General features: G+C 46.6%; 1 protein-coding gene across 1 annotated transcript; it reads left to right on the top strand.

Moving 5' to 3' along the window:
• The first annotated feature begins 62,774 nt into the window (after positions 1–62,774).
• Positions 62,775–121,466, top strand: CDC42EP1 (CDC42 effector protein 1). The gene is made up of 3 exons (XM_075320832.1): positions 62,775–62,862; positions 111,435–112,256; positions 116,823–121,466. Exons 2-3 carry the CDS (start codon positions 111,848–111,850, stop codon positions 117,359–117,361), a joined length of 948 nt encoding a protein of 315 aa, XP_075176947.1. The 5' UTR covers positions 62,775–62,862; positions 111,435–111,847; the 3' UTR covers positions 117,362–121,466.
• The last annotated feature ends 22,713 nt before the right edge of the window (positions 121,467–144,179 follow it).

Genomic DNA, 144,179 nt, shown 5'->3' with positions numbered 1-144,179 from the left:
TCGCAGTGGCCAGTGGTGACGGGCGTATTGCGGCTGCGTGGCCCGCCGCTCTCGCCCGGCCCGCCGCTCTTACCCGGCCCGCCGCGCGCACCCGACCCGCCGAGCTCGCCCGACCCGTTGGGGCTCACCCGATGCTTCGCGGTCGCGTGGGGTCGGCGCGGTCGCGTGGGGTCGGCGCGGTCGCGTGGGATCGGCGCGGTCACGTGGGGCCGGCGCGGTCACGTGGGGCCGATGCGGTCGCGTCCCCTTCGAGGTCACTTCCACATGGCTTGCTGGGTTGTCACGTGACCGGCATCATCCAGGAGGCGCGGCCTGCACGTCGGTGTGAGGCCCTCTGATGGCGCGATCACACGGTTACTGGACACGTCACCGAGCCATAGCAGCAAGGAAGTGCGGCCGGCACATCCGTGCAGGGCCTGGCCATCAGGGAGTTCACGGCAGATGTCGTCCAGTGGAGTGGGTGAGTGACACCTCTGATTCCACCAGTGCGGCCTGCGCAGCCGCGTAGGGCCCGGCCAGCAGTCCGACGGCGGCACGTGATGGGACAACATCGTAGGAGGGCTACGGCGTGGGGGTTTGGTGTGACAACCTGGGTGGCGCGTCCGCGTGGCCCGTGGCGCGGTCACGTGGTCCGGCGTCGCCGTCATATGCCCTCGGCGTCTGGTGCAAGATTCAGGAGCTGTGCCCTGCGCAATTGCGCACGGTGATTGTTGCAGATCCAACTCTGGATACGGATTCACACAGGCGGCTGAGCGGCTGGAGCGCACCTCCCCCCCCCCAGTTGTGGCTTCGAGCCAGTGACCTTTCGCCAAGCGTCCCCGGATGGCTGGTTAGTCCGGGCGCTTTCGGTGCGGCCCAGGAGGGCTGCATCCGGCGTCTATCGGTGGAGAACATGGCGGTGCTCGACGCGGAGGACATGCGACGGCTGTTCCGTGGGATTCCATGGAGTCAGCCTAGTAAATTAAGGCTCACTTAAAACCTTGTATTAATGCTTGCATTAGGGTGGGTAGTAAGGGTGTTGATACGTATGATTTCGGGTGCAATAGAGCGGTAGTTTGTTTGTCAGCTGGTTTCGGTAGGAGGTAGGGGGCCCTGTTTCAGTGATGACTTTTGTACGGGAGTGGTTGCTCTGTGGTCCCGGATGCCTCGCTATGCACTTCATGAGCGTTGGGGTTTTTCATGATAGGGTGTTTATCTCTAGGTGACGCAATGGTTTCTTATGGTTGGCGTAATTGCGCTTGCATATTTTGGGTGACTTTGTATGATTGAGTGTTTCCCTGGTGGTTCGTGACTAATTCAGGTGTAAGTCGACGGTGGGGCGGAATTAGAGGCAGGTATACGAATACTTGTGAAGGGGTGGTGGGTAGGATAACCGAGTTTACGGCGATTCCATGGTTTATGTAATGGTTATGGGAGTCTTTTAGCTAGAGGTTTATCGCGGTTAATAGTAGGTGATAAGGGTTCGATGGCAGGCCACATACATGGTGGCCCGTTCTGCGGGGGTGCATTTGCATTTGGTGTCTGACTCTTGAGCGTTGCATGGGGTGTGTGTTATTGCTGGTGGGAGGTGAAAGGGAATGTGGTTGCGTTTCACGAGGGGGTGCTTTATACTCTATAGGCATCGGCCTGAGTCCGGTCCTCCAACAGGGGTTGTGAGAGTACTGGTAGGTTTTCAGGTTTACTGGGCGGGCATGTTTTGTTGCGGCCAGATGTTCAGGTCGTTAGGATTGGGACAGCAGTCCTTTGGAGATCTGCCCTCCCTTGCGGCGGTTGGCGACACCTCCCTGGGGGTCTTGAAATTGACTGTTCACCTGTATGCGGTGCCCTGTCTAGCCGTCTATTTACAGGAGTAATAGGCGTTTTAAAAAAGAAAAAAAAAAAAAAAAAAAGGAATAAACACACTTTTGTTGCCTTGGTCTGTAATCGGGTTTTAGTGCTTGTTTACGATGTCTGTTGGACAAATATTGTGTGAGCGGGATGTTTTATGGTTGCCCCAGGTCTGGTTATTGTGTACATGGTCCGGGTTCGGTTGGGGGATTATCCGATATTCGGGATGGTCGAGTGTTTATATTCTGTTCCGGGGACAACCTGGGGACTGCTACGCTGTTTCTTCATGCCCAGGGTGTACCTGCGGAGTTAGCATGTGTTTGATAAGTCGATGTGTTTGGTTCGGCTAGGTAGGGCCCTATGTCTGAGGTCAGGTTACGGGCCATTATCAGGCTCCAGTGTATGTCGTGCTAAGGTTGGGGTCAAGTTTGGCTTATTGCCCTGTGTGCCGTTTGGGGGCCTTTGCAGGATCTGCGGGTTCATGGGGAGATTACGGGAGTTTGCTAGCAGTGTCTGCACAGGGGCAGTTTTAACAAGTTTTATGCGCGTGGATTGGTATGCGGTTCTTGGTAGGGTCGCCGGCTTCACGATGGCAGACTGTATCGGGCGGCATTCGTTATGGCAGTTGAGAGTGGCTCCACTGGAGTTTATCATAAGAATAGGTGGTTCTCGTTTACGGTGGGCTCGGGGGTTTCTTTCAGGTACAGCTGGCGTGGCTTTGCCTTATGGGTATATGGTTCGTCTTAGAGTGTTTCTTCCTGGTGCCCCCGGATAGGGGGCTCGGGTAATGTGTCGGTGCGAGGAATAAGTGACATTGGGGTTGGGTTATCCAGTGTGTGGATTATTGGTGTCCGGGGGGCCTCTGATTGGCGACTTGTGGGATTTTCCAGCTAGCCAGTGCTGATGGCGGGTTATTCCATTTGTTGGTTATGCTGATAGATCATGAGGTATGTTGTGGGTTCGCCGATTGTCAGGCGGTAGTGTAGCCCCTCCCAGTATTGCATTGCCAAGTGGTTACTGTGGTCTTACGTATTTGTCAGGACCGGCAGGTATTGGGGCACACAGTTGTGCGGTGCAGCTGTGGGTGAGGTGTCGAAGTAGTGAGCGAGTAGGTCGCAACTTTGCCATTACCTCCCTCAATGTCAGGTTGGGTGGCAGGGGCAGCCAGCGCGGGGTGCACTGACTCTTATGGTTTAAGGACCTGGTAACCATCTGGGGCGGTGCCCCGTTTGGGGGGGTGTTTTCGCGGCGCTTTAAGGCTGAGTGGCGTACAAGCACCAGGCACATGTCGGTGCAACGTTTGACGGTTGGCCCTGGCTTATGGTGCCTTCAATTGCGGAGAAATGTGGTGTTTGAGTTTTTCCTGGACTTCGGGTTTAGTGGGAGTTGCTGTTCTCTCATTTTGTGAGTAGTTTTGAGTCTGCAGTTTAGCGGGGATTGGGCGTGGTGTGCATTTGGCTTTGTAGAGGGGGGCAACGGTAGTGTCGTGCTTGAGGGTTCAGAGTGCACGGTGATACCGATGAATAACGGGGGTCATGTGCCCTTTTCCGGGGCTTTGAGCAATATGTGGTGGTCAGAAGGGTGTATTCTGAATTAGTTTCGGAAAATCTGCTGGTGTTGGGAGTAACGTTACACATTGGTACATAGTTAAGGTCTTTTATTCAGGCTGGTGGTCGGTTTGGCTGTTTTCGGTCAGGGTTGTCGTGACAACAATAGCAGGGTGGCATGGTTTTGGCTATTGGGCTGGTGGTGTTTTAGGATCTGTGTGATTACACACAGTTTACGGGAACGGCAGCGTTTGGTACGGCGCGTGGGTGGAGGAGAGGTGGTCGCTGGGGCATCCGGGGGGCTTGATTCGTGACATCGGGCCTGATTGCCCCGGGCCATTTTCTTGCCTGGGTGCCGTGCTCGTGCCGTTGTTCACAGGGGCATGACTGCCCAGGGGTGGTGTTACTGGGTATGTTTTAGGAATCTGTCAGGAGTTGGGGAAACAGTGGAGGTTGTTTTGTTTCCAACTATAAGGGTTGGCTTTGTTGATTTACCAGTGGATGGGTAATTTTAGGAGGCGCCTGCAGTGTAGCTGTCTCAACGAGGCCAAGCTTGCCCCTTATTGCATGAAGATGGGGGGCGGCGGCTCAGGTGGCTCGTTGGGGACTGGTCGCGCAGGCGGTGCAGAGGATTGTACGGGTACACCAATGATGGTTGACTTTGTTAATTATCAGTTGAGGTGTAATTCTAGGGGGCGCCTGCAGTGTAGCTGTCTCAACGAGGCCGAGCCTGTCCCTTATTCCATGAAGATGGGGGCGGCGGCTCTGGTGGCTCGTTGGGGACTGGGCGCGCAGGCGGTGCAGAGGATGGTAATGGTACACCAATAATGGTTGGCTTTGTTAATTATCAGTTGAAGTGTAATTTTAGGAGGCGCCTGCAGTGTAGCTGTCTCAACGAGGCCGAGCTTGCCCCTTATTCCATGAAGATGGGGGCGGCGGCTCTGGTGGCTCGTTGGGGACTGGTCGCGCAGGCGGTATATAGGATCGGACGACGTGGTCGGTTAGTTGCAGGTCTTGGGGGCGGCTGACCTTGTTGTACTGGGGGCTTGGTGCTGGTTGGCATCGTAAGGTCTATTGGGGGGTTATTTTGCTCGATTGGCATTGGTCCCGCAGTATTGGTTGCTCGACCCGAGGAGTCGGCTCGGGCCGGGGTTGTTGGTGGTGGGGCTCGCACGTACAAGGTGTCATACGTGCTCGCTGTGGCGGAAAGGAGGGGGGTATTTGAAGTCGGTGGATTGCACAAAGAGCGGGGGGGAACCCAGTGCAGGAGCGGGTTACCCCTGGTGTGCAATGGTATGGTTGGTGGGTCCCTGCTGTGCTCGGTCACAGCGGGACATGTTAACGTGGGACCCTGCTGTGCTGGGTCACAGCAGGGCATGTTAATGTGCTGGGTGTCCTCGAGCCGGTGTGGTGCGGCTGAGGGCACATGGTGGAGCAACACTCGGCTGGGTGTCCTCGAGTCGGTGTGGTGCGGCTGAGGGCACATGGTGGAGCTGGTGTTGCAATCATGTACAAAGGGACTCTTCACTTACCCCCCCTCCTTTGCTGGTGGTTATGTTTATGGAGTTATTTACTACATTTATGAATAAATGTTATTGATTATTTTGGTGTTAATAAACGAGGCTGCTGTGGCCTTTACATCCAATGTCACGCAGTCCGTGTCTTATTTTGAGTGGAAAAGTGGTGTAAGGTGGATAACTGGTTTGGGTCAGAACGGCAAGTTAGGGCCGTCAGTCAGACGTTCCTAAGTCAAGAAAAGCCCGGACGCCTGCCCTGAAAGGGCTCAAGGGAGGGCAACATGACTGAGGAGGGATGCTAGGCCTGAGGATTAGCAAGGGGTTAATGCTCAGGGTATTTTGTGCGGGAAAATGGGAGGTGGAGTTATAGGGCTGTGGGGCCATGTAATTGGTCCGGGGGGTTGCTAGTGTAGGGGAGTATATATAGGGCTGGATTAGGAGGTGGGAGGTCATTCATCACCTGAAGACGTCTGGAATTGTCCCGCCCACCCGCCCTATTTTTGGATTTCTGGCTATCGACATGGAGAGACGAGGAGGATTGACCTTGTCGCAGCAGTCGGCGGAAAGGAGGGGGGTATTTGAAGTCGGTGGATTGCACAAAGAGCGGGGGGGAACCCAGTGCAGGAGCGGGTTACCCCTGGTGTGCAATGGTATGGTTGGTGGGTCCCTGCTGTGCTCGGTCACAGCGGGACATGTTAACGTGGGACCCTGCTGTGCTGGGTCACAGCAGGGCATGTTAATGTGCTGGGTGTCCTCGAGCCGGTGTGGTGCGGCTGAGGGCACATGGTGGAGCAACACTCGGCTGGGTGTCCTCGAGTCGGTGTGGTGCGGCTGAGGGCACATGGTGGAGCTGGTGTTGCAATCATGTACAAAGGGACTCTTCACTTACCCCCCCCTCCTTTGCTGGTGGTTATGTTTATGGAGTTATTTACTACATTTATGAATAAATGTTATTGATTATTTTGGTGTTAATAAACGAGGCTGCTGTGGCCTTTACATCCAATGTCACGCAGTCCGTGTCTTATTTTGAGTGGAAAAGTGGTGTAAGGTGGATAACTGGTTTGGGTCAGAACGGCAAGTTAGGGCCGTCAGTCAGACGTTCCTAAGTCAAGACCATTTGGTCCTGACCTGCCACATCCATTAGCAATGAGCAGTCTGCGGAATTATATCACCCAGATAAAAAAACACCATAGAGACACATACCTAGCCAGGACCCACACCTTCATGTAGAGTGGCGGGGCGTGAACGACCACATTACAGTGGGGATGTGGGGCCCCGAGGTGCGGTGTCGGTGCAGCTGTGCATTACCTTCAGGGACTCCACGCGGCTGGATCTTGTCACAGGTAGGAAATCCTCTATTTTGATTGTCGTGACGCCACTCTCAGAATTGCGGTCAGTGGAGACCGCCACTGCAGGTTAGGGGTGCCTGGGGCTGATAGTGGGTGCAGTCAGTTGTAATAGCCTCCTGAGAGCGAGGCATGCCCCAGGGCCCCGTATAGGTGTGTGGAACTACAAGTCGCAGAATGACTCACACGCACAAGCAGAATGTCTTTCAAGGGTTTTACTCACTGAGGGTGGCAGGGTGAGTAACCCGGGCGTAGCTGGGATGAACCAGGCTGGAAACAGGCGTCCTTCAGGCTGACTTGTGAGGGTGGCTACTGACTCGCCTTCCTTAGCCCTTCTGTTGTTTGTGGTAACCCCGACTTGCAGTCCCTATGGGGGTCACCCAGGGACGTTGCTGCTCCCCTCGTTTCGGCCCGTTTGCTTGTAGCCTGGACCAGGTCACTCCGGCTGCTTGCCTCCTGTGAGCTATGGGCCCTCACTTTGCTACGTGGCTGCGGACTCTGTGGTGTTGTCTTGGGGGTTTGAAGTGCCCCCTCAGGCAGGTTTGGCAGAAGAAAGCTGGATCTATCTCTGCACTGGGACCTGTTACCCCTTCGGGCCTGGTACCTCCCTGGCAGTCCTCTTACTCTCCACTCCGTTGCTCTCTCTTTAGCCTTGTGTGGATTTCGGACGGCACCACTAGGTGACCGTTCTCCCCCGTCAGTAGTCACTGCGCGGACGCTGTTAGACTGCAACAGCTCCAGGGTCTGCTTCTGCTCTCCCTGAGCTGCACACTAAACCGGCTCACTCGTGGGACCTGCACTGCTGCTCCTGTCTGAGCTCCACTTCCATGCTCCTCACTCCTCCACACTCTGCTTCAGACTGTCCTCTCCTCCTCTTTTCCCTTTGTGCCTGCCTACGTCACCTAGCAACCAGGCTCTCTACCACACCCCTTGAGTGGAGATGGAGGCTTCGCCCCCTCCTGGGATCCCCAGGGGTCCTCCCAAAGGTACATGTGTGAGACCTGATCACTATGCGCCTGTGTAGTCACACCTCGGTCAGCCTTCTGGATTACCTGTTTTGTACTGTCCCCAGCATGGGTGCAGTACTCAGTGGTGCCTGACCAGGTCAGGGGCGCCACATTCCCCCTTAGTTATCACCAGCACGTCCTCGGGCTGCAAGACAACATTTTAAAATGCGTAAAACAGTAAAACATTTTAAAACCACCAGGTACCATACATCACCACCCTCCACCCACAAGTCCGTTAACCCACCCAAAACCCTCTCAGGAGGCAGGTCACCGGTTTCTTTTGGTAACCAGGTCTGGGCCATCCGTTTCCCCAGACCTTTCCTCCAATCTGCCTCTCCCGTTGGCCGCGCCTTCAGCCACTTCTGGCAGGATGTAGAGGCGGCTTTCATGGTCTGGTGGTTTCAGGGTATACCTGGCCTGGTGGAGCCGCGCCTTCAGCCTCTTCTGGCAGGATGTAGAGGCGACCTCCACAGTTGGTGCTGACCAGGTACCCTCTTTGTGGTGGAGAGCCAGGCCCCATAAACAGGCGTGCTCCCTGGTTGCAGGCGAGCCAGACCCCTAAACAGGCTGGCTCTGGTGGTGGTACCTCTGGGGTAACTATTTACACTGCGAGAGTTTGTGGCTATAGCCAGTTCATAGCCTTAAGGTTCAATTTTCAAAGTGCAAAAAGAGGTTTCTCACATTAGTTCATGTGGGAACATTTCTTGAACATGTAAACGTTGCAAAACTTGTCAAAACTTGTAACTTCTGTACTTTACTTTACTTTACATGAACTTTGCTCCTTCTTCCTCTTCACCAGGGCTTGGGCCTGTAGGGCTGCGGCACCTGTTGCTTTCTCCATCTCTGTCATCATCTGTAGTGGTCTCATCAATGGGTTCTTTGTCTTTTCTTTCCTCTTGTTCTGTATCTCTATCTTCATCTTCTGTTGTTGAGATAGCAGGTTTACTGTAGGGACTTCTGGGACATGGTGTGACATCTAGTGCGTACCATCCGCGTTCTCCTTGGTGCTTTGTGAATTCTACTGAATCTCCTATCTGTAGGTTTCTTCCTGGATGTCCTCTAGGTAAATGTGCTCTTACATCCCTTCTGTTCACAAAGATGCCCTCCTTTACACCAGGTACTACTATAAAGCCATATCCAGACCTTAGACTGAAGTCTTCTACAACTCCTCGACAAAGGGGGCCTCTGACCTGGGATTTGGCCCTTCTCAAGGACCGCTTTTCCTCTAAGTCTCTGGCCGTGACCTCGTCCTTCCCCTCGGGAGACTGCTGTGCAGGTGGATCCCTTGTCCTACTGCGGCGCCGTGTCCTGCGGGCTGGGTCCTGCCTGACTGCCACCTCACCGCTTGCAGGCTCCCAGGTGATGTATCTGGACAGATCTTCCTCAGCGGAGGATGTCGGACCCTCTTCATCCCAGCGGGAGTACGGCAGCATCTCTGGCTCTTGGACTGGTGCTGCATCCACTGCTGATGGCTCTGGAGTCAGCTTCTCAGCTTTCTGGCCTCCCCTCCCCCTTAGTTCTTCTGAGCACTCCTCTTGTGGCAGCGCTAGGGATGGATGTTCATCAGCAGGCCAGGGCGGTGGACTCTTTGGCGTGGATGTTGCAGGAGTCTTCCTGTGGGTATGCGGGGGGAGCAGATACCGGTCCACCATCTCCTTTGGGAAGTGGGCCTCTAGATCAGCCTTCAGCTTCCAGTATTCGGGGTCCTCCCCCAGCAGGGACTTCCCAGCAGGGACTTCCTTGGGCTGAGGAGCGGTGTCTGCTCTGGCCTTGCAGGCCGGGGTAAATAGCTGTATAGCCTTGTCTTGGCTGGCCGCGCCTTGCATGGCGGCGGCCTGGTCTTGGCGAGCCGAGCCTGGCATGGCGGCGGCCTGGATCAGCGTCGCAGTTGCAGCCGGTTCTTGGCGGGCTGAGCTGGGCGTCGCCGCAGCGACCTGAGTCAGCGTCGCTGTTGCGGCCGGTTCTTGGCGGGCCGGGCTGGGCGTCGCTGCAGCGATCTGGGCTTGGCGGGCCGCACCTGGCGTGGCTGCGGCCTGGTTCAGCACCTCACTTGCGGCGCGGACGAGCGTCGCTGCTGCGGTGGGGTCTTGGCGGGCCGGGCCTAGCATGGCGGCGGCCTGGGTCAGCGTCACACCTGCGGCGTGGAGGAGGGTCGCGGTGGCAGCCGGATCTTTGCGGGCCGGGCAGGGCATCGCTGCGGCGGCCCGGGCTTGGCGGGCCGCACCTGGCGTGGCTGCGGCCTGGTTCAGCGTCGCCGCGCCGGGCATCTCTCCAGGGACCGCGGGCGTGGAAGCAGGGGTCGGGGCACTCGCGCTGGCAGTGGCTACACAGGACTCACCCATCGGTAGCATCATCGGGGCCTGAGCCGTCCTGTGGGGCACTCGTCGCGCGGCTCTCTCCTCATAGGCCTGAACCGCCGCAGCCATCTCCAGAAGCTCCGTGCGTTCCTCGCTGATCTGCCGTATGACCCTGGCCTCCAGTTGGTCGCAGAACTGGGCAAGTTCCTGATACCACCAGGCAGCGGAGCCTGGCTCTGGGTCTCTGCGTTCAGACGCCATTTCCTCTGCGCCTCCTTCTTCTAGTAGCAGGCTTCTGGCTCCCTTTCCTTCCCGACGTCTCTGAACGCCTCCGCTCTCATCACTTGCGAGACCAGAACTCTGCAGGGGATCTCTGGGTAGCCACACCTCTTCGTGGGCGGTAACTTCTCCCAGCGCGGGCTGCTGTTGTTTTTCAGCGCGCTTTTCATGGTGGCAATATGGCGGCGCTTCTAATTTTTCAAGCGGACCGCCCAGGCACATGGTCACCTGTCTGAACAGGTCTAGTCCTTATCCTGTTCGTGACGCCAGGATGTGGGGCCCCGAGGTGCGGTGTCGGTGCAGCTGTGCATTACCTTCAGGGACTCCACGCGGCTGGATCTTGTCACAGGTAGGAAATCCTCTATTTTGATTGTCGTGACGCCACTCTCAGAATTGCGGTCAGTGGAGACCGCCACTGCAGGTTAGGGGTGCCTGGGGCTGATAGTGGGTGCAGTCAGTTGTAATAGCCTCCTGAGAGCGAGGCATGCCCCAGGGCCCCGTATAGGTGTGTGGAACTACAAGTCGCAGAATGACTCACACGCACAAGCAGAATGTCTTTCAAGGGTTTTACTCACTGAGGGTGGCAGGGTGAGTAACCCGGGCGTAGCTGGGATGAACCAGGCTGGAACCAGGCGTCCTTCAGGCTGACTTGTGAGGGTGGCTACTGACTCGCCTTCCTTAGCCCTTCTGTTGTTTGTGGTAACCCCGACTTGCAGTCCCTATGGGGGTCACCCAGGGACGTTGCTGCTCCCCTCGTTTCGGCCCGTTTGCTTGTAGCCTGGACCAGGTCACTCCGGCTGCTTGCCTCCTGTGAGCTATGGGCCCTCACTTTGCTACGTGGCTGCGGACTCTGTGGTGTTGTCTTGGGGGTTTGAAGTGCCCCCTCAGGCAGGTTTGGCAGAAGAAAGCTGGATCTATCTCTGCACTGGGACCTGTTACCCCTTCGGGCCTGGTACCTCCCTGGCAGTCCTCTTACTCTCCACTCCGTTGCTCTCTCTTTAGCCTTGTGTGGATTTCGGACGGCACCACTAGGTGACCGTTCTCCCCCGTCAGTAGTCACTGCGCGGACGCTGTTAGACTGCAACAGCTCCAGGGTCTGCTTCTGCTCTCCCTGAGCTGCACACTAAACCGGCTCACTCGTGGGACCTGCACTGCTGCTCCTGTCTGAGCTCCACTTCCATGCTCCTCACTCCTCCACACTCTGCTTCAGACTGTCCTCTCCTCCTCTTTTCCCTTTGTGCCTGCCTACGTCACCTAGCAACCAGGCTCTCTACCACACCCCTTGAGTGGAGATGGAGGCTTCGCCCCCTCCTGGGATCCCCAGGGGTCCTCCCAAAGGTACATGTGTGAGACCTGATCACTATGCGCCTGTGTAGTCACACCTCGGTCAGCCTTCTGGATTACCTGTTTTGTACTGTCCCCAGCATGGGTGCAGTACTCAGTGGTGCCTGACCAGGTCAGGGGCGCCACAGAGACTCACAGAAGTGTCTGTGTGTTTTCTATGGCTTCATATTCCAGTTTTTAGGTGCCATTTTTGAATGCAGATTAATTAATTATTAAAGGGGTTGTCCACATATAGGAACTTTTTTTCTTAAATGCATGCTAAAAGTAACTTTTGCAGTTGGGTTTCATTAAAAATGTTGCACCTTCTACAGCTTCTGTGTTGCACTAGCTCAGGAATGAGTTAACTAAGAATCCATCAGTGAGCTCATTCAGATTAAAATGACAGCAAACTTTGGAATTCTTTTAGCCCTCATTTTTTTAACTCATCTCAGCTAATTTTTTGGCCACAAACCACACCAAAGTTGAATGTATAGGGAGACGAAAAGCCTTTAAACCTACAAATTTGACCACCACTGAAAAAGCAAGGCCAGTTCAAACGTATATACGATCGGGCAGTGATACAGTGATAAACACAAAACCTACAAACACTACCCTGGAAAAACTCAGACAATTTTATTGCAAAAATATCTTTATTTTTTTACTAGCTGTAGTGCCAGGTATTGCCTGGGATAGTAACTGTCTCTCTGTCTCTATCCCAGTCTCTGTCAGTCTTCCTCTCAGTCTGTCTCTCTCTCTGTCTGTCTCTGTCTGTCTCTTTCCCTGTCTGTCTCTGTCTGTCTCTCTGTGTCTTTCCCTCTCTGTCTCTGTCTGGCTCTTTCCCTGTCTCTTTCCCTGTCCTTCCCTGTCTGTCTCTTTCCATGTCTGTATCTTTCCCTGTCTCTCTGTCTGTCTATCTCTGTCTGTCTCTGTCTGTCTCTCTATCTCTTTCCCTATCTGTCTCTCTATTTCTTTCCCTGTCTGTCTGTCTATTTCCCTGTCCTTCCCTGTCTGTCTCTTTCATCCTGTCTATCTCTTTGTCTGTCTCTTTGTCTGTGTCTATTTGTGTCTGTCTGTCTTTGTCTGTCTGTCTCTTTGTCTGTCTGTCTCTTTGTCTGTCTGTCTCTTTGTCTATCTGTCTCTGCCTTTCTCTGTCTGTCTCTTTCCCTGTCTGTTTCTATCTATCTCTTACCTTGTCTGTCTCTGTCTTTCTCTTTCCCTGTCTGTCTCTGTTTATCTCTTACCTTGTCGGTCTCTTTATGTCTCTTTCCCTGTCTGTCCCTGTCTGTCCCTGTCAGTCTATTTTGCTGTCAGTCTCTTTCCCTGTCAGTCTCTTTCTCTGTCTGTCTCTTTCCCTGTCTGTCCCTGTCAGTCTCTTTCCCTGTCTGTCCCTGTCAGTCTCTTTCCCTTTCAGTCTCTTTCCCTTTCAGTCTCTTTCCCTGTCAGTCTCTTTCCCTGTCAGTCTCTTTCCCTGTCAGTCTCTTCCCCTGTAAGTCTCTTTCCCTGTCAGTCTTTTTCTCTGTCTGTCCCTGTCAGTCTCTTTCCCTGTCTGTCTCTTTCACTGTCTGTTTCTTTCCCTGTCTGTCTCTGTTTATCTCTTACTTTGTCTGTCTCTGTCTGTCTCTTTCCCTGTCTGTCCCTGTCAGTCTCTTTCCCTGTCTGTCCCTGTCAGTCTCTTTCCCTGTCTGTCCCTGTCAGTCTCTTTCCCTCTCTGTCCCTGTCAGTCTCTTTCCCTGTCTGTCCCTGTCAGTCTCTTTCCCTGTCAGTCTCTTTCCCTGTCAGTCTCTTTCCCTGTCAGTCTCTTTCCCTGTCTGTCCCTGCCAGTCTCTTTCCCTGTCTGTCCCTGTCAGTCTCTTTCCTTGTCTGTCTCTTTTTCTGTCTCTGTCTGTCTCTGTCTGTGTCTGTCTGTCTCTTTCCCTGGCTGCATTGTGACACGCCAACATTACTCTGAAGTTCTGGCTGCATTGTGACTCCCAGCTCCATTGACTTTAATGTAAGGAGATGTTTTAGCGAATAACTGTAAAGCATGGGGTTAAATTTTCCCCTCAAAACATATCCTATGACGTTTCCTGAATGGGGTCAAATGGGGTATCTATGCAAAATTTCGTGATTGTAAATGCGACAGAGCGGATTCCTTTAGCGGACATACACACACATATACATACATACAATACATACACATACATACATACAATACATACACACATACACAGATACAATACATACACACATACATACATACATACATACAGTTAGGTCCAGAAATATTTGGACAGTGACACAAGTTTTGTTATTTTAGCTGTTTACAAAAACATGTTCAGAAATACAATTATATATATAATATGGGCTGAAAGTGCACACTCCCAGCTGCAATATGAGAGTTTTCACATCCAAATCGGAGAAAGGGTTTAGGAATCATAGCTCTGTAATGCATAGCCTCCTCTTTTTAAAGGGACCAAAAGTAATTGGACAAGGGACTCTAAGGGCTGCAATTAACTCTGAAGGCGTCTCCCTCGTTAACCTGTAATCAATGAAGTAGTTAAAAGGTCTGGGGTTGATTACAGGTGTGTGGTTTTGCATTTGGAAGCTGTTGCTGTGACCAGACAACATGCGGTCTAAGGAACTCTCAATTGAGGTGAAGCAGAACATCCTGAGGCTGAAAAAAAAGAAAAAATCCATCAGAGAGATAGCAGACATGCTTGGAGTAGCAAAATCAACAGTCGGGTACATTCTGAGAAAAAAGGAATTGACTGGTGAGCTTGGGAACTCAAAAAGGCCTTGGCGTCCACGGATGACAACAGTGGTGGATGATCGCCGCATACTTTCTTTGGTGAAGAAGAACCCGTTCACAACATCAACTGAAGTCCAGAACACTCTCAGTGAAGTAGGTGTATCTGTCTCTAAGTCAACAGTAAAGAGAAGTCTCCATGAAAGTAAATACAAAGGGTTCACATCTAGATGCAAACCATTCATCAATTCCAAAAATAGACAGGCCAGAGTTAAATTTGCTGAAAAACACCTCATGAAGCCAGCTCAGTTCTGGAAAAGTATTCTATGGACAGATGAGACAAAGATCAACCTGTACCAGAATGATGGGAAGAAAAAAGTTTGGAGAAGAAAGGGAACGGCACATGATCCAAGGCACACCACATCCTCTGTAAAACATGGTGGAGGCAACGTGATGGCATGGGCATGCATGGCTTTCAATGGCACTGGGTCACTTGTGTTTATTGATGACATAACAGCAGACAAGAGTAGCCGGATGAATTCTGAAGTGTACCGGGATATACTTTCAGCCCAGATTCAGCCAAATGCCGCAAAGTTGATCGGACGGCGCTTCATAGTACAGATGGACAATGACCCCAAGCATACAGCCAAAGCTACCCAGGAGTTCATGAGTGCAAAAAAGTGGAACATTCTGCAATGGCCAAGTCAATCACCAGATCTTAACCCAATTGAGCATGCATTTCACTTGCTCAAATCCAGACTTAAGACGGAAAGACCCACAAACAAGCAAGACCTGAAGGCTGCGGCTGTAAAGGCCTGGCAAAGCATTAAGAAGGAGGAAACCCAGTGTTTGGTGATGTCCATGGGTTCCAGACTTAAGGCAGTGATTGCCTCCAAAGGATTCGCAACAAAATATTGAAAATAAAAATATTTTGTTTGGGTTTGGTTTATTTGTCCAATTACTTTTGACCTCCTAAAATGTGGAGTGTTTGTAAAGAAATGTGTACAATTCCTACAATTTCTATCAGATATTTTTGTTCAAACCTTCAAATTAAACGTTACACTCTGCACTTGAATTCTGTTGTAGAGGTTTCATTTCAAATCCAATGTGGTGGCATGCAGAGCCCAACTCGCGAAAATTGTGTCACTGTCCAAATATTTCTGGACCTAACTGTACATACATACATAGATGCACACAATACATACATACATACAAACATACATACACATAATACATGCACACACATACATACATACACTCAATACATACATACACACACATACATGCACACACATACATACATACACATAATACATACATACACGCACATACATACATACATACACACACAATACATACACACATACATACACACACATACATACATACATACACACAATACATACACACAATACATACATACATACACACAATACATACACACACATACATACATACACATAATACATACATACACGCACATACATACATACATACACACACAATACATACACACATACATACACACACACATACATACATACACACAATACATACACACAATACATACATACACACACATACATACACACATACATACATGCACACATACATACATACATACACACACATACATACATAAATACACACAATGCATACATATACACATACATGCACACATACATACATACACACACATACATAAATACACACAATACATACATACACACATACATACATACACACAATACATACATACATACACGCGCACACACACATACATACATACATACATACATACACTCAGCTTTATATAATTGTTCAAGTAGGATTCTGAACAATTACGCAGAGCCTAGGAGACATAACAAATATAGATTAATATTATACAGATATTTATAAATAATATTTAAATAAGATAATATTACTAGAGTCTTTTGGTTAGTTAAATCCTTCATGACTCATTGTTATGACTGAATACAGTAGAACATGAAAAACATGAAGAAATAATTGAAGCTATATGCCAGACAAAAAGTTATATGGAAATGTAAAGTTCTGCTTGTCTGACGATGCATTACACTGGGGAACAAGAAAATTGGTGCCTGAGATATTTAACCTATTTTAGGTCAGTTTTTGTCGCTGATTCTAAATCTGCTCTTATTTCTCTTCCATCAGCTCTAGTTAATGAGATTGATATACCCTATGTATATGCATATGACCAATCCAACACTTGGACTGATGTCTACTAATGCCTTCTTGGTAATTAAAACAAATTCATAAATGAAGATTGTTTTTATTTAAGAAGAATTTACATCACAAAATAAGAAATTAATATGTATACAAGATTGTCATTGATACACTGTTCATTTACTGAGATACTGTCACAATGACTATGAGATAACTGGGAACTAGGGCTCCTAAGCTGTCCCTCAAGCTAGAGGACCCTATGCTATCCCTAACCTCAGGGATACTACTAATGGTGGAGAGGCCTGAGTCTCCTTCCTGGTCCTGCTCTTAACCAGTCCTGATCTGATTCCCCCTCCCCCCAAAGAAGGACGGGACAGGAGTTTGTTGAAAATCACAGATAAAAAAAACAAACTCTGTCACACAGCATGCACACACAAAGCTAAAGACAATAAGAGATTTAGGAGGAAAAGCAAGAGCAGGAAGGAAGTAAAAAAACAACACGGCTACACTCCACAACCGCTTCAAGCAATTCGCACAACTTGAGCACAACTTTAACCAGAGAGTCTGGGGCACCACAGTTCACAGAACAACACAGAATAAACTATAGCTGACATGGGAAGAAGGATTCTACCAGCATAAGTAGAAGGGCAGCAAATGTGATAGCGCCTCCTCACAATATGTGATTAAAGGAGCAAGCAGACTAGCAGATATTAACTCTTAATAGTCTGCCTATGAATCAGAATACAGCAGGTTGACACCTGAGTCTGCCTGTGTTGATCCCAGACAGAGATCCCATTATGGCCTTTTTCCCCATACAGATCCCATCCCATTATGGCATCTTTCCCCCTACAGATCCCTTCCCATTATGGCCTCTTCCCCTTACAGATCTCATCCCATGTGGTCTCTTCCCCCCCTGCAGATCCCATCCCATTATGGCCTCTTTCCCCTGCAGATCCCATCCCATTATGGCCTCTTTCCCCTGCAGATCCCATCCCATTATGGCCTCTTTCCCCTGCAGATCCCATGCCATTATGGCCTCTTTCCCCCTACAGATCCCATCCCATTATGACCTCTTTCCCCCTGCAGATTCAATCCCATCATGGCCTCTTTCCCCCTGCAGATCCCTTCCCATTATGGCCTCTTTCCCCTGCAGATCCCATCCCATTATGGCCTCTTTCCCCCTGCAGATCCCATCCCATTATGGCCTCTTTCCCCCTGCAGATCCCATCCAATTATGGCCTCTTTCCCCCTGCAGATCCCATCCCATTATGGCCTCTTTCCCCCTGCAGATCCCATCCCATAATGGCCTCTTTCCCCCTGCAGATCCCATCCCATTATGGCCTTTTTCCCCCTGCAGATCCCATCCCATGTGCTCCTTTCCCCCTGGAGATCCTGTCCCATATGGCTCCTTATCCCATATAGCTCCCATCTTATGTGGCCTGCTCTCCCCATATAGCTCCCTCTTTATGCTTCCCCTCTCCCTGCATCTTTGGCTCACTGAGCGCTTACCTGCTCCAAGCACCGGCGGCCTTTTCTCTGTCTTCCGTCCTCCGCAGCTCTCTGCACGCTGACAGATGGCAGTAGGAGGAGCTACCTCCTCACACTGCCGTGACCTCTGCAGCGTCAGCGCGTCGCTGCACGCCAGGTCAAGGAGCAGAGAGGCTCCACTGAACCTGGAAGTGCGGCGCGGAGGTACGGGGATTCATTTGTGTTAGAGTCTTAAAAAGACACTAACACAAATGACTACAGGGAACCGGATCGCCAGAGCTGTTTCTTGCTGGTTCGGTGAACCGGCTACTATTTTAACAACCGGTTTTCCCGAACCGGACAGAACCGGCTGAATCCCACCCCTGTCTACACACATTGGCCACTGGTGATTGTGGTATTGTTACCAACCGGCGCCGCCATAGCCGCAAGCAGCCTGCTGCGGTTTCTGTTGCGCCCAGGCGCCGGCTGCCGTTCTTGGCCGTGCCTCGGGTCGTCCAGTTGGCTGCTCCTTCCACCACGTCTAAGTGTGGAGAGGCGGCTAGTGTGCATGCGTGCGCCGATTTACCCCAGCCAGAGTCTAAGTCTGGTGTTTTGCCTACTGAGCATGCTCAGCCTGATTGTGTCATTTCTGAGACTAAGGCGGGCTTTGCACACTACGACATCGCAGGTGCGATGTCGGTGGGGTCAAATTGAAAATGACGTACTTCCGGCATCGCATGCGACATCGCAGTGTGTAAACGCTCAATGATACGATTAACGAGCGCAAAAGCGTCGTAATCGTATCATCGGTGTAGCGTCGGCGTAATCCATGTTACGCTGACGCGACGGTCCGATGTTGTTCCTCGTTCCTGCGGCAGCACACATCGCTGTGTGTGAAGCCGCAGGAGCGAGGAACATCTCCTACCGGCGTCACTGCGGCTTCCGTAGGATATGCAGAAGGAAGGAGGTGGGCGGGATGTTTACATCCCGCTCATCTCCGCCCCTCCGCTCCTATTGGCCGCCTGCCGTGTGACGTCGCAGTGACGCCATACGACCCGCCCCCATACGACCCGGCCAGAGCGACGGTCGCAGGACAGGTGAGTCCATGTGAAGCTGCCGTAGCGATAATGTTCGCTACGGCAGTTATCACAAGGATATCGCAGCTGCGACAGGGGCGGGGACTATCGCGCTCGGCATCGCAGCATCGGCCTGCAATGTCGCAGCGTGGAAAGCCCGCCTAAGTCCTAAGTTCAGACTACTGAGCATGCTCCCACAATTAATCCTAATAGCCTCTTTGCACAGGTACTTGGACTTCGTGCTGTGTCTAAGTTCTGGGATGTTCCTACTGAGCATGCTCAGGCACTTAGTGCATCAGAGGCTAGGTCCAGTAAGGACCTCACTGAGCATGTCCGTGAGGTGGCAGGCCCTGATAGGGCAGAGGGTGTCAGGTGTCCTGATGACGTGGCCACTCCGGACTGGCTCGCAGAGGCCCGCTCCTATGATCTGGCACCTCACCATTGGTCATCAGACGATGATTGGTGAAGTGTTTGGGGCGTGGCTACCATGAGGTCATCAATGACGTGGCGGTTCCGGATAGGCCGCTGGTGACGTCGCTGCTGACATGGCACTCTGCTATTGGACCTTGGTGGTTCCGTCCTAGGTTTGGGGTGGACCCAGGTTATAAAAGGGGCTGGAGACAACATGGAGGTGGGCAGTCTTCATTTAGAGTTCTTGGTGGTATAAGCCTTGTTGGAAGCGGTAGGTAGGGCTAGGCTAACGGTGCCTGTCACGCCAAGATTCGTGGCTCAGCACATGAGGGTCAGGCGCCGTGCTTCCTACTGTTCCTGTTGTGCTAGAGCAGTCCAGTGGCGTTAACTGGGCTGCGGCTGCTGCGTCACCTGTTCAGTTGTGCCTCCTACGCACACGGACAGAATACCTGTTGCGTCACCTGTCCGAGAGTGCCCTCTACGCACACGGACAGTGTACCTGCTGCGCCACCTGTCCGGTTGTGCCCTCTACGCGCACGGACAGCGCACCCCAGAACCCCTGTGAAGTTAACAGGGTGTTCCTGGATTGGGTGTGTGAACCCTATTATCCTCCTCGGCTTCCCAGTCAAATGCTACTGGTGTGACTACCTGGTCTGACGTGTCCTTTACACACGTGGCCAGTTGAGCGGTGGCCAGAAACGCTAATCGGAGGACCGCTCGGCCTGACGTGTCTTACACACGTGGCCGACAGGGCGCTGTCACAGCGGTCTTCTCGGTCAACGCTAACTGGTTACCATCCGGCCTGATGTGTTCCCTACACACGTGGTCAGAGTAGCGTCCGCTCCACCGAAACGCTAACTGGGTTGTCGTCCGGTCTGACGTGTCCCTACACACGTGACTGGATCCCTGGGTTATCTCAGAGCCGCCAAGCTCTATAGTCTCCGCCTAACCCACAGGGTGCCAGCAGCTCCATTGCCATCTGGAGCACGGTGGGCCCCGACTGGCGATTGGGATATACACCCCCTGGTCCTAATCCGCCGGTCCCCCTGTAACAGGTATGATATTTTATGTGGGACCAGAGCAATTGCATATTGCTTTTCAGTAATGATTGACGAGCAGTACAATGCTTGGTACTCAAAATGATGAATACAATGCTCAAGTGCTCGTTAGTCGTTACTGGAGTTGAGCTGGTCAGACGCTCATATGGCCTCAACTCAGGTAATGAGTATAGTAGAAGCCACTGGTTGGGCAGTTCGTCTCTCTGCCCATATACAGCCAGTCATAAACAGAGCAGAGGGGGACAGAGGGCGTTTTTTTTTTTGAGGGATTAAACTACATTCAAAACATTGTTTCTACCCCCTGTGAGAGCCATTTAGAAACTGTAGGTAGCTCGTACTAGGGTGCCAGCTCACATCAGTGACGTTAGCAGGTTCAATGTTTCATGAGCAACACATCTGAGCACCCGTGATACTCAGCCGAGCACCGCAAGAACCCAAGCACCCCAATCCTAGATCAAGTATCGAGCAGTGCCAAGCACACTCGCCCATTAACCCTAGAATGCGCAACCATAGAAATCTACCATAGAAAACAAGTGACCTAGCAGGCCTGCGAGGCCCCAGGTATGCGTTCTAGGGTTAATAGTGATGAGTGGGCACTACCATGCTCAGATACTCTGTACTCGTAACAAGCAATTGGAAGTTTGGACAGGCTCAACTCGAATATCGAGTATAATGGGGAAATGGAGCATTTTTCCTAGAGATTTTACAGAAAAATGCTTGATTTCTCCATTGACTTCCATTATACTTGGTACACGAGTCAAGCCCATCTGAGCATCTGACTGCTCATGAAGAGTACCAAGCACCCGAGCATGGTAGTATTTGCTCATCACTAGTTACGAGTACTGAGCACCCGAGCATGGTAGTGCTCGCTCATCCCTAGTTACCAGTACCGAGCAACCGAGCATGGTAGTGCCCGCTCATCACTAGTTACAAGTACTGAGCACCCGAGCATGGTAGTGCTCGCTAATCACTTGTTATGAGTACTAAGCCCCCGAGCTTGGTAGCGCTCGCTCATCACTAGTTACAAGTGCCGAGCACCCAAGCATGGTAGTGCCCGCTCATCACTAGTTACAAGTACCGAGCACCCGAGCATGGTAGTGCCCGCTCATCACTAGTTACAAGTACTGAGCACCCGAGCATGGTAGTGCTCGCTAATCACTTGTTATGAGTACTAAGCCCCCGAGCTTGGTAGTGCCCGCTCATCACTAGTTACAAGTGCCGAGCACCCAAGCATGGTAGTGCTCGCTCATTACTAGTTACAAGTACCAAGCACCCGAGCATGGTAGTGCCCGCTCATTACTTGTTATGAGTACTGAGCACCAGAGCATGGTAGTGCTCACTCATCACTAGTTACGAGTACTGAGCACCCAAGCAAAGTAGTGCCTACTCATCACTAGTTATGAATAACGACCACCCAAGCATGGTAGTGCTCACTCATCATTAGTTACAAGTACCGAGCACCGGACCATGGTAGTGCTCGCTCATCATTACTCACTAGTACAGAGCACTTGAGCATGGTAGTGCCCGTTCATCACTAGTTACGAGTACCGAGCACCCAAGCATAGTAGTGCCCGCTCATCACTAGTTACGAGTACTAAGCCCCCAAGCATGGTAGTGCCTTCTCATCACTAGTAGATAACTGTACATTATCTCAAAAAGTAGAGCTGCTACAAAAGAGTTATATATTCTGATTCAGAGGAGTGAATATACCTAATATTGAGTCTAATACCTGAGGCACCATTTTTTTCCCCCATTTGCTCCCCAGTGTACTACTAAGTAATGTAGACATTAGTAATGTCGCTGGCAACGTTTAGAGCTGCTCTTGTAAATAGGTGCTCCAATGTTCCTACCTTTATAACTAGCACACATATTATTTTGCAACTTGACCCCTTTTCAGTCAATTCCTCCTACGACACTTCATGTGTGCCATAAATGAATTACTGTTCCAGAAAAATAATTTATAAAGTTAATTAGTTTTTCATCAAAGAGAAAGTGAACAATGAAATATAGAAGAATTCTATAATTAACCAGAGGCTTCTGGTTTTCTTGAATGCTAGTCGTAGTGACTCATTCTTTGACCAAACAATTGAAAATCAAATTTACAATTTTCACTTAAAATTAAAGAATGTTATTAATTTGCGCCCACTCATAATGTAATAATGAAATTAATATGCCAGCGTCTATAGGCATACGTCTTTCTGAAAAGGGTTCAGTTTTGTATTTAATCCTACAGAAAATATCCTATAGGAGTCTGTTTGAGAAAAGAAGCATTGAAAAATGATAAAAGGTCTACAGCAGAGTAGAAACATTGGAGATGCCTAAGGGTCAGCCCATAAGGGAAGAAAAAAGGCGCACCTGTGTACTCAAATATCCTATAGGACTCTGCTTGAGAGAAAAAGCATGGAAAAGTACTTAAAGGTCTACAAGAGGGTAAACATAATGAGAGTTTTTAATGGTCAGCCCATAGGGGAAGAGGAAAGGCACACATGTGTACTGAAAAATATTTTATAGGAGTCTGCTTGAGAGAATAAGCATTGAAAAATACTAAAAGGTATCGCAGGGTAGAAATCATGGGAATGCCTAAGGGTCAGTCAATAGGGGAAGAAAAAAGACGCCCCTGTGTACTCAAAAATATCCTATAAGAGTCTGCTTGAGTAAAGGAGGATTGAAAAATAATAAAAGGTCAACTGCAGGGTAGAAACATTGGGAATGCCTAAAGGTCAGTCCATTGGGGAAGACATGAGGCGCACCTGTGTACTCAATGATGGATCATAGTGTACTGAGGAGATACACTGCTTCCATGTCTGGTATGGGGGACTCTGAGGTTATGTTATGTGTTCCTATATAAAGGATCTTGGGAAAAAAATCTTAATTAGAAAGTTTTTTTATTTTTATTGACTTTATATCTGTTTGAGCCTATTAAAATACATATAGAAAGTTCCAAATACAGCTATAAAAAAGTGTTACCTCTTGACCTGGCACTAGATGCCTATAATCTAGGCCCTTTTAATAGTTTGTTTTTTCATCTACAGTAAATTAAATGTTGTGTAGTTGTTTAATTTGTTACAATATTAAAAGTTTATCTACAGGTGCATCTCAATAAATTAGAATATCATCAAAAAGTTAATTTATTTCAGTAATCTAATACAAAAAGGGAAGCTCATATATTATATAGAGTCATTACACACAGAGGGATCTATTCCTATATATTATATAGTCATTACACACAGAGGGATCTATTCCTATATATTATATAGTAATTACACACAGAGGGATCTATTCCTATATATTATATAGTAATTACACACAGAGGGATCTATTCCTATATATTATATAGAGTCATTACACACAGATGTATCTATTCCTATATATTATATAGAGCCATTACACATAGAGAGATATACAGTGCCTACAAGTAGTATTCAACCCCCTGCAGATTTAGCAGGTTTACACATTCGGAATTAACTTGGCATTGTGACATTTGAACTGTAGATCAGCCTGGAAGTGTGAAATGCACTGCAGCAAAAAAGAATGTTATTTATTTATTTTTTTTTTTTTTTAAATTGTGAAAAGTTTATTCAGAGGGTCATTTATTATTCAACCCCTCAAACCACCAGAATTCTGTTTGGTTCCCCTAAAGTATTAAGAAGTATTTCAGGCACAAAGAACAATGAGCTTCACATGTTTGGATTAATTATCTCTTTTTCCAGCCTTTTCTGACTAATTAAGACCCTCCCCAAACTTGTGAACAGCACTCATACTTGGTCAACATGGGAAAGACAAAGGAGCATTCCAAGGCCATCAGAGACAAGATCGTGGAGGGTCACAAGGCTGGCAAGGGGTACAAAACCCTTTCCAAGGAGTTGGGCCTACCTGTCTCCACTGTTGGGAGCATCATCCGGAAGTGGAAGGCTTATGGAACTACTGTTAGCCTTCCACGGCCTGGACAGCCTTTGAAAGTTTCCATCCGTGCCGAGGCCAGGCTTGTCCGAAGAGTCAAGGCTAACCCAAGGACAACAAGGAAGGAGCTCCGGAAGATCTCATGGCAGTGGGGACATTGGTTTCAATCAATACCATAAGTAACATACTCCACCGCAATGGTCTCTGTTCCAGACGAGCCCGTAAGGTACCTTTACTTTCAAAGCATCATGTCAAGGCTCGTCTACAGTTTGCTCATGATCACTTGGAGGACTCTGAGACAGACTGGTTCAAGGTTCTCTGGTCTGATGAGACCAAGATCGAGATCTTTGGTGCCAACCACACACGTGACGTTTGGAGACTGGATGGCACTGCATACTACCCCAAGAATGCCATCCCTACAGTCAAGCATGGTGGTGGCAGCATCATGCTGTGGGGCTGTTTCTCAGCCAAGGGGCCTGGCCATCTGGTCCGCATCCATGGGAAGATGGATAGCACGGCCTACCTGGAGATTTTGGCCAAGAACCTCCGCTCCTCCATCAAGGATCTTAAGATGGGTCGTCATTTCATCTTCCAACAAGACAACGACCCAAAGCACACAGCCAATAAAACCAAGGCCTGGTTCAAGAGGGAAAAAATCAAGGTGTTGCAGTGGCCTAGTCAGTCTCCTGACCTTAACCCAATTGAAAACTTGTGGAAGGAGCTCAAGATTAAAGTCCACATGAGACACCCAAAGAACCTAGATAACTTGGAGAAGATCTGCATGGAGGAGTGGGCCAAGATAACTCCAGAGACCTGTGCCGGCCTGATTAGGTCTTATAAAAGACGATTATTAGCTGTAATTGCAAACAAGGGTTATTCCACAAAATATTAAACCTAGGGGTTGAATAATAATTAACCCACACTTTTATGTTGAAAATATATTAAAATTTAACTGAGCAAGATAACTTGTTGGTTTGTAAGATTTATGCATCTGTTAAGAAATCCTGCTCTTGTTTGAAGTTTGCAGGCTCTAACTTATTTGCATCTTATCAAACTTGCTAAATCTGCAGGGGGTTAAATACTACTTGTAGGCACTGTATATCTATATATTATATAGAGTCATTACACACAGAGGGATCTATTTCAGGTATTTATTTCTATTAATGTTGATGATTATGGCTTACAGCCAATGAAAACCCAAATGTTATTATCTCAGAAAATTAGAATATTATATAAGACCAACTCATAAAATGATTTTAAACTCAGAAATGTTGGCGCCTACTGAAAAGTCTGTACAGTAAATGCCTCAATACTTGGTCGGGCTCCTTTTGCATGAATTACTGCATCAATGCGGCGTGGCATGGAGGCGATCAGCCTGTGGCACTGCTGAGGTGTTATGGAAGCCCAGGTTGCTTTGATAGCAGCCTTCAGCTTGTCTGCATTGTTGGCTCTGGTGTCTCATAGATTCTCTATGGGGTTTAGGTCAGGTGAGTTTGCTGGCCAATCAAGCACAGTGATACTGTGGTTAGTAAACCAGGTATTGGTACTTTTGGCAGTGTGGACAGGGGCCAAGTCCTGCTGGAAAATGAAATTTCCATCTCCAAAAGCTTGTCAGCAGAGGGAAGCATGAAGTGCTCTAAAATCTCCTGGTAGACGGCGTCGCGGACTTTGGTCTTGATAAAACACAGTGTAGCTGCACCAGCAGTTGACATGACTCCCCAAACCATCACTGATTGTGGACACTTCACACTAGACCTCAGCAGCTTGGATTGTGGCCTCTCCACTCTTCCTCCAGACTCTGGGACCGCGACTTCCAAATGAAATGCAAAATTTACTTTCATCTGAAAACAACACCTTGGACACTGAGAACAGTCCAGATCTTTTTCTCCTTGGCCCAGGTAAGACGCTTCTGTTGTTGTTTATTGGTCATGAGTGGCTTGACACAAGGAATGCGACAGTTGTAGCCCATGTCCTGGATACGTCTGTGTGTGGTGGCTCTTGAAGCACTGACTCCAGCAGCGTCCACTCCTTGTGAATCTCCCCCTTGTGAATGGCCTTTTCTTAACAATCCTATCAAGGCTGCGGTTATATCCCAGTTGCTTGTGCACCTTTTTCTACCACACTTTTTCCTTCCACTCAACCTTCCACTAATATGCTTGGATACAGCACTCTGAACAGCCAGCTTCTTCAGCAATGACCTTTTGTGGCTTATCCTCCTTGTGGAGTGTGTCAGTGACTGCCTTCTGGACATCTGTCAGCAGTCTTCCCCATGATTGTGTAGCCTACTGAACCAGACTAAGAGACCATTTTAAGTGCTTAGGAAGCCTTTGGATTACTAAAATAAATTAACTTTTTGATGATAGTCTAATTTATTGAAATGCACCTGTATCTTTTCACACCAAATCTATGATTTTACTGCCCTCATTCCCCACATCACCTTATATCTGCTTCTGAAGCACAAACCAGTGCATACACTGCTCTCTGTAACTTGCCATCTACTGTTTTGAGTAAGCAGATTATCAGCATTCTGCCAGCACCATAGGTACTATAACTACCTTTCCCTCACTTCCCAGAATGCATTGTACCTGCCAATGTTTCATGGCTTGTCTGTCCCAAACTAAAAGCCAAACCATGACACTCCCAGCACCATGCCTGACTGTAAGCAGGACACACTTGTCTTTGTCCTCCTCAACTGGTTGCTGCCACACGTTTGACACCATCTGAACGAAATAAGTTTATCTTGGTCTCATTAGACCACAGGACGTGCTTCCAGTAATCCACCATGACCTTAGTCTGCTTGTCTTTAGCAAACTGTTTATGCTCATTCTTGTGCATCTTCTTTAGAAGAGGCTTCCTTATGGGATGACAACCTTGCAGACCAATGTGATGCAGTGTGTGGTGTATGGTCTGAGTGCTGACAGGCGGAGCCCCCCCCCCCCCACCCCTGTAACCTCTGCAGCAATGCTGGCAGCGCTTATAAGTCTATTTTGAAAAGACGACCTCTGGATATGACACCGAGCACATGCACTCAACTTCTTTAGTCAACCATCAGGAGTCCTATTCTGAGTGGGATCTATCTTGTTAAACCGCTGTATGGTCTTGGCCCCCATGCTGCAACTCAGTGTCAGGGTGTTTGTGTCTTATAGCCTCGGCCATCTTTATGTAGAACAACAATTCTCTTTTTCAGATCCTCAGCGAATTCTTTGCCATGAAGAGCCATGCTGAACTACCAGTGACCAGTATGAGAGAGTGTGTGCGAGCGATAACACCAAATGTAACACCCCTGCTCCCCATTCACACCTGAGACCTTGCAACACTAATGAGTCACATGACACTGGGGAGCCTAAATGGATAATTAGGACAATTTGGCCATTAGATATTAATGGCGGTGTGTTGAATTATGTAGAGGCCACCAAATTTACATAGTTAGACAAGCTTTAAACTGACTACTGTATATTGTATCAAAGTGTCAGATCTTTAGTGTTGTCCCGTGAAAAGATAGAATATTTGCAAAAATGCGAAGGGTGTACTCAATTTTGTGATACAGTGTGTGTGTGTGTGTGTGTGTGTATATATATATATATATATATATATACAGTGCCTTACGAAAGTATTCGGCCCCCTTGAACTTTTCAACCTTTTCCCACATTTCAGGCTTCAAACATAAAGATAATAATTTTAATGTTATGGTGAAGAATCAACAACAAGTGGGACACAATTGTGAAGTTGAACGAAATTTATTGCTTATTTTACACTTTTGTAAAAAAGAATAAACTGAAAATTGGGGCGTGCAATATTATTCATCCCCTTTACTTTCAGTGCAGCAAACTCACTCCAGAAGTTCATTGAGGATCTCTGAATGATCTAATGTTGTCCTAAATGACTGATGATGATAAATATAAGCCCCTGTGTGTAATCAAGTCTCCGTAAAATGCTCCTGCTCTGTGATAGTCTCAGTGTTCTGTTTAAAGTGCAGAGAGCATCATGAAGACCAAGGAACACAACAGGCAGGTCCGTGATACTGTTGTGGAGACGTTTAAAGCTGGATTTGGTTACAAAAAGATTTCCAAAAATTTAAAGATCCCAAGAAGCACTGTGAAGGCGATCATATTGAAATGGAAGGAGTATCATACCACTGCAAATCTACCAAGACCCGGCCGTCCATCAAAAATTTCATCTCAAACAAGGAGAAGACTGATCTGACTGATGCAGCAAGAATCCCATGATCACTCTGGATGAACTGCAGAGATCTAGGTGAGGTGGGAGAGTGTGTCCATAGGACAATAATCAGTCGTACACTGCACAAATCTGACCTTTATGGAAGAGTGGGAAGAAGAAAGCCATTTCTCAAAGATATCCATAAAAAGTGTTGTTTAAAGTTTGCCACAAGCCACCTGGGAGACACCAAACATGTAGAAGAAGGTGCTCTGGTCAGATGAAACCAAATTAGAACTTTTTAGGCCCAATGCCAAATGATATGTTTGGTGTAAAAACAACACAGCTCATTACCCTGAACACACCATCCCCACTGTCAAACATGGTGGCGGCAGCATCATGGTTTGGGCCTACTTTTCTTCAGCAGGGACAGGGAAGATGGTTAAAATTGATAGGAAGATGGATGGAGCCAAATACAGGACCATTCTTGAAGAAAACCTGTTGGAGTCTGCAAAAGACCTGAGACTGGATCGGAGATTTGTCTTCCAACAAGACAATGATCCCAAACATAAAGCAAAATCTACAATGGAATGGTTCACAAATAAATGTATCTAGGTGTTAGAATGGCTAAGTCAAAGTCCAGACTTGAGTCCAATCGAGAATCTGTGGAAAGGGCTGAAAACTGCTGTTCACAAACGCTCTCCATCCAACCTCACTCAGCTCCAGCTGTTTGCAAAGGAAGAATGGACAAGAATTTCAGTCTCTCGATGTGCAAAACTGATAGACACATACCCCAAGCGACTTGTGCTGTAATCGCAGCAAAAGGTGGCGCTACAAAGTAGTAACTTAAAGGGGACGAATAATATTGCACACAACAATTTTCAGTTTATTATTTTTTATAAAAGTTTAAAATAAGCAATAAATTTCATTCAACTTCACAATTGTGTCCCACTTGTAGTGTTGAGCCACCTACCTAGCGTTCGAGTTTGATTCAGTTCGTCGAACAGCGGCTACATTCGACGAACGTTCGACAAATTCCTTCGAACCCCATTGAAAACAATGGCAGACAAACACATAAAAACACATTATATATGTACACATACAGTTAATAAACATTGCCATAACACTTACAGGTCCTCGCGACGCATCCTGCACTTGGTCTCCCGCCGCCTTTCTTCCGATAATCGCTGCGTCCTCCCGGTAACCAGCACTGATGATAGGGCCTTCCATGACGTCGTCATAGCATGTGACCAGTCACGTGTGTATTATCTCACTGGCTACAGACTGGTCACATGGCTAGACGTCATGCTAGGTACTGTCAGTGCATTTCTCCGGTACGCGGTGCATCTCCGTGTACCGGCGAGATGCTTGGGCACATGTTTGACTTCCCGTTCCTGCATGTGGGCGCTCTTTTACAGAGTCAGCCCACATGCAGGGACTGGCTAGCACAGCCGGTGAATTGCGGCACCGGGAATCACGTGATCGGAGAACCATTGCTATAGTAACCCATCTGTCAGATTACTTTAGTAACGTCACCGCTTACAACCGCAGCCTCTCCTTACTCACTGAGTGATTAGACTGCATGGGAACAGCAGCATCTTCCTCCCATGCAGTGCTGTCTGATATAGCAGAGCTGCATGGGTTGAAGGAGAAAGAAGACAAAAACCAGGATCATGGAGGGGTGAGAGGGAGTAATAAACGTGGAGTCTCTAAGTGTGTCTGTGTATTTATTTTTATTAAAGTATTTTTCTCTGTGTAGTGTCTTTTTTTTAACCCTTTATTGGAGATTCTTAATGGCCGGGTCAAACTTACCTGACATTAAGAATCTCTGGCTTAATACTAGCTAGTAAAACAAAGCTAGTGTTAACCCTTATTACCCAGAAAGCCACCCGGCTTCAGGGCTGCTGTAAGAGTTGGATACAGTGCCAGATGATGGTGCTTCTATGAAAGCGCCATTTTCTGGGGCGGCTGCGGACTGCAATTCACAGCAGAGGGGCCCAGAAAGCTCGGGCCAACCTGTACTGTGTATTCCAATCCCCAGCTGCCTAGTTGTACCTAGCTGGACACAAAAATTGGGCGAAGCCCATGTCTTTTCTTTTTTAATTACTCCATGAAATTCGTGAAATAATTAAAAAAAAAGGGCTTCCCTATATTTTTGGTTCCCAGCCGGGTACAAATAGGTAGCTGGGGGTTGGTGGCAGCCCGTAGCTGCCTGCTGTACCTGGCTAGCATACAAAAATATGGTGAAGCCCACGTCATTTTTTTTGGGGGGGGGCAAAAAACTCCTGCATACAGTCCTGGATGAAATATGCCGAGCCTTGTCGTTCTGCAGTTGTTGTCTGCTCTCCTGTATACACTAGTGAATGGAGCATGCTGAGCCTTGTAGTTCTGCTCCCCCTGCCTCTCCCTCCAGCATACAGTCCTGGATGGAGGATGCTGAGCTTTGTAGTTCTGCAGCTGCTGTCTGCTCTCCTCCATATAGACAGACAGCAGCTGCAGAACTACCAGGCTCAGCATACTCCATCCAGGACTGTATGCAGAAGTTTTTTGCCGCCCAAAAAAATTACGTGGGCTTCGTCATGTTTTTGTATGCTAGCCAGGTACAGCAGGCAGCTACGGGGTGCCCCAACCCCCAGCAGCCTATTTGTACCCGGCTGGGAACCAAAAATATAGGGAAGCCCTTTTTTTTTTTTAATTATTTCATGAATTTCATGAAATAAAAAAAAAAATGACGTGGGCTTCGCCCAAATTTTGTCTCCAGCTAGGTACAACTAGGCAGCTGGGGATTAGAATCTGCAGCGCAGGGTGCCCAAGCTTTCTGGGCACCCCTGCTGCGAATTGCAGTCTGCAGCCTCCCCAGAAAATGGCGCTTTCATAGAAGCACCATCTTCTGGCACTGTATCCAACTCTTCCAGCTGCCCTGGTGACGGGTGGCTCGCTGGGTAATAATGGGGTTAGGGCTAGCTGTATATTATCAACTGGCCCTAAGCCCGAAATTCATAGCGTCACGCCAATATTAGACATGGCCACCATGAATTTCTAGTACAGATAAAAAAAAAAAACACAACACACAAAAAAAATATTAACAATTAGTGACTCCATTTTTATTGAAATAAAGAACCCCCCTCCGCAGTAATCCTGGGTCAAGGGTCCCACACCGTTCAATCTGGATCCAATATCATCTGATCGGTTTGCTGGAAGGCAAAGCGATCAGATGATGTGTCAGGTTCAAGGGCCTGAATCACATGACACAGCAGCTGATTGTATAAACGGCTTTTATACAATCAGCTGATGCATCAGTGCAAAAAAACCCAAACAAACTACACACTTCTGTGCAGACTCCTGTTCGACAGCAGCAGCTGATAGTTTAGCCCGCATGGCGGTAAAAAGCTGGCCTTACCGCTCGACTTATAGTGTCAGCTGATTCCGTCAGGTGACCGCATCAGCTGATCATCGCCAGGTCTGAGAGAGAGAAAAGAGAGAGAAAAGAGAAGAGAGAGGGATAGAGAGAGAGGAGATAGAGGAGAGAAGAAAGACAGAGAGAGGTGAGAGAGAGAAGGGAGAGAGGAGAGAGAGAAGGGAGAGAGGAGAGAGAGAGAGAAGAGAGAGGAGAGAGAGAGAAGAGAGAGAGAAAAGAGAGAGAGGAGAGAGAGAAGAGAGAGGAGAGAGAGAAGAGAGAGAGAGGAGAGAGAAGAGAGAGAGAGGGAAAAAGAGAAACTGAGAAAAAGAGAGAGAGAGAAAAAGAGAGAGAGAGAGAGAAAAAGAGAGAAACAGAGAGAGAGAAAGAGAGAGGGAAAAAGAGAGAAAAGAGAGAAAAGAGAGAAAAAGAGAGAGAGAAAAAGAAAGAGAGAGGGTGAGAGAGAGAAGAGAGAGAGGAGAGAGCAATGCAACCTCATTCCGTGAACTAATCCAATATTAGAGGTGTGTCCCGTGGCTCACAGCTGATGTCCGGCTCCCCCCTCAGTGCAGAATTAAATTAAATTATAATTATAGATAAATAATAATTATAATTTAAAAATAAATGTAATTCTTTACCGGGACGGCCGGGATTCAAACTCGTGAACTAACTCTCCTTAGGCAGTAGCTCTATCCATTGAGCCACTGCCTCTAATGAAAAAGCATAGGAAGATTTGGTAATCTTGACCTCTATATGCAGTAGAGAATGGAGAAGCAGATTGTTCAGCTGCAAGGATGGATGGTTGGATGGTGAAAGGAGGAAACACTTGCACCATTCAGCGAGCTAACCGCTCAATCTTCCTATTTCAGGTTTATACACGCATTATATGGCTTGTAAATTTCCTTGCATTGTGGCCACGGTGCTCATTTCAATGAAAGGCCATGCCTTTCCCCCTTACCAGATGGTCGAATAAAACAGCTTTTTTACCGCATATTTGGTGAGTGCCTTCCGTCTCTTTTCACATGGACTGGATGGATGGATGGATGGGCGGATGGATGGGCGGATGAATGGATGGGCGAATGGGCGGGCAAAAACCGGCAGTACCGTTCTCATCCTCACATACACGCAGGCACTACAACCCCCATCATCACCGCACATGCAGGCACTACAACCCCCATCATCACCGCACACGCAGGCACTACAACCCCCATCATCACCACACACGCAGGCATTACCTCAGTGACGTCCCCGCTGACAGTATTTTTCGTTGTGTGTTTATTTACTTTCACTTACAGGTTAATCATGGAAGGTATCTCGGGGAGACGCCTGCCATGATTAACCCCGTTATTACCCCGATTGCCACCACACCACTGCAATTCGGGATGAGCGGGATAGAGTCCCGGGACTGTCGCATCTAATGGATGTGGCAATTCCGGGTGGCTGCTGGCTGATATTGTTAGGCTGGAGGGCTCCCCGTAACGTGGCACTCCCCATCCTGACAATACCAACCTCCAGCCGTGTGGCTTTATCCTGGCTGGTATCAAAATTGGGGGAACCGCATTTTTTTTTTATTATTTATTTATTTTACTGCACGATATAGACCCGCCCGCTGGCGGCTGTGATTGGTTGCAGTGAGACAGCTGTCACTCATCGTGGGGGCGTGTCTGACTGCAACCAATCATGGGCGCCGGTGGGCAGGGAAGGCAGGGAATACCTGATTGAATAATGAAGCGGCAGCCATTTTCAAAAGAGGAAAAGCCGCCGGAGCTTTGTGACAGCCGTGCAGCGCCACGCCCATGATCGGTGAGTAGGAAAGAGAGAGGGATTGTGCTGGGGACGCAGGTCGCATGCAGATACGCAACATGCGCGCATAGCCTTACTGTGAAAAGCCACGCTTTTGGAGATCGAACCATTATCAAACGTAACTCGAACTGCCGAGCTTGAAGCAAACCGTTCGAGTTCGTCGTACGACCCGAACGCCGCCCAAAATCACTCGAACATGAAATTGGCAAACCGTTCGACTCGAGCATCGCTCAACTCTACCCACTTGTTGTTGATTCTTCACCATAACATTAAATTTTTTTATCTTTATGCTTGAAGACTGAAATGTGGGAAAAGGTTGAAAAATTCAAGGGAGCCGAATACTTTCACAAGCACTGTATATACATAGTGCAAACATCACAGATAAGTGTGTGTGTGTGTGTGTGTGTGTATATATATTGAGTAAAATGGAAATTGTTCTTTTATTCTTTAAACTACTGACAACATGTCTCCGAATTTCCAAGCAATACATTTTATATTTATTTATTCCACAAAATATTGATTTCTGAACTCCTTTTGAGTTAAAACATTAGTATTGTTGTTTTTAAATGATTATGAACTTGTTACTTGTTTTCTTTGCATTATTTGAGGTGTGAAAGCAATGCATTCTTTTGTTATTTTGACCATTTCTTATTTTCGGAAAATACAAAATTTATTGCTTGGAAATTCGGAGATGCTGTCAGTAGTTTATAGAATAAAAGAACAATTTACATATTACTTAAAAATATAAAGAAAAAAATCAGAGAAACTGAAAATTTTGCAGTGGTCTCTTTTTGCCAGAGCAGTTTATGTAAATAAATATATACACAGTGCCTTGCGAAAGTATTCGGCCCCTTTGAAATTTTCAACCTTTTCCCACATTTCAGGCTTCAAACATAAAGATAAAAATGTTAATTTTATGGTGAAGAATCAACAAGTGCGACACAATTGTGAAGTTGAACGAAATGTATTGCTTATTTTAAACTTTTTAAAAAAAATAACTGAAAATTGGGGTGTGCAATATTATTCATCCCCTTTAAGTTAATACTTTGTAGCGCCACCTTTTGCTGCGATTACAGCTGCAGTCGCTTGGGGTATGTCTCTATCAGTTTTGCACATCGAGAGACTGAAATTCTCGCCCATTCTTCCTTTCCAAACAGCTGGAGCTGAGTGAGGTTGGATGGAGAGCGTTTGTGAACAGCAGTTTTCAGCTCTTTCCACAGATTCTCGATTGGATTCAGGTCTGGACTTTGACTTGGCCATTCTAACACCTGGATACATTTATTTGTGAACCATTCCATTGTAGATTTTGCTTTATGTTTTGGATCATCGTCTTGTTGGAAGACAAATCTCCGTCCCAGTCTCAGGTCTTTTGCAGACTCCAACAGGTTTTCTTCAAGAATGGTATTTGGCTCCATCCATCTTCCCATCAATTTTACCATCTTCCCTGTCCCTGCTGAAGAAAAGCAGGCCCAAACCATGATGCTGCCACCACCATGTTTGACAGTGGGGATGGTGTGTTCAGGATCATGATCTGTGTTGCTTTTGCACCAAACATATCGTTTGCATTATGCCCAAATAGTTTGATTTTGGTTTCATCTGACCAGAGCACCTTCTTCCACATGTTTGGTGTCTCCCAGGTGGCTTGTGGAAAACTTTAAACAACACTTTTTATGGATATCTTTGAGAAATGGCTTTCTCCTTGCCTCTCTTCCATAAAGGCCAGATTTGTGCAGTGTACGACTGATTGTTATCCTATGGACAGACTCTCCCACCTCAACTGTAGATCTCTGCAGTTCATCCAGAATGATCATGGGCCTCTTGGCTGCATCTCTGATCAGTCTTCTCCTTGTTTGAGATAAATTTTTTGAGGGACGTCCGAGTCTTGGTAGATTTGCAGTGGCACGATACTCCTTACATTTCAATATGATCACTTGCACAGTGCTTCTTGGGATGTTTAAAGTTGGGGAAATCTTTTTGTAACCAAATCCAGCTTTAAACTTCTCCACAACAGTATCATGGACCTGCCTGTTGTGTTCCTTGGTCTTCATGATGCTCTCTGTGCTTTAAACAGAACACTGAGACTATCACAGAGCAGGTGCATTTATACGGAGACTTGATTACACACAGGTGGCTTATATTTATCATCATGAGTCATTTAGGACAACATTGGATCATTCAGAGATCCTCAATGAACTTCTGGAGTGAGTTTGCTGCACTGAAAATAAAGGGGCCGAATAATATTGCACGCCCCAATTTTCAGTTTATTATTTTTTACAAAAGTTTAAAATAAGCAATAAAGTTCGTTCAACTTCACAATTGGGTCCCACTTGTTGATTCTTCACCATCACATTAGAATTTTTATCTTTATGTTTGAAGACAGAAATGTGGGAAAAGGTTGAAAAATTCAAGAGGGTCAAATACTTTCGCAAGGCACTGTATAGATATATGTATATCTATATCTGTCTATATATCTATATATATACAGTATATATATATATATATATATATATATATATATATATATATATATATATATATATAACATATAAAGCTGAATGTGTGTGTGTATGTGTGTGTGTATGTCCGGGATTGGCATCCGCACCGTCGTAGCTACAACCACAAAATTTTGCACACCCATACTTCTGGACCCCGAGAGCGTCATAGGCTATGTTTTGAGGGGAAATTTTAACCCTACTCTTTACAGTTATTCTCCAAAAAACCTGCCTCCATTAAAGTGAATGGAGCTGGGAGCCACAGTGCAGCTAGAACTTCAGAAGAATGCGCAGCCACGCCCTTATATGGAATGTTGGCGTGTCACAATGCAGCCAGGGAAAGAGACAGACACAGACAGGGCAAGAAGCAGACACAGACAGGGTAAGAGACAGACACAAAGAGACAGACTGACAGGGAAAGAGACAGACAGGGAAAGAGAGGGAAAGAGAGAGACAGGTTAAGAGACAGACACAGACATGTAAAGAGACAGACAAAGACAGAGACAGACACAGGAAAACAGACAGACAGGGAAAGAGAGGGATAGAGACAGACAAAGACAGGGAAAGAGACAGACAGGGAAAGAGAGGGAAAGAGACAGACAGGGAAAGAGAGGGAAAGAGACAGACAGGGATAGAGAGGGAAAGAGACAGACAGGGAAAGAGATAGATAGACAGACAGGGAAAGAGACAGACAAACAGACAAAGAGAGAGACAGAGATATATACAGAGCGGGAGACAGACAGAGAATGGGAGAGAAACAGAGAGACAGTTATAATCCTGGGCAGCGCTGGGGGCTATGTTGTGAGGCAAAATTTTAACCCCCGCGCGTTCCAATTTACCAATCAATTTTGCCCCTATATACATAATGGGGAAAAAGTGAAACGAAAAGTGTTGGGGGCAAATTGACAGCTGCCAGATGTGAACAAGGGGGACTTAAAGAATGAGAGCGATGGCGCCAAAGAGTATATACCGTACAGTTGCTAAGGAGGGGCCCCGACATGGGATACTCACCACACAAAATGTGCCACACACTACCACGTGCCTGAACACATATACCACCCTCAGCACACATCTCACCACACATACACCAACCTCGCCACATAATCGCCCTAAAACACACACAAGTCTGGTATGATCCTTCAAAAATAAAACTCTGATTAATAAGCAGCCAAACTACAAGAACAACAAATGTACCACATAGGAAATACGGCCGCTGTCAGTCACATGACCTGTCTATATGTGTATGTGTGAGCTAATATATACTGTCAGGGGGAGGGCTTTCTGTTGCCTGGAGATTTATCAGTCTGCCAATAGCAACCAATCACAGCTTAGCTTCTATTTTGCTACAGTTAATTAATCTGCGCTCTGATTGGTTAATATAGGCAACAATTTAATAATTACATTTCTATCTATTTGTTCTGTGGTTTTTGTGTGCAGAATACATTTTTGTTAATACATTCTATTGTGTTAACAGCAGTTATTAACCCGGGGTAGTACAGCTAGTGTATATATGTGAATATATATATATATATATATATATATATATATATATATATATATATAACAGATACTTACTGTGTGTATATATTATCACAGCAGGGGTGGTTAGTGATCCCTCGGCCGCTCCTTATCTTGTGAGAAGGACAGCCATCTGGGAACAGAAGGAGCGTGGAGTTTATGCGACATGGAAAAACTGAGGGGAAAAGGGCAAAGTATTTAGAGGGAGATGCCAAGATTTTAGCTAACCCTGACAATGGTTGCTTTGGACATACGTCATCCATGTATTATGGGAAGAATGTGGTTTCTAAAGAGAAGATGGGAAGGAAACCTTGTAGCCTTTAATGATTAATATACCATATGACAGTCAAGTGATGAAATCCTTACTATGCATTGTATCCTATCCATTAATATTGACACCTGTCATGAAATACTTGTGATGGGCTCATCTTCGGCGGGTGTCACTCCAGTGAAGACCCCTCAGTTCTTCATAGTATATACATGTACGTTACACTGTAGACGTAATCTGAGGACAAACGCAAAGACACAACCATATTTGTATCCTCTCCATGTATCCCGGGTTTTATGCATTCTAAACTTGTTTTAGCAGCGCGCTCTATGCGCTGTCATCCATTTCACTTCTTCCCCCGCACAGCTTAGTATTTGTTCCATTTCATCAAATTGGATATAAACCCTACATTTGCATTCACATTTATTTTTCTTTGGTAGTTTCACTTTGGAGACAGCGGAGGGTTGGGGAAAAGTCTAAAAAGCCGAACAACAGACAATAAAGTAACTTTAGTTTCTTAAACATCCTTGTTTCATTATTTCTAATCAATACAAATAAAATAATCAGACTTGGAGCTATGTGTGTGGGCAAAAGAAGGCGATGAGTGTCTCTCCCAATCACAGCCGCGGGTATCCTCTGATTTTTGCTTCTATTACATTCCCCTCCCTCTCCAATCTTACTTTATAGCACAAATCACTACTGCTGTGTTAACCCCTTCCAATTTTGCTTTTACATTCTATTTAACATGAATTCCTGACTTATATTCCTAATATATTCACTGATTTTAGTTTTGAACTCCTGTCAGTACTTCTACTGCTATTCAGGGCCGTTACTTGAATCCGATGGGCCTCAAAGCAAAAGTCTGGACTTGTGCCCTTCCCCCCTGCATGTGTCGCGGGCAGGGAGGGTGCTGCGCTCACCACGCTCGGGTCCGGCGCTGCTGCTGCTCGGTGGCTCAAGCGGTGGGCCAGATCCGGGGACTTGAGCAGCGCTCCTCGCCCGTGAGTGAAAGGGGTGGTTTGGTTTGGGGATTTGGTCCGTGACGCCACCCACGGTTTGTGGTGAGGTTGGGGCACCACCGCTGCTGTTGATGGGGATCCCGGGAGCGATGGCAGGGAGCAGCTGGGATGTTGTTTCCCCCTCTGTGGGTAGGGGTTGGTTGTCCCGGGGCCCGGTGAGGTGAGACGGGGAGGCACGGTTGGTGAGGTGCAGGGTCGCGGTGCCAGCGCGGTGCCGGATGGCACGGTGGTACTCACTCAGCCAAGAACGGATGCAGAGTCTCTGGTAAAACAAACAGCTGGATGGACGGGTCCCGCAGCTGGCTGCTGTGGTTTCTCCCGGACGGTTGGTGGTGGCTGCCTTTCCCTGCACCTTTTGTGTAACTTCGGTCCCGATGGCTTCCCACCGGTAACCCGCTCCCCAGCGTGGATATATGCCCGCAGGCTCTGGCCCTTGGAACTCTAGCTGTGGCGGTACCTGTACTTCCCTTTCGCTGTTTGGACGGTTGCCTTTAATCGGGTGTTGGCTGTTTGGAAACCCCTGGGGTTCCGGTCACTAACGGATTTGACCTGTTTAACGGCGACTCCAAGCCTGGTCGGGGTCCGCAGGCCCTGCCGGTTTGTGCTGGCTTCACTTCGCTCCCCGGTTCGGTACCGGCGGGCCACCGCCCGTCCCCGGTCCTACGGTTCCCCGTTGATCTGCCTCTCCTGCAGACGGCCACCACCGTCTGCCAACCTTGCTCTTGGTGCCCGGGCCACGTACCCGGACACGGTCAGTCTGCTCCTCTACTACCACTTTACTCCTCACTCTTTGATCTCCCTTACTGATCTGCCTTCCTTTCCCGCCTCCAGGACTGTGAACTCCTCAGTGGGTGGGGCCAACCGCCTGGCTCCACCCCACCTGGTGTGGACATCAGCCCCTGGAGGGAGGCAACAAGGATTTGGTGTCTGGCTGATGTGCCTATCTCGGGGTGTGGGGTGTGTTGTTGCAGTACTTGTGACGAACTGGCTAGTCCAGGGCGCCACACATGTCAGTCAGATGTATGGGCCCTTGTAGTGTTCTAAATGCTATAAAAACATAAAAGTTGCCCCCGTCCCATTTCATTATGTAGTAAATATCTCCATTCCTGTACTAATGTCTCCCATCCTCGGCCCGTTCTAGGTATATATGTCCCCGATCCTAGGCTCCTTCTAGGTATATATGTCCCCCATCCTGGTATATTTGAATCACCATCCTGGGCTCCTTCCAGGTATATATTTCTCTCATCCTGGGCCCCTTCCAGGTATATAATGTCTTTCATTTTAGTACGTATGTCTCTCATCCTGGAATATATGTCCCCCATCCTGGGCTCCTTCCTGGTATATATGTTCCCCATCCTGGTATATATGTCTCCCATTCTGGGCTTTATCCAGGTATATATGTCCCCCATCCTAGGCTCCTTCCAGGTATATATTTCTCTCATCCTGGGCCCCTTCCAGGTATATATGTCTTCCATTTTAGTATATATGCCCCACATCCTGGTATACAGTTAGGTCCAGAAATATTTGGACAGTGACACAATTTTCGCGAGTTGGGCTCTGCATGCCACCACATTGGATTTGAAATGAAACCTGTACAACAGAATTCAAATGCAGATTGTAACGTTTAATTTGAAGGTTTGAACAAAAATATCTGATAGAAATTGTAGGAATTGTACACATTTCTTTACAAACACTCCACATTTTAGGAGGTCAAAAGTAATTGGACAAATAAACCAAACCCAAACAAAATATTTTTATTTTCAATAATTTGTTGCGCATCCTTTGGAGGCAATCACTGCCTTTAGTCTGGAACCCATGGACATCACCAAACGCTGGGTTTCCTCCTTCTTAATGCTTTGCCAGGCCTTTACAGCCGCAGCCTTCAGGTCTTGCTTGTTTGTGGGTCTTTCCATCTTAAGTCTGGATTTGAGCAAGTGAAATGCATGCTCAATTGGGTTAAGATCTGGTGATTGACTTGGCCTTTGCAGAATGTTCCACTTTTTTGCACTCATGAACTCCTGGGTAGCTTTGGCTGTATGCTTGGGGTCATTGTCCATCTGTACTATGAAGCGCCGTCCGATCAACTTTGCGGCATTTGGCTGAATCTGGGCTGAAAGTATATCCCAGTACACTTCAGAATTCATCCGGCTACTTTTGTCTGCTGTTATGTCATCAATAAACACAAGTGACCCAGTGCCATTGAAAGCCATGCATGCCCATGCCATCACGTTGCCTCCACCATGTTTTACAGAGGATGTGGTGTGCCTTGGATCATGTGCCGTTCCCTTTCTTCTCCAAACTTTTTTCTTCCCATCATTCTGGTACAGGTTGATCTTTGTCTCATCTGTCCATAGAATACTTTTCCAGAACTGAGCTGGCTTCATGAGGTGTTTTTCAGCAAATTTAACTCTGGCCTGTCTATTTTTGGAATTGATGAATGGTTTGCATCTAGATGTGAACCCTTTGTATTTACTTTCATGGAGTCTTCTCTTTACTGTTGACTTAGAGACAGATACACCTACTTTACTGAGAGTGTTCTGGACTTCAGTTGATGTTGTGAACGGGTTCTTCTTCACCAAAGAAAGTATGCGGCGATCATCCACCACTGTTGTCATCCGTGGACGCCCAGGCCTTTTTGAGTTCCCAAGCTCACCAGTCAATTCCTTTTTTCTCAGAATGTACCCGACTGTTGATTTTGCTACTCCAAGCATGTCTGCTATCTCTCTGATGGATTTTTTCTTTTTTTTCAGCCTCAGGATGTTCTGCTTCACCTCAATTGAGAGTTCCTTAGACCGCATGTTGTCTGGTCACAGCAACAGCTTCCAAATGCAAAACCACACACCTGTAATCAACCCCAGACCTTTTAACTACTTCATTGATTACAGGTTAACAAGGGAGACGCCTGCAGAGTTAATTGCAGCCCTTAGAGTCCCTTGTCCAATTACTTTTGGTCCCTTGAAAAAGAGGAGGCTATGCATTACAGAGCTATGATTCCTAAACCCTTTCTCCGATTTGGATGTGAAAACTCTCATATTGCAGCTGGGAGTGTGCACTTTCAGCCCATATTATATATATAATTGTATTTCTGAACATGTTTTTGTAAACAGCTAAAATAACAAAACTTGTTTCACTGTCCAAATATTTCTGGCCCTGACTGTATATGTCCCCCATCCTGGGCTCCTTTCTGGTGTATATGTCCCCCATCCTGGTATTTATGTACCCCATCCTGAACTCCTTCCAGGATTATATGTTCCCAATCCTGATAAATATGTCCCAAATCCTGGACTCCTTCCAGGTATATATGTGCAGCATCCTGGGCCCCTTCCAGGTACATACAGTGCCTTGCGAAAGTATTTGTCCCCTTTGAATTTTTCAACCTTTTCCCCATATTTCAGGCTTCAAACATAAAGATAAAATTTTTAATGTTATGGTGAAGAATCAACAAGTGGGACACAATTGTGAAGTTGAATGAAATTTATTGCTCATTTTAATTTTTTTTTAAAAAAAATAATAAACTGAAAAGTGCAGCGTGCAATATTATTCGGCCCCTTTAAGTTAATACTTTGTAGTGCCACATTTTGCTGTGATTACAGCTGTAGGTCGCTTGGGATATGTGTCTATCAGTTTTGCACATCGAGAGACTGAAATTCTTGCCCATTCTTCCTTTGCATACAGCTGGAACTGAGTGAGGTTGGAGGGAGAGTGTTTGTGAACCGCAGTTTTCAGCTCTTTCCTCAGATTCTCGATTGGATCCAGGTCTGGACTTTGGCGGGCTTTGCACGTTGCGACATCGCAAGCCGATGCTGCAATGTCGCACGCGATAGTCCCCGCCCCGTTTGCAGGTACGATATCTTGTGATAGCTGGCGTAGTGATAATTAGCGCTACGCCAGCTTCACATGCACTCACATGCCCTGCGACCGTCGCTCTGGCCAGCGACCCGCCTCCTTCCTAAGGGGGCGGGTCGTGCGGTGTCACAACGACGTCACACGGCAGGAGGCCAATGGTGGCGGAGGGGCGGAGATGAGCAGGATGTAAACATCCCGCCCACCTCCTTCCTGTCGTATAGCCGCTGGCGGCAGGTAAGGTGATGTTCCTCGCTCCTGCGGCTTCACACACAGTGATGTGTGCTGCCGCAGGAACGAGGAACAACATCGTACCTGTCGCGGCACCCGCATTATGGAAATGTCGGAGCCTGCACCGATGATACGATAACGACGCTTTTGCGCTCGTTCATCGTATCATCTAGGATTTACACACTACGACATCGCAAGTGACGCCGGATGTGCGTCACTTTCGATTTGACCCCACCGACATCGCACCTGCCATTCTAACACTAGGATATGTTTATTTGTGAATCATTCCATTGTAGATTTTGCTTTATGTTTGGGATCATTGTCTTGTTGGAAGACACATCTCCGTCCCAGTCTCAGGTCTTTTGCAGACTCCAACAGGTTTTTTTCAAGAATGGTCCTCTATTTGGTTCCATCCATCTTCCCATCAATTTTAACCATCTTCCCTGTCCCTGCTGAAGAAAAGCAGGCCCAAAGCATGATGCTGCCACCACTATGTTTGACAGTGGGGATGGTGTGTTCAGGGTGATGAGCTGCGTTGCTTTTACGCCAAACATATCATTTGGCATTGTGCCCAAAAAGTTCGATTTTGGTTTCATCTCATCCGAGCACCTTCTTCCACATGTTTGGTGTTTCCCAGGTGGCTTGTGGCAAACTTTAAATTACACTTTTTATAGATATCTTTGAGAAATGGTTTTCTTCTTGTCACTCTTCCATAAAGGCCAGATTTGTGCAGTGTACGACTGATTGTTGTGCTATGGACAGACTCTCCCACCTCAGCTGTAGATCTCTGCAGTTCATCTAGAGTGATCATGGGCATCTTGGCTGCATCTCTGATCAGTCTTCTCCTTTTTGAAATAAAAGTTTTGAGGGACGGCCAGGTCTTGGTAGATTTGCAGTGGTATGGTACTCCTCCCATTTCAATATGATCGCTTGCACAGTGCTTCTTGGGATGTTTAAAGTTGTGGAAATCTTTTTGTAACCAAATCCGGCTTTAAACTTCTCCACAACAGTATCACGGACCTGCCTGTTGTGTTCCTTGGTCTTCATGATGCTATCTGTGCTTTAAACAGAAGACTGAGATTATCACAGAGCAGGTGCATTTATACAGAGACTAGATTACACACAGGGGGATTATATTTATCATCATCAGTCATTTAGGACAACATTTTCTGTAATACATAAAAAACAAACATTGAGTGGTGTTTTCCTATGTATCGAACACAGAGGCTGGCAGCTGGCATCAAGATGCCTACTATGTCAATGATGCCTGACGTCATTACCATGTGTCGCCAATGCATGTCATGCTGATATCAGCTGCTATCCTGTGATTTGCCAGTGGTGTGTACAGCAGTGCAAGGACCCGATAGGTCTCTGTGCTGCAATAGAATCTAGCTAAAGTAGGTGCTGGGGTTGGTGGAACCCCTCCAACATGGGCCCAGTCACGGTCACCCCCCCTGTAATTGCAATCATTATGTCCCTGCTGCTACATACATTCTCACTGCAATAGATACACATTTGTAGCTAGTAGTAGATACACCACACTCCATGTGATAAGGTGTCTGAGTAGGATTCCACTCCTTAGAAAATGATATGAAGATAAGCTCAGCACTCCCACAGTTTATGATGAATGTTTTATTCTAGAAATCCAAACCAGTTTCAAGTGACGTTTCGGTCTGACTCCACAGACTTTTTCAAAAAAAGTATGATATGTCTGGGATTGTCAGACCAAAATGTTAATTTAAACTGTTTTTGACTGCTAGAATACATAAAATATTCTCTAATAACTATTGGAGTGTCGAGTTCTTCATATCATAAACAACATTTGTATTGTCACATAATCAGTTCATTCATTTTTATATCCGACCCACAATGCTCTTGTATTGATGACCTATCCCAAGAATAGATCATCTATATTATGCAGCCAGACAATCTTACCTTTGTATTGTTCTTTTTTTAATATTGGTTTTCATTGTTTGTTAATGTCTCAATCTATTTTCTGTGATTATTCTATGATGTGTTTAATTCCTTACTGTCAGTTTTTTTTCTTCAAACTTGCTTTTTAACATTTAACTTTGTTCTTGGTAATAATGCTCCCTTGTGCAATTCTTTATCACCTTGAGCACTTGGTTTTACATTTAAGAAATCAATTTTAGTCTCACACTTTAAAGAAGCTTGTAATGCATTAGTAGGTTTAATGAAAAGTGTTCGATCAAGTAAATTGACTTTTTTTCTTACTGATGTCCCACATTAGGTCAATGTTCTAATCATTATTATTTAGTCCCAACATGGGATTTTCCTTTACACCATTCCAAATGAGGAGATAATCATCAATGTAATTCCACTTACTTTTGAGATTCTTATAAGACATCACAGTGATGAAAGTTTCCACTCAATCAACATGAAAAGTTAGCATAACTGGGGTGAATTTCATCCCCATCGCAGTACCTTTTTTAATTAGTTCATCCTTTCCTACCAAAAAGAGATGTGAGTAAGCATGAAGTGCATGCCCTGCACAATAAAAAATTGTGAAAAATGATTATTTTTCAAAATGTTTGTAGACTTTTTCAAAAAATTAACATTATGAAATATTGTGTCATTACTTTACATGCAATTCCTATATCTAACACCTGTAACTCACCTACAAGTGCATCTCAATAAATTAGAATATCATCAAAAAGTTAATTTATTTCAGTAATTCAATACAAAAAGGGAAACGCATATATTATATAAAGTCATTACACGCAGAGTGATGTATTTAATGTGTTCATTTCTGTTAATGTTGATGATTATGGCTTACAGCCAATGAAAACCCAAAAGTAGTTATGTCAGAAAATTTGAACATTATATAAGACCGACTGAAAAAATTATTTTAAACTCATAAATGTTGGCGCCTACTGAAAAGTCTGTACAGGAACTGCCTCAATACTTGGTCGGGGCTCCTTTTGCATGAATTACTGCCTCAATGCGGCGTGGTATGGAGGCGATCAGCCTGTGGCACTGCTGAGGTGTTATGGAAGCCCAGGTTGCTTTGATAGCAGCCTTCAGCTCGTCTGCATTGTTGGGTCTAGTGTCTCTCATCTTCCTCTTGACAATACCAATACAAATAGGTCAAATGCGTTTGCTGTCCAATCAAGCACAGTGATACTGTGGCTAATAAACCAAGTATTGGTACTTTTGGCAGTGTGGACAGGTGCCAATTCCTGCTGAAAAATGAAATTTCCATCTACAAAAAGCTTGTCGGCAGAGGGAAGTGTGTCGCCTAGGGTTATGAGGTACTTTGGTCCCGGGTGGTGTATAACTGGGGAATATCACTTTGGTGGCCGTTGCCCAGTTCCGTGCCCTGGGTGCTTTTTAAAAGGGGGGAATATTTACAGGGGATTTGAATAATGTTCACACGTGATGCCACTTGCGGTGTTGCGGCTATGAGGATGGAGCCACCGCTGCACAGTTTTCACTACTGGGGCTGGTGTTGGTGGCAGCCTGGATGTTAGGCCCTCTGCAAGCAGGGCCAGGCTCCAGAGGATAGGTGGGGTTGGAGTCTCTGGTCCTGTCCCCAGTTCTCCCGTTGCTACTGTGTGCCGAACTTCAAGGTCAGTAAGGTCCTGGATGGTCCCCTCACTGTGCAGATTTTATCAGGTCTGCCTGGAGCTTTTCTCTGACCTAGGATTCTGTACCCCGTTGATGCGTAGTTCCGGGAGCACTTCACTGTACTCCACTGGTAATTAACCACCTGGGCCCTCAGGTCACCGTTACACTCTTGACAGTCCGTCCTCTCTCCTTCACTGTCACAGACTTACTACTCTCTCACTGACTCTCTGTCCACTGTCTTCCCCTCCCACCTGGTCGTCTAGTTGACTGGATTGGCTCCACCTCTAGGCGGCCATCCATTGGTCTGACCCTAGCCTGGTACCATTCTATGAGGAATTTGGGGAAAACAGGGATTATATGGAGTGTTTGGTTGTCATCGGCACTGGTCTTCTAGATCCCTAGGTGGTAGGCCCTGCATTCTGGTGGGGATGTGTCGCGGGCGGGGAGGAGGGTGTCAGCACACTACGCTCACCCCTTCTGCTCGGGTCCGGCGGCTGCTGCTCAGTGGTGGCTCGAGCGGTGGGCCGGATCCCGGGGGCTTCTCGAGCGGCACTCCTCACCCGTGAGTGAAAAGGGGAATTTTGGTTGGGGAGATTGTTTATTGTCCGTGACGCCACCCACGGTTGTGGTGATTGAGTGTACACCACCGCTGCTCTAGATGGGGATCCCGGGGATGGTGAGGCGGAGCAGCCAGTTGTTGTGTTGCCCCTCCGTGGGTAGGGGTTGGTGATCCCGGGGCCCAGTGGGGTGCAGGGGCGCAGGGGCAGCGCTGTGCCTTGCGGCACTGAGGTAGTCACTCAGCCAGTAAACACGACACAGTTCTCGGTAAACAAACGGCTGGTTGGACGGGTCCCTCGGACGGTTCACGGTGCTGCGGTTCCCTGCAGTTAGCGGTGACGGTCTCTTCCCTGCACCTTTGAAATGTCTGTTTGGTAGCGGTGGATTCCCACCGGTTACCCGCTCCCCGACTACAATCTGTGCCGGAGGAGCTCCACACTTTGCCCGCAGGCGCCGGCCCTGGGAAACTGGTGCCTTGGCGGTGGCGGTGTTTCCCCGTTGTGGTTGGACCTTTGCCGTCAATCAGGACTTGCTTGTTGGGGGATCTACGTCCCCTTCACTAACGGATTTGGCAATTTACAGCGACTCCAAGCCTTGCCGGGATCCGAAAAGCCCCTGCCTTGGTGCTGACTGCCCTTTGTATACTGCTCCAGACCCCCGGGTACACACAGCCTCCGTGGTTCTTCCAGCAACCTCCAGACAGTCCCACTGCAGACCTTTACCACCGTCTGCTGACCTTGCTGACTCCGTCTGGGCACACAGCCACAGACTAACTTCAGGCTTTCTGTCACTTTCACTGATGTTTCACTCCACTCTAGCTCCCTCCTGAGCTGAACTCTGTTGTTTACTCAAGCTCGTCCCTGAGCTGACTGCACTTGAGCCCTGCCTGGGCTACTCTGCCTGGTTTTCCCCGCCTCCAGAGCTGTGACCTCCTCGGTGGGCGGAGCCAACCGCCTGGCCCACCCCCTGGTGTGAATCATCAGCCTCTGGAGGAAGGCAACAAGGATTTGTGGGTTAGCTGGTGTATCTGCAGGGAATGTGGGGTGCGTGTGTGTTGTTACCTGTGTCCCCTGGCTTGCCCAGGGCGACACATTCCCCCTTAGCAAAACGCAGACCGTCCTCGGGCTGCCCGTCCAACACCGGTTTTATTTTCCTTTTTGTTTTCTGTAAATGAAAAAAGGTATAACATGATAAACGGTAAATTATGTACATTTTTAATAATAACTCTTCCCAAGACGGGAGGCACATTTCTTTTAACGTTGCAAACGGTTTACGGTTACGGTTTCCGCTCTCTCCCACCCAAGCAACCTGGCCCTGATGCTGCCCCTAAAGCCCAGGCAGCACCCCTTGACCCACAGTCCAGCACAAGTTACCCGAGCGGGATCTGTCCTTCCCTCCAGAGGGTAGCCACCGGTTCCTTTGGTGGCTGGGCCCTAGCCTGCTCTGCTCAGGGCCCTCCCTCCAACCTGCCTCTCCGGAGGCGGCATTGCGGAAAACGGTAACGGTAAACAACTTATTTACATGCCACTAACGTTTGTGGTTGCCCTGCAAGTTCACGGGCTTGTCCATGGATAGTCCTCCATGCAAAAACTTTTTAACGGTCCCCACGGGGACAACGGTGCCGGCTCCAGCCGGTTGTAAATCACAAAGCAAATCAGGTTACTTTCACGGTATCATCATTTTCTTATCATTCTTCAAAACTTTTCAAACAACAATGGTGGTCCCAACGGGGACTGGACAACGGTGCTCCGCTGCCCTACTCCAGGCCTTCAGCTTCATCTGAGGGAGGGGGTGCAGGACTCACTCTGCTCTCCTGGCTGCCCCGCAGCTTCACATCCAGGGCAAACCACCCCCTCTCTCCGCAGTGTCGGGTGTACCGAACAAGGTCTCCCGGCATTAGGTTGCGGCCGGGATGCTCCTCAGGCAGGTGGGCATTCACATCCCGCCGGGCTACAAATACTTCGGCCTCCAGGCCCGGCTCGTAGATGAACCCATAGCCCCGGCGGACATCAAACCGCCTCACCTGCCCCTCGTACAACGGGCCCCGGACACGGAACGTGGCCTGGCGGAGATTTTCTTTTTCTCGGATAGCTCGGGCCACCAGCTCGGCCTTCTTCCGCTCCCTCTCGGCGATCTCCAGGCCCAGCGGTACCGGCTCCCTATCCCAATACGGCGCTGCCGCCAGCGCCGGCGCACGGGTCGGGCCCCGCTGGACATCCTGGACGTTGCCCACTGTCAGGAATCTGGGCGGCATGTCCCGCGGTGTCTTGGCCTTGGGCGCTGCCTTGCAGCAACAACCCGGCGCTACCTCAGCCGAGGTGTGGGGGATGGGCATAGGGGCTTTCCGCTGCTGGGCCTTCGGCGCGGAGCGGGTCATCGGCTCCGGCTCGGGGAACTTCTCAGGGGATGCCTCCGGTTCAACCTTCGGGATCTTCCACGGTAACACCTCCGGTATGCCGCGGGCTCCGGCTACAGGTCGGCCCGCCTGGGCGGGGACGCTGGGTACTGCTACCGGTTGCGGTGGTAGCAGGCCTAGTGGCGGGGTCACGGCCTCCGGGACGGGTGGCGAGGGAGGCAGCGAAGGGAGAGGGCTTGGACCGGGCCCCGCAGCCGCGATGACCGGCCCTTCCAGGGCATCGGGACGTGGGTCACTCACCCTCCCTTTCTCCGCTTCCTCCTCGCGTCTCCGCACGGTGGCTACAATGTCCGCCATGTCGGCCTCCCACTCCTCCATGAGGAGCTGCATCTTCACCTGCAGCCGTTGGTAGAGCTGCGCGGTCCGGATCTCCACCCACGCCGCGGTTCCAGGCGCGGGGGCTACGGTGTCGCGGGACGGCATCCACATGATGGCTTCTTCTCTACTTCCAGGAACGGTATATTTGCAGAGTCCTGGCGTCCCTGCTTTTATAGCCGAAGCTACATGCGTCCAGCCGCCATTGCGTCCCCCTTAGCTCTTTCCGGCCCCTCCTCTCTCGGGGCGGGGTTTTGGCCTTCGCGCCTCTACTGCTCGAGAAGACGCTCGAGCGGGAACTTTTCGCGCCAAAGATGGCGGCTTCTGAAATTTTTCTGCCGGATACCTCCGGCGGTAACAAGGCGCACCTCTACCAGACGGCAGAGCGGTAAGATCCTGTTCGTGACGCCAAGTTGTCGCGGGCGGGGAGGAGGGTGTCAGCACACTACGCTCACCCCTTCTGCTCGGGTCCGGCGGCTGCTGCTCAGTGGTGGCTCGAGCGGTGGCCCGGATCCCGGGGGCTTCTCGAGCGGCACTCCTCGCCCGTGAGTGAAAAGGGGAATTTTGGTTGGGGAGATTGTTTATTGTCCGTGATGCCACCCACGGTTGTGGTGATTGAGTGTACACCACCGCTGCTCTAGATGGGGATCCCGGGGATGGTGAGGCGGAGCAGCCAGTTGTTGTGTTGCCCCTCCGTGGGTAGGGGTTGGTGATCCCGGGGCCCAGTGGGGTGCAGGGGCGCAGGGGCAGCGCTGTGCCTTGCGGCACTGAGGTACTCACTCAGCCAGTAAACACGACACAGTTCTCGGTAAACAAACGGCTGGTTGGACGGGTCCCTCGGACGGTTCACGGTGCTGCGGTTCCCTGCAGTTAGCGGTGACGGTCTCTTCCCTGCACCTTTGAAATGTCTGTTTGGTAGCGGTGGATTCCCACCGGTTACCCGCTCCCCGACTACAATCTGTGCCGGAGGAGCTCCACACTTTGCCTGCAGGCGCCGGCCCTGGGAAACTGGTGCCTTGGCGGTGGCGGTGTTTCCCCGTTGTGGTTGGACCTTTGCCGTCAATCAGGACTTGCTTGTTGGGGGATCTACGTCCCCTTCACTAACGGATTTGGCAATTTACAGCGACTCCAAGCCTTGCCGGGATCCGAAAAGCCCCTGCCTTGGTGCTGACTGCCCTTTGTATACTGCTCCAGACCCCCGGGTACACACAGCCTCCGTGGTCCTTCCAGCAACCTCCAGACAGTCCCACTGCAGACCTTCACCACCGTCTGCTGACCTTGCTGACTCCGTCTGGGCACACAGCCACAGACTAACTTCAGGCTTTCTGTCACTTTCACTGATGTTTCACTCCACTCTAGCTCCCTCTTGAGCTGAACTCTGTTGTTTACTCAAGCTCGTCCCTGAGCTGACTGCACTTGAGCCCTGCCTGGGCTACTCTGCCTGGTTTTCCCCGCCTCCAGAGCTGTGACCTCCTCGGTGGGCGGAGCCAACCGCCTGGCCCACCCCCTGGTGTGAATCATCAGCCTCTGGAGGAAGGCAACAAGGATTTGTGGGTTAGCTGGTGTATCTGCAGGGAATGTGGGGTGCGTGTGTGTTGTTACCTGTGTCCCCTGGCTTGCCCAGAGCGACACAGATGCAGTATCTTGTAACTCCCTGATGGCTTCAGGGGCGCTACAGAAGCATGAAGTGCTCTAAAATTTCCTGGTAGATGGCTGGTCTTGATAAAACACAGTGGACCTACACCAGCAGATGACATGGCTCCCCAAACCATCACTGATTGTGGAGGCTTCACACTAGACCTCCAGCAGCTTGGATTGTGACCTCTCCACTCTTCCTCCAGACTCAGGGACCGCGATTTCTAAATGAAATGCAAAATGTAATTTCATCTGAAAACAACACCTTGGACACTGAGCAACAGTCCAGTTCTTTTTCTTCTTGGCCCAGGTAAGACGCTTCTGGTGTTGTCTATTGGTTATGAGTGGCTTGACACAAGGAATGTGACAGTTGTAGCCCATGTCCTGGATACTTCTGTGTGTGGTGGTTCTTGAAACCCTGACACCAGCACCAGTCCACTCCTTGTTAATCTCCCCCAAATGGCCTTTTTAACAATCCTATTAAGGCTGCGGTTATCCCAGTGGCTTATGCACCTTTTTATACCACACTTTTTCCTTCCACTCAACTTTCCATTAATATGCTTGGATACAGGACTCTTTGAACAGGAAGCTTCTTTAGAAATGACCTTTTGTGGCTTACCCTCCTTGTGGAGTGTGTCAATGACTGCCTTCTGGACATCTGTCAAGTCAGCAGTCTTCCCCATGATTGTGCAGCCTACTGAACCAGACTAAGGGACCATTTAAAACACTTAGGAAGCCTTTGCAGGGGTTTTGTGGTAAATATTGTAAGTTTCTGAGATGATGACTTTTGGATTTTCATTAGCTGTAAGCCATAATCATCAACATTAACAGAATTAAACATTTGAAATAGATCACTATCTGTGTAATTACTCTATTTAGTATATAGGAATAGATCCCTCTGTGTGTAATGACTCTATTTAGTATATAGGAATAGATCCCTCTGTGTGTAATGACTATATAATATATGCGTTTCCTTTTTGTATTGAATTACTGAAATAAATTAACTTTTTGATGATATTCTAATTTATTGAGATGCACTTGTATTATTTAGATGTCATTAGTCTGATTAATGTTTTTACTGATTAATTGCTTTCCCTAAGGAGGCCAAGTGAGTATTAAGGCTTACTGGCAATACAAATGCATTATCTCCCAGAATGAAAGAAAACTAATAAGGCAATAGTGAGACAATGGGTCCCAAAGTTCAATCATAACATATCCCCATTAAAGGCTGACTTGCCAATGCTTTAATTACCAAATACCCTTGTATATCATATTGATGTTTCCTGTGAGTATAATAATAGTAACAAAGAACATGCTGGAATTAAAATTTGATGTTTACTTGTTCTGTATAGTGCCTTGGTAAAGTATTCATACCCATTTTCCACATTTTTTATGTTGCACCCACAAAATTAAATGTATGTTATTGGGATTTTATGTGGTACATCAACACTAAGTAGCAAGTATCTGTGAAGTGTAAAGGAAATGATACATGGGTTATTAAATATGTTAAAAATATATGTATGAAAATTGTGATGTGTATTTGTTTTCAGCCCCCTATAGTCTGAAACCCATAAATATATGTATAGTGTGACCAATTACCTACAGAAGTCACCTAATTAGTATATTGTCTATAATTTCTTCTCAGTATATCTACAGATGTTATGTGAAGGCTTCAGAGGTTTTTTTGAGAGCATTAGGACAAACAGCATCATGAAAACTAAGGAACACACCAGACAGGTCAGGGATAAAGTTGTGGAGAAGGGTAAAACAGGGTTAAGTTATAAGAAAACAATAGCCCAAACGCTGAACATATCACGTAGCACTGTTGAATCCATTATTCAAAAATGGAAGGCATATGGTACAACTGCAAACCTATGAAGACATGGCTGTCAACCTAAACAGACATCTCAAACAAGGAGAACACTAATTAGAGAAGCAGCCAATAGGTCCATGGTCACTCTGTAGGAGCTGCAGAGATACAGACTCAGTTGGGGGAATCTGTCCACAGGACAATGGTTAGACATATACTCCCCAAATCCATCCCTTATGGAAGCGTGGCAAAAAGAAAGCCATTTTTTAAAGCACTCCATAAGAAGTCCTGATTGTAGTTTGCAAGAAGCCATGTAGGGGACATAGCTAGCATGTCGAACATGATGCTGTGGTGAGATGACACTACAGGAGAACATTTTGGGCTGCAAAGTATTGTGTGGTGTAAAAAGGGCAGTGCAAATCACCTTGAAAACGCTATCCCCACAGTCACACATGGTGGTAGCAGCATTATGCTGTGAGGAGGCTTTTTTGCAGCAGAGATAGGGAAGCTGATGAGGGTTGATGGGAAAGATGGCTGTAGCTAAATACAGGGCAGTCAGGGAGAAAAACCTATTAGAGACTCGGTGTAGGTTCACCTTTTAGCAAGACAATGACAGTAAACATAGTGGCATAGTAACAATGAATGGTTTAGATCAAAGCATATTCATGTGTATGAATGACCAAGTCACAGTCCAGACCGAAATTCCATTGAGAATCTGTAGAAAAAACGGAAAATTGCTGTTCACTGAGATATCACAATTTTGCAAAGATTGGGCAAAAATCTTACTCTAGATGTGCAAAGCTGCTAGAGACATCCCCCAAAAGACCTGCAGCAGTAAATACAGTGAAAGGTGGTCTTAAAAAGTATGGACTCAGGGGGGCTGAATACTAATGCATGTCACAATTTTCAGACTGATATTTTTTTAATTATTTAGAAAACCATGTATCATTTCCTTTACACTTCACAAATACTTGCTAATTTGTGTTGGTATATCACATAAAATCCCAATAAAACATATTTGAAGGGGTTGCACACTTCTTGGACAACCCCTTGTCATTCCCCATGCCGGCACCATTCCAGCTGTGTCAGCACTCACTCTCCTGGGTCTCATGTGAGGTTGTTATGTCACGCGAGACCTGCATCCCAATCAGGGCTGCTTTCACTCTATCCCGCCTTTGGACATATCAAGCAACATTAGAAAGCAAGAGGTCTGACTTTCTCTTGTTGGTCAATTCGTCCAAAGGCGCGGAAAGTGCTGACAGCGCTGATTGGGGACAGGGCTCGTGTGACATAACAACCTCACGTGAACCCCATGTGGGCAAGTGCCGACACAGCTGGAATGACGTCGGCACACAAGGTGAGTAGAAGCGTTTATAGTAGAGATTGGGGAATAGTAACTATTTGTGTTCGGATAACGCTTGCCGAATTCTGAGTATTATTCCAGATTTCGTCAAGAAAAAAGCTCGGGTTCCTCATTGACTTGTATTAGGTTGGTTATTCGTGACAAATACTATAGTACTTTGGGACTCGTTATGAGTAATCTGAACACTAATAGTTACTATTTCCCAATACTGGGACAATCATGGGGAATGAGAAGAAGTTGTCCAAGTAGTGGAGAACCCTTTTTATTTGTGGGTGTAACAGTAATAAATGTGGAAAGGTTCATGGGGTTTGAATACTTTTTCAAGCCATTGTATGATTTGAGGATAGGCCCTTAAAATAATTTGGAATGGTTGTCTTAAGAACCCCATTTGTAACGAGTTATTATTTCTAGAGAAACTGCACAATATGAAGTCTAAATTAAACATTATGGAACAGCTGTGATAAAAAAAACCTCTATATTTTCATCTTGGCTAATGAAGGCTACCATGTGGTATATAGAGGATATATAGGGTTTACAGAGCATTCTACACTGAACATATTTAAGTCCTTATTTATTAAAGAAGACCTTCAACCAATTTAATAGTGACTGCAGAGAGGAATAAAATGTTTATTATTATTATTATTATTATTATTATTATTATTTTGTCTCTCAATTGCCAAATTATTAGCAATCAAAATATTTGGCATTCAAATAGTTAACTTTTCTTTTTTTTTTTTAAGCCCAAGTGGGTGTTTTCAGATAGTTTTCACTGATAGCATGTACTTCTTCCTGTAAGATACTGAACAATCATAAGTGAGTCATCTGTGTCCCAATCTCCCAGCCCTTTCTAATCATGCAGGAGGTTGGACCAGGAGATCAGAGCTGCATCCTTACATCTCACACACAGAAACCTTAGCTATGGTGGCAGCGTGTTCTTTTTCTTCTGTGTTGCTGCCTGCTTATGATTTGGTAACTCATACAGAGCAAAAAAGTACACCCCTCAGTGAAATTTTGCTAATAAGACCCACTTGGACATAACAAAAGTTAACGCATTAAGTGCCAAATATTTGGAGTTCAACCTGAAAATTTGATGAATAAATATAACTCCTGTTTATTTGACCTGTTATTGCATGTGAATATTATAGAGGAATGTTGGGATCTTCTTCTATGAGTCAGAATGGATAGCTATTTTATGAGAGCTGCTTCCATTCTAGGGGAATATTCTTACATTATATAGATGCTCTGTAACGCTCACAACTGGTGTAGGGGCAGCGAGCGAGATTAGTGGACCCACTGGACCACAGAGGGACCCGGGCTTACCCTTTAGTAGGAGGGGCGTAACTAAGCCAGGTACCACTCCCAGAGCAGTGACCGAGACTGTGGCAGCTGACCCCCTAGGACAGATGACACTCAGGTATAGGCACAGGTACAGAAGAGATGATTGAGGCAGGCTGTAAAGACAGTTATGGTTAGCACGGCAGGGGTATGTAAAGGCAGGCTCAGGTATAGGTAACGGACACCAGGGTAACGGGACCTTACAACTAGCTAGCAGACTCAGACAATGACTAAAGGGAGTGTTACACGCAGCGATATTGCTAGCGATATCGCTGATGAAAGCACCCGCCCCCGTCGTTTGTGCGTCACGGGCAAATCGCTGCCCGTGGCGCACAAAATTGTTTGGAGCCGTCACACGTACTTACCTGCCTAGCGACGTCGCTGTTGCCGGCGAATTGCCTCCTTTCTAAGGGGGCGGTTCGTGCGGCGTCACAGCGCTGTCACTAAACGGACGCCCAATAGAAGCAGAGGGGCGGAGATGAGCGGGACGTAACATCCCGCCCACCTCCTTCCTTCCGCATTGCCGGCGGCCGCAGGTAAGCTGCAGTTCGTCGTTCCCAAGGTGTCACACATAGCGATGTGTGTTGCCTCGGGAATGATGAAAAACCTGCGTCCTCCACAATCAACGATTTTTTAAAAAGGAACGACGTGTCAATGATGGACAACAAGGTGAGTATTTTCCATCGTTAACGGTCGTTCCTTGCTGTCACACGCAACGACGTCGCTAACGATGCCGGATATGCGTCACGGAATCCGTGATCCCAGCGATATATCGTTAGATATGTCGCTGCATGTGACGGGGCCTTAACTAGGAGCATTGCGCAGGCACCTCCCCTAATGGGATGGCGCCTTAAATACACAGTGCCTATGGCTGAGAGGCATTTCCTGGATGCTGGTGCTACATGCTCGTTTATCTCAATGTCCATCATCATCTAATATTACATTTTTCCTGTTGGATTAATGCCTGACTTGTTGTGGCTTGCAATGACAATTTGATGGGGAAGCCAGGAATAGGATCTGATTAGCTGATGCCCACTTCGACCACTTTCCGAAAGAAGGTATCTCTTATGAGACATCCCTTCTAACTTAACCTTTTGCCTTTAGGTTTTCACCAGGTCTTGACAGTATAGAAGTTCCTCATTATCTTCTTCTTCAGTTTAATAAGGCATAGATTGTGACATTTTTCTAAGAGGAAAAATCAGACTAATATGTTTTCATTTGAAAACCTGGTCACATTAACAGCATTCTAAGAGAGACATGCAGCTTCCCTGATGGTTTTCCAGAATTCATTAATACATGAAATAATGTCACAGAAGCAGTGATCTGGAAACTCAAATGCTAAATGTATTAAAATAAAATGTGATAAATCCAAGAAATAGCAATGGAATACGCTGTATAGCGGAATGTGTTTTTCCCTTCACACAAATTAAGTGCAGTAGAACAAGACTAAACATGCAAACATGAAAATCACTTAAAATATAAAAGTGCCTAATATAATAGCTAATATGCAAAAAGCACCCAAGGTGTCAATACTTATATTTCTTACTACTGATTGCATTTACATACATAAGAATACTAAGAAGGAAGTGTGTCGTGGTGAACAGTAGCATACCGCCAATGGTGGCACACCATGTGACCTCTATAGGGCCCTTGAGTCGGAGGGGTCCAGTGCCAGTGCCAAAACCACCCCCCATCCCCGCCCAGCATCACACTTTCAACTACTGAAAGCAATGATGAAAGTGGGTGCACTCCTCTGTTTGCTCCCTCCTTCATCATTCTCACCAAGATCTGACAGCTCAGGCCAGGGAGAGCAGTGATATCACTTCATTGTGCCCATGGTGCGCTCTGCTCTGCCCTCTGATTCCTTAGGAGGAGTATGAAGCTCTTGATGGCCATTCAGGCAGTGTAGGTCCGAGTTGCCACTTTTCAATTTGAAGTCCATTCTAGTTCATACTAGAACCAATAGGGACTGCGAGGCCCAACTCACTAATCAGATTGGTCAGTTTTCAGGATTTTACTTATTTTCAGGGTTAAATCCCACGTGAGTTTACTATACTATCATAACACCCACCTCGATGTGCAGCAGCATGATCATCTCATCACTCTGAAGACATTGCTTCATGCACCTCAGGAGGTGGCAAACACATGAAAGCTGGGTGAAAGTAAGTGTTTCATACAGCAGACTTTTACCATAGATGGGGGCTTAGTATACAGAATGAGGGATTGTGTATGGAGAGGGGACAGGATGGTAGGAACAGTATGGAAAGGGAGCAGCATGGGAACTACAATATGAAGAGGGGGAAACATGGGGGGGGGCAATGTAAAGAGTAGTCAGTATAGGGAAGGCAGCAGTGTGGAAATAAAGACAGCAAGACATGGGGACAATGTAGAGGCCATAGTTTATAAGTGAAGATGGTGTGGTGGATATAATTCATAAGGGGGGCTGTGTGACACTTATAGTACATAAGGGAGGATGGTGTATGGCTGATAGTAGAGTACACAGGGGGGACGATGTGGTGGTCATAGTAAAAAAGGGCAGGCGTTGTAAGGACAATATTTTATTGATTAATGTGAAGGCCATGTATCATAATAGGGAAAATATAAGGGTCATTTTTTTGTGTGTAGGGAGCATAATGAGAGGTAGTTATTTTTTCAGGACTCAGGAATAAAGATGAGCGAGTGTGTTGTGGCACTGTTCAATACTTGATCAAGCATCGGAGTGCTCGAGATGCTCCGTACTCTATCAAGTATCATGCGAAAGCTCGAAAAGCTTGATTCCCCACCCAGGAACTGTTTTTTTCTCCCCACCATCTCCCTCTGCCCTCCTGTTGCTCATTTTATGTGCTTCTGGAAAAATGCTCGAGTTTCCCCATTCGGTTCCATTATACTTGGTGCTCAAGTTGAGCCCGTCCATTCGAGTATCGAGCACTCAAGCAGTTTATTGCTCACTCTTCACTATTCAGGAGGACAGTATATTGCTTATTTAGGACACAGCCTGGGCAGGTATTTATATTTAGGAGTCATAATAATTTTGCTCTTATTTTTAAGGGTAGTGTGTTATGATATGCTGCAGAAAAACAGAGAAGAAGGAAGTCTGCAGAGACCAGTGGTGGCTGTGAAAAATTATCCTGGCACAAAGACTTGATGTAAAACAGGGGAAAATGATAATAACTCAAATCAAAGATGTAGCCGATAAAGTCTAAAGGGGGCTTTACACGCTACGACATCGCTAATGCGAACTCGTTGGGGTCACAGAATTGGTGACGCACATCCGGCCGCATTAGCGATGCCGTTGCGTGTGACACCTATGAGCGATTTTGCATCGTTTTATAAAAACGTGCAAAATCGCTCATCAGTGACATGGGGGTCCATTCTCAAATATCGTTACTGCAGCAGTAACGAGGTTGTTCCTCGTTCCTGTGGCAGCACACATCGCTCCGTGTGACGCCGCAGGAACGAGGAAGCTCTCCTTACCTGCCTCCCGGCCACAATGCGGAAGGAAGGAGGTGGGCGGGATGTTCGTCCCGCTCATCTCCGCCCCTCCGCTTCTATTGGGTGGCGGTTCAGTGACGCAGCTGTGACGTCTCTGTGACGCTGAACGAACCGCCCCCTTAGAAAGGAGGCGGTTCGCCGGTCACAGCGACGTCGCCGGGCAGGTAAGCATGTGTGACAGGTCTGGGCGATGTTGTGCAGCACGGGCAGCGATTTGCCCGTGTCGCACAACAGATGGGGGCGGGTACCCACGCTAGCGATATCGGTACCGATATCGCAGCATGTAAAGTAGCCTTAAGAGTGCAATTACACCTTCAAATGAATGCTGACCGGCTATATAAAGCCAATCAGCAGCTGTGTAAAAGCCTATTTAGATAGGCTGACCACACTTTCTAATGCACAGAACGATCATTAACATGATTGTTCTATGTGCATAGTGAAATTTTGTTCTTGGAAGCAATTTGCCGATCTCATGATGAGAGTAAAGATGTTTACGCAAGTCTCAAAATCATTTCACCTGACAAACAAACATCTTGCTTGAGCATCTGGTAATTAACAGCCTCTTTAGGTAGGCCGATAATCAGGAACCAATTATTGACTAGAGTAAATGCACCGCGAAGAGTAGCTACACTTTTGGGAGATTTTTTGTTATATGTTTATTATATGTATGTTTATTATATATATGTATATGTATATATTATATGTTTGTATATGTTTGTTATATGTTCATTCTGAGCAGATTGGTTGAAGACCGATGCTGTATTCATGTACTGATGATGCTTCTGGTGCTGTATTCATGTAGTGACAATGCTTTTGGTTATGAATTCATGTACTGATGTTTTAATGTAAATGTAGTAATCCTTAAAGAGAATCTGTCAGCAAGTTTTTGCTATGCAATCTGAGGACAGCATGAAGTAGGGGCTGATACACTGATTTCAGTGATGTGTCACTTATTAGGCTGTGTGCTGTTCAATACAATTAATGTTTTATTGGCAGGAGATTAATACTGCTGGATTTGGTGTGTGGCGCCCCTGACCCGGTCAGGCACCACTAAGTACTGCACCCATGCTGGGTCAGTACAACACAGGTAATCCCAGAGGCTGACTAGGGTGTGAACTAACATGGAACACTTAGTAACCAGGAACACACACACACAGCTAGAGGGGACCCCTGAGCAGATTTAGATTGGGGGCTTGTCCCTCGCATCCCAGCTAGTGGTGGGTGGTGTCACTGGGAACAGGGAGTGTGCAGAGGCAGGCACAGTGGGGAGGTAGTAGTGAGCCAGTCGGCTAGTGGAGCTGAGAGGGCAAGGAAGTGGAGTGCAGAGGAGCTAGACCGACCCTGCACCATTCGTGGCTGCTGGCGGGGAAGAAAGGGCTACTTAGCAGTGCCGCCCGAAAACCACCTGGTGCAGAGGTGGCTGAGTACGGGGACTGCCAGTAGACCCTGCCCGCACGGGGTACAGGTCTCCAGAGCAGGGGCCCATTCAGTTGGCCTGCTAAACCTGCCGGTGAGGGCACTTTATGCGCTTCACCAAACTTACACAGAGTCCGCAGCTACAGCAGCAACGAGGGGCCCATAAGTGACAGACGGCAAGTAGCCAGAATTACTTGGTCCACACTGCCCGCAAACGGGTCAGAAAGGGGAGAACGGCAGTTACGACTTCCCTGGGTGATCCCAGCAGGACTCCAAGTCGGGGTCACCTCAAAACAAGAAGGATTAGGAAGGCGAGTCAGCAGTCACTCCTACATCAGCCGGAGGGGTACCTGGTTCCTCTCCTGGATTATCACAGCATCGCCCGAGTTGGCTCACTTTACCATAAATCAGTGAGTAAAAACCCTGAAAGACATTCCTGGACTGTGTGTGAATTACTCTGCGCACCTTCACCTGGGCCCTGGGGCCAGCCCCACTCTCGGGGGCCACATCATCTAACTGCACCTACCATCAGCCCCAGGCGCTCCCCAAACTGCAGTGGTGGTCACCCCTTGACCGCAATACTGAGAGTGTCGTCATGAATCCCCATAGAAGTTAACCTACCCGTGGCCAGAAGATTCCTTTACACTGTGGCATCCCCAAGCAGGAACAGTGCTCCTGGGGCGGCACAGGTGTCCTTGTGATTCCTGGTCTAACCGCGCTCCCAGCAGATTAGAAAGTCGACTGACCCCATCAGTATCGGCAAATTTGGCTGACATTAGTCTTTTGTCTATGGGGTCCTTAACTACTGTCTAAAGGGTTTGGGCACTGTCATGCGAGTGGATGTAGACCTACTGCACCACAGGACCAGGCTCACCCTGGATGGGTGTAAATAATCATCTACCTCGTCTTCATTAGAGCCTCTGATGATGAGGTTAGTCTTGTACTGGAAGGTAGCCACCAGGTACAACTCCAGGGATCTCTTAGTATTGTAGCAGCTGACCCCAGGGGTCAGTTATGTAGGGACAACTAGGAACAGGCTGGTAAAATCTGGAAGGTCGCCGGTACAGGAGGTGAGTATAGGCTTTATTATTTTACCTGGGGGAAACATGTGGAATCAGAAGGGGTTGTCCTAGTAGTGGACCTGAAATAATTGGGGGCACCAATGAGACTTTGCATTGGGGCCCACGAGCTTCAAGTTATGCCATTAATCACAGGTACGGCTGAAGCCTCTGTAATTATGCCTCCACAGTCTGCGATGCTAATGATGTCACCATCTCTCTAGGGAACCACAGTTTTTTCATATATTGCAACCAGAGTTTCCACTTTTGGAACCAGTTCTTTTCAGGCACTTGGAGAAGTATAGAACTTAAGGCCGCTTTACACGCTACGATTTATCTAACGATGTCACGAGCGATGTGACACGCCCAGATCGTAGTTCCGATTTGCCGAGATCACACATAGGTCGTTTATTAGCGGTCACACGTAATGATCGCACAAGCGACGCAACATTGTTCAGCGATATATTGTTTGACCAAGGCGGTCGTGTGGATGTTGTTCGTCGTTTGCAGGGTGTCAAACATACCAATATGTCTGCTGCCATCCAAACGACGAACAATATTTTGAAAATGAACGACGTGTCAACGATCAATGATTTTCAACCTATTTGCAATCGTTCGGAGTCGCACGTAGGTGTCACACGCAACGACGACGCTACCGATGCCGGATGTGCGTCACAGAAACCGTGACCCCGCCGACATATCGTCAGATAAATCGTAGAGTGTAAAGCGGCCTTTAGACATGTTCATACTTCATACAAAAAGTATGTATAGTTGGTGGAGGAAGGTTGAACTAGATGGACCTAGGTCTTTTTTCAACCTATGTAACTGTGTAACATCCACCAAGAAACTTTATCAAAAGTCTAAGCACTACTATTTTGGAAAGTCTAGGTAAGACCCAACCTTTACCGAAGGCTCCTTTATCTTTCCTTATTAGTTTTTTCCCTGCTAACCCTGCTTACCTAGTCCTTCATCCATTCTCCCCTGCTACTGCAGGACTTCCTAACCTCCCTCCTTCCTCTTCTCCCTCTTCTCCCATCGGCCTCTCCCCTCCTATGCTCCTTCCCTGCTCGCTCTGTCCCAGCCTACTTTCCTAGCACACTCTGACTCTTTGTGGACCCTTATTCTTCCAGCTGTTATGGATTTCTGCTGAAGCTGTGCACTCGCTGTCTTGGACACAGACGGACAGGTAATCCTACAACTTTCCATATGCTTCGTATATCTTCGTCTAGGAAACTTTCGCAGTTTCCACTCGGAGGGTCCTGAAACTTGTTGGAAGCACAATAGGCACGAGTGACGTGACAGCCCCGATATAAACCCTGTAAGCCTTAAATCCTCCTTCAACGTTTTATATTCCCTCCTTACGATTCTAAATACTTAATCTGCTATAATGCTGACGAGTGTAAATGGTTATCTGCATACAAGTTCTGAGAATTAGGGAGAAAAATGATTATGTTTCTCAAATTTTGTTAATTTTATTTCCAGGATTTTGCCAATTTCTGCTGATTCAATTGTATTTAGAAGTAGACAACTAACTAAAATTACAGGGAGCGAGCAATGATCCAGCTGATTTCTGGTTAATCACAGATTAAGTTTGTATCATATATTATAGAAGCAGTATGGGCTCAGTGGTTGGCACTGTAAGTTTGCAGTCTGCTCAATGGTTAGCACTGTAGTCTTGCAGTACACTCAGTGGTTAGCACTGTAGACGTGCATTACACTCAGGGGTTGGTACTGTAGCCTTGCGTTAGCCTCAGTGATTGGCATTGTAGCCTTGCACTAGGCTCAGTGGTTGGCACTGTATTCTTTCAGTAGGCTCAGTGGTTGGCTCTCTATCCTTGCAGTGTGCTCAGAGTGTAAGGACTTTAGCTTTTCAGTAGCCTCAGTGGTTGGCACTGTAGCCTTGCAGTAGGCTCAGTGGTTGGCATTGTATTCTTTCAGTAGGCTCAGTGGTTGGCTCTCTATCCTTGCAATGTGCTCAGAGGTTAGGACTTTAGCTTTTCAGTAGCCTCAGTGGTTGGCACTGTAGCCTTGTAATAGGCTCAGTGGTTGGCACTGTAGCCTTGCAGTAGGCTCAGTGGTTGGCACTGTAGCCTTGAAGTAGGCTCAGTGGTTGGCACTGTAGCCTTGCAGTAGGCTCAGTGGTTGGCACTGTAGCCTTGCAGTAGGCTCAGTGCTTGGCACTGTAGACTTGCAGTAGGCCTAGTGGCTGGCACTGTAGCCTTGCAGTTGGCTCAGTGGTTAGCACTGTAGCTTTGCAGTAGTTTGAGTGGTTGGCACTGTATCCTTACAGTAGTCTCACTGGTTGGCACTGTAGCCTTGCAGTGGGCTCAGCTGTTAGCACTGTAGCTTTACAGTAGGCTCACTAGTTAGCACCGTAGCCTTGAAGTAGCCGTGGTTCAAATCCCACCAAGGACAACCCTTGTAAGGAGTTTATATGTTCTTCCCGTGTTTGTGTAGGTTTCTTTCTGGTACTCTAAAAATAGGGGATGTAGATTGTGAGCCCCAATGGGGATAGTGATACTGTTACAAAGGATAAAAGTCCAGCTCACCATCGGTATCACTAGGAGGCAGTTTGAAGCACCGAGACGCTCCAGCCATGATGTGTCCAATGATTCAAAAGAACTCAATGTTCACAAACGTGTGCTCTCCTTTATTCATAACTAATTATGCCTCGACATCCGAAACGCGTGGATAATTAACTACTAAAACTTGGGCAATGCTGTTAATGAAGAAAGGAGAGCACAAGTTTGTGAAGCTGGAGTTCTTAATGTTGTCTGTAAAGTGCTGTGGAATATAATTGATGGTCCCATATATGAAAATAACATACGTAAATATGATAAAGATCTAACTGAATCTCCTAATCCCTTACCTCACTATTGTATCTCATATTTACCTTTTTATTTTAACATCAAATGCATGTAGACTTTTAACATATTACATCAGAAACTCTAAAAATACGAAAATGTGTTTAGGTCTATATTCACACAGAGCATTCAGATGTTACTTTGTGCACTCCTGTACGTCTGCCATTAACTCCCATCGAAACCAGTAAAATGGTATACAGAGTTAAGATTGAAAAATATACTGGATCTGTCTATTGTTGCCAGTTGAACATATTATATGTAGGAAATGGGTATATTCCAAGTGCTAAACGTGAAGACCAAACTCAACATGTCCTCCTTGGAAGCCTAGTAACCTTGTTGTCGTACAATAATAATTATGACATATATATATAATTTATTATATTATATTTTATTATATACTTTGTCTACTATAAAGTTGAGTATGTGTGTGTGTGTGTGTGTGTGTGTGTCCACTAAAGGAATCAGCACCATCGCATGTACAATCACAAAGTTTTGCACAGAAGGAGGGCAGATTTTAACCCTGCGCTCTACAGTTATTCGCCAAAAAAACCTGCCTCCATTAAAGTCAATGGAGCTTGGAGCCACAATGCAGACAGAACTTCAGAAGAATGCACAGCCACGCCCTTGAATGGAGTGTTGGCATGTCACAATGCAGCCAGGGAAAGAGAAAGACAGACAGACAAAGAGACAGACAGACAAAGACAGGGAAAGAGACAGACAGACACAGAGACAGACAAAGAGACAGACAGGGAAAGAGACAGACAGACAAAGAGACAGAAAGACAAAGGCAGACAGGGAAAAAGACAGACAGACAAAGAAACAGACACAGAGACAGACAAAGAGACAGAAGGGGAAAGAGACAGACAGAGACTGACAAAGACAGACAGGGAAAGAGATAGAGACAGACAGGGAAAGAGATAAGGGTGCTTTACACGCTGCGACATCGCTAACAAAATATCGTCGAGGTCACGTCGTTAGTGACGCACATCCGGTGTCGTTAGCGACATCGCAGCGTGTGACACCTAGGAGCAATGGTCAACGATCGCAAAAACGTCAAAAATCGTTGATCGTTGACATGTCGCTCCTTTTCATAATATCGCTGGTGGTGCATGCCGCTGGTTGTTCGCCGTTCCTGCAGCAGCACACATCGCTATGTCTGACACCACAGGAGCGACAAACATCTCCTTACCTGCGTCCACCGGCAATGAGGAAGGAAGGAGGTGGGCGGAATATTCTGCCCGCTCATCTCCGCCCCTCCGCTTCTATTGGACGGCTGCCGTGTGACGTCGCTGTGACGCCGCACGAACCGCCCCCTTAAAAAGGAGTAGGTTTGCCGGCCACAGCGACGTGGCAGGGAAGGTAAGTCCGTGTGACGGGTGTAAGCAATGTTGTGCGCCACGGGCAGCAATTTGCCCGTGACTCACAACCGACGGGGGCGGGTATGCTCGCTAGCGATATCGCTAGCGAGATCGCAGCATGTAAAGCATCCTATAGAGAGACAGATAGGGAAAGAGACAGACAGAGAAAGAGATAGAGAGACAGATAGGGAAAGAGATAGAGAGACAGACAGGGAAAGAGATAGAGAGACATACAGACAAGGAAAGAGACAGACAGGGAAAGAGATAGAGAGACAGACAGACAAGGAAAGAGACAGACAGGGAAAGAGATAGAGAGACAGACAGACAAGGAAATAGACAGACAGGGAAAGAAACAGATACATAAAGACATAGATTGAGAAAGACATACATACAGACACAGACAGAGAGAGAGACAGAGAGACCGTTACTATCCCCAGCAACGCCGGGTACTACAGCTACTATATACAGTACATATATACAGTATAAGTGTATTTCATATGAATCAGGTAAGGACATAGCAGTCTGGAGATTTGCCTTGTTACTGCACGGGCCAAAGTAAATTTCCTGCGCATGACGGACATTTGTGCTTTCCCACCATGTCCCCTACAGTCAGCAGTGTCCTCTGTGTACTGTGTTCTGACCGCTCTCTTATCTTCCCTGTATAAATAACTTTTACATTTGTTCAACTGTTTATTATTAATCTGTTCTGCCCTTTCGAAAAGAATTCCTTCCTCTTCTGAATGGTACATAGTTCATCTACTTTCACTGTAGCTACGTATATGGTTAATGAGACCACCGAAAATCTACAGGAGGGTGGAGATCAGCATAGTCACAATCAGTTACCAGGTCACCAAGATCTGCAAAGTCCAGATGAGAATGCAGATTATAGACTACAAAACAATTTAGGCAGGCGGGGTAAAAACCCTTTTAAAAACGTTCGTGTTTATTAATTTTATTTATTTATTTATAATTTATTTTTCGCAATTAACAAAAAGCAAAGTTTGGTTTCTTTGCCATTTACCTTCTTCAGTTCTTCTATAAACACTTGCACACAGTTTTTGAAGGAACTTGGGTGACGTCTGCCTGGAACCACAGACTCCGGATGGCTGTCACAGACAGGCTAGAGACAAGTCGCTCACTAAGCAGGATCCCGAGAACCTCAAAACCTTTTAACCCCCGGAAATTGCTACCCGTGGAAGGCTGAAATTCCAAGGAGAGTAGTTGTCAGGCAGGGTCAAACCAGGAGATACAGAAAAGGGACAAAATCAGCAGACAAGGACGTAGTCAGGAATCAGGCTAAGGTCAAAAACCGGAGTTGGCAGCAAGGTACAAAAACGGCAGGCAGGAGAGTAGTCAGAGAGCAGGCAGGATCAAATACAGGAATCAATATACAGAGCAGGGTGACAACCAGAGACAAGCAGTGAACTACTAGACTATATCTGACAGCAACCAGCAGACAGGTGGGGGAATAAGAAGGGTGTGGTGTCTTCCCATTGGCTGTAGCTGAAAGGTGGTAACTTCAGCTAGAAGACACATGCCCTCACCATCAGCCAATGGTACTGAAGGCCCCAGGGAAACACAGCTTAGTGGATGAGCGGAGCCTGCACCAAACAGAGCCACTGGTGCCGACTCCTCCCCTATCACCAGCATCACCCACAGAGGAAATACAGTGGCGCCTGGTGATCTACGCAGACGTTGCAGCAGCGGACTCCAGTAGGGACGTGACAACTTGGCAGGGAAATTGTTCCAAACATCTTGGAGAACTAACCACAAATCTTCTATGTATGAGTCTTGTACAAATTCTTCTCCCTTAATGTAATCCTAGACAGAGTGGATGATGTTGAGATCAGGGCTCTGTGGGGGCCGGATCATCACTTCCAGGACTCCTTGTTCTTCTTTACGCTGAATATAGTTCGTAATGACATTGGCTGTATGTTTGTAGTTTTTGTTCTTCTGCAGAATATATTTGTAGCCAATTACTGTAAATGCCTCCCTGGTGGCATTGCAGGATTAATACGTTTCTGTTTGCATTTCTCAGCATTGAGGACACCATTAATTTTGATCAAATCCCATCTCCAGTTGCTGAAATGCAGCATTAACTTATAAGTAGCCTCCACCATGCTTCACTATTAGCTGCAGACACTCATTATTGCACTCCAGCAAACAAGCTGCTTCTGTTACAGTCAAATATTTAAAAATTTGATTCATCAGTCCTGAGCACATGCTGACATTTTTTGCCACCAGTTCCTCTGTTTTCAAGCATATTTGAGTCACTTGCCCCATGTTTCCATGTCAAAGGTACTGTCACAGGTGTCTCACGGGTGACAAAGAGCCCTGTGTTGTCCAGCTATAGAAGGTCACAGCATTTGGCTGCACAAGCTGCTCCCTGGCCTTTTATTATTCTTGTTTGTCGTAAATGGTATTTTATGTATATCTTCTGCTTGGGCTTCATCCCTTTCCTTTTAGGACCCGGCAGAGTTCCTCACTTTCAGCTGTATTCATCAGAACTTCCATATTATATCCTTAAATACCCCCATTCTGGTTTGTGCTGGTGATAGCGCAAACTATCTACAGATCCTGAGTGCAAGCAGTCAGCTTGCAATCATCTGGAGTAACTTTGTTGCATGTTGCAGTCCCTCTCCCTGAATCTTCTTGGAGATAAGTTTTTTATTACGTAACATACGTTCCCTGTGTGTCATTTAGCTCCTAGTGGGGTTGACAAAGAGCTTATCCCATCCGTTCCATACCTAGGGCCCAGATCAGGATCAGTCTAGGGCCAGGTATTCTGCTTGGCGCATATGTGCAGTACCTATCTAGGGCAGTGAGAGAAACCAAGGTCCAGTGGTAGGCTTGGTCAGGCTTGGGTAGGGGTAGCGGTAGGCTTGGTCTCCCTTTCCTTTCGCTTTTTGCTGGGTACTTCCCCATACCTATCACTTCTTCTATGAAGACCACTTCTGGCCAGATTTTTCCAAACCATAGATAGGTGTAGCTGGGTCCCACTGATTGCTTCCAGTTCTGAGCTGATGGCACTGCTAGATATCTTTCGATTTGAAAAGATGTAAGAATGGTTTGTCTTACATCTGCTGCACTAAGGTTCCTTGGACAGCCATTGAGCCTATTGTCCTCAATGGTTCCCATTTCTTGGTGCTTCTTTGAAAGATCTCAAACCATCTTGAAATCCTACTTTATGTTCAATTATTTGCCTGTGACAGACCTTCCTGATGCAGTAAAACTACCTTGCATTTTGTTGCAGTGCTCAGTCTTGACCTGTGGCATTCAATTGTCTTCCACAACCTCACCTTTGTAGGAGTTTAGCTGTTCCTCACCCAGGTGCAAGCCTCCTACACTGCTGCTATAGTTAGTGATTGTCTTTCAATCTACAGATGAAAATAATAATCATTCTAATCAGTTTGGTATATTTGGCTATTCATACACCTGACTATAATCCGATAAAATCCCACACGGTTTGGAAGCGTACCTAAATGAATTGAAGATATTTTGAAGACAAAAGACAGTCACACTAGTATTAATGTGATTTAGATCTTTCTTTTGTTCATCCTCTTTTCATTTTGTTAATTGTTAAAAATAAATTACTAACTCTTCTATTTTTGAAAGCATTCTTTTTTTGCAGCATTATTCACATACCGGCCTAACACATTTGCACAGTACTCTATAAAATAGCAGCACAGTCCACAGAAGTGGGTGATCGGGTGCAAGAAAATCCTCCAAATCTGTTATGAATTTTACAAATTATTGAATTAACGATATATACATTACAGTGCCTTGAAAAGTATTCATACCCCATGAACTTTTACACATTTCTTCATGCTATACATACAAACTTAAATGTATTTTATTGAGGTTTTATGTGATATACCAACACTAATGCGGGCGTCACACGAGACAATCTATCGTGCGATATGTCGTCGGGGTCACGGTTTTCGTGACGCACATCCGGCATCGTTCACGACGTCGTCTCGTGTGACACCTACGTGCGACTTCAAATTGGTTATAAATCGTGGATCGTGTACTTGTCGCTCATTTTTAAAAAATTGTTTAATCTTATTTGCGCCGGTTGTTCATCATCCCCTTTCCTGTCCGTTCCTATTTTAGTCAGCGGGGGCCTCACCTTTTGCTAATCCTGTCATCTACCTGTGTATTGTGTTTTTCCTATATCACCGCAGTCTTTGAATGTGGGGGGCTTGCTATTCTTGTCTATTTTCTGAGGCAGAGAGTTATTCATCTTTACTACCTTTAGGATAGTTAGTTCTCCGGCTGGGTTCGCGGTGCACAGGCTATTAGTTCACCCCTCGGCTACTTCTAGTTGTGATGGTTAGTAAGGGGATGGTGGCCAGATTAGTTGCCAATGCTCTTGTCACCTTTTGCCAATGATTTGTGGTGGTCTTCCATGGTTCCGGATCATAACACGTCTGTGAACAGCAATTTTTAAGTCTTGTCACAGATTCTCAATGAGATTTAGGTCTGGACTGTGACTGGTCCGGTCACACACATGAATATGCTTTAATCTAAACCATCCATTGTAGCTCAGGCAGGACATTTAGGGTCATTGTCCTGCTAGAATGTGAACCTACACCCCAGTCTCAAGTCATATTGCTGCAGTATTAGCTTTCCGCCCCATTTAGCATTTTGCATTTATCCAAAACAGTTCAACTTTGGTCATATCTGACGAGAGCACTTTCTCTCATGTACTTGCTGTGTCTATGGAAGAAGGTGTTCTGGTCAGATGAGAACAAAGTAGAACTTTTTGGGCTGAATTAAAAATGCTACGTGAGGTGGATAACTAACAGTGTATATAACCCTGAAAACACCATCCCCACAGTCACACATAGTGGTGGCAGCATCATGCTGTGGGGAGGCTTTCTCTTCTGCAGGGACAGGGAAGCTGTCATATTCTCCCCAAATCTGGCCTTTTTGGAAGACTGTCAAGAAGCAAGCCATAAGAAGATTAGTTTGAAGTTTGCAAGAAGCCATGTAGGGGACACAGCTGGTATGTGGAAAAGGTGCTCGGGGAAGATTAGACCAATGTAAAACGTTTTGAGTTAAATGCAAAATTCTATGTGTGGCAGAAAACTAACAGTGCACATAACCCTGAAAACACCATCCCCACTGTCAGGCATGGTGGACGCAGCATCATGCTGTGGGGAGACTTTTCTTCACCAAGGACAGGGAATCTGGTCAGAGTTGATGGGAAGATGGATGGCACAAAATACAGGACAATCGTGGGGAAAACCAGTTAGAGGCTGCAAAAGGATTGAGACTTGGGCATAGTTACACCTTTCAGCAGGACAATGACCCTAAACATCCTGCCAGAACTACAATGGATGGTTTATATCAAATCATATTCATGTGTGTGAATAGCCCAGTCTCAGTCCAGACTTATATCCCATTGAGAATTTGTGGAAGACTTGATAATTGCTGTTCACAGACATCTCCATCCAATCTCACTGAGCGAGAGCTCATGTGCAAAGAAGACGGGGCAAAAATCTCACCCTCTAGATGTGTAAAGCTGGTAGAGACATCCCCCTAAAGACTTGCAGCAGTAATTGCAGCAAAAGGTGATTCTACAAAGTATTGACTAAGGTAGGCTGAATATAAGTGTACGCCACAATTTTCAGATTTATATTTTTTAACTATTTTGGAAAACCGTGTATAATTCCCTTGACACTTCACGAATACTTGCTACTTGTAACACCTGCCTGGATAAACAGACTCAGGTAGGATGTAATGGACAGACTAAAGGGAAGCCCCTCACCAAGCAGGACCCCAGAACCCTGAAACCCTTTAACCCCTATACAGGATTTGGAATTACACAAGGCCCTGAAGATCTCTACCCGTGGAAGGCTGCAGTCTGAGAGTGTAGTCGTCAGGCAGGGTCAAACCAGGAACAGCAGAACAGGGACAGAATCACACAGGCAAAGGTGAAAACAGAAAACGTAGCAGTGGTCAGATCCGGGGCGGGCAGCGAGGTACAAAACAGCAGGCAGAAGGGTGGTCAACAACAAGCAAGTCAGCGCACAGGAATCACAAAACAAACAGCACATGAGCCAGAATCAGAGCTATCTCTGGCAGTGGTCAGCAGACAGGAGGGGGAATAAGAAGGGTGTGGTGTCTTCCCATTAGCTGTAGCTGAATGATGGTACTTCAGCTGGAAGACACACACCACCTATAGTCAGCCAGTGGTACTGCAGATCCCAAGATAACCCAGCCCAGTGGATGATCGGAGCCTGCGCCCACCGGTGCTGCTGGCATCGACTCCTCTCCCATCCCCAGCACCATCCACGGCAGGAACACTGTGTCGCCTGGCGATCGGAGCAGAAGTCGCTGGAGCAGACTCCGGCGGTGACGTAACACTACTTAGGGGATGGTATATCACATAAAATCTCAATAAAATACATTTAAGTGTGTGGGTGTAACGTGAAAAAAATGTGGAAAAGTTCACAGGTTGTGAATATTTTTTCAAAACACCATATATACTTGAGAAAACTTACTTTTTATAATATATATTATATATATATATATATATATTTATATAAAATTAAAAATTGATTTATGTTTCGAGTCTATGTCTTTAGAACTATTTTTTTTTTGCTTTGCTCAGTGCATTGGTCTTTATCCTCTTTATTCCGTATTTTTCTGTGCACTGGTAATAGACGGGTGGATCTGCCGGACAAAGCCAAATATGCTGCAGAAACTGCTGATTATACCAAATTTAGCTCAGCCTCAGAATGAAAACTGCTACTGAAAGCAGAGAATGAGAAAGTGCGGGTGAATGAGGGAGTGACTTCAGGAGGGAAAGTATCTGGTGGGCATGAGAACTGTACTTTTGGCAGACCTTGTATATTCGTGTAACCCTTTCATTGCTGCAGATGTCTGGAATGTAACTGTACAAATGCCCGTCCAATTTGGCAGCATGTGTCATAGCTTTCTCATTAGATACGGTTAGTTATAAACCTGTTATCACATTCTTATTACAATGCGCCTATTGCCACTTTAATGACGGTTTTGGCACAACCGCATAATATACTGTATATATGAATGAGTGTAATGGCTCAGAATTTAGGTCATATATAGTGAGAATGTAAATTAAATACGGATATAAAAAGATATGCATGATTTCTTTAAATGACAGCAAGAAACATCAGAGCCGTGTCTCGGATTCCGTATACTCAATGTTTCCCCCAATTTGCTTTCGGCAATTTCCCAGCTAATAGGATCTATTAGGCTTTGATTTACATGTTCAAGATTCACTTTTGGCAATTTTGAAAATAATAAGGGACTATTTGTTCCTTTGTGTTCTATGGCTGATTAACCATTTTTGAACCATATAATCAATTTCCTAACCCAAGTTCTTAAAGGGAACCTGTCAGGTCCAATATGCACCCAGAACCATGAGCAGTTCTGGGTGCATATTGCTAATCCCTGCCTAACCATCTTGTATACACTAGCATAGATAAAGACATCTTTAGAAAGCGTATTTGTAAAGATCCTTTATGATTTGCTAATGAGCGCAGGGACTAGTCGCAAGGGCGTTACTTCCATTCATTCCGCCATCTTTGCATGTTAGCATGACCACGGGGATGTGCTAACATGCTATTCAATACCCATTGCCTAGCATCATCAGCGGTGACGCACGTACCACTGTCCGTTGTCGCTGTATGAGACGCTGGGCAGTGCGCATAATCAGAAATCCGGGCATTTCCGGTCATGCACATTAGACCTCTCTGAAGCCGGGATGCGTACATCTAGCTTCATAGTGTGTGACACGCCCAACAGGGCCGTGGGGCACTTGGAATCGAGACGGTTCTGTTTACGGAGGATGTCACGGTGGCAGGACTCCTGGTGATTTCGTTTAAATGAGTGGGGGATATTTACATGGGATATGTCGTGACGCCATCCGTGGTATGCGGCAAGATATAGGCCGCCGCTGCCATTCAGTTCCCCTGGGGTCAGTGGTGATGCAGCAGAGGTGGTTCAGCTCTCCACGGGTAGAGCTTAACCCCAGGGCAGGTAATCGTGTATGATGGAGGATTTAGCATTGGGGTGCAGGACCGAAGACGCATGCAATAACCGGACGGCACAGTGGGATACAGTCACCAGTTCTTTACTCACAGTTGTCAGCTCCAGGTTATTACAACCGGTCAGAGGCTGCCTTAGAGTGCCAAGTCCAGCTGTGATGTGATCCAGCCGATCAAGTGTAATTCGGAGGCCTAAGACCAATGTTTCTTTCTGTATAAGCCTTCCCAGGTCGCCTTCCCGCGCTGGCTTCGCCCTCCTGCCCTGTGCACTCACACACAGAGCCCTGAGCCGGTGTCCGCAGACCTTGTTATGGGTGGTTTGTTTGTCCTATCCCTTGGCCCTCTGTGGTCACCTTTTCAATGGATCTATGTGGATGTGGCTTTGGCACTTGAAGTTGCCTTAGCCTCCGGTTTACTAGCTGAGCCTGGTTGTTCTCCACTAGTCTAGGGACTGGTCCCCTTTGCGGCCTAGTCCCTCCACAATGGTACAACGGCTGTGGATGCGAACCCACGGGTTGATTTCTCACTTCATGTGGCTCTAAGACCCCTTCTTCATTTCCTCCTACTCCTTTACGGTCCCTTGGTCGAACTCCTTCAGCTCCAGCCCTCAGGACCGCACTCCTCCATGTCTCCTTCGTTCTGCTTCCACTTGTTCTAAGTCTCCACCCCCTAACTAACAAACTCCACCTCCAGACTGGTTATGGAACTGTGCTCTCCCAAAGGAGCAACTCGCCCTCACCACGGCCTGATGGAGTGTAGCTAAATGAAGAGTGTGTGCGTGCAATTGTCTGTGACCTCCTCCTTACCAGGAAATGAGGTCCCACACCTCTGAATGAGTTACAGTACCTCTGTGGCGACTGGACCCTCAGGGGTGCCACATGTGCATGACTAAAAGTGCGGGGAGAATATCATGAGTACCACAGTTAATTCGGCAACAAGACTAGAATTCTTTATAGGAAAGAAGGGGCCGTATTTTAGAAATGGAGAAACACAGAAGCAGCACAAAAAAAAGAAAAGAAACAACATCAGATTCAGGAGAACAGTGGGATTTATACCAGATAGAAAAATGACAGATTTATGACAAGTGACAAGTTCTTATTAAATATTCCATCATGTCATAAAGACACTCCATTCTTTCAATTTTGAGGACAGGTGAATAATAAGTTATGCCTGACTCCTGATATACCAACTGATCAACTAAGTAGAGATGCTGCTTGGCACCTTGAGTGACAGAGCTCATAGTATAGTTTTAATGAACAGTTCTACAAACTTTATCCTACTGCCATGAATGTGTCCTGCTCTGGGGAGACCTGCGGCGAATCTGAGACCAGAAGGTAACTCACAACGCGTTATTGTTCGCAGGTCTACAACTTGTATTTGAGTGAATCTTTCTTTTAGTGCTGCAGGTGTTAAGGGCTCTTTCCTATCTGGCTGTTCTTTGTAGCCTTAATCTTACGTGCAGCTCTTTTGTGACCACTACCCTTCTCTATAAAAATTCTCATTTTACCATTTGATGCCAGTTATAGATTCTCATTCTATTGCTGACCACTTTGGAAAGAACCTGTCTCTGGAAGCAGCTGAGGAACCATGACTTTTGCACCTATATTGGAGGAGCTTGAAGTGTTTTACTCTTTATATCTATTTTCCCTCTGTTCGTCTCCATTACCTTGTGTTGTAGTATTGTGGTGGTGATACTAGTGTTCTCACCAGCCTTCTCACTAGCCAGGGTGAGTTCAGCGCAAACGGAGACCTAGGCATGTGACGGTGATGGGGGAAGATCCAGTATAGGCACATTAGGGTACAGACTCAGGAAAGTTGCATGAGGTGTCCCCTCTCCCCTCTCCCAATCACCAGGGCCTTCCTTCTATACCATTCCAGTTGTTACGCTGTGTTGCTCTGCATACTGAGCATCTGTATGCTCTGGTATAACACCTACACAAATGAGTGGTAGAGAGCTTGCAAGACCATCCATACTCACTACACAATGCATGGAGCTTCACCATTTCTGGTGCCCTACAACATCTGCAATTACATCATAAGAATAGGTCATCAGTAATAAAGTCCTAAAAAAACATTGTTTTTTCTTTTTATTTGGATGCAAGGTTTTTTTTCTATATTATTTTCTTCCTTGTTATTCCTAGTTTGGCTCTTCATACTTAACAAAATGCAATATTTTCACAGAATGGGGTACAAGAATTAAAAATGAAGAACTTCTGTTATTTACACTTTGGTAGTTTACCGTACGAAACTAATAATACGTTACCTGTCTTGCTGGGTCTATAGGAATTTTACTTTTTTAAGTTGTAGAGCACATCTGCCATTTTTTCCATAATTACTAAATGTACCAGTCTGCCAGCATCATAATTAGTGCCTTAATGGACAGGGCAGGTGGATATTAAGCTTTGTTCACATTTACCCTGTGCTCTTTCCATGGAGTCAAAAATATTTAAACACCAAGAAGAACCAATCAAACCAAATTTTTAAGACTATTTGATCTATAAGGATTTATTAAAGGGGTTCTTCTCCTTTTTTACGTAAATGCTTTTATTTCACGCCAAACTTCATTTTTATAATTGGGTTTCATTAAACATTTTGCACCATTTGGCTTTTACAGTCTTTTGGTAATCCTGAATATTCAACTTTGTTGTGGTTTGTGGTTAACTTATAAATCAACTATGAAGAGTTCAGGAAAAGATAAAAAAAAAATTGTAAACTCCCTCTCAGACTGTCATAGTGGGCTGACTGATGGATTCTCAATTAAAAGGGTGGTCCGAAGGTAAAGTAATTTTCATTCTAAATCCATATTTAGTGTCATTATCTAAGCTAATTAAATTGAACGCACCACCAATTTTCTAAGCAAATATATTCCAAAGGTCCTAGTATTGACATGAATGAAAAATAATATCAGCTGGTGCAACTTATACCCATAAAAAGGTGTCTCATTACCAAGGTGCCACACAAGAAACATCTAATGATGGGTAAAACCAGTGAGCTGTCTCAAGAACTCCACAACCTTATTGTTCCAAAACATATTGATTACATTAGTTACAAAAGAATTTCTAAACTACTGTAGGTTCCAGTGAGCACTGATGGGGCCATGATCTGGAAGTGGAAAGAACATCATGTCACCATAAACCAGCCCCGATCAGGTGCTTCCGGAAACATTTCAGACAGAGTGAAAAGAATTATAAGAAGAGTTGTCCAAGAGCCAAGGCAAGGACCTCCTGTGGAGAGCTACAGAAAGACCTGGAATCAGAAGATGCAATTGTTTCAAACATAATAATAAGTAATGTACTCCTCCTCCATGGCTTCTATGCACACTCACCACGTGAGACTCCATAGCTAAATAAAAAGCATATTCAAGCGCTTTTAAAGTTTGCTCAACAACATTTAGACAAACCTATGACACTCTGGGAGAATATGATCTGGTCAAATTAGACCAAAATTTAACTCTTTGGATGCAGGAATACACATTTTTGGAGGCCAAAAGGCACTGCATATCACCCCCAAAACACCATACAAACAGTGAAGTTTGGAGCTGAGAACATCATGGCGTTGGGCTATTCTTCAGCATATGGCACTGGCAAAATTCATATAATTGAAGGAAGGATGAATGGATAAATATTAATAGAAATAAATATTCATGATAAATAATCTGCTGCCATCTACCAGGAAAATGAAGATGAAACGAGGGTGGATATTTCAGCAAGACAATGATCCCAAACACATAGCCAAGGAAACTCTCATTTGATTTCAAAGAAAGCAAATAAATCTGCTAGAGTGACTCAACTAATCACCGGAACTGAATCCAATAGAACATTTATGGAAAGAAGTAAAGCTCAGAGTTCATAGAAGGAGCTCATGAGACCTTTAGGATTTGAAGAGTGTTTTTGTGGAAGAATGGACCAAAAGCACACCTGAGCAATGCACGTGACTAGTTTCGGTTTACAGGAGGCATCTCGAAGCTGTCATCACCAACAAAGGCTTTTGTGCAAAGTATAAAATCAATATCAGTAAGTGTGTTTAATACTTTTTCCTGCGTCATTTCTTATTATTACAAATCACTAAATTAATGGACATCTATGGTTTGATTTATTGGCCTGTGTGGATTGGATGGGTTGTTACCAACATCTGGTGAGAATTTCATGTCAATAGCACCTTTAGAAATATATTAACTTAGAAAATTGATGTGTTCAATACTTATTTCACCTGATGTACTTGCATTAAAAAGATCCTATCCTTTCCTAACTACACTATAACGGGTTTTCTTTTTTTGCAGCCAGGAATAGGCAGTGCAACACAAGTCTATAGAAGGCAAAGCTTATAATTTTTTAATGACACTCACAAAAAAAAAATTCTGGCTCTAAATACATGGATTCAAGGAAAAAAAAGTTCCCAAAAAGTAGACAATTTCTTTAATATTCATCCAAAACTGATCTGTCAAAGTTGTGTGTCACAGGAGTCGGACTATATATTCATGTATGAGTTGGTAAACAGCGGATAATGTTAATTACGTCAGTATTTGTAATGGCATCGAAACGATTATGATTTTTCTCGATTTTGCAAATACATTACAATTTTAAAAACTCTAAACATAAATATATATATAAACAGTGTCATATCCTAAGGACTTTATGTACTGATTACAGATATGGTATGATCATGTGGCATAGCTAAGACCCCTTTCACACATCAGTTTTTTGCCATCAGCCCCAATCCGTCGAATTTTGAAAAAAACGGATCCAGCGACTGATGCTGCTGGATCCGTTTTTTTCTCATTGACTTGTATGAGCGTCGGATTGCGATGGATGGCCTCACGTTTCATCCGTCGTTCGACAGATCCGTTGAAAAATGTTTGTCCGTCGGACGGAGATGATGTCCACAGAAATGTTTTTTGTGTACATCGAAAAAACAGACAGCGACGGATCCATCGCCGTCCATCGTTTGGTAGATTGGAAGCCTATGGGCGCAGGATCCGTCGTCATCAGTCAAATGACTGAATTCGGCGACGGATTCCGTTTTTTTAACTGAGCATGCTCCAACTATTATTTAGCATGCTCCAAGTATTATTTATCCCCCAAGTAGTCGGATCTGTTTTGCCACAATCTGCGAATGATCCATCGATCCGTCGAGAAAACGGATTGTGACTGATGGCAAAAAATTGATGTGTGAAAGGGGCATAAAGGCCACTTTACACGCAACGACATCGCTAACGAGATGTCGTTGGGGTCACGGAATTCGTGACGCACATCCGGCCTAGATAGCGACGTCGTTGCATGTGAAACGCAGGAACGACCGTTAACAATCAAAAATACTCACCATATCGTTGATCGTTGACACGTCGTTCTAATCTCAAATATCGTTGCTGCTGCAGGTACGATGTTGTTCGTCGTTCCTGCGGCAGCATACATCGCTATGTGTGACACCGCAGGAACGAGGAACAACATCGTACCTGCGGCCCCCGCCAATGAGGAAGGAAGGAGGTGGGTGGGATGTTACGGCTGCTCATCTCCGCCCCTTCGCTTCTATTGGGCGGCCGCTTAGTGACACCGCTGTGACGCCGCACGAACTGCCCCCTTAGAAAGGAAGCGGTTCGCCGGCAACAGCAACGTTGCTAGGCAGGTAAGTATGTGTGACGGGTGTTAGCGATGTTGTGCGCCATGGGCAGCAATTTGCCCGTGACGCACAACCGACGGGGGCGGGTGGTTTCACCAGCGACATCGCTAGCAATGTCGCTGTGTGTAAAGTGGCTTTAAGGGGGACTGTTGGGCATGTTTCATTGATGCTGGGTGCCATGGGTAATGTGGGATAGCTAAGGGGTTGGGTCTGATGGGCATGTGTCCTGGATGTTGGGCATCATAGGTAATGTGGGATAGCTAAGGAGGACTGATGGGCATGTGTCTTGGATGCTGGCTGGGTGCTATGGGTAAAGAATAATAGCTAAAGGGGACTAATGGGCATGTGTCGTGGATGCTGGGTGCAATGGGTAATGTGGGATAGTTAAGGGGTTGGGACTAATGGGCATGTGTCCTGGATGTTGGGCATCATAGGTAATGTGGGATAGCTAAGGAGGACTGATGGGCATGTGTCCTGGATGTTGGGCGTCATAGGTAATGTGGGATAGCTAAGGAGGACTGATGGACATGTGTCCTGGATGCTGGCTTCGTGCCATTGGTAAAGAATAATAGCTAAAGGGGACTAATGGGCATGTGTCCTGGATGCTATGTGCCATGGGTAAAAGATAATAGCTAAGGGGGACTGATGAGCACGTGTCCTGGAGGATGCTGGGTGCCATGTTTAATGTGGGATAGCTAAGCGTTGGGATTGATGGGCACTTGTTTTAGATGCTCCTGTCTAGGTGCCATGGGTAAAGAATAATAGCTAAGGAGGACTGATGGGCATGTCTCTTGGATACTGGGTGTCATAGGTAATGTGGGATAGCTAAGGAGGACTGATGGCCATGTGTCCTGGATGCTGGCTGGGTGCCATGGGCAAAGAATAATAGCTAAAGAGGACTGATGGGCATCTGTCCTGGATGCTGGGTGTCAAAGGCAACGTAGGATAGCTAAGGAAGACTGATGGGCATGTGTCACAAATACTGGGTGCCATGGGTAATGTGGGATAGCTAAGGGGAGCGGATGACCATGTGTCCTGGATGCTGGCTGGGTGCTATGGGTAAAGAATAGTAGCTAAAGGGGACTGATGGGCATCTGTCCTGGATACTGGGTGCAGGAAGTAAGGGGCATAGCTTAGGAGGACTGATGGAGCATGTGTCCTGGATGCTGAGGACCATGGGTAACAAAGGATAGCTAAGGGGGATAGTTGAGCATGTGTCCTGAATTCTGAGTGCCATGGGTAAAGAGGTATAGGTAAGGGGGCTAATGAGCATGTGTCCTGGATTCTAGGTGGCAGGGAGCCCCAACAAGCCCCCTTGCATTGGTGAGAGTATCTGATGTACGTCAAAGATTGTAAACAGAATCTTTTTTTCCAGGTAGTTTTCCACCCTTGCCTTGGTCTATTCTATCCCGAAAGGATCCGATTATGATCTAGAAATATTAACCCTTTCTTCTTAACTTTTGGGATCACTTTCTGTAAACAACCTTGTTGTGGTCTTTATCGCCTGAAAAAGAATAGAGCCTGAAACTGCACAATGTGGCTTCTATAGTGCAAATTGTAAGGGGGCATCCGAACTGTTTTGGCATCATTCCCCTTCCCAGTGGGTGATATGAATTTGCACAAGGCTTTAATCTCCATAGGCATGGCAGTGTTAGCAAAAAAGGATGTAGGAACCGGAACAAACTGTTACAGAACTATTCTTTGTCTATTTATAGTGCAGTGTAAGTGTAATTTACTCTTAGGCTCTGTTAATATCTTCACAACCATTTCTATTAGGAGTCTCCAGTGCAGATTTTGTCAAAATTGCTGGTAAAAAAGTGCTGCATGCAAATTGTTGCCTTTGATGTAAACCTCAATGACCTTATTATAGTCGATGGAGTTGTTGGGTGCTCCTGGCAGAGCTGACTCTGGCTTTATATGGGCTCTAGTCCCGGGGAAGCCCTCTTTGCTTTTTTTTTTTCCTCTTCACTTTCCAAAAATATCTTTTTTTATTTTTCAGTCAACGGAGATACAAGTACATCTCAATAAATTAGAATATCATCAAAAAGTTAATTTATTTCAGTAATTCAATACAAAAAGGGCAACACATATATTATATAGAGTCATTACACACAGAGTGAGCTATTTCATGTGCTTATTTCTGTTAATGTTGATGATTATGGCTTACAGCCAATGAAAACCCAAAAGTCATTATCTCAGAAAATTACAATAATTACAAAACACCTGCAAAGGCTTCCTAAGCATTTAAAATGGTCCCTTAGTCTGGTTCAGTTGGCTACACAATCATGGGGAAGACTACTGACTTCACAGATGCCCAGAAGGCAGTCACTGACACACTCCACAAGGAGGGTAAGCCACAAAAGGTCATTGCTAAAAAAAGCTAGATGTTCACAGAGAACTGTATCCAAGCATATTCATGGACAGTTTAGTGGAAGGAAAAAGTGTGGTAGAGAAAGGTGTACAAGGAACCGGGATAACCGCAGCCTTGATAGGATTGTTAAAAAGGCCATTCAAAAGACGGAGGGAGATTCACAAGGAGTGGACGCTGCTGGGGTCATTGCTTTAAGAGCCACCACACACAGACGTATCCAGGACATGGGCTACAAGTGTCACATTCCTTGTGGCAAGCCCCACATGACCAATAGACAACACCAGAAGTGTCTTACCTGGGCCAAGGAGAAAAAGATCTAGACGGTTGCTCAGTGGTCCAAGGTGTTGTTTTCAGATGAAAGTAAGTTTTGCATTTCATTTGGAAATCGCGGTCCCAGAGTCTGGAGGAAGAGTGGAGCGGCCACAATCTAAGCTGCTGAGGTCTAGTGTGAAGTGTCCACAATCAGTGATGGTTTGGGGAGCCATGTCATCTGCTGGTGTAGCTCCACTGTGTTTTATCAAGGCCAAAGTCAGCGCAGCAATCTACCAGGAAATTTTAGAGCACTTCATGCTTCCCTCTGCTGACAAGGTTTTTTGGGGATGGAAATTTCATTTTCCAGCAGGACTTGGCACCTGTCCACACTGTCAAAAGTGCCAATACCTGGTTTACTAACCACACTATTGTCGCGGGCGGAGGAGGGGACGCTGCGCTCTCCCACTGCTCGGGTCCGGCTGCCGCTGCTGCTGCGGCCTGCTGCTGCTCGGTGGCTCGAGCGATGGGCCGGATCCCGGGGACTCGAGCGGCGCTCCTCGCCCGTGAGTGAAAGGGGTTTGGTTTTTGGGGATAGTTTATTGTCCGTGACGCCACCCACGGTTGTGGTGATTGTATGGGCACCACCGCTGCTCTGTATGGGAATCCCGGGAGCGGTGACAGGGAGCAGCAAAGTTGTTAGTTCTCCCCTCCGTGGGTAGGGGGTGGTTGTCCCGGAGCCCAGTGATGAGTTGGAGGATGAGGGATGGCGGGGCCGGTGCAGGGCTTGGTGGGGTGCAGGGACGCGGGGGCAGCGCTGTGCCTCACGGCACTGTGGTACTCACTCAGCCTGAGACGGTGACCCAGTTCTCGGTAAAACACACGGCTGGAAAGACGGTTCCCATGGACGGCTGCTGTTGCTTTTCCCAGGTAGTTGACGGTGACGGTCCCTTTTCCTGCACCTAAGTCTATGTTGGTAGCGATGGGTTCCCACCGGTAACCCGCTCCCCGGCTTGGATATGTGCCGGAGGAGCCCCTCTTTGCCCGCAGGCGCTGGCCCTGAGAAACTGGTGCCTTGGCGGTGGCGGTGTCTCTCTCTAACGGTCGGACTGTTGCCTTCAATCGGGACTTGGTTGTTGGGAGACCCAGAGGCGCCCTTCACTGACGGATTTGGCAAATTCACAGCGACTCCTAGCCTTGCCAGGATCCGAAAGGCCCCTGCCAATGGTGCTGGCTTCTCTTCGTATACCGCTCCGGTACCGCCGGGCCACCACCCGTCCACGGTCCTTTCGGCAACCTCCAAGTAGCCTCTCCTGCAGACAGTCACCGCCGTCTGCTGACCTTGCTGTTCTCAGTCCGGGGCACACACCCGGACCAACTTCAGGCTTTCTCAACTGTCACTACTCTCACTGTCCTCCTTCTCCTTCCTCTCTTGCTCCTCTACCACTTCACTGTTTACTCCTTCACTTCCACTCTCTATCTCTTTCTAAACTCTTCTCTCCTCTCACCTCCTCCTCCAAACTCTAACTCTATCTGCCTGGTTTTCCCGCCTCCAGGGCTGTGAACTCCTCGGTGGGCGGAGCCAACCGCCTGGACCACCCCCTGGTGTGGACATCAGCCCCTGGAGGAAGGCAACAAGGATTTCTGTGTAGCTTTGGTGTACCTATCCGGGGTGTAGGGTGTGGTGGTGTTATGACCTGTGACCCCTGGCTTGCCCAGGGCGTCACACTATCACTGTGCTTGATTGGCCAGCAAACTCGCTTGACCTATACCCCATAGAGAATCTATGGGGTATTGTCAAGAGGAAGATGAGAGACACCAGACCCAACAATGCAGACAAGCAGAAGGCTGCTATCAAAACAACCTAGGCTTCAATAACACCTCAGCAGTGCCACAGGCTGATCGCCTCCATGCCACGCCGCATTGATGCAGTAATTCATGCAAATGGAGCCCCGACCAAGTATTGAGGCTTGTACTGTACAGACTTTTCAGTAAGCGCCAACATTTCTGAGTTTAAAATCATTTTTCAGTTGGTCTTATATAATATTCTAATTTTCTGAGATAACGACTTTTGAGTTTCCATTGGCTGTAAGCCATAATCATCAACATTAATAGCAATAAACACGTGAAATAGATCCTTCTGTGTCTAATTGTCGCGCCAAGAGATATGGGGTACTCGGTCCCGGGTAGTTTCTATTTTGGGAATGTCACTGTGGTGGCCATTGTCCGGTTCCGTGCCCTGGGCCTTTTTTGTAATGGGGGTGTATTTCCAGGGGATTAGAGTAATATTCATGTGGCGCCCTGGACAAGCCAGGTCGTCACAGCTACTGCAACAACACACCCCACACCCCGAGATAGGCACACCAGTCAGACACAAATCCTTGTTGCCTCCCTCCAGGGGCTGATGTCCACACCAGGTGGGGTGGAGCCAGGCGGTTGGCCCCACCCACTGAGGAGTTCACAGTCCTGGAGGCGGGAAAGGAAGTCAGTGTAGTTCGGAGAGTAGTTAGGGAGAGTGAAGGAGAAGGAGTGAAGTAGTAGTAGAGGAGCAGACTGACCGTGTCCGGGTACGTGGCCCGGGCACCGAGAGCAAGGTTGGCAGACGGTGGTGGCCATCTGCAGGAGAGGCCGATCGACGCGGAACCATAGGACCGGGGACGGGCGGTGGCTCGCCGGTACCGAACCGGGGAGCGAAGAGAAGCCAGCACAAACCGGCAGGGCCTGCGGATCTCAACCAGGCTTGGAGTCGTCGTTAAACAGGTCAAATCCGTTAGCGACCGGAACCTCCGGGGTTTCCTAGCAGCAAAGACCCGATTGAAGGCAACCGTCCAAACAGAGAAAGGGAAATACAGCTACCGCCACAGTTAGAATTCCCAGGGCCAGAGCCTGCGGGCAAAAGGGGCTCCTCCGGCACATATCCAAGCTGGGGAGCGGGTTACCGATGGGAAGCCATCAGGACCGAAGATACACAACAGGTGCAGGGAAAGGCAGCCACCACCAACCTTCCGGGAGTAACCACAGCAGCTGGCTGCGGGACCCGTCCATCCAGCCGTTTGTTTTACCGGAGACTCTGTATCCATTCTTGGCTGAGTGACTACCACCGTGCTGTCTGGCACCGCGCTGCCCCCGCAACCCTGCACCTCGCCAACCCTGCCTCCCCGACACCTCACCGGGCCCCGGGACCACCCACCCCCCTTCCCACGGAGGGGAGAGAAACATCTCGGCTGCTCCCTGTCATCGCTCCCGGGATCCCCGTCCAGAGCAGCGGTGGTGTCCCAACCTCACCACAAACCGTGGGTGGCGTCACGGACCAAATCCCGAAACCACACAACCCCCCTTTATACTCAATGGCGAGGAGCGCCGCTCAAGTCCCCGGAGTCGGCCCACCGCTCGAGCCACCGAGCAGCAGCAGCGCCAGACCCGAGCGTGGTGAGCGCAGCGCGCCCTCCCCGCCCGCGACATTCATACGTGATGCCTCTTCCGGTGTGCAGCTATTTAGATGGAGCCACCACTGCAGAATGTCACTACTAGGGCTGGTGTTAATTGCAGCCTGGATGGTAAGCCCTCCGCAAGCAGGGCTGGGCCCTAGAGGATGGGTGATGTGACGGGCGTCGGAAAAAGACAGTCCACACAGTGCAACTGGTTTTTAATCACTGCTGGTTGATGGTAACTGGTTACCCAAGGCCGGCTGGTTTCACCTCCAGGTCCCCTTCGTCCCAGTGCCAGTGTAGTGATCTGCTACCTTCTTCCCCTGCACCTGTCTCTGGTAAATGGGTCCCCGTGGCGTAGAGCAACTGGGGGGTCCCCGTCCGGTGGTTTGTCCACTTCTGTCCGCCTGATGGTAGCGTGAACCCTGTGGGGTTGGAGTCTCTGGTCCTGTCCCCGGCTCTCCCTTTGCTACTGAGTCTTCGGATTCTTTGGGTCAGTGAGGTCCTTGATGGTCCCCTCGTTGTTCAGGTGTTAACAGGTCGGCTTGGAGCTCTTTCCTGTCCTAGGGTCCTGTACCCTATGGGTGCGTAATTCCAGGAGTACTCCACAGTACTCCACCGGCAACTACTCTCCTGGGCACCAGGTCACTGTTAATCCCGCTTCAGTACATCTCCTCACGTCCACCTTCACTCCTCAACTCCCTCAGACCATCTCACTGTCTCTCTCCTCAGTCCGCCCCTCCCACCTGGTCAACTAGTGGACTGGATTGACTCCACCTCTAGGGGGCCATCCATTGGTCCGACCATAGCTATGTACCATTGTATGGGGGATTGTTGGGGAAAACTGTGATTGCTTGAAGTTTTTGTGTGTTACCGGCACTGGTCTCCCGGGTCCCTAGTGGGTAGGCCCTGCATCCTGGCGGGGATGCAGAACCTTGCAGCACCCTGATGGCTTCGGGGGTGCTACATAATGACTCTATATAATACATAGAAATAGATCCCTCTGTGTGTAATGACTCTATATAATATATAGAAATAGATCCCTCTGTGTGTAATGACTCTATATAATATATAGAAATAGATCCCTCTGTGTGTAATGACTCTATATAATACATGCTTTTCCCTTTTCGTATTCAATTACTGAAATAAATTAACTTTTTGATGATATTTCAATGTATTAAGATGCACCTGTATGTGGCTCCAGAACATCAGGGCAGGGGCGATCAGAAGCAGCCAAGGCACGACTTACCCAGAGGGCATACATACGATGGAAATGGAGCCTAATTTGTAACTTGCAGTTTCCTTGCAGTCAGACTGCATAATATAACATAACTCAAGCTTAGAGAGGAAATATATTGTACTTTGCACAGAGAGCCAAATGAAATAGTGGGCCACATATTACAAAATATAGATGGGTCTATCTGGATCTATAAGATTTATGGTGGAATGAAGCACACTATTGATACCTGTATTAGCACACTGCAGTGCTCAAAGCTGAAGAGTACCAACTGCATTCATGACCATTTCTGTCTAAAAAAATGAATATATTCTATTAAAACCATGAGGATAAGGAGCCCTAGGGGACATATTTTCTATACAAGGGGTCACAATGTCACAAGTGTGTCACTGCCTGACGTGATCTCAGGGGAATCTGTGATTTAAAGGTCACAGCGCATTGTGGATCGCAGATCCGCTTTAGTGCCTGCTCGTCATTTACTGAGTTGGAGTGTATTTAATTCCATCCGGTACTGAAGGGTTTAAGGTTCCTTTCTATCCTGCAGTGATTTAACAGGTTGTTGTAACCTCAGCTGCAGCCACTCCTTTCAGCTATAAGTATCCACTCCTCACTCCTCCCTATACCTGCTATAGCTCATTGCTATGCTGACCATGTTGATGGAGCTCGTTGCTGCATAGCTTTGGTGTCGTTACTATTGCAACTGTGAAGTTTCCTAGAGAAGAGACCAAGGAGTGCTTTTTGTTGTGTCTTTCCCCACCTGTTTATCTTACCTTGCTCATGTTGTCTTATTGTAGTGGCGAGACTAACGTCTCACTGGCCTTTGCTTATCAGGGTAAGTTCATGGCCAGCAAGGGCCTAGGCACTTGATTGGCATATGGGGCAAGGACACATCTAGGGATGTTAGGGAGTGCAGGGATTAGCCTCAGGTGATTGTTAGGAGGTGATCCTGCTCCCCTCTCCCTATCACCAAGGCCCACTTGTCACACGGAGTTTTACACAAACTTCGCCAACTGTCATGGTGGCATTGGACTCTGTTTAGATTGCAGATTCTGACACATTGCCCAATAGTTTCTCTGGTGTCTGGGATCAACACAGACAAACTCGGGCGTCAACCTGCTGTGTGCGGATTCATAGGCAGGCTAGCAAGAATTAATCTCTGATAATCTACTTGCTCCTTTAATCACATGCTGTGGGGAGACCTATCACATCTGCTCCCTCCCTAATTATACTATTGGAATACTTCTATCCATGCCAGCTATAGTTTATTCTATGTTGGTCTGTCAAGTGTGGTGCCCTAGACTCTTCTTGGTGAAAGTTGTGCACTTTGCTTAATGGTTGTGGAGTTTACCCCTGTTGTTTTGTACTTCCTTCCTGTTTGATTTCCTCCTGAATCTCTTAGGGCTGAGCACACACGGCAGGTAAAACGGAGCGAGTGGAATACGATAAAAATTCGCATTCCACTCGGACCAATGTTACTCCCATGAGCGATTTTTTTTTTCTTAGCCCTAATCGGACCGAGAAAACAATTACAGCATGCTGCGGGTGGAATCCAATTCATTTTCACTCGCACCCAAACAAGTCTATGGGTGCGAGAGAAACATTGCATTGCACTTGCAGTACATCGGTGTAATGCGAGTGCAGTGCGAGAATCGCATCAGCTGACAGTGAAGGAGATAGGGAGATTACTCCCTCCCTTTCCTCCACAGCGCCCGCTCCCCTCCTCCGAAGCTGTGCTGTGAAAGCAGGATCGCAGCACAGTGGCATGACATGGCTTACACTCCAGTAGAGCAATGACTTTAAATTAATTTGTTTTTGTGCTGATAGGTAAGGCTGCTTGTTGTCTGGTGAGCCCATCCTCTTCTGTGCATCACTACATGGTAAATCCGGCTCCGCTCAATACCGCCTTTAAAGGGGTGGTTCACTACTCAGCAATAGCGGCCACATCCCTGTAGAACTAATAAGGAAGGCTTTTGCTAAATACTAACTACCTTGTTCAGCCAATTCTGCCTCTGAGCGGCGCTATTGCGGTCAGTTCATCCCCATGAAGAGACCGCTGGGATCCGTGACTATGAGATCTGGTGATGTTGACATCACCGAGCCTCGGACTCAGTCTCTGTGAGTGACTGTGCTTTGGGCAGAGTTTCACCGCTCGTCATAGCCCAGCATCTCACGCGCTCTCTCCTTTACTGCAGAGCGCCGCAAGCAGGAGCGATTCTGCGCTGTGATGTGCGGTGAAACTCCGCCCACAGACCAGTCACTCAAGGAGTCCTTGAGGCCGGCCTTGATGATATCGGGTCAACTGGAAGTTGATGTGACCTCACCAGTTCTCAGAGGTCACGAAGCCCAGGGGGGTCACTTCACGGGTATGAGCGGACCACAATAGCGCCACTCAAACAAAGCAATCACTACCCAAAAATAATATTTTTTTTTGTACATTTTATTAAATCATGAGAATTTTATTGCTGCCTATTAGTAAATAACTGTGTCATTTTAAGGTTTACAGATATATTTATTTAGGAAATTCATACATGAATAATCCCTCGGGGTCTCATTACTGAGGCCTCATTCCCGTTCAAAAGAACGGGGGTCTCTACACATGCGTGACCATACCATAGCTCCATTCATTGTGTATGAGGGCGGTGGTTATGCGTGCACCGTATTTCTGCTATAAACCATAGAAATAGAAGGAGCAGTCTCATAAGGGATGTAAATGATAACATACTGACTTGGAGCAGCCTACACTAGTGGAATACTGTTATACACTGCAGATAAGGCCGTGGTCACATGAGTGTATGAATCGGATTACTGCAATGCGATAAAAAAAATCAGATTGCATGTAGCCCAATGTTATTCAAGGATACAGGGCAGATCTGGGAGGTTTTCCTCAACCGTAATCAGGCTGAGGAAAAAATTGCATTATGTGATAATTGGCAACGTGTCTTGGACAGGCTATGGTGCGTGTGAAACACCGGACTGCACTCGGATGTCATGATAGTGCAGTCCAATATATGCCAAGCCAGGCAATGGAGAAGATAAAAAGGTTATTCTCGCTATCTTCTCTACACCTGGGATCCACAGGAGAGAAAGAGAGAGAGGGGGAACCCCACTTTCCATAAGAGCTTACACTCTACATGAGAGAGAGAAGGGACCCCGCTGACCATAAAAGATTACACTCTACAGGAGAGAGAGAAGGGACCCCGCTGACCATAAGAGGTTACATTCCACAGGAGAGAGAGAGGGAACCCTGCTGACCGTAAGAGCTTACACTCTACAAGAGACAGAGAAGACTTAGCTGACCATTAGAGCTTACACTCTACAGGAAAGAGAGAAAGAGAACTCCGCTGACCATAAGAGCTTACATTCTACCGGAGAGAGAGAACCCCACTGACGATAAGAGCTTACTTTCTACAGGGGAGAGAGGACCCCACTGACGATAAGAGCTTCCTTTCTACAGGAGAGAGCGTACAATATGTACTGTATATAGCTAATAAACTGCTCAAGAACAGTATTTCTCAAAACTTCATAGTTTTAAGGTTGAAGACACAAGTCCATGTTTTTCCGCCTAAACCCTAAGTTCTTAAGTAGTGCATCCCCCTAATCAAATAAAGTACACCAAAATTCATGCTTTTACACTGTTCTACAATTGGTGAATGCACAGTTTGGAGACAGTATAAATTCTCCTTTAGAGATATGGTAGAAGTAAAACTTGAGAACATAGGCTCTGTAGGTCTGTGGAACCCAAAGATGTGATTTGGAGCTGAGCAATGCAACATTTTATCTATGCTGGGACTGTTGGGAGGTGAAATTCTTGGTGACAGATCCCTCCACATATTATGACAGGAGTTCAAATCCTTCTAACAAAATGTACATTTTTTTCTTAACATAATGGGATTATCCTTAATGGACAACCCCTTAGTGAGTACGAGCCCATTTAGACAGGATATCCATGGCTGTTAAATGACCACCGATCGGCTGTATGCAAGCCAATAAGCGTTTTTTTTAATGGCCTGTTTATACTGTCCAACCATAATCAATGCGCACAGAATAACTGGTAATCAATCGAGCACGCTTAAAAAACATCTCACTTGACAAATGAGCATTTTGCTTGGTCTTCCAATGATTGTCCCATTGTTGCGATTGGCCTATAATTGTGGAATGATCAATCCTGGGAACCCTTGATTCCAAACAACCAATCTTGAGAACCCTTGATCCCAAACGATCAATCCTGGGAACCCTTAATCCCAAATGATCAATCCTAGGAACCGTTGATCCCAAACGATCAACCCTGGGAACCCTTGATCCCAAACGATCAATTCTAGAAACCTTTGATTCCAAGCAATCAATCCTGGGAACCCTTGATCCCAAGCAATCAATCCTGGGAACCCTTGATCCCAATCAATCAATTCTGGGAACCCTTGATCCCAAACGAGCAATCCTAGGAACCATTGATTCCAAATGATTAATCCTGGGAACCCTTGATGCCAAACAATCAATCCTGGGAATCCTTGATCCCAAACAATTCATCCTGGGAACCCTTGATCCCAAATGATCAATCCTAGGAACCCTTGATCCCAAACTATCAATCCTGGGAACCCTTGATCCCAATTATCAACCTGTCTACACTGACCTTAACAGTATTAAGCTGCCTGACGAGCAACAATTTTGCATAAACCTATGTGATTTTTTTGGAAATCTTGTAGATTTACCAAAAAAATGTCTAAAGCGTTAATCTTTGTTGGGTTGGGGGCTACCACATAGGAATGGCCTATTGGAGGTTCTATTCCTGTCAATGAGATGAACCATTTATAAAAGTAATGTATCAGGAGACCGGACATTGACTTCAAAGCGTTCCATTTCTAGTCTTTTCAAAGCTCAATGGTCTTGTGTGATATCTAGGACAATACATCTCATTGTCTAGTGGCCATCAGTATGGTTGCTCCATCCATGGTACAGACTATATTTATTTCCATGTGTCATAATTTTCTGTGTTGTAGATGATGCTTTAGTAAATTACGGACCTCCAGTAAAAGACGTGGAGACTTTTCTTAAGGATTTAAAGGAAGGAAGTCACATTAAGTTCTAAGAATTTCACTGGGGCCAGAGGGAGCACAGGAAAAGCAATGTAAACTTCCCCCTATTAACAGTGCAGTGAGAGGGAAGAAAGAAGACAATGAGATCTTGGAAGGGAAGGGTGAGGGCATGAGTTGAACGATGAAGAATGAGAACAGAGACTGTTTCCACCTGTGCCAATAACGATATAAACAAGCAAGTCATTGAGTGACATTACAAGAACGTTTAATTCTGGAGATGATCCAATTCCAGGACAAATAAGAAATAATGAGAAGAATTTATCAATGTCCTCTGTTTCCAGGAGGTAGAATACTGACAGCTTTATCAGAGAACGTACAATAGTACTTTTCAACAAAGGATAGTTTACGCATGGATAAGCTGAGAATGAGGAAAGCAGAACGAGATTTCATCAAAAGATATGTTCATGTGCACTCATTGATGGTTTTACCAGCCAAAGTAGGCAGAAAGAAGCAGGGTCTCGGATAAGTGATGATAGTGGAAGACGATGACTCATTTCAACTATTTAAAGGGAACCCTTCTAGATATTTATTAATTCAAGCAGATTATCTCCTCCAATCGCCGCCAGTCTACTGATTCTGGAACAGTTTTTCTTTTTCTTCTGTGCCCCTCTGTTCCAAAGTTATGCCCCCGGTAATAGAGGTGCAAATATTCCCCTCAACCAACTGGGTGTATATCAAAGAATGTCTCTGTGGGCGTTTTTTTTTTTCTCCTTTGATGCTGACCAATCAAAACACAGCCACGCCCACAGATAAGTTCTGTTGTTTACACCCAGTTTGTTAAAGTGAAAATGTATTACCGTGGGGCATACTTTAGGAAGGGAGAAGCACAGAAAAAAAAGAAAAACTGCTCCAGAATCAGTGAAGCAGCAGCAATTAAATAAGTTCTCAGTTTAAATTAAAAAAAATAGAGTGAAAGGTCCTCTTTAAAAGACATCACTTATCTTAGCCGAGCTTTCTTGTGTTCTATATGAGTGAGTCGCTGCCAGACTCCTCCAGCGGTGGCTTATGCGGCCGTCACACATGACGATCTATCGTGCGATCGCACGAGCGATCATACACGCCACCGTCGTTTGTGCGTCTTGGACAATTAGTTGCCGGAGGCGCACAAAGTCGTTAACCCCCTTTCACATGCACTTACCTCCCGGACGACCTCGCTGTGGGCGGTGAACATCTTCTTCCTGAAGGGGGAGGGACGTTCGGCGTCACAGTGACATCACACAGCCGCCGGCCAATAGACGCGGAGGGGCGGAGATGAGTGGGACGTAAACATCCCGCCCACCTCCTTCCTTCCGCATTGCCGGCGGGAGCCGTAGGACGCAGGTAAGCTGTGTTCATCGTTCCCGGGGTGTCACACCGAGCGATTTGTGCTGCCTCAGGAACGATAAACAACCGGAGCACAGAAGAAGAAACGACTTTTTGAAAATGAGCGACGTGTCAACGAGCAACGATAAGGTGAGTATTTTTGCTCGTTCACCGTCGCTCGTAGCTGTCACACGCTACGATATATCAAACGATGAACAACAGAGAAAGAGTGGTACGATTCCAAATTCAATAAAATATAAACTTTATTAATTGTACATTAAAATAATATGACAAGGAGTCCTGAATGGGATTAACAGAACTGCATGCGAATTAGTTCACACTTATTATGGCCAAGGTCTTACTGTATAATACACTTAGTACAGAGTATTACAAAAAGTCATATGCGTTTTCAATCACATAGTACATACATGTATGGCAAAATTACATACATGGTGTGTATATAGTTAGTAATTAAATATGTATTAGGCACATTACTGTGACCAAATGTCACATACACCATGCAGCAATCATGTGACCAAGGTCACTACTTCCTAATGCTGTTCCCTAGTAACTGAACACCCAGCCATGTGCCATCTGCATCTAAGTGTTTTTGGTATAGAGAATAAAGGCCCTGTATACCCAGCTTATAACATGCATTCAGTAGTTTGCTGTGGGCAATTCCCAACCAATACGACATAATCACTCCAGTATCATAGTGCAGTACTGACCTATTCCGCAGCAGCTCTGGATATCCCACCTGTCCCGGGAATTGAATTTGGAATCGTACCACTCTTTCTCTGTTGTTCATAGCATTATAGTGGTGTCCTGGCACTTTCAAAAAGGTTGGAGAGTGACCAATATTAAAAGATATATCAAACGATGCCGGATGTGCGTCACTTACGACGTGACCTCGTCGGCATATCGTAGCGTGTAACGCCTGCATTAGGCTAATGTGGGCTTTACACGTTATGATCTATCGTGCGATTGCACAAGCGATCGTACCCGCCTCCGTCGTTTGTGCGTCACGGGCAAATCGCTGCCCGTGTCGCACAAGGTCGTTAAACCGCCGTCACACGTACTTACCTGCTGAGCGACCTCGCTGTGGGTGGCGAACATCCACTTCCTGAAGGGGGAGGGACGTTCGGCGTCACAGTAACGTCACACAGCCGCCGGCCAATAGAAGCGGAGGGGCTGAGATGAGCGGGACGTAAACATCCCGCCCACCTCCTTCCTTCCGCATAGCTGGCGAGTACCGCGGGACGCAGGTAAGCTGTGTTCATCGTCCCCGAGGTGTCACACGGCGCAATGTGTGCTACCCTGGGTACGATGAACAACCGGTGCCATGTTAAATAACCAATTTTTTAAAACTCAGCGACGAGTACACGACTCACGATTTGTGAGCGATTCTGCGTCGTTCGGAGGTGTCACACGAGACGACGTCGTGAACGATGCCGGATGTGCGTCACGAAAACCGTGAACCCAACGATGCATCGCACGATAGCTTGTCTCGTGTAAAGCCCGCATAAGTTCATGTGTCCATTATCCATCCATTAAAATGGATAAAGCAGCAATCCGTGGGCAAAAACGTTGTACAGACAGAACTTTTTTTGTCCGTTTTTAAAACACTAAATTCGACTGGATCCATTGTTTTTAACATTTAAGTCTATGGAAAATGGATCCATATTCCATTTGAAACTGATCCAGTAAAGCCAAAAACAGATCCTTTTCAAATGAAACGAAAATGGATGACTAATTAACAGATTCATTTTCCATAGACTTCAATGTTAAAAAAAGGGGAACAGATGTAATCAGTTTTTTAAAAACTTATCGAAATGTTGGGTCTCTACAACTTTTTTTTCCAATGGATTGCTGCTGGATCCATTCCAAAGGATGATTACTTGGGCATGTTAGGTTAGGTCATGGGTTAAACTCGATGGACTTAAGTCTACCTTCAACCTTAAACACTATGAACTATGTGAACGTAGACGTACCTCCTAGAGAACTGATGACCTTTTCTGTGAGTGAGGGCTTCCTTCCATTACCTACAGCTGGCACCGACACCAGACCAGACCCCTGACTGTCAGACTAAAACCCCTCTCCATGGGGGATGCAGTTCCACCATCCGTCGAGGATCCCGTGTGTCGCAGCCATGGGGGAGACCCATAGGGTCAGGAATGTCACTTGGGACATCTCACGTCTACAACTCCCTGGTCCCTCTTCCTATCCTCCTCCTACTGTCTTTCCCTTATATACCCCTATTCTCCTCCTCCTGCCTACCCAGGTGCCAGGACATATCCAAAGCAACTGCCACCTGGTGGCGAAGTCACACAGACAAGACATTTACAGTTACTACACAGGACAGTGGTGTGCCGGGTACAGATGCAGGGGTGGGCCTAACCCTCAACCCCCCTATAGAACAAACGGACTAACAGTTGGAAATCCAGCAGTCAGGATCATTTTATATCCTAACATCATCTGTTAAGATAGTTGGGAGACCTCAATACACTTTAGACTGTCAGCCAATCCCACTTCTATTGGCAAGTTTGGCCCACTTTCGTCTAATGTGTATGGGGGATCTTTAGACAGACCTTCAATGCGCCAAATTTATCATAGTGGTCCATGCTGTTTGATCAATCTGATTCTTTAAACCCCCCACTCTAAAGGCCACTTTACACACACAGATAAATCTTTGGCAGATCTGTGGTTGCAGTGAAATTGTGGACAATCAGTGCCAGGTTTGTGACTGTGTACAAATGGAACAATATGTCCATGATTTCACTGCAACCACAGATCTGCCAAAGATTTATCTCTGTGTGTGACGGGGCCTTAAGTATATACTACTTATTAGTTAGCTTACTTTGAGAAAATTGAACCAAAATTTTTGTTAATTTTTTGGTGCACAAATATTGGATGTTTGGCCGAATACCTTTCAAGCTCAGACACATCAATTTTTGTGAAACTACATCACATTTTGGACAAGGCTCAGAAAGTGTCTAAAACATATAATAAATATAATTCATGATGCATTTCGTGGGATAAAACATCCCCAGTTTGTCTTAATTCCTTCAAGATGCATCCAATTTCCATTTTTGCGTTTTGTTTTTCCTCCTCTTCTTCCCAGACCCATATCTTTTTATTTTTTCTGTCCACATAGCCATAAGAGGGCTTGTTTTTTGTGGGACGAGTTGTACTTTTGAATGACATCATTCAATTTACCACATAGTGTACTAGAAAATTGAAAAAACAAAAGTGGGATCAAATTGTAAAAAACCCATAACTCTCGCAATGTTTTTTGGGAATTATTTTTATAGCATACACTGAATTGTAAAAATGACCTGACAATATGATTCTTCTTATCAGTACGATTATGGCAATACCAAACATGTCTAGTTTTTTTTAATTGTTTTATTAGTGGAAAAAAAATCTAAAGTTTGTAAGAAAGACATTTTTGGGTTGTGTCTCCATTTTCTAAGACCCGTAATGTGTTCATGTTTTAATTTTTTCCTCCCCTTCTTCCCAGAGCCATAACATATTGCTTCTTTTCAGAGCCATAACTATTTGATTTTTCTATCCACATAGCCATATGAGGGCTTTTTTTTGCAGGACGAGTTTTACTTTTGAATGACACCATTAATTTTACCTAGCGTAGTAGAAAACGGGGAAAAAAAATCCAAGTGTGGTCAAATTGTGAAAAAAAACCCCACAATTCTGGCTTTTTGGGAATTATTTTTACTGAGTACACTAAATGGTAAAAATGACCTTGCAATATGATTCTCCTTATCAGTACGATTACGGCGATACCAAACATGTCCAGTTTTTTATATATATATTATTGGTGAAAAAAATCAAGAAAATTTTAGGGGGGTTTTGTCTCCATTTTCTGAGACCCCAAACATTTCCATTTCTCAGTCAATGGAGCTGAGTGATGGCTTATTGTTTCCATGGCGAGACAACGTTTTGGGATAGATATGACATTTTGATCACTTGATACAGCAATTTTTGCGGTACTGCAGCGACCAAAAAACCTATAATTTTGGCATTCTTGAATTTTTAGTATTTACTTATTGGGTTAATTATTTTAATATATATCTATAGATAATAATAGATAATAATATAGATCGAACTGTTCTTAATTCGGCAATACCACAAATGTGTATTTTTTTATTATCTTTATTTTTAAAGGTTGTGATTTGAACTTTTATTTATTCATTTTTTCATAATTTTTAAGCATTTTATTTTTATTTTTCCCATGTATTTGTTAGTTTCCTTAGGAGACTATAAACTGTGATCGTCTATAGGTGACTATACGTCGTCGGCATTGGATAACTTCACTCTATAGAAAAGATTTAAGGATCTGTATAAAAATAAAATTGAGCTGACGACCATAAAGACTCGGCTTGCCAAACTGATTGTTTCTTTTTTTCTGGACAATGTCTCAAAAAAATCACGGACAGCCAACATTTTTCACAGGCAGATCCGAAAAATATAATGGCTCGCTCATAAAAATGATAAGCGATGTATGTCTGCAGCCCGGAATACTGGAATGAACACATTAGTAGAATTTACTGTGAACTGTAAAATGATAATAACTACAGTCACAATCATCTGTATAAGCTTCCCTTAAAAAAATCATAGACTCATCACATTTTTTTTTTACGGACGCTGGAAAAAAAATGGCCAAAATTTACCGACTGTCTGGGAATAAACGGATGGTTGGCAACCCTGTGTCTTACAGCACAACTGTTACGGTCACCAAGGGGAGGCGAGCATCGGGGAGTAGACCCCCTGCGTCGTACACCGGACTCCCCTGAAGCAGCAACCAGTAGCGAACACCTAGACAGGGGCTGTCTGGCGCAGCAACAGGGGGCCTAACTGAACGACTGGCAGGGACCAGTGGAGATCAACTATTGCGGATTCGTAAAGTCTCTTAATATCCGGTGCTGGTGTACTCGGATGTGGCAGCACGGAGACGGTAACTCGGACTTGGCAGCACAAAGGTAGTGGTTCAGACGTGGCAGCACAGAGGTGGTGGCTCAGACATGGCAGCACAGAGGTGGTGGCTCAGACGTGGCAGCACAGAGGTGATGGCTCAGACGTGGCAGCACAGAGGTGATGGCTCAGACGTGGCAGCACAGAGGTGGTGGCTCAGACATGGCAGCACAGAGGTGGTAGCTCAGACGTGGCAGCACAGAGGTGATGGCTCAGACGTGGCGACACAGAGGTGATGGCTCAGACGTGGTGACACAGAGGTGGTGGCTCAGACGAGGCAGCACAGAGGTGGTGATAGTGAGCAGACTCTACGACTTTACATAGGTTAGGAATACGAAGCTGGTACTAGGACACAATAGCAGAACTAGACACAGTAGCGTAATGGGATCTGAGAACTAGCAATGCACTCACTAGTAGGCAACATTCCTGAGGCGCCTCCTCTAAGAGGAGGTGATCTTAAATACCTTCCAGGGGGCGAATTGACCTCAGGAACACTTCCAGGTAATGAGACGCCGGCCCTTTAAGAAAGGAGGCGTAGCCGCGAATAATCTATGGTTACTCCCTGATGGCCTGCATGTGGCCTGGAAGCGGGAGCATGCCGCAGCAGAGCTCGGGACAGGCACGGAGCGCATGGAGCTGACAGGTTCCCTTTAAGGGGCTGTAGAATGCCGGAAGTGTCACAGCTCCATAAATTGTGTTCTGTCCTTCTAGTCTCTCATGATCTATTATGGGATACAGTACTTCTCATGCAAACTACACAGAGAATGCAGCTGTGCCAGGAGTGTTTATATTAGCGATGGGCAGTCCGACTCCACTCACCAAAAGGAGCCAGATCTTTTGGATCCTAAATGGATCCCTATTAAATATGTGCCCACCCCGGGCAAACACATATTTGGGATGATGTTAAAACAGCCAAAAACCCCTCCCACCCACTGATGAAAAATCAACCATCCACTGCCAAACTCACGCACTTGCAAAGGGCCAGTTAACTTGTTGAGTGGGCAGGGTTTTGCTTAGATGGGTGGGGTTTTGTCCGTCAAACTTTATGCTCAATGACAGCCATTAAGAGAATTTAGCGGCTCCCATTGGGATGCCGACTTCCGTCATCCACAGCAGGGAGCCGACTCTTCACTATTCTCCATCCATTTATTATTGATGCCCTAAGCATAGATAATCAATATTAAAGAAATTAAACTACATTTTAATCCTTTTTGGAAGGTCGTTTGTATACAGTGTGTCCACCCATATCCTGTCCACCGCCATTTACTTGAAAATGGCGGCAGCTATAGGCATAGAAGTGGTGTCTAGGTATAGTAAAGTAGCCATGTGCTACGCAATGAAACCACCTATAGCACCACCTGGTGGAAAACAACGGAGTTAGCATTTTTATTTTGAAAACGGAACGAGATAGAGAAAAAAAGTGAATTACAAAGTTGCAGGGCATCATCAATTCAATACGAATCGACACCTTGCATACAGAAATGCTATGATTAGAACGTGTAAAACTCACAAGGCTGCGGACGTGAAGCGATACCTCATGGAGACCTTCCTACAAGTCATTGGGTATGGTGGCTGTGTGGAGTGGCCTCCACGCTCACCTGACCTGACCCCATTGGACTTCTTTCTGTGAGGTCACATCAAACAGTAGGTGTATGCGACCCCTCCACCAACATTGCAGGACCTACGACCACGTATCACAGATGCTTGTGCAAACGTGTCACCTACCATATTGCACAACGTGCAGCAAGATACAGTATGCTGTCCAGAGTCCAGATGTGCATTGCAGCTGACGGGGGCCACTTTGAGCATCAAAGTTAAATGAGCGCCATATGCGTGACCAGCATTCCATGTTTTGGGGGGGACATGGGTTTCATATCATAGCATTTCTGTATGCAAGGTGTTGATTCATATTGAATTGATGATGCCTTACAACTATGTAATTCACTTTTTTTCTCTATCTCGTTCCATTTTCAAGATAAAAATGCTAACTCCGTTGTTTTCCACCAGGTGGTGCTATAGGTGGTTTCATTGCATAGTGCATGGCTACTTTACTATACCTAGACACCACTTCTATGCCTATAGCTGCCGCTGTTCTCAAGTTAATGGCGGTGGACAGGATATGGGTGGACACACTTTATATTTACCTGTGTATATACTACATATGAAAGGAAAGAGAATCCCATGTACGTTAATAGGTTTTATAGTAGAGCTTCTTATTCAGCCAGATCAGACCTCATACTTTGCACTGACGAGGGACAATCCTCCCGAAACACCCTGTCTGCAAGTTGAGGTTCTGATCTGGCATAAATCCTAGGTCATATGAAAAGGCTCGTTTAAGGTCAACTTTTGACTTTTAGGATTGCCACCTCCAATAGTTGGCACTAGAGTTTGTCTCCTTCCTCTCTGAAGAGACAATTTGAATAGGTTTTATAGTGCACACTTTCTGTATATGAAGCGCCATGTCCAGTGTGCATGACTAATTGATAACCTTGCCCTGTAGTGACAGAGGTCAGGGTCTGAACAGGAGCTGATGATAAGTGTGTGTTTACTGAAGCATTGATAACAGAACAAAGGGAAATTATGTGCCGTGGGTTCTCTGGAGGCCGAGACAGTGATGGGTGTAAAATATTCCTCAGAGGATGCCCGGGGGTCCGTATAGAGAAGAGGAAGACTTCCATCGTTAATATTTCATGTCTACCTCTTATCTCACCGGTCCAGCTTACAGATTCATTGGAAGTCTGGCCAGGCAGGATGTTTCCTTTGAGAATTCAGGAATTTGTCATTTGATTGTTTTTCATACCCTTTTTTTTCTCTTGAAGATTTCTCCATGCTTTTGTCGATACACATTTAGCGGTATGTGCAGACGTTGCGTTTCTGCAGTAGTTTTTATTTTTTTGGCAACAAAAAACAAAGTGTTGGCAAAAAAAAAGCTGTGTCCAATATACATGTTTTTGTTGTGTTTTTTTGCAATATTTTTTATTTGCGTTATTTACCCATTCATTTAAAGGAGTGAAAACTGCTGCAAAAAAAATTAAAGGAACCTGTTACCAGGATTTTCCCTTATGAGCTGCGGCCACTACCAATGATCCCTAATATACAGGATTCTTGAATACTATATATAAGAGCCCAGGCCATGCTGTATAATGTAAAAAAAAAACTGTTAAAATACTCACCTAGCGGTCCAGTCCGATGGGTGTTGCTGCTTTTGGTCCGGTGCCGCCTCCATTGTGTGCAATCGCAGTCATCCTGTCCAGCCCCGTGTGGATGACACGTTCTGCATCATTCACACAGAGGCCGCCATTGTGGTCCTGCGCATGCGCACTTTGATCTGCCCTGCTGAGTGAAGAGCAAAGTACTGTAATGCGCAGACACGAGGAAAGGTCAAAGACTGCCCACGCATTCGCACTACAGTACTTTGATCTGGCTCCTTCTCCATCTTGTGTGATCACCGTACTCCTGCCCAGCCCCATGTGCATGACACTGCATCATTCACAGAGAGGCCTCATGTGCACTTTGATCTGCCCTTCTGTGGGCAGAGGAAAGTACTGTAATGTGCAGACGCGAGAAAAGGTGAAAGAACACCTGCGCATGCGGATTACAATAATTTGATCTGGCGACTCCTCCATCTTGTGCGATCATCGTCCTTCTGCACAGAACCGTGTGCATGACACGTCCTGCATCATTGATAGAGAGGCCTCCTGTCATGGTTCGCCTCCCCGTCCACATGGCTAGGGGGCGGAGCCTTCTCCCGGGCCTCACTTCCGGAGTCTGGATGCCTTAAAAGCTGACATTTCCAGTGAACCAGCACCAGCTATAAGCTTAGCACTGCTTTGCCTGTGAGTGCTGGTCCCTGTAAGTGTGATCCTGATCCGTTCCCTCTCTGTGCCCTAAGCCTCTGTCTGTGTTCTGTCCCCTAGTCATTCTGCCATTCCTCTGTCCCACCTCCTTCCTTCCCACAATAGCCCCGGTTGTTTCCCCCTCTCCTACCTACCGATTCAGTTGTTTCCTCTGGTATGGACCTCTGCCTGATCTCGACTCCTCCATTGCTAGTTCCTCTGGTCTTCCTGCTGCCCGTACTATGTATGACCCGGACCTGTCTGACCATCCCCCGCATGCTCCACAGCTTCAGCTGTCCGGCTGATGCTAGCAGACACTGCATTAGCACACACTGGGAATTCCCCTAATTGCTCATTCAGCTCCATGTAGTGTCTTTCCCTGCAGGACTCCAGCTCCCCCTGCCGGCAGCCTGACACCTCCATTGCGTCCTGCGCATGCACACTTTGATCTGCCTGGCTGAGGGCAGAGAATAGTACTGTAGGGCACATGTATAGGCGGTCTTTGATGTTTTCTCACTCCTCCGCATCACAGTACTTTGCTCTGCCCCCCGCAGGCCACATCAAAGTGCGCATGCGCAGGAGCACAATGGAGGCCTCTTTGTGAATGACGCCGGACGCGTTATGCACATGGGGCTGGGCAAGAGAACGGCGATTGCAAGAAGAGAGGAGACACCCATCAGACCAGACCGCCCCCAGGTGAGTATTATAAACATGTTTTTTTACGTTCTACACAGCGGCCTTATATACAATATTCTGGAATGCTCTATATAAGAGTCCACTGGTGGTGGCTGCAGTTTGTAAGCGAAAAACCTGCTGACAGTTTCCCTTTAAAGAACTGACATACTGCATGTTGGCAAAAAAACAGCAGGGGTCAAAATATGTGCATAGGATTTCAGAAATCTCATTGATTATGTTGGTACTGGAAAATCCTGTGTGTTTTAGGAACAAAATACGCTGTGTAAAATAAGAAGAAAAACGCCACGTGTGAACATTGACCTACGAAACAAGGATTTTTCAAGTCTTCCAAACCCATATGTGAGATCCATCAACCATCTGCAATAATAAAAGCTACTTCTATTGAATATCTAAGGTGGGTCGTGGTTTGACCACCAGAATGGCTGACGAGATATGCAGCTCCTTCATTTCCAATATGAGGATTTGTAGCAGACGTATCGTAGCGGCACATTTCTGAATTCTACTTGCACTTTCTCTCATTATCTCACATTCCACATTGTACAGCAGCAAGTGAACAAAATGTGATTTTCCTACATTCCTTTCAGTTTATTTGAGACTTGCAGAAGGCATTCTGCTGGGAAACGTTATTTGTCAGCGGCATCAGATAATGTCCAAAGGAAATCTAAAATTGTCTCAACCAGTTCTATCACTTCCAGTCATAACTAAAGGCATTATAAAGATAACATATGCCAAAGACAGATGCTAGTTTTTATATCGCCCTTATATGTAAATATTGTTTTTAGCCCACCAAGGACATTGATAGAAAGTCTGCATAAGTAAAACTCCCAACTAGTGGTTGAATAGGGGTCCTTCGACCTCCCCCCCCAATTCAGTGAGGTAAAGTAATCCAGCATCAGGTCAGTGAGGAAGCCAAAAAGTTAAAGGGAATCTGTCAGCAGATTTTTTGTTATCCAATCTGAGAGTAGCACATCCTGATTCCATCGGTGTGTCACCTATTCAGCAGCTTGCTGTAGTTTCAATACAATTAGTGTTTTATCAGCAGGAGATTATCACTGCAAGACTAGGCACCTTGTGGCAGGCAGTCCAGCTAATTTGTGTAGAGCAGTGTTTCTCAACTCCAGTCCTCAAGACCCAACAACAGATTATGTTTTCAGGTTTTCCTCAGCATTAGACAGGGGATAATTCCATCACCTGTGCAACATTAAGGAAATCCTGAAAACCTGATTGAGGAAAACCTGAAAACATGATCTGTTGGTGGGTCTTGAGGACTGGAGTTGAGAAACACTGGTGTAGAGGGTGGTCAGAGAAAGATACTTTTGTTTATTGCTCCACATCTGTGTGCCAACGTCGCCATCTACTGGAGGACTACAGCCACCAGGAACTAATATGCAAAAAGTGTGTTTTCTTGAGGAAAGAGTTAGAAGGGAACGCCTAGTTAGGTGACAGCTGTGGCACAGCTACAAAATATAAAAGGCTGGGCCGGCAGTGAGAAGGCAGAGTTGGCGCCAAGATTACCAAGGGAGTAGACGTCATCCGAGTGCAGTTCGATGATTTTTATGCACGCACACACTTGAATGGATGCGTGCCACTTGATTTGTGTTGCCAATGGCAGCATTCTGACTTTGGGTAGGTGGTGACACCATAGTAGATCTATAGTGGTAGCCATACTTTGACACACAGCATTTCTTAAGCTGGGTTCACATGTCCTGTAGTCATCTGTTATCACGGATCCATTACAGATCCGATTGCAAAAAGTTGTGCTGCACAACTTTTTGTGTCCGTTGTTAAATAACAGATGTTGGCCGGATCCATTTTTAACATATGGAGTTTATGGACAACGGATCTGTTAACGGATTGCTCTATATCGTCCATTTGTAACTGATCTCTTAATAAAACAATGGGTCCGTTAACAATGCAAGTACAATGGATGGCTAATGGGAAATCCGTTAACAGATCCATTGTCCATAGACTCCCATGTTAAAAAAAACGGATTCAGTACAAATCAGTTTCCCAACACATTCGTTCTAATGGATAACTACAGGACATGCAAACTTAGCCTTAGGGGTACTTTGCACACTACCACATCGCAGGTGCGATGTCGGTGGGGTCAAATTGAAAGTGACGCACATCCAGCATCGCAGGCGACATCGTAGTGTGTAAAGCCTAGATGATACGATTAACGAGCGCAAAAGCGTCGTAACCATATCATTTGTGTAGCGTCGGCGTAATCCATAATTATGCTGACGCGTTGGTCCGATGTTGTTCCTCGCTCCAGCAGCAGCACACATCGCTGTGTGTGAAGCCGCAGGAGCGAGGAACATCTCCTACCGGCGTCACCGCGGCTTCCATAGGATATGCGGAAAGGAGAAGGTGGGCGGGATGTTTACATCCCGCACATCTCCGCCCCTCCGCTCCTATTGGCCGCCTGCCGTGTGACGTCGCAGTGACGCCGTACGACCCGCCCCCTTAATAAGGAGGCGGGTCGCCGGCCAGAGCGACGTCCCAGGACAGGTGAGTCCATGTGAAGCTGTCGTAGCGATAATGTTCGCTACGGCAGCTATCACAAGGATATCGCAGCTGCGACAGGGGCGGGGACTATCGCGCTCGTCATCGCAGCATCGGCTTGCGATATCGCAGCGTGCAAAGTACCCCTTAGGCCCTCTTCACACATACATGCAAAAAATGAATGTTTTGCATATTCTGTGGTGTATGTTTGTCCATATGTGTGTTCCTGGTGCTGTTTGGTGCTGTTTGTGTTCTACCCATGTGGCATCTGGATAGCACACGGACATTAACCGGTATACGGGTCCGCAGTCAGTGCAGTGAATATTCATGAGCATAATGAATGGTACCCGGAAGCAAAGTCAGCGCCGGAGACAATGTATAAAAATACATTTTGTCATTTTGGCGCTCCCTGAAGAAGTTACTTATGAAACGTACGTCGGAGTGGCAGGACCATACAGACACCAGTAAGTGACACTTTATCAGCCCTTTAAATATCCTCAATGCATTATCTTTAGATCAATTGAATTTTAACTAATAGTATTACGGTTAGTGAATATCTATGGTACTCATTGTGAGACCTAATTAGCACTCTGCACTTTGCACTGCCTTGCATTTAGCACTTTTTTTCAGCAAAAACTGCTTTAATTGAATAGCACTATATACTTTATAATTTTGTTATAAGAATTTTTTTATTGAATTAAACTATTTAGTCATAAAGCACTTTATAAAATTTCATAGTATAATTTCTTATTATAATATTATTTTGTGCAATCCAGTGCAATACTTTAATTTATGCATATTTTGTGCGTTTTTTAATATAGCTGGCTGTTACTTATTAATCTTACTCTTAATAATTCTATACATCACTTGGGATTAATTTATTAATATTGTATAAAATAACTGGGTCTGTCTGGTCCTTACACCTGTTTGACCACCTAATTTTAATTCATTATTTTTATTGTGCATTTATTTAATAAAGATAACTATATTTTGGCCATATACTGTGTTTTGTTTTGTTGTTTGAATATTATGAGTTCATGACCCGCTATGTGTTTATAGGAGGGTATTCCTTGTTGACTAAATTTTGTCATTACTGTAGCGGGACTCTGATGAGGTTAAGTCTTGTGAGAGGGGCTGGCTCGGGGGTGCCTCGTTACGGCACTCACACCGTTTTATTTTGGTGTGGGCTCTGCCGGAACGCCACCAGTAATATTTCTGGCTCTGCTGCATGCAACTGTTCCTGTGAGAGTTCCCTGTTCTAGTCCTGTTACACGGTACCGTTCATCCTTCCCTACCTGACCTCCGTTCCTCCTTCCCGTCCTGACCTCCATTCCTCCTGTCGAACCTGACCTCTGTTATTCTTGTCTGACCTGACCTCCTTCCCTCCTGCCTGACCTGACCTCCGTTGATCCTGCCCGACTTGACCTCCTTCCCTCCTGCCTGACCTGACCTCCTTCCCTACTGCCCAACCTGACCTCTGTACCTCCCTGTCCTCCTGTCTCTGGTCCAGTTCTGTGTCCTCTCCTTCTCCCTCCCCAGTGCATATACTTGTCCTCCCGGCATTCGACCTCGGCTCTGTTATTTGACTTTGGCTTGAGTAATCTTCTGTACAGACGTGACATTCCAGCATATACCTTGGCTGATCGACTATCCCTGCCCTTGTTAGCGACCTCTAGTGAGTCTCTGTATTACTGCACTCAGGAGTCTATCTTCTTGAGTCCTAGCGCCCCCTAGTGGTAGCTTGACACGGGTGTTTTCGCCAGTACGTGTCACACTGATGTCACATGGATCACATCAGTGTGTGGTCCGTGTGACACCCGTGCTGCCAGCAGAAATCGAACATGTTGTTGTGTGGCGCACATGGTCATGAGTGTGCTCCACAAGGACACACAGTCCTGCGAAGACACGGATGTGTGGCCAAGCCCATTGATTTTAATGGGTCAACGTGTTACCATGTCTCCGGTACATGTGAAAACAGACGTCACACGTACCGGAGACACGGGTGTGTATAGGAGACTCAGAAATGGTAGAACAAAATTTAAAAAACATAAGGACGAGCCAGAGGCTGCAGTTTCTACATAATTCTCTGATTTGTGGGTAAATGCTCTCTCAGATGTGTCTGCATTGAAACAAACTTTCCCTTCAGGAGTAAACACATACCGCTGCCAGAAAAAAAGAGATATTTCTAATATTAGCGGATATTAGCCATCCAGAGAATTCAACATACCGACGCTGCATACAAATAGGTAGCCCGGTAGGTTTTATCGGCGGCTGTAGTCCTCTTTAATGCAAGGTTCTCCGAGAAACCTCTAAATGTAGCAGATTTGAATTTCATGGCTCGGATTTTATCTATGACTGTGGGCGTTGGGGCTGATTGCAAAGGTGAGAGACCATGAATGGAACATTTACCAAATTGCTTTTCATACGGGAACCTACTAAAGGCAAAAATGTAAAGCGCTCGGTCCTTTTAAGCCTAATTTCTTGTTACAGTAGCATGGCGTACAATGTGTTTTATTTTTTCCCCCAGTGCTCTTTATGTACATTCAGTGGAATGCTGTGCTTGTTTGTCACGAGACATTTTAGGAAATCCCTACAATACCGGCTTTGTCTAAGCTTCTCGCCAAGTGAATGGGGGTCATTTTAGAAAAAAAGGGTACATTACTTTAGACTAATTCTTTTTTCCGAGTCAGTAGAAAAAAAATATCACTCATTTTTTTTTTTTTTCTGAAAAATATAATTTTAAAAAAAGTATTTTATACTTCTTCAACAATACTTAGCATAAATAAGATGTTTGGCTTGCATAATTTATTATAAGACGTCTCTGGACAAAATAAATACAGGGCAGGGTCTGAGAGGACCAAGCTTGGCCCTGTTGATTCTATTTTTGGTGCTTTTTGAGCCCCTGTGTCCTGCACCAACCCCTTGAGTCTTGTTGTGGAGTGATTGCTCTTCACTTTTTATTGTTTCGTGGTATTTGCTGACATTTATTGCATCAAATTCTTCAAAATGGCATTCGTGGTTCATGAATTTGATGCAAGGCAAAAAAAAAAAATTAATAAATTAACTGACGCGTTTCAGGTAAGTGCTTGTATTGCCTTAAAAGCATCAGTTTTTAATATGGATCCTGTTATTTTTTAACCTACCTTCAATACAAATTCTATGTTTTATTTCCGAATGGTTGTGCTGAGAATTCTCACAGTGAGCACTGCCTTAGCTCAAATCCATGTTCCTTTGCATGTGCACGGACACCAAAGGAGTTATTAAGTTGCACTCCTGTATGGAGCCAGCAAGTGGCATCCACAGACTTGCAAGAGTTGGAGATCAGAGTGTTTATCCCTGTTCCTTCACATGAACACGGACACCAAAGGAGGTCTTAAGTTGCACTCCTCTATGGAGCCAGCAAGTGACAGCCATAGACGGGCAAGAGCTGGATATCGGAGTGTAAGGTGCAACTCTGATGCTATCTGAAGCCACTTACTCACTACACTTGCGGGTTTAGCAAGCTGTAGCCACAGACTGGTGGGAGCCACAGAGTTCATGCCCTTACTGACATTATGAGAGCACCACCGGGCTCTTCCAGTGTTATTGTGCATGCACAAGTACAGGGATCTGAGCATAGGCAGCGCCAGCTGTGATAAGCCAGCGCTGTTATTTAAGTCAGTGGTAGTGGATATGCAAATCAGAGAATGTAATAGGACAACAAACCATTTACCATTAGCCATGCCAAGGGTGCACCACAGCACCCTAACTTGCATATGGATTAGAAGTGAACTTTTCGTCATCTAAATCTCATAAGAAGGTTTTTGCTGGCATTGACGACTATTACGGTGGCATCAGGCTCTATGGAAACTACAGATTTTTGTACTCTGCCTTCTAACATCTCTGATATCTGTGATCAGCACATGAGATAACTGTGGAAAGATAAGGCGCAAATAGGGTCTTACCCGGTAAACACGTGGAAGTGAATACTGGCAGGTACACTCACCTGGTTTGGTTGTGCCAGTCACAACCCCTTTCAAAGCATATAAATCACGATATGATGGTGTAGGAGGCAGCGGTCCCGCGGTAAAAAGACAGTTCAAAAAGTATAGGAAAGCAGGTTGATATACCGCGCCACACCACAGAAGTCAAAAAGGTTAAAAGTAAATCCCTTTTTCTTTATTTTCACAGGTATACGCGTTTCAGGGACATATCCGTCCCCTTCCTCAGGACAATGTACAGAAAATACTATGAATATAGTATATATATATATATGAGATAGTATTTTCTGTACATTGTCCTGAGGAAGGGGACGGATATGTCCCTGAAACGCGTAGACCTGTGAAAATAAAGAAAAAGGGATTTACTTTTAACCTTTTTGACTTCTGTGGTGTGGCGCGGTATATCAACCTGCTTTCCTATACTTTTTGAACTGTGATCAGCACAGGGAGACTCAGGCATTGACCCACAGACTTGTATTTCATAGGCAAGCTCGCAAGAGTTAATCTCTGCTGGTCTGCTTGTTAATCTTCTTTAGTCACATGCTGTGGGAAAGCCAGTCACATTCACTCCCCTCCTATATATGCTGGCTGGATTAGTGCCAGCTATAGTTTATCTATACTGGTCTGGAGAGGTGGTTTGATCCAGACTTACTGGTGGTAGTTCTGCATTATTACTGTGAGCATTTGTGGTGTTAACACTTGTCCTTTTGTTGCTGCCTTCCTACTTTTACTTTCCTCCTTAGTTTAGAACTGTTTGTTTCTGTGAATGTTTAGTATGTCTGAGTTTCTGTTTTTCTGTGTCTTTCCTAATTTGTGTTTCCATCACACTCCTGCCCTTTCCTTCCCTAGGGAATGGGAAAATACAAAAAATGCAGAGGTGCTGCAATGGGTGAATCAATTCACCTATGGATAAAGTAAGTCCTTATTGGAAAGGCTCACCTGATGGGGTTATGCATCAGGCAAAACTCCATGAGTAATGTAGGAAACACCAACTGCAGCTCAAATCGCTCCGTCCTCGGTAGTTACCGGCTCTTGGGATAAATGGCTAAAAATAATCAGGTGCAATTAAAAGACACTGTTGAGTTTTTCTTTTTTTCTTTATTAATTTGTTATGCATTTCCAGGATAAAAACATCCTCTTCCTCAGGAATCTGAGGATGTTTTTATCCTTAAAATGCGTAGAAAATTAATAAAGAAAAACTCAACAGCGCCTATTGATTGTTCCTGAGTATGTTTATGCATTTTTCCCTAGGGAATGGGAACAGATTAGCTGTGGTCAGGAGAATAGCCAGGCATGAGATTCAGGTCTCTCCACCATTGGGGTAACCCTATGGACAGTGATTGCCTAGGGTCCCCTAGTGAAAGGGATATTTAGGAGCCCCCTGTCCCCATTGAGACACTACAATACTAAAATTTATAATACTGGTAAGATTTTTATAGGTGCTAAACACTCAATATAAATGCAGAAGTCCATAAAGTAGAAAACCACGGCATACACCATCCAAGATCCAGAAAGTGCTTTTATTCCATATAGCGTGAAGGTAAAATAGCGGCGAAGAGAGAGCCGGGTGCAGGCCCCCCAAGGACGACGGCCGTTTCGAACCTTGTGTGCTTCTACGGACCCTTAGAAGCACCCGTGCGAAACGGCCATCGTCCTTGGGGGGCTGCACTCGGCTCTCTCTTCCCCGCTATTTTACCTGCATGCTATATGGAATAAAAGCACTTTCTGGATCTTGAATGGTGAATGCCGTGGTTTTCTACTTCATGGACTTCTGTTCTGGATATCTCCTCCTCTTATCGTCCACGTGCACCCATTACAATTTCTTCTAAAAGGAGGACTGAGGCTGTTCCAAGGTATTCGGTATAAGATATTGCACAGTTCAATGCAGAACTGTTTCTGTTTATTACATTAACTCAATATAAATGCTTCAGTAGCTAAATTTGCATTTTGGGGGTGACAGACTCCCTTGAAGAAAATTTAACCATTTTGTATATTGTAGCCAATTGTGATTGAATCCGCTACAATTTCTGGCACAATTTCTGTTGAGATTAAATTAGAAATTTTGATTGTAGTTCATAAAATGTATAAAAATCTTTAGAATATTTTTTGGACAATGTGTGCAATTGTTCAAATGAATAAAGGTCTAAAGATGAGAGGCTACAAAAAATATTGTTTGACTAAAGTCATTCTTTCTTTTTCAGATTGGACATCAGTCTTGACTCCGAGGTGGCACGAATCTCATCTGAGCTAATTTTTCTGGAGTTCACTGATTTCTGTAAACATCTACAATTTTCCCTTTTCTTCAGCCTCTGAAAAGCACAAGACTCTGAATTAGCTGATAAAAGATCTATTCTACGGAGCTGTCTGAGGTTTCCTTACATCTTCTGCGTGGTTTCATTATTTCAATTTCACAAGAGGCACATACACCGGGTATAGAAGATAACTACTTGTCGTCCTTTATAATACTATTGTCACTTTTGGTTTAGGAATCCTCAAGAGCTTCTTGTCAAGGACCTTATAATAAGTATGTGAGACATTATTAGGAAAGACAATGGTGTAAGGATTTTCTTTATGTGTTTCTTGTTCAAAAATTTCACATTGTTAAGTAGACAAGATGAGCCTGGGCAGTCTTCCGGTCATAAAAAACCTGGTTTCTCGATCCAGACGAGAACGGGTACCATTAACTCCAGAAATGATTAGTCCTCCTCTTGGTGACTTTCGGCACACAATGCATGTAGGACGTAAAGGAGAAGTCTTTGGGGACACCTCCTTTCTTACTCACTGCCATGAGAAGCACAGGCATCCTCGTTGGAACTACATCACCAAGAAGTTACGCCAAGCTCGATGGATGTCTCCTGAACGCCAGTCCCTTGGACACCCAATATCTCCACCTCCACCGATCTCTCCAATTATTAAGAATGCTGTATCTTTGCCGCTTCTCCATAAGCGTAATTGGGATGAAGAGATAGATGGGAACCCAGGAGAAGCCTGGAACTCTATGTCAGAGTCACACAGCCAGTATGGTAAGTATGAAAACTAAAAGTACATTTATAACCTAAAACTTCAAATTTAAAGTGAGATATTTCTCAATTATCATAACGTCCTATAGATTTCATTTTTCTTGAAATCCAATTAATAATTTAAAGCTTGGATGTTTGCCTGTGAGAAAGACTTATAGAAGGATCAAAAGGGATTATGTAAGTTAGTGGTTCTCCTTGTGAAGATCCAACTGATGAGTTAGATAGGCAATGATCCCTGGGAAAAGTGGTAAAAGTTGCTCTTTTCCAGAAGGAAGAATATGGTATCTCTAGTGCCACATATAGGTAGCTACTGTCACGGTTCTGATGTGCAGAGCATCTTGTGCTCTATGTTCTGCCATGTTCTCTTGCAGAGCCAGTACCTGCCTGTTCCGTCACGCAGAACGTTTTGCAGGTTTAGATTCTCTGTAGTTTGTCTTGAGCTCCGGTGGATGAGTTGTTTCTCAGCACTGGGTCATGTGCTGGTGCTTGGAGGAGCTTTCTCAGATGCTCCTCATTCCGGGTGATTGCTCTGCTTCATTAGGGAGCATGCTTGCCTGGAAACCGTCGCCAGTCATATTTCCTGGTTCCACAGTAACTGCTCTTGGCTCCCATTTGTGTACAGTTATCTGATCTTGGCTTCTCGACTGTAGACTGTAGTTGACTCTGCTCTGTCCGAACCCCAGACTTTGTTGTTACCTCCTAGCTTCTAACCTCAGACCTTCTCCTGACCACGTGTCCTCCTGCTCCCTGTATCCTATAAGTACTCTCCTGGAATCCTGACTCTCGGCCTGTATCTTGATATTATCTATACCTGCTTCCTGTGTCCTGTCATGTCCTCCTGGTTCCTGATCCCTGCTTTTTTCACTACCCCTCCGTTCACACTGCACGCAAGTGTCGCGGGCGGAGGAGGGGACGCTGCGCTCTCCCACTGCTTGGGTCCGGCTGCGGCTGCTGCTGCTCGGTGGTGGCTCGAGCGGTGGGCCGGATCCCAGGGACTCGAGCGGCGTTCCTCGCCCGTGAGTGAAAAGGATATTGATTTTGGGGATGTTTGGTTATTGTCCGTGATGCCACCCACGGTTGTGGTGATATTGGTGACACCACCGCTGCTCTGGACGGGGATCCCGGGAGCGGTGACAGGGAGCAGCTTTGTTGTTAGTTCTCCCCTCCGTGGGTAGGGGGTTGGTTGTCCCGGGGCCCGGTGATGGGGTAGGGATGGTTGGCAGGTGGGTTATGGGGCCTGGCGAGGTGCAGGGTCACGGGGACAGTGCTGTGCCGCACGGCACGGTGGTACTCACTCAGCCCAATGATGAAGACACAGTTCTCGGTAAAACAAACGGCTGGATGGACGGGTCCCACAGACGGCTGCGGTGTTGTTTCTCCCGGCAGGTTGATGGTGACTGCCTTTCCCTACACCTATGTACGGTAGATGGTTCCAATGGGTTCCCACCGGTAACCCGCTCCCCAGCTTGGATATGGGCTGGAGGAGCCCCTTTTGCCCGCAGGCTCTGGCCCTGGAAAACGGTTGACTTGGCGGTGGCGGTGTCTCCCTCCCTTGGTTGGACGGTTGCCTTCTGTCGGGACTTGGCTGCTGGGAAACCCAGGAGGTTCTCTTCGCTAACGGATTTGGCAAATTCACGGCGACTCCTAGCCTTGCCGGGGTCCGTAAGCCCCTGCCAGATGGTGCTGACTTTTCTTTGTGTACCGGTCCGGTACCACCAGGCCACCGCCCGTCCACGGTCCTTACGGTAAACTCCGATAGGCCACTCCTGCAGACGGTCACCACCGTCTGCCAACCTTGCTGATCCGTCCGGGCCACACACCCGGACCAACTTCAGGCTGCTTAACTGCCACTCTTACTCCTCTCACTTTCACTTCCCAAACTCAACTCCAAACTCATCTGCCTGCTTTTCCCGCCTCCAGGACTGTGTACTCCTCGGTGGGCAGGACCAACCGCCTGGCCCACCCCCTGGTGTGAACATCAGCCCCTGGAGGAAGGCAACAAGGGTTTTGTGTCTGACTTCGGTGTGCCTGACCGGGAGTGTGGGGTGTGTTGTGTTGTTCTCTGTGGCCCCTGGCTTGTCCAGGGCGCCACACAAGTATTATCTAGCGCCACCTATATATACAAGCATCACACTATGCCACATAATGTCGAGCATCATAGCTACCTTGTAAGTCAATGCTATAGAACTTTGAAACATGAAGGATATCAACCCAACCAGTGTCAACACTGTAGACAGTGCTGTTTAACAGTTTTTGTTTTTCCTCTTTGTCTTGGAGCTGATCTTTAAAGGTTCTGGGTAAATCATCCTCATATCTGTTGGGCTTAAAAGGGTTGTCCATATTCCCCAAAAAATACCTATCTGACTATTAAAAAGAACTTACTAATACATTTTTTTATTTTCAAAGATGCCCCACGTATGAACCACAGTCGTGGAATTGAGCAGCTCCACTTCTGGTTTGTGTTTCAATTCGGTGAACATTTCCTGGTCCTTCATGTCATCAGAGCTACCTGTGAAAGAGTCGGGCTGACTGCTCATTTATATGGCCAAGCCAATCTTTATTACAGCTGATTCATAGGCAGAAAATGGGTTTGACTTAACATAGTTTGGCTTAAATTAGCAGCCAGCCAGTGTATTAGTAACATCTGCGTAATCATATAAGGAACACATCTCAAAGTAATTTTGTTGAAGTTATCCACTATTTAGACACTGATGACCTATAAGTCATCTATATCAGATTAGTGGACATCCCATACCTGGCACCCCCAAGGACCAGCTGTTTGTACCCCATTAGCACAAGTGCCAGATTAGTTCCATATTGTGCCGAAATAGTGCATTTCCAGCTACCTTGTCCACACTCCTTTGTCTGTTTGGCCTAGGTCCTGACATCCAAGGTGTAAAGGCCCAGTCACACTAAACAATTTACCAGCGATCCCAAAAATGATACAACTTGATAGGGATCGCTGGTAAGTTGCTAGGAGGTCGCTGGTGAGATGTCACACTGCGACGCTCCAGCGATCCCACCAGCAACCTGACCTGGCACGGATCGCTGGAGCGTCGCTACACGTGGAAGAATGCTGCGCTTGGTAACTAAGGTAAATATCGGGTAACCAACCCGATATTTACCTTGGTTACCAGCGCACACCGCTTAGCGCTAGCTCCCTGCACATGTAGCCACAGTACACATCGGGTTAATTACCCGATGTGTACTCTGCTACGTGTGCAGGCAGCAGGGAGCCGGCTTCTGTGGACGCTGGTAACCACGGTAAACACCGGGTAACCAAGAAGCCCTTCCCTTGGTTACCCAATATTTACCTTCGTTACCAGCGTCCGCTGCTCTCACACTGCCAGTGCCGGATCCCTGCTCCCTGTACTCCTAGCCACAGTATACATCGGGTTAATTACCCGATGTGTACTCCAGCTACGTGTGCAGGGAGCCGGCACTGACAGCTGAGAGCGGCGGATGCTGGTAACGAAGGTAAATATCGGGTAACCAAGGTAAGGGCTTCTTGGTTACCCAATATTTACATTGGTTACCAGCGTCCGCAGAAGCCGGCTCCTGCTGCCTGCACATTTAGTTGTTGCTCTGTCGCTGTCACACACAGCGATGTGCGCTTCACAGCAGGACACCAACAACTAAAAAATGGTCCAGGACATTCAGCAACAACCAACGACCTCACAGCAGGGGCCAGGTTGTTGCTGGATGTCACACACAGCAACATCACTAGCAAGTTGTGCCTCAGCAGCGATGTTGCTAGCGATGTTGCTTAGTGTGACGGTACCTTAAGCCTCTTTCAGATCATTGTAGTTAATTAACTGAAGAAATGTTAAGGAAACATAGGCCACGTACAGATAACCATGTAAAAGGCAAAAGATGATGGATAATGAGCAATTATCGACTTTTATTGACCACTATTAGGCCGTTATTTTCATGTATAGTCCAAGACAGGTGAAACCAATTATTTGGTAAACCTCAGAGAGATCAGAATGAAGAAAACCTGTTTAGAAGATATAAACTTTTAGTTCTGATGCATTGAATTAGATATGGATTACATTTTTGCTAGTCAATCTGTAGCTCAAAGAGGTTGTCCACCACTTAAACATTGATGGCCTACGCTTAGGATAGGCTATCATTGTCTGATTGTCCGGGATCCGATACTCAGCACACACCACCGATCAGCTGTTCCTGGTTCCCACATCTGCAGCAAGTGGACGGAAATGCTCAGTTCTGGAGCGGCCCTGTTTTCTGATAGTGGCTGCAACCAGGTACTGCACCACCTATTGGTTTGATTAGGAAGCAGATGTGCAATAGCCAGCTGCAGACACTATCAGAAGACGGAGCAGCTCCGGAACTGAGCATTACTGGCCAGCTGCTGCTGCTGCCAGCACTGAGAACTGTTGATCAGCGGGGTGCCGGATGTCGAACCCAAGCCGATGAGACATTGATGGCCTATCCCAAGGATAGACCATCAATATTAAATTAGAGAACAGCCTCTTTAATTCTCTGATCATATATTGCACAGTTACTGGACTACAGCACAATATAACACTTTTGTATTTTTCTGTGCAGGTCTAGGATCTGGATTTTGCACCATGCCTAGGCTCTCATCCTCAGAGGATCCTTCAGAGGATACTAGCTCTCAAAAACCCGATGAAGACTGGGCCAGTTCCGGTTTTCCTGATACAGAGGAATGCAGCGTCTGCACCATTCCTTCGGAGCCTTCTAGCAGTCTGTGGCACGCTGACTCCATGCAATCCTTAGTTATGGACTTTGGCCCATCACTCATGACTGAGATCCTAGAGGGTATTAGTTTCTCACATACTCCCCAGAAAGCAGAAGGCGCAAGTGTTGTCCACGAACAAAGTATGTTATCGACTACCACCGAGCCGTCCAACTTTAATGAAACGTTAGAAAAAAGCCAATCTGAAGCACATCAATTCCATTGTGATATTCATGAGTCAAAAGGTTTTGAAAGTTGGGAACCAACTACTATAGCGGAGGAAATGGAAATTGATACAGACAGTGGGATAACAGGATCGGAGCAGGGAAGCAGATGTATCACCGCAGAATTATATGATTCTGGTGATGGCTCTGAAATAGAAATGTAGACATTTCTAGAATATTAACAAAGACTTTGGGGATTTGTACATAACTTTACAAAGTTATATTTTTACTGATGAAAGTCACCATTTTAAGAGCATACACTAGTATTGTTTATGAACTGAGAGTACATATGTAACCTCATACACAATATATTTTAATTGATTGAGAACCTCCATACAGAAGAACAATATCTACCTGCAAGATATCAAGTCGTTCCTCAACTCTACTAATAGATAAATGAGAAAAGTTAAATGCTCAATCCAAAGAAGAACCTTTGTTTCTGATCATCTGATCATTAAAACTCCATACTGGATCATCAGGATCATAATGGATCATCATGGATCATAATGGATCATCAGGACGTCTTCAGCTTTATTGTGTGATGTCATATATATAAAGATGTACGGTATGCAATACTGGTCAAAAGCTTGGACACATCTGTTTATGCAATGGTTTTACTTGATCTTAATGGAATTGCACTTTGTTCATACAGGCTGAAGGCAGCAAGACCACGAAAGAACAAATATGGAATCTTCAAAGTACACTATACACACCCTTGGCATTATCTTTTGCAGCTTCATCGGGTAGTCCCCTGAAATGGCTGAAGTTCTCAGAGGTGCCAAAGACTTATTGACTGTTTGGCCTTTAACTCATCCCAAACCATCCCAATTGAGTTGAGGTCGGGTTATTGTTGAGGTTATACCATCTGACCCAGTACTCCAACCCCTTCCTTCTTGGTCATATAGCCCATAAATAGCCTGGAGCTCTATTTTATTTTAATGACCTGTTGTAACACAAATAATGGTCCCACTAAGTGCAGACCAGATGGGATGCCATTGCCGAAGGCAGTGGTAGCTATACTGGGTAGGTGTGCCTTGAATTTGGCATAAATCAACAAGTGTCATCAGCATAGCACCCCACACCATAACCCTCCACCTCCCCACCATAAGTCATGTTTGGCATGGCACCTTTTATGCAATGCATCTCCCAAAGACATGATGGTTGTTACCAAAAATCTTCAATTTTGACTGTAATGACTTCTTTGTAGCAATTCAACTTCAAAGTCCTGTTTCTCCAATCTCCACTGAACAGTTGAGGTTGAGCTGTGTCTACTACTTGATATCTGTTCATGATATTTAAAGGCTGTTATCTGAAGTGCTGTCAATTTATATTTTTGAAGATTGGTAACTCTGATGAACTTATCCTCTGCAGCAGAGGTAGTTCTTGGTCTTTCTTTCCTGGAGCGATCCTTATGATAGCCAATTTCATCATAGTGATTGTTGGTTTTCATGACTGCACTTGAAAATGTTTCAAGGTTCTAGCAATTTTCTAGATTGACTGACCTTCATATCTTATAGTAATAGATTGTCATTTCTCTTTATGTAGTTGATTGGTTGATTTTGTTAGTGACATATTCTGGTTTAGAAACTGTACACCGCCACCTGTGTACCTCTTAAAACACCTGATGGTCAAAACATTTTCTCAAGACCATAGATTCCACAAATTAACTCTTGATGAGGCATACCGGTTCATTGAAAGCCATTCCAGGTGATCCTCGATGAAGCTGCCTGAGAAAATGCTAAGGGTGTGTAAAGCTGTCATGAGAGAAAAAGGGGGGTACTTTGAAGAATCCAAGGTTTTCATCAAATTACGGGAGGGGGGTTACACTTGTTTCTTTATGTCTTGATTCCATATATGCTGCTTTAAGTGTGAATGTACATTTCAATAATAACAAAAAAAACACTGCATGAGCAGGGGTGTCCAAAGTTTTGACTGGTACTGTATTTGACAAACCTTGCAATCTTATCAAAAAAGTCTACCATTAACATACTGATGAGTCAAATTTATTGATCATTTGAGTATGGAATTCAGGTATTTTTTTAATTAATAATACTTAAAAATGCTACAAAAGAAATTATATCTTAAAGGGAACTTGTGTGGTGATTCATGCTGCCTGTAGTTTGGGTATCATGAACATAGAACAAACTCTTTAATTACAGATATCTATGTTTTACTCTAAAAGACTATGACATTTCAGGGAAAACATACTTTATGTAGGATCAGAGCAACAACGAGACTAAAGGGTCCCATTATACCCATAAGATAAGTCATCCAAAATGGTGATTTTTGACCATAATAATGGCTATTTCGATGAATTGATCGATTAATTTCTTTAACAAATGCCTGACCGATCAATAATCATTACTTTTCAAAGCATTGATCAGGGATGTTAGATTTTTTCAGAAGATAATACGCATTGGCTTCATCACTAATGGAAAAATGCCAACAGGAATTATGTCTACTGAGATGCAATTTTTTACATCATCCTATTTTGTAATGTTTATGGGTACCTTAAAGGGTTATTCCATCTCCAAGATCCTAACCTAATATGTAGTAGGTGTAATAATAATATTAGCAAATACTTCCAATTAGAAATGTAGTATAGTTCTCCTGATTAGCTATGTCACTTACCTCATCTGCAGGGTATTGCAGCTTACGTATCCATAGTTATGTCCAAATATATAGTAATAGTTTGTTGCTGGTGATTGTAATTATGGATACCTAAGCTGCAATGCCCTGCACATGAGGTGTATCAGGAGAACTATACTACATTTGTAATTGGAGGTATTTGCTAATATTCTTCTTATTATAGTTACTACATATTGAGATAGGATCTTGGAGATGGGAATACCCCTTTAAATAACTTATCACCGCAACCCACAAATTGACACATGTCTCTGCAATGATTAGCTTCCCAAATACTCCAAAAAGTCACTCCAAGGAGCCTGAGAAGGCTATTTACCATTGCAACTCACTCTTCTATTCCCACCTTTCCAAGGTCCTCCACCTGCTCGAGAGCAGCAAAATAGATATGGGACAAGAATATATATATACAGTACAGACCAAAGGTTTGGACACATCTTCTCATTCACAGAGTTTTCTTTATTTTCAGGACTCTGAAAATTGTAGATTCACATTGAAGGCAACAAAACTATGAATTAAAACATGTGGAATGAAATAAAAAATCTTTTGCTTTGATTACTGCTTTGCACACTCTTGGCATTCTCTTGATGAGCTTCAAGAGGTAGTCACCGGAAATGGTTTTCCAACAGTCTTGAAGGAGTTCCCAGAGATGCTTAGCACTTGTTGGCCCTTTTGCCTTCACTCTGCGGTCCAGCTCACCCCAAACCATCTCGATTGGGTTCAGGTCTGGTGACTATGGAGGCCAGGTCATCTGGCGTAGCATCCCATCACTCTCCTTCGTAGTCAAATAGCCCTTACACAGCCTGGAGGTGTGTTTGGGGTCATTGTCCTGTTGAAAAATAAATGATGGTCCAACTAAACGCAAACGGAATGGAATAGAACGCCGCTGCAAGATGCTGTGGTAGCCATGCTGGTTCAGTATGCCTTCAATTTTGAATAAATCCCCAACAGTGTCACCAGCAAAGCACCCCCACACCATCACACCTCCTCCTCCATGCTTCACGGTGGGAACCAGCCATGTGGAGTCCATCGGTTCACCTTTTGTACAAAGACACGGTGGTTGGATCCAAAGATCTCAAATTTGGACTCATCAGACCAAAGCACAGATTTCCACTGGTCTAATATCCATTCCTTGTGTTCTTTAGCCCAAACAAGTCTCTTCTGCTTGTTGCCTGCCCTTAGCAGTGGTTTCCTAGCAGCTATTTTACCATGAAGGCCTGCTGCACAAAGTCTCCCCTTAAAGGTCCAGTCACACTAAGCAACTTACCAGCGATCCCAACAACGATAGGGATCGCTGGTAAGTTGCTAGGAGGTTGCTGGTGAGATGTCACACTGCGACGCTCCAGCGATCCCACCAGCAACCTGACCTGGCAGGGATCGCTGGAGCGTGGCTACACGAGTTGCTGGTGAGCTCACCAGCAACCAGTGACAAGCCCCCAGCGCCGCGTGGAAGATGCTGTGCTTGGTAACTAAGGTAAATATCGGGTAACCAACCCGATATTTACCTTGGTTACCACCGCACGCAGCTACACGTGCAGAGAGCAGGGAGCAGCGCACACTGAGCGCTGGCTCCTTGCTCTCCTAGTTACAGCACACATCGGGTTAATTAACCCGATGTGTGCTGCAGCTAAATGTGCACAGAGCAGGGAGCAGCGCACAATGCTTAGCGCTGGCTCCTTGCTCTCCTAGTTACAGCACACATCGGGTTAATTAACCCGATGTGTGCTGCAGCTACATGTGCACAGAGCAGGAGCCGGCACTGACAGTGAGAGTGGAGGAGGCTGGTATCGAAGGTAAATATCGGGTAACCAAGGACAGGGCTTCTTGGTTACCCGATGTTTACTGTGGTTACCAGCCTCCGCAGAAGCCGGCTCCTGCTGCCTGCACATTTAGTTGTTGCTCTGTCGCTGTCACACACAGCGATCTGTGCTTCACAGCGGGATAGCAACAACTAAAAAATGGCCCAGGACATTCAGCAACAACCAACGACCTCACAGCAGGGGCCAGGTTGTTGCTGGATGTCACACACAGCAACATCGCTAGCAACGTCACAAAAGTTGTTCGTTAGCAGCGATGTTGCTAGCGATGTTGCTTAGTGTGACGGGGCCTTAACAGTTCTAGAGATGAGAAGGTGTGTCCAAACCTTTGGTCTGTACTGTATATATATATATATATATATATATATATATATATATATACAGAGAGAGAGAGATATGAATATATATAAATATATCTATCTATCTATCTGTGTGTACATATATATATATATATATATATATAAATATATATATCTGTATATATAAATATATATATTTATATCTATATATGTTTATATATATATCTTTACATGTGTATATACATATATATATATATATGTATATGTACACTGTATATATACATATATATATATATATATATATATATATATATATTTTATTTATAGAGATATATATATATATATATATATATATATATATATATATATATATGTATATATAGACATAGATGTATTTCCAAAGATATAGCTATATATATATATATATATATATATATATATATATATATACACAGTATATACAGGTACAAATAATTATATGTAACTATATATCTTTGTAAATATACAGTATATATATATATATATATATATATATATATATATATATATATATATATAAATATATATATATATTCCTGTCCCATATATATTTATGCATATTAACGCATTCTGAGTAGTTTTCCAATACAATATACATTGGTAGAAGACCCCTTTAACACTTTAACATGGCCAATTTTTGCTTTTATTTATTTATTTTTTTTAATTCTGAATTTTCTCTGGGAAAGACAATTTGTTTTATTGTAAATTGAAGATATCCATATCTGAAGTGTTAGTATTTATTTGTGGAATAAAAAAAAAATGAGTTAAATGTAGACCCAGCGCAATTTCAGATTATTGTTGATCTCAGCCAATATTGATGTAAAGTAAAACAGTGGGAACATTGTACATGTCGTTAAGGATCACGTCAAAAAGTAAACTTGTCTTCAACATCTGTTTGTTTCCGATTTCAGTTTTGCTATTATTCCCAGATGTTACAGAATAAACCATTGGCTTAAGTTCAGGTCTAAATCTGAACATAATTTACCCATGCTCCTAGACAATGAAGAACCAAATTACACGTTTCAATGTTCCAACATTCCGTCTTCCAAAAAAGTGAAATCGTTCTGGTCAGAAAGCCAACAAGGGTTGCCAAATCATACAAGAATACTAAAAGCAATGGACGACCTCTACACAAACCCAGCTCGAGCCGTATTCTCATAGATTTATAGAAAGGCCCATGAGTGTGATTTTTGGCTCTTGTTTACAGCACCTTTATTATGAAGAACGTCAAAGCAAAAATGTCAGCTTTATAAAGAGCACTTTGTTTGATAGATCTGTCTGTTTAGAATACTTTACAATGGCATGTGGTTTGGCATACAGTTCCATTTCAGTTTATTTTTTATCTTTTTCACAATATATCATCATCGTGAACAAATACTAGTCCATCCATTCTCCCATACCAGTTGTTCAAAGGTTAAAATTGCAGCCGCCGTAATCCTTGGCCTTCTGAAAAATTCTATTCGATGTGACATTTGAGCAAAACATCTTGTGCACCGTGTTGTTGTACAAGGTTTGGATGAAAAACTATTTTTTTTATCTACCTTGAATCCTCGAGTGCCGAAACCGCAGACTTACAATATCTTCAACCTATGCAACTCATCCCAGCCTCAATATCCTCAGCTTAATTTTAGGGAGGGGGGGGGGGTTGAATATTTTTAAACCAGTCCCATAGGGTCCATAGTCATCCATTCGTTTAGGGAGTTGTATATGTGACCAATCACTTTGGAGTGTCCCCCAAACACCACCCCCAATTTGGAAATCTACATCTTTCTATAAACTCTTTAAGTTGTTAAAAGCCAGAACTTAAAGAGGACCAACCATCAGGATTTTGCTATATGAGGTAAAGGCAGTGCCATACAGGCACTAAGATGCTGAATCCAGGAATATCTCTTATAGAAAGATCCGATGCTTGGTTGATGAAATATTTTTAATCAAAGTTGCAGAAATGCATTTCACTTTGATTGACAGGTGCAACGGGGGTGGACATTTATGGCTCAGGTCCTCGTGTTTATTCCTCCTCTTCCGGCTTCCTCCTGGCTTGCCCCCTTTTCTGTATTTGAATATCGCACCGTGCCACCATTGCTATTGTTGGCGGCCCATGCACAATGCCACAGTACTCAGGTCTTCATTAAAATGGCGATCTTCAGCGCTTCTTAGGCGCCATTTTATTGTATACACTGCGGTAAAGACTATGAGAAGCATTGGTGCATGTGCAGATTTTTATATTTTGTTTTTACATCTGTGCACACGCTGATGATTCTCATAGTCTTCACCGCAGTGTGTTCAATAAAATGGCGTTGAAAATCGCGGTATGCTGGAGATCGCCCTTTTAATGAAGACCTGAGTACTGTGGCAATCTGCACGTGCCGCCAACAATAACAATGGCAGCACGGCGCGATATTCAAATAAAGAAAAGGAGGCAAACCAGAGGATGCTGGAGGAGGAATAAACGCGAGGACCCAACCCACAAAGGCCTGTCCCTGTTGCACCTGTCAATCAAAGTGCAGAGCATTTCTGTAACTTTCATTAAAGATATTTCATCAACAAGGCATCTGATCTCTCTATAACAGGTATGCCTGGATTCAGCATCCGAGAGCCTGTATAGCATTGCCTTTACCTCATATAGCAAAATCCTGATGGTTGGTCCTCTTTAAGTTGTGGCTTTCAATGACTTTAAGGGGTACTTTACACGTTGCGACATCGCTAGCATCGGCTAGCAATGTCAAACGCGATAGCACCCGCCCCCGTCGCACATGCGATATCTGGTGATTGCTGCCGTAGTGAACATTATCGCTACGGCAGCTTCACACGCACATACCTTGTCAGCGACGTCGCGGTGACTGCCGAACAATCCCTCCTTCAAGGGGGAGGTGCGTTCGGCGTCACCGCGACTTCTCCGCGACGTCACTAAGCGGCTGGCTAATAGAAGCGGAGGGGCGGAGATGAGCGGGACATAACATCCCGCCCACCTCCTTCCTTCCACATTGCCGGTGGACGCAGGTAAGGAGATGTTTGTCGTTCCTGCGGTGTCACACACAGCGATGTGTGGTGCTGCAGGAACGACAAACAACATTGTACCTGCGGCCGAATCGACATATGGAAATCAACGACGTTACGAAGATCAGCGAGATTGTACGCTTCTGCGCTCGTTCATCATCGCACCTAGGATTTACACGTTGCGATGTCGCTACCGACGCTGGATTTGCGCCAGTATCGACGTGACCCCGGCGATATATCGGTAGCGATGTCGCAATGTGTAAAGCCCGCTTAAGAGTCTATGGAAAGAGATGTAGATTTCCAAATTGGGGGTGGTGTTTGGGGGGGGACACTCCAAAGTGGTCACATATACAACTCCCTAAGCAGATGGATGACTATGTAAACTGGACCCTATGGGACTGGTTCAAAAATATTCAGGAAACTTACCCTCATTATTAGTAGTTGTTTTATGGTGTATATTACCAATTTGTACAATGTACTTATGCAATATAGACAATGCGGTGCACATGCGGGTCATTGCTGAATGTAGATTTCCTATGTATCTAACATTATTCTGTTTATGCATGTTTCTGTCAAAAGGCAATAAAAAATAAAAAATAAAGAAAAACACAAATACATTGTATTGATCACTATGAATTTTGCTTCTTGTTATGTAACAGAATCAACTTATCTTATAACCAAGAATAAATATCATTGTAATGAAATATTCAAGGTTTTGTGGTTTGTTTTTCCAGGAATGCAACATTTGGAAATGAAGGGTGTCTTTATGTATTAATGGGATTGTCCACTGATACCATAGCCTTAAGGGGTACTTTGCACGTTGCGACATCGCTAGCATTGGATAGTCCCCGCTCCCGTCGCACATGCGATATCTTGTGATAGCTGCCGTAGCAAACATTATCGCTACGGCAGCTTCACACGCATTTACCTGCCCTGCGACGTCGCTGTTGCCGGCCACCCGCCTCCTTCCTGAGGGGGCGGGTCGTGCGGCATCACAGCGACGTCACACGGCAGGCGGCCAATAGATGAGGAGGGGCGGAGATGAGCAGGATGTAACATCCCGCCCACCTCCTTCCTTCCGCATAGGCGGTGGAGGCAGGTAAGGAGATGTTTGTCGTTCCTGCGGTGTCACACACAGCGATGTGTGATACCGCAGGAACGACGAACAACATCAATACGTACGAGACAACGATTTTTGGTTTTTGGACGACCTCTCCAAAACGCTGATCAACAGCGGTGTTGGCTGTTGGAACCCGGCTGATCAGACATTGATGACCTATCCTGATGGGAAAAGAGACAGACCTTGATAGAGACAGACGGGGAAAGAGACAGAGAAACAGAGACAGGAAAGGAAAGAGACAAACAGAGACAGGCAGACAGGGAAAGAGACAGACAGGAAATGACACAGACAAAGATGGACAAAGACAGACAGGGAATGAGACAGAAAAAGAGATGGGGAGACAGACGGGGAAAGAGATAGACCTGGAAAGAGACAGATGGGGAAAGAAACAGAGAGATAGAGACAGACAAAGAAAGAGACAGACAGAGATAGGCAGACAGGGAAAGAGACAGACGGGCAAAGAGACAGACGGGGAAAGAGACAGACGGGGAAAGAGACAGACGGGGAAAGAGACAGACCTGGAAAGAGACAGACAGGGAAAGAGACAGAAAGGGAAAGAGACAGACCTGGAAAGAAATAGACCTGGAAAGAGACAGACCATGAAAGAGATAAATGGGGAAAGAGATAGACCTGGAAAGAGACAGATGGGGAAAGAAACAGAGAGATAGAGACAGACAAAGAAAGAGACAGACAGAGATAGGCAGACAGGGAAAGAGACAGACGGGGAAAGAGACAGATGGGGAAAGAGACAGATGGGGAAAGAGACAGATGGGGAAAGAGACAGATGGGGAAAGAGACAGACGGGGAAAGAGACAGACAGGGAAAGAGACAGACAGGGAAAGAGACAGATGGGGAAAGAGACAGACCAGGAAAGAGACAGACAGGGAAAGAGACAGACAGGGAAAGAGACAGACCTGGAAAGAAATAGACCTGGAAAGAGACAGACCAGGAAAGAGATAAATGGGGAAAGAGACAGACCTGGAAAGAGACAGACCTGGAAAGAGACAGACGGGAAAAGAGACAGACCTGGAAAGAGACAGACAGGGAAAGAGACAGACCTGGAAAGAAATAGACCTGGAAAGAGACAGACCAAGAAAGAGACAAATGGGGAAAGAGACAGACCTGGAAAGAGACAGACGGGAAAAGAGACAGATGGGGAAAGAGACAGACGGGCAAAGAGACAGATGGGAAAAGAGACAGACAGGGAAAGAGACAGATGGATAGAGACAGACTGGGAAAGAGATACAGACAGAGATAAAAAGAAAAACAAGCACCAGGCACTCCACCGCTTGTTGAGAGTGTGGTGACTAAGGTTGCCTTTACCAGGAAGAGAGAGAGAGAATCACATGGTATACACTGCTAGTGGAGAGCACCATACTTGAACTTCCTTTGTTCGCTTTTCAACCATCATAAGACAGGTTCTTGAAGAAGGTCCAATCAGCGACCGAAACGTTGAACTGCTTGAAGTTGCAATCAAATTCATTCTTTTTTCACATCAATTGGAGTGCCTGGTGCTTATTTTTTTCATATGGACTTGGACCCTACCTGAGCACCCATACCCTCACAGAAGTGCCTTGACAATCTCTTATAGACATAGAGATAGACACAGAGATAGAGAGAGATGGACAGACACAGAGATAGAGACACAGACAGACACAGAGACACAGAGATAGAGACAGACTGATACAAAGACAGACAGAGAGATAGAAAAAGACAGACAGAGACATAGACACAGACAGACAATGAAAGAGACAGAAAGAGAGACAGACAGACAGCGCCATACAGACAGAGACTGGGAGAAAGACAGAGAGACAGTTACTATCCCGAGCAACGCCCTGGTACTACAGCTAGTTAACTATAAAGTGTACAATGATGATAATTATTAGTGATGAGTGAACACTACCATGCTCAGGTGCTTGGTACTCGAAATTAGTGATGAGCGGGCACTACTATACTTAGGTGCTTGATACTTGTATCTAGTGATGAGCGAACACTACCATGCTCGGATGCTCGATATTCGAAACTAGTGATGAGTGAGCACTACCATACGCAGGTGCTTAGTACTTGAAACTAGTGATGAGCAGGCACTACCATGCTCGGGTACCCTGTACTCGTAACTAGTGATGAGCGAGCACTACCATGCTCAGGTGCTCGGTACTCGTAATTAGTGATGAGCGGACACTACCATGCTCGGGTACTCTGTACTCGTAACTAATGATGAGCGAGCACTACCATGCTCAGGTGCTTGGTACTAGTAACTAGTAATGAGCAAGCACTACCATGCGCAGGTGCTTAGTACTTGAAACTAGTGATGAGCAGGCACTACCATGCTCGGGTACCCTGTACTCGAAACTAGTGATGAGCAGGCACTACCATGCTCAGGTGCTCGGTACTCGTAATTAGTGATGAGCGGACACTACCATGCTCGGGTACTCTGTACTCGTAACTAATGATGAGCGAGCACTGCCATGCTCAGGTGCTTGGTACTAGTAACTAGTAATGAGCGGGCACTACCATGCTCGGGTGCTTGGTACTAGTAACTAGTAATGAGCAAGCACTACCATGCTCGGGTGCTTGGTACTCGTAACTAGTGATGAGGGAGCACTACCATGCTCGGGTACTCTGTACTCGTAACTAATGATGAGCGAGCACTGCCATGCTCAGGTGCTTGGTACTAGTAACTAGTGATGAGGGAGCACTACCATTCCTGGGTGCTCATAACTTGTAACTAGCAATGAGCGAACACTACTACGCTCGGGTGCTCGGCACTCATAACGAGGAGTTGGCTGATTGGACTGGCTCAAGTCATATAACAAGTATAATGAAAGTCAATGGGGAACTCGAGCTTTTTTCTGGAAGATCTTCCTTTGACTTCCATTATACTCAGTGCACAACTCAAGCCCTTCTGAGCGTCCAACTGCTCGTTTCAAATACTGAGCACCTGAACATGGTAGTGCCAACTCATCACTAAAATTATAGTAAAATAATATGTATAACTTTCTTTAGCTTAAAAAAAAATCATCGAAGCATCGATTTTTTCTAGGGCAACAAAGTACCCTATTTTTTGGACTGCCCTGGAATAACTGGATTATCGGCAGCCCTGGTGGCTGACCATATAGCATGTATGGACAGGGTCTGCCAGTTAGTTCATAAACTAAAAATCTCATTTTTTCATATAGCAGTAATGCAGTACCAGAGTTCCCTTATACATTGATGGCATTTAGTGTGCGGCTGTATCCATTTTGTATTTGCTAGGTTTTTTCAGCTGGCACCTATACACACTTGTAGGATGTGCAGGTCAGTCTTTTGAAATATTTGCCAGTTAGTTAGCACCTCTGGCTAATAAAGTAGCTGATTGACCTCTAGAATTTCTGTAAAGTTCTCTAGGGTTAAAAGATCTAATTTGCAGCCAAATTAAGCAATTTTTATGGAAAGAAAATGTAACCAAGATAGTTGCCCAATAAATCTGATTTATTGTCATAGATGTATCAAGGGAGACAGACAGCCATGTGCTTTCTGGCAATAGAGGGTCACAGTGTTTGGCTTCACAAAATGCTCCCTGACTTTCAATTGTTCCTGCTGTTAGTATTCATTGTATTAGGTAGCTTTCCTGCTGGATTTTCATCTCTTCCCCCTTTGACCCAGCAGAGCTCTTCTTCCACCCAGCTGCTGATTATCAGTATTTTCCATGTGACTCCTTTCTTCCCTGGACTTGTTCTAGTGATATTATTCAGTTCATTCAAGCTCTGGTTGCAAGCAGGTGGCTTGTACTCATCTGTGGTATCATTGCTGAGACCTTGCTGAACTTCTTCCTTTGAATCATCTGTGGATAAGTGGTTAATGCTTTTTCCCATGTGTCCTCCTTGTGTCTTCTATAGTGTTTAGTGGGGTTGACGAGGACCCATTTTAGGGTCCAGCGCTAGGGATACCTAGGGTCAGGTATCCGGCTCAGCGCATAGGTGCGGAATCTATCAAAGGTGATGAGGGACCCCAGGGTCTAGCACTAAGGTCAGGTATCTGGCTCTGCACATAGTACAGAACCCATCTAGGGTTATGAGTGACCCCAGGGATCAGAAGTAGGGTTGGTCAGGGGTCACCATCTTCCCCTTCCCTTCCCTTTCGCCGTTCACTTGGTACTTCCCCATACCTAGTGTAACATTTACAGTTAGGTCCAGAAATATTTGGACAGTGACACAATTTTCGCGAGTTGGGCTCTGCATGCCACCACATTGGATTTGAAATGAAACCTCTACAACAGAATTCAAGTGCAGATTGTAACGTTTAATTTGAAGGTTTGAACAAAAATATCTGATAGAAATTGTAGGAATTGTACACATTTCTTTACAAACACTCCACATTTTAGGAGGTCAAAAGTAATTGGACAAATAAACCAAACCCAAACAAAATATTTTTATTTTCAATATTTTGTTGCGAATCCTTTGGAGGCAATCACTGCCTTAAGTCTGGAACCCATGGACATCACCAAACGCTGGGTTTCCTCCTTCTTAATGCTTTGCCAGGCCTTTACAGCCGCAGCCTTCAGGTCTTGCTTGTTTGTGGGTCTTTCCGTCTTAAGTCTGGATTTGAGCAAGTGAAATGCATGCTCAATTGGGTTAAGATCTGGTGATTGACTTGGCGATTGCAGAATGTTCCACTTTTTTGCACTCATGAACTCCTGGGTAGCTTTGGCTGTATGCTTGGGGTCATTGTCCATCTGTACTATGAAGCGCCGTCCGATCAACTTTGCGGCATTTGGCTGAATCTGGGCTGAAAGTATATCCCGGTACACTTCAGAATTCATCCGGCTACTCTTGTCTGCTGTTATGTCATCAATAAACACAAGTGACCCAGTGCCATTGAAAGCCATGCATGCCCATGCCATCACGTTGCCTCCACCATGTTTTACAGAGGATGTGGTGTGCCTTGGATCATGTGCCGTTCCTTTTCTTTTCCAAACTTTTTTCTTCCCATCATTCTGGTACAGGTTGATCTTGGTCTCATCTGTCCATAGAATACTTTTCCAGAACTGAGCTGGCTTCATGAGGTGTTTTTCAGCAAATTTAACTCTGGCCTGTCTATTTTTGGAATTGATGAATGGTTTGCATCTAGATGTGAACCCTTTGTATTTACTTTCATGGAGTCTTCTCTTTACTGTTGACTTAGAGACAGATACACCTACTTCACTGAGAGTGTTCTGGACTTCAGTTGATGTTGTGAACGGGTTCTTCTTCACCAAAGAAAGTATGCGGCGATCATCCACCACTGTTGTCATCCGTGGACGCCCAGGCCTTTTTGAGTTCCCAAGCTCACCAGTCAATTCCTTTTTTCTCAGAATGTACCCGACTGTTGATTTTGCTACTCCAAGCATGTCTGCTATCTCTCTGATGGATTTTTTTCTTTTTTTTCAGCCTCAGGATGTTCTGATTCACCTCAATTGAGAGTTGCTTAGACCGCATGTTGTCTGGTCACAGCAACAGCTTCCAAATGCAAAACCACACACCTGTAATCAACCCCAGACCTTTTAACTACTTCATTGATTACAGGTTAACGAGGGAGACGCCTTCAGAGTTAATTGCAGCCCTTAGAGTCCCTTGTCCAATTACTTTTGGTCCCTTGAAAAAGAGGAGGCTATGCATTGCAGAGCTATGATTCCTAAACCCTTTCTCCGATTTGGATGTGAAAACTCTCATATTGCAGCTGGGAGTGTGCACTTTCAGCCCATATTATATATATAATTGTATTTCTGAACATGTTTTTGTAAACAGCTAAAATAACAAAACTTGTGTCACTGTCCAAATATTTCTGGACCTAACTGTATATGGCGTCATATGTTAGACAGTATGTCCTAGTGCAACCATGTTGGGTTACTATACTCTGTATACTGTTTTGTAAGCTGGCAGCTTTTCAAACTCTAGAAGAGAGAAAGAAATGGGTTTCGAGTGGTGCGGAGATAAACATTTTAAGCTCCTGACAATGAAGATCTTGTATAAACATCAGTTTTGTTCCTGTTCCAGGGCCAGCTTTATCATCTCCTGTAGAGTGACTCCGATGAATGTGAAGTCACTGCTGTTTTATGTGAATATCTGATGTAAGATGAGATATTTATGCACTCACGTGCTGTTTTCTCACATACTTGTTTCGGTATGTCAATGACATTTTGCATTCTGGGAGGGTTAACGTTTAGACATTATCAAGTTCCGAAACTTTTTGGCACACACCACCTGACATTCCATGTACACAGTGAGAATATTACGCCTTTTGTCCTAGAAGGACGAGACTTTTATGCTTTGAAATTTGTTAAAAACCAAGAGATAAAGGAATAGGCTAGCACAGACTATGTCTAACCCTCCCGGAAAGCAAATCCCTCCCTCCGACGTCTGATGAGTAAAATATAGATTGTAGAATTTTTTTAAAAAAAATTGGCAAACAGATCAAGTTGCAAACACTTAACATTTCAAAGTCTAATCCTGGTTATTAGTTTGACATTTCCCATATAAATACAGTATATCCTTGGATCCGTCATAAAACACTTAAAAGGTTTTATGTTTTCGGAAAAACCCTTTACCCTGGCTGCAATGGGTTTTAAAACACAATCTGGGCTTTCCTCACCCTCCCTGGGGCCAGCTCAGTCTCCCTTGTGTCATCTACTCGGGCAGAGCCGCTGAGCTACCTTATTAGCTGCACTGCTATCAATGTGATGTCAATGCCATCGACTATAACAGAGACTGGGAGGAACGGTAGAGACTCAGCGCTGGACCCGGTGAGGGTGAGGATAGCGCAGTTCATGTTTGTCTTTTTTTAAACTACAGAAGAGGGAGGCATGTAGGGGGTCTTCAGAAATGTTATACCTAAATTAATAAAAAAATGGCTGCTTTTTTATTTTTCAAAAATTATTTACTTAGGATATACAGCAACCATTATCTGCATCATAACAACACGGAAAAGACAGGAAAGAAAAAACTAAACCCATACAGTGTAGAGCAGAGTTGGGCAATTCATTTTATTGAAGGGTTACATGACAAACCAAAACTTTTGTGGATGGTCAAACCAATCAACGGTAATTAATTTTGATTAATATTATAAACTTATTATTTCATATTTATGTTAACCCCTTCACAACATTCGGCATAAGTGTATATCATGGTCGGGAAGGGATTCCCACAAAATAATATACACTTCATACAGCAGGCCATTGTGGATCAGTATCGGATTCCCATCTATCAGCTTCAAGATTAAAGGCAATCCATCGGTTCCTCAGTTTTGTCAAATATTACCGCCATTTCATCCCTCAATTTTCATCTTGGCTCTGACCCGGAAGGGGGCGAATCCAAAAATGTGGACTCCAGAAGCAGATAGTGCATTTATTGCCCTAAGGCAGGCCTTTTCTTCCTCTCTGGCGCTGCATTAGTCGCGGGCGGAGGAGGGGACGCCGCGCTCTCCCACTGCTCGGGTCCGGCTGCCGCTGCGGCTGCTGCGGCCTGCTGCTGCCGCTGCTCGGTGGCTCGAGCGATGGGCCGGATCCCGGGGACTCTAGCGGCGCTCCTCGCCCGTGAGTGAAAGGGGGTTTTTGGGTGTGGGGATTGTTTATTGTCCGTGACGCCACCCACGGTTGTGGTGATTTGTTGGCACCACCGCTGCTCTGTATGAGGATCCCGGGAATGATGATATGAAGCAGCTAGTTGTTGTGTTGCCCCTCCGTGGGTAGGGGTTGGTGATCCCGGGGCCCAGTGATGAGGTGGGAGATGCAGGGCTTGGTGGGCGCAAGGACGCGGGGGCAGCGCTGTGCCTTGCGGCACTGTGGTACTCACTCAGCCAGAAATCAGGACACAGTTTTTAGTAAAACACTCGGCTGGATGGACGGGTCCCACAGACGCTGCGGTGTTTTCCCCTGACCCAGTTTGGTGATGTAAGTCCCTTTACTGCACCCTCCGTACACTCCTCCTGCGCTCCGGCTTCCAGCTGGCTCCCCGGTTCAGTACCGGTGGGCCACCGCCCAGCTCCGGCTACCTACGGTTCCACCAGCTGTCTCCCCGGCTCCCTGCAGACGGCCACTCACGTCTGCCGGACTCTCTGTACGAGGCCCTAGGCTCCAACCTAGGCCCCTAGCTACGTCTGCCTCTCTGCAGACCTTCTCTCCTCCTCTCCTAGGACTTGACTGGGCTTGTTTCCTGCCTCAGGCCAGCTCACTCCTGGGTGGGCGTCTCCATCTCCTCACTCCGCCCACCTGGTGTGTCAGTCTCAGCCCGAGGCAGAAAGCAGGTCACTTTGGGGATGTCTGCTGTGAACTGCTGGGGGTGGGGGGGTGTGTGTGTTGTTACCTGTGTCCCCTGGCTTGTCCAGGGCGACACATTCCCCCTTAGCAAAATCCAGACCGTCCCCGGGCTGCCCGTCCATCACCGGTTTTATTTTTCTTTTTTTTTAAACTGCAAAAGATCAAAACATCAAACACAGCATTTTCAATCCTCCCGCAACGGGATGCACATTACTTTAATGTTGCAATAACAGTCAAACACTTTTAATAGTAACAGTGTAACGGGTCCTTCGGTCACCCACCCAAACAACCTAGCCTTGGTGCTGCCCCTAGGAAGTGGGCAGCACCCCTTGACCCCAGTCCAGGAACGGCTCCAGATTGGTCAACGGGACCGGTACTTTGCTGCCGTTGCGGCCGGGCGGACTGCCGGAGCCGTCGTCATCTCCGTCGCGGCCAGGCGGACTGCCGGGGCCGGTGGCAGGGCGGTGACAAAGGTGAGGCCTGGGGACCCCAGGTCTGGGTCCTCCCCCACAGACGCTGCGGGCTCCGCTACCGGTAACAGGGGTAACGGGTCGGTGCATCACTGCGGCGGCCTCTTCCAGGAACCAAATGCTGGCAGAGTCCTGGCGTCCCTGCTTCCACAGCCGCGGTTCACATGCGGCCAGACGCCATCCCGTCCCCCTTAGCTTCTTTTTAGCACTTCCTTCTTCAGGGGGCGGGGCTCCACTTTCGCACCTTTCCTGCTCGGGGAAGACGCTCGAGCAGGAAATTTTCGCGCCCAAGATGGCGACTTCTGAAATTTTTCTCTGCAGACCTTCTCTCCTCCTCTCCTAGGACTTGACTGGGCTTGTTTCCTGCCTCAGGCCAGCTCACTCCTGGGTGGGCGTCTCCATCTCCTCACTCTGCCCACCTGGTGTGTCAGTGTGAGCCCGAGGCAGAAAGCAGGTCACTTTGGGGATGTCTGCTGTGAACTGCTGGGGGTGGGGGTGTGTGTGTGTTGTTACCTGTGTCCCCTGGCTTGTCCAGGGCGACACATTGAGCAGAGATTAATAGGTAGTTTCTCCTAGAAGTCGATGCTTCGTCCTCTGGGGCCGGTGCGGTTTTCACACAGAAGTCTGCTACTGATAAAATGGCAACCTGCAGTTTTTTTTCCAGGGCCTTCTCTGCTTCTGAGTGTAACTACTCGATTGGCGACCAAGAACTGTTGGCTATCAAGAGGAATGGCAATACCTTCTGGAGAGGGTAGTGCATCCAGTCATCATCTAGACTAACAACAAAAACATGGCCTACCAACAGTTGGTTCAGAGGTTGAATCAGCACCAAGCCTGGTGGTCGTAGTTCTAATCCCAATTTGACTTTGTTCTACGTTTCTTTCAGGCTGAAAAGAATGTCAAGGCAGATGCACTATCCAGGTCCTTTCTGTCAGCCGATCAAGAGGAAGAGCCTCCACATATTATTGAGCCCTTCAAGATGCTCCCTGTGGCTCTGGTAAGCATGTGAAGGATCTGTCACGGGCAGAAGAGGGAACGCTGCGCTCACCCACTGCTCGGGTCCGGCTGCTGCTGCTCGCTCGGTGGCTCGAGCGGTGGGCCGGATCCCGGGGACTCGAGCGGCGCTCCTCGCCCGTGAGTGAAAGGGGGGTGGTTGTTTGGTTTAGGGATATTGTCCGTGACGCCACCCACGGTTGTGGTGAGGTTGTGATGTAACGCCCCTGTAAACGGGTCGTTACAGGGTATTAAATGTTACCCCATTTTTCCCGGGCAGGAGGAAGAAGAGTCCCCACAACACACACTCACATCACACTGGCAGGAAGGAGTTAACAGCATTTTCAGAAGTTTGTTCTGAGTCCATGACTCATCCTGTCTCCTTAATGAGCAGGTGGCTGGACACAGGCAGGTCCCCATGACAACCAAGGGGAGGGGGGCCTGAAGGAGTGAGCTTAGTGCAGAGCACACAGAAGTTTTAGGCAGAACGTCAGGGGCTGCAAGGGAGTGCAGACGTCCAGAGAACAGCTCCTGTTGAGGAGATGCCACGAGACCAGGGCTGATAACACCAAGAGGAGGGGAACGGAGCTGAGGACTGGGGTTCCCTGGAGAAAGTTGTACCCGGTGGCGGTTGGTGGTGTCCGCTACCGGGGATGAGAGAGACAGACAGGCGGCGAGTTCCCAAGATGCTCTATGCCACGGGGACGGCACTAACGCACCGAAAGGGAGAGACCCCCAGAACACCTCACCGGACACCCCTTCCTCCTACCTGCCCGGGACCGACCAAAGGCTACAGGCGGCGAGGACCAGCACCCGGGTGCGATGTGAAACGGACTTTAAATAAAGAACAACTGGAACCGTACACCATGACTGCTATGAGTAATGCCGCCGCCCTGTGCCCCCGGTGTCCCTGAGGACTGTTGCCCTGGGTCTCATTAACCTCCCGGGGCTCCCCCCGTGGGGAGCGATTCCATCCGGCTGCCCGTAAGACCGCGCAGCGGCGGCTTAACACCTGGCCGCAAACCACGGGTGGCGCTGCAAGCATCCCCCATCCCTGTCCCGTACCGTTTCCTGGGGGAGAGCGATGGCAAGCCCCCCCAGGGACCCCGTTACCCTCCTTCCGTCCCCCTTGTAACACCGGACTGACGGTCGGACTTTCCTTTTTATTGAAACCCGCCGGGGGTCACGGAAGCCGGGTCGGGCCACTCACAGCCTGACCCCGAATACCACCGGCTCGGTGACTGTGCGAGCCCTGCAAGCCCTGGCGTGGGCGTTTCAACTTGGCGCTGCGAGCAGGGTCCGGACAAGACCCGGTAACGCCGGGTGACGCGTGCCTTGTGTTTACCATCTGCAAATTGGATTGTCTAACATTTATTTTGGTGTCCGCGGCTGCGGGTATGCAACAAATGGACTTGGACTGTACAATGGCGTCCATTGAGAATGGGATGGGCGCCATGCGTACCAACAAGGACTGGACTTGCCCGCCCCTCGTGGGTGGGGCTGCAGCGGGGCGCGAAAATCCGTGCCTGCCCCTTTGTTGGACACTTACTAGGAGCCAGGAACCCTGCCTCCCCAGACCCAGGAGAAGATGGGGAGATGATATGGACTGCCCGGGTGCGAGCTTTGGCGAGTGGTGGCCGGAGGGGTGAGCCCGGCACCGCAGCCCGTACCGGGATTTGGACTACTGAGTTTTTCCCCCTAAACCTGGGTACCTGGAGGGCCCTGGAGCGTCATAAGGAGGCCTGTTCCGAAAGTTTAAATGTTTTGACATATGCAAATGTTCCTTTTTCCATGCTTTTCTTCCCTTTCTTCTTCTTTTTCCTCCTGCCTCTTCCTATCCTTTATTGGGTCCCGGTAAAAGGGACGTGTTAATTTGTTTATCTATGAAAAGGGTTTTTTTTTGCGGTGTTGTTTGTTGTCGCAACCCCGGAGTGTTGCGTTTTTGGTCTGGAGGAATGTAACGCCCCTGTAAACAGGTCGTTACAGGGTATTAAATGTTACCCCATTTTTCCCGGGCAGGAGGAAGAAGAGTCCCCACAACACACACTCACATCACACTGGCAGGAAGGAGTTAACAGCATTTGCAGAAGTTTGTTCTGAGTCCATGACTCATCCTGTCTCCTTAATGAGCAGGTGGCTGGACACAGGCAGGTCCCCATGACAACCAAGGGGAGGGGGGCCTGAAGGAGTGAGCTTAGTGCAGAGCACACAGAAGTTTTAGGCAGAACGTCAGGGGCTGCAAGGGAGTGCAGACGTCCAGAGAACAGCTCCTGTTGAGGAGATGCCACGAGACCAGGGCTGATAACACCAAGAGGAGGGGAACGTAGCTGAGGACTGGGGTTCCCTGGAGAAAGTTGTACCCGGTGGCGGTTGGTGGTGTCTGCTACCGGGGATGAGAGAGACAGACAGGCGGCGAGTTCCCAAGATGCTCTATGCCACGGGGACGGCACTAACGCACCGAAAGGGAGAGACCCCCAGAACACCTCACCGGACACCCCTTCCTCCTACCTGCCCGGGACCGACCAAAGGCTACAGGCGGCGAGGACCAGCACCCGGGTGCGATGTGAAACGTACTTTAAATAAAGAACAACTGGAACCGCACACCGTGACTGCTGTGAGTAATGCCGCCGCCCTGTGCCCCCGGTGTCCCTGAGGACTGTTGCCCTGGGTCTCATTAACCTCCCGGGGCTCCCCCGCTCCACCCGTGGGGAGCGATTCCATCCGGCTGCCCGTAACACCTGGCCCGGAGAGAGACCGCGCAGCGGCGGCTTAACACCTGGCCGCAAACCACGGGTGGCGCTGCAAGCATCCCCCGTCCCTGTCCCGTACCGTTTCCTGGGGGAGAGCGATGGCAAGTCCCCCCAGGGACCCCGTTACCCTCCTTCCGTCCCCCTTGTAACACCGGACTGACGGTCGGACTTTCCTTTTTATTGAAACCCGCCGGGGGTCACGGAAGCCGGGTCGGGCCACTCACCGCCTGACCCCGAATACCACCGGCCCGGTGACCGTGCGAGCCCTGCAAACCCCGGCGTGGGAGTTTCAGTGACACCACCGCTGCTCTGGACGGGGATCCCGGGAGCGATGACAGGGAGCAGCTTGGATGTTGTTTCTCCCCTCCGTGGGTAGGGGGGTTGGTTGTCCCGGGGCCTGGTGAGGGAGGGATGGCAGGCGGGTTACGGGGCCTGGTGAGGTGCAGGGTTGCAGGGGCAGCGCTGTGCCGCACGGCACGGTGGTACTCACTCCGCCAATGATGAATGCAAAGTCTCCGGTAAAACAAACAGTTGGATGGACGGGTCCCACAGACGGCTGCGGTAGCTCTCCCGGTAGGTTGGTGGTGACTGCCTTTCCCTGCATCTGTGTTGTGTTCACGGTTCCAATGGCTTCCCACTGGTAACCCGCTCCCCAGCTTGGATGGATGCTGAGGGAGCCCCTTTTGCCCGCAGGCTCTGGCCCTGGGAACTGTAGCCTTGGCGGTGACTGTATTTCCCTTCACGGTTTGAGCTGTTGCCTTCAATCGGGTCTTGACTGCTGGGAAACCCCGGAGGTTCCCTTCGCTAACGGATTTGACCGGTTTTACGGCGACTCCTAGCCTGGTCGGGGTCCGTAAGCCCTGACGATGGTGCTGGCTTCTCTTTGCTCCCCGATCCGGTACCGTCGGGCCACCGCCCGTCCCCGGTCCTTATGGTTCACTCCAATCAGCCTCTCCTGCAGACGGTCACCACCGTCTGCCAACCTTGCTGTATGTGCCCGGGCCACGCACCCGGACACGGTCAGTCCCCTCTACTACCACTTCACTCTCCAAAACTGATCTGACTTCTCCTCCTTTTTCCCGCCTCCAGGACTGTGAACTCCTCGGTGGGCGGGACCAACCGCCTGGCCCACCCCCTGGTGTGGACATCAGCCCCTGGAGGGAGGCAACAAGGATTTGTGTTTGACCTAGATGTGCCTAGCCGAGGTGTGGGGTGTGTTGTTGCAGTACCTGTGACGTCCTGGCTTGTCCAGGGCGCCACATTCCCCCTTAGTAAAATGCAGACCGTCCGCGGGCTGCCCGTCCATCACCGGTTTTATTTTTGGTTAACTGTAGAAAAGGGGTAAAACATATAAAACAGTAAATACAAGCATTTCTTTTGTATAAAACTTCCCTTAACGGGAGGTACAGTACTTAAACGTTGCAAACGGTAACGGCTTCCTCTCTTCTCCCACCCAAACAACCTGGCCCTGATGCTGCCCCTAAGAAGTCGGCAGCACCCCTTGCCCCAGTCCATCACCAGGCTGCCCGAGCGGGTACGGTCTCTTTCAGGGGACCCGCGTACATGGGGACTCCTGAACCCCCGGAGGATCGCCACCGGTTACGGTAGTGGCGGGCCTGGGCCATCCCTTTCCTCCAGGCCCATCCTCCCAAATCAGCCACTCTGGAGGCGGTAAGGTATCAAGCTAAAACATTTTTATTTACATCCCACTAGTTTGTGGTTGCCCGGCCAGTTCTCGTGCTTGTCCGTGAGAAGTCCCTTACGCAACGGTTGCAGGAAGTCCCCACGGGGACTGGTTGCCAGCAACGGCCAGTTTAATCAAAGTGCTAATCAGGTTACATCTTCTGTTGATTACTTATCATTCACAACTTTTAAACTGGTGGTCCCAACGGGGACAACTTGCTGGCAACGGTGGACCGCTGACTCACTCCACATCCACGGTGTCGGCCGGGGGAGGGGGTCGGACTGGTACTCGGGCCTCCTGACTGCCCCTCAGTTTAGCGTCCAGAGCAAACCAACCCCTCTCCCCACAATGCCGAGTGTATTGGACCAAGTCCCCCGGCATCAGGTTGCGGCCCGGGTGGTCCTCCGGCAGGTGGGCATTGACGTCCCGTCGGGCCACAAAGATTTCGGCCTCCATGCCCGGCTCATGTATAAACCCGTACCCCCGACGGACGTCAAACCTCCTCACTTGTCCTTCGTAGAGCGGGCCCCATACACGGAAGGTGGCTTGGCGGAGGCTTTCTTTCTCCTTAATAATGCAAGCTACCAGCTCCGCCTTCCTCCTTTCCCTCTCCGCGATCTCCTGGCCCAGTGGGGTCTGTTCCCTGTCCCAGTAAGGAGCTACTGCGGGCCCCAGCGCACGGGTCGGGCCCCGCGAGACCTCCTTCACGCTGCCCAGTACTGGCATTCTGGGGGGAAGGTCCCGCGGTGTCATGGCCTGGGGTGCTGCCTTACAGCTCCCGCTTAACCTCCTGCACGGAGCGGCCTGTCGGAACCGATTCGGACTCAGGCTCAATCATTACAGGTGCCTCCGGTATCTCTCCGCTGACGGCCTCAGATTTCGGCATCTTCCAAGGGAGCGGCTCCAGGCGGTCACGGGCCCCGGCTGCAGGTCGGTCCGCCTGGGCGGTTTGGCGGGGTACCGCTACCGGTTGTGGTGGTAGCGGGCCTAGTGACAGGGCAGCAGCAGCCAACACGGGTAGCGGGGGAGGTAGCAGGGCGAGCGGGTGTAGACCGGGCCTCTCGGCTGCGATGACCGACCCACTAGGGGTACAGGGGCGTGGGTCACTTACCCTCTCTTCCAAAACTCCCTCCACCTCGCGTCTCCGTATGGCCGCCACCACCTCCGCCATGTCGGCCTCCCACTCCTCCAAGAGGAGTTGCACTCTGATCTGCAGCCGTTGTTGCAGCTGAGCGGTCCGGACCTCCACCCACGCCGCGGTTCCAGGCGTGGGGGCTACGGTGCTGCGGGATGGTTGGTACATCGCTGCGGCGGCCTCTTCCAGGAACAAAAAGATGGCCGCAGGGTCCTGGTGTCCCTTCTTTTATAGCCCCGGGCTACATGTGTCCAGACGCCATCCGTCCCCCTTAGTCTTTTTCCGGCTCCTCCTCTACAGGGGCGGGGTTTCGGTTTTCGCGCCTCCACTACTCGGAAAGACGCTCGAGCGGGGATTTTTCGCGCCCAAAATGGCGGCTTCTCAATTTTTTCGGCCGGACGCCTCCGGCGGTCACAAGGCGCACCTCTACCAGATGGCAGAGCGGTAAGATCCTGTTCGTGACGCCAAGTTGTCGCGGGCGGAGGAGGGGACGCTGTGCTCACCCACTGCTCGGGTCCGGCTGCTGCTGCTGCTCGCTCGGTGGCTCGAGCGGTGGGCCGGATCCCGGGGACTCGAGCGGTGCTCCTCGCCCGTGAGTGAAAGGGGGGTGGTTGTCCCTTTCTCCCTGTACCTCTGTGATGTCAACATTCCCCACCCTTTTTCTCCATATAGTGTTTAGTACCAGCCATCTTATGTACATGCTTTATGCTCTCCAGAGAAGAATAAAGGGTACTTTACACACTGCGACATCGCTAGCGATCTCATTAGCGATGTGAAATTCTAGATCGCAAGTGCGATCTTTCGAGATCGCACATAGGTCGTTTTACGCATGTGCGATCTCGAAAGATCGCACTTGTGATCTAGAATTTCACATCGCTAGCGAGATCGCTAGCGATGTCGCAGTGTGTAAAGTACCCTTTACTCTTTTTACCTGCCTCATTATCATCAATACAAGTTGTCAGTTAAAATCGTTAATCTTTTCCTGGAGACTTCTTGCAAAGAGATTGTGGTCGAGTTAAAGGGAATCTTTGAACAGATTTGGTGACTATAAGCTGCGGCCACCACCACTGGGCTCTTACATACAGCATTCTAACATGCTGCATATAAGTGCCCAGGCCGCTGTGTAGAACATAAAAATGACTTGATAATACTCACCTAAACGGTCGGTTCGGTGCAGACAGGTCAAATGTGTGTCTCCGTTCTCCGGGTGCAGCGCCTCCTCTTTTGGCCATCTTTGTCCTCCTTCTTCTGAACCCTACGTCATTCACACAGGCCGGAATTGAGGTGCTGCGCAGGTGCACTTTGATCTGCCGTGAGCAGGGCAGATCAAAGTATTATAGTGCACCTGCGTAGGACCTCAATGCCGACACGTGTGCATGACATCGGATGCATCATGCACCTAGGCTTCAGAAGAAGAAGGACAAAGATGGCCAAAAGAGGAGGCGCTGCACCCGGAGAACGGAGACACCCATTTGACCGGTCTGCACCGAACCGACCGTTTAGGTGAGTATTATCAAGTCATTTTTACGTTCTACACAGTGGCCTGTTAGAATGCTGTATATAAGAGCCCACTGGTGGTGGCTGCAGCTTATAATAACCACATCTGGTGACAAGTTCCCTTTAAACTATCTGAGGAACCGGTATGAACGTGAGTACATGTCAATACGAATAGCCCAGGAAGGAACGGTCTGTTCAGGCATCATCACGTTCTACATATCCGTGAGTCAGAATACCGCTCACACTCCTACTGCAGCCACATGTGCACATTTCGTGGAGCTGCACGGTGCACCATACAACTCCATTCTATATCTACCGGTCACTGCCATGTGGTGCTGGAGAGCTCCTATATATTACATATGATCAGAGACATAACTTGAAGACCTTGCCTTCCCCAGTGAAAAATGTACAACAGGCCTCCCACCCACCATGTGCCATTTACAAAACTTGTGCTGTCGCATGTGGCACTAAGGCGGCTACTGCGCCACCTCCTATAGCTACTCCCCTGCATATGAAGAAAAACAAAAACACCATGCTACATTTGACATCCTCCTTTGTTCTTTTCAGCTGTGCATTGTTTTCACTTTTACGTGCTGATTTTGCCAGAGATCTGTGGATAAAATTATTTTTACAGCCTGTTACAGAAGCTTGACGTTAATTGCCGGGTAAGAGCCGCACCAACCCAATCACTTTCTGTGCAGCTTTGCTTGGATTAGCAGAATTTACCAGCTCATGTGACAGAGCGCCGGACATTTTTCTTCCTCACGCTCCTGCGTCACATACTGAGCCGCGCACAAGTATATCTTCAGCTCATTCCCTTCGCTTTTCAAGTGAAAGAAGGTATGCAGACATAAACACAGCTGACTGTACAAAGCCGCAAATAGCAGGAATAAATCTCCCCAAGATGATAAAAATCCGTGCAGAATGTAAGAGGCTTTTACCAGCAAGTGAGCCTAATGGATGATCACATAGAAATAAATTACTAAAGGTAAGATAATATCAAAGAACAGTCATAAAGTAACAAATAAACATAGAGATCAGGAAAATCCAGGACATACATGCCTTGCTAAAGTATTCACCCCCTTGGCCTTTTTCGTGTTTTGCTACCTCACAACCTGGTTTTTTTTTTAAGGTTTACACCAGTTCATGTAAAGAACATGCCTAAAACTGTGAACATTTGGTTTTCTTTTTAAAGGAAAAATATAACTGAGAACTTCACTGTGCATAACTATTCACCCCCTAAAGTCAGTACTTTGTAGAGCCTCC

The sequence above is a fragment of the Anomaloglossus baeobatrachus genome, chromosome 8 (genome assembly GCF_048569485.1).
Source record: "Anomaloglossus baeobatrachus isolate aAnoBae1 chromosome 8, aAnoBae1.hap1, whole genome shotgun sequence".
NCBI lineage: Eukaryota > Metazoa > Chordata > Amphibia > Anura > Aromobatidae > Anomaloglossus > Anomaloglossus baeobatrachus.
Note: the sequence above shows the minus strand (reverse complement) of the source record. Positions and strands in the feature narration are given on the sequence as shown.

Coding starts and splice junctions, on each gene's coding strand:
- CDC42EP1 (XM_075320832.1), top strand. CDS start 111,848: ATGAGCCTGGGCAGTCTTCCGGTCATAAAAAACCTGGTTTCTCGATCC. Junction 112,257..116,822: donor AGAGTCACACAGCCAGTATG/GTAAGTATGAAA, acceptor TTTTCTGTGCAG/GTCTAGGATCTGGATTTTGC.